This window comes from Rhinopithecus roxellana, chromosome 3, assembly GCF_007565055.1.
Source record: "Rhinopithecus roxellana isolate Shanxi Qingling chromosome 3, ASM756505v1, whole genome shotgun sequence".
NCBI classification, from domain to species: Eukaryota; Metazoa; Chordata; class Mammalia; order Primates; family Cercopithecidae; genus Rhinopithecus; species Rhinopithecus roxellana.
Window position 1 is genome coordinate 121,770,374 of NC_044551.1, and position 144,179 is coordinate 121,914,552.

At 38.0% G+C, this 144,179-nt stretch overlaps 1 protein-coding gene, 1 non-coding gene and 1 pseudogene across 3 annotated transcripts; 1 reads left to right on the forward strand and 2 right to left on the reverse strand.

The window, feature by feature from the left end:
* Positions 1–25,281: 25,281 nt before the first annotated feature.
* On the reverse strand, positions 25,282–80,396 carry EMB (embigin). 2 transcript variants are annotated; one of them, XM_010362266.2, is made up of 9 exons: positions 80,038–80,396; positions 66,913–66,996; positions 49,407–49,593; positions 49,084–49,172; positions 35,189–35,316; positions 32,640–32,916; positions 31,757–31,790; positions 29,035–29,089; positions 25,282–28,455 (listed from the first exon to the last, which is right to left on the reverse strand). In XM_010362266.2, exons 1-9 carry the CDS (start codon positions 80,150–80,152, stop codon positions 28,438–28,440), a joined length of 987 nt encoding a protein of 328 aa, XP_010360568.1. In that variant the 5' UTR covers positions 80,153–80,396; the 3' UTR covers positions 25,282–28,437. The 2 variants fall into 2 exon arrangements, with proteins under 2 accessions (XP_010360568.1, XP_030782830.1); XM_030926970.1 differs by lacking the exon at positions 66,913–66,996 and having other exon boundaries at positions 80,038–80,381.
* Positions 80,397–89,500: 9,104 nt separating this feature from the next.
* Positions 89,501–89,630, forward strand: LOC115896690. The gene has a single exon (XR_004056594.1). It is a non-coding gene; the product is annotated as a small nucleolar RNA SNORA31 (small nucleolar RNA).
* A 3,848-nt stretch (positions 89,631–93,478) lies between these two features.
* Positions 93,479–95,012, reverse strand: LOC104661591 (annotated as a pseudogene).
* Between the last annotated feature and the right edge of the window lie 49,167 nt (positions 95,013–144,179).

Below are 144,179 nucleotides of genomic sequence, written 5' to 3' on the forward strand. Positions count from 1 at the left end.
TTTATATTTTCTTGGTGGGTTGATTCTTTTCTTATTATGTAACGTCCCTTTTTGTTCCTGGTAATTTTCTTTGCTCTAACATCCATTTTATCAGGTATCAATATATCACTCTTGCTTGATTTTGATTAATGTCTATATGGCAAATACATTTGCATCCTTTTACATTCAACCTACCTATATTGTTCCATTTGAATTGAGTTTCTTGTAGGCAGCATATAGTGAGGTTCTTTTTCATCCACTCTACCAATCTCTGTCTTATTGGTATAAGAAGCCTATTTATAAATAACCTTGGGGAGTATGGCCATTTCAATGCCATCCCCATCAAGCTACCAATGAGTTTCTTCACATAATTGGAAAAAACTGCTTTAAAGTTCATATGGAACCAAAAAAGGGCCCGCATTGCCAAGACAATCCTAAGTCAAAAGGACAAAGCTGGAGGCGTCACGCTACCTGACTTCAAACTATACTACAAGGCTACAGTCACCAAAACAGCATGGTACTGGTACCAAAACAGAGATATAGATCAATGGAACAGAACAGAGTCCTCAGAAATAATACCACACATCTACAGCCATCTGATCTTTGACAAACCTGAGAGAAACAAGAAATGGGGAAAGGATTCCCTATTTAATAAATGGTGCTGGGAAAATTGGCTAGCCATAAGTAGAAAGCTGAAACTGGATCCTTTCCTTACCCCTTATACGAAGATTAATTCAAGATGGATTAGAGACTTAAATGTTAGACCTAATACCATAAAAACCCTAGAAGAAAATCTAGGTAGTACCATTCAGGACATAGGCATGGGCAAGGACTTCATGTCTAAAACACCAAAAGCAATGGCAGCAAAAGCAAACATTGACAAATGGGATCTCATTAAACTAAAGAGCTTTTGCACAGCAAAAGAAACTACCATCAGAGTGAACAGGCAACCTATAGAATGGGAGAAAATTTTTGCAACCTACTCATCTGACAAAGGGCTAATATCCAGAATCTACAAAGAACTCAAACAAATATACGAGAAAAAAACAAACAACCCCATCAAAAAGTGGGCAAAGGATATGAACAGACATTTCTCAAAAGAAGATATTCATACAGCCAACAGACACATGAAAAAATGCTCATCATCACTCGCCATCAGAGAAATGCAAATCAAAACCACAATGAGATACCATCTCACACCAGTTAGAATGGCAATCATTAAGAAGTCAGGAAACAACAGGTGTTGGAGAGGATGTGGAGAAATAGGAACACTTTTACACTGTTGGTGGGATTGTAAACTAGTTCAACCATTATGGAAAACAGTATGGCAATTCCTCAAGGATCTAGAACTAGATGTACCTTATGACCCAGCCATCCCACTACTGGGTATATACCCAAAGGATTATAAATTATTCTACTACAAAGACACATGTACACGTATGTTTATTGCGGCACTATTCACAATAGCAAAGACTTGGAATCAACCCAAATGTCCATCTGTGACAGACTGGATTAAGAAAATGTGGCACATATACACCATGGAATACTATGCAGCCATAAAAAAGGATGAGTTTGCGTCCTTTGTAGGGACATGGATGCAGCTGGAAACCATCATTCTTAGCAAACTATCACAAGAACAGAAAACCAAACACCGCATGTTCTCACTCATAGGTGGGAACTGAACAATGAGATCACTTGGACTCGGGAAGGGGAACATCATGCACTGGGGCCTATCATGGGGAGGGGGGAGGGGGGAGGAGGGAGGGCTTGCATTGGGGAGTTATACAAGATATAAATGATGAATTGATGGGTGCTGACGAGTTGATGGGTGCAGCACACCAACATGGCATAAGTATACATATGTAACAAACCTGCACGTTATGCACATGTACCCTAGAACTTAAAGTATAATAATAATAAAAAGAAGCCTATTTAGATTTATGATAATTATTAATTTATTAGAACCTAAGTCCACCATTATTTTTATTTTCCATTTCTTCTGTTTTTCCTTACTGATTTTCCCTTCATTCCTGTGAGTTACTAGAACTTTTTTACAATTCCATTTTGATGTATCCCTAGTAATTTCATTATGTTTCTTTTATAGCTTTATTGGTGGTTGTTCCAGGTATTATATAACTGAATATGTAACTTTAAATATAAGTTGTCACAATTTATTGATATTGAAATTTTACCAATTTGAATGAAGTTTAAAAACCTTACCTACTTTTACGTCCCTTTATCTTGCTCCTTTGTAAGCATCTTCAGTATGTCCTTTACATTTACATTACATTGAGAACCAGATCAGTGTTGTAATTTTTGCTTTAATAGTTAAAAATTATAGAGAAAAATCAAGAAGGGAAGAATCAAGAAGGGAAGAATGTCTATTATATTTGATGCTTCTACTCCCTCAAGAAAGTGTTATTTCTCCCTTCCTGATGTTCCCAAAATCCTTCATGATTCCCTACCTCTTTGAAGAACCTTCTTTAGCCATTAAGATAGGTCTGCCAGTTTCTTAGTTGTTTTCATTAAGGATATCCTGACTTCTATTTCATTATTCAGAGATTCTTTCATTAGATATAGAACTTTGGACTGTCTACTGTATTTTTCTAGGACCATTTGGAAAATGTGACACTTCTTTTGTCTTCCATAGTTTCTGATGTGAAATGCACTGTCATTCATTTGGTTTTCCCCAGTAGGTGAGGTGTTGTTTCTCTATCTCTGCTTTTAAGGTTCTCTGTCTTTAGCTTTTGTAATTTTGATTACGTGTTTTGACCTGGATTTCATTCAGTTTATTCTGTTTGGGGTTTGCTCAGTTTCTTGAATGTGTAGGGTAATGGCATTTGTTAAAGTTGGGGAAATTTTCAATTGTTATTACTTTGAATATCTTTTCAGCCCAACCTATTATCCTCTCCTTCTGCAATACCAATAATACAAATATCATTTGTTATAAGTCTCACAGGGCCTAAGCCTCTGTGCATTTTGCATTTTTTTCAGTGTATATTACCTTTATTATTCAGTGAATAATCTTTATTTTATTTCTTATATCATCTATTTATTTTCTGTCACTTTCTATTTGCTGAGGTTATTTTTCATTTGTTCCTAGTTGCACATGAAGCATTTTGATGATGGCTGCTTTAAATAATTGTTAGATAATTCTAACATTTGATTCATTTTGGTTTTGGCATCTATTGGTTTTTTCTTAATCAAGTTGAGAATTGCATGACTCTTGGTATGTTTTTTATTGAAACCTAATATTTTAGATATTATGGGATTCAGATCTTAACTAAATCGGTTTAGTAGACCTCCTCTGACACCACATTAATGGGGAAAGAGATACTCACTTCACCTTATTATTGTCAGGTAGAGTTAGAAATCAAAGTTCCTCATTCTGCCTCTGTTAAAAATCCAGGGTAAGAGGGGTACCTGGTTCCTCCACATCTAGAGTGGGAGTTCAGGCTTCTTACTAGGAATGAAAGGGTTTCCTTATCACCAGATCAGGTGACAGTCTTGGCTCCCAGCTCCCTAGTTGGGGAGCCTTTGCTGCTGGAGGTGGAGGTGGGGCCACAGTAGCTGTGTTGGCTAAAGTCAGAATCTTTTACTGTTTGTTTTATAAGACCTAACGTTGTTAGCTGTACTTACCAGGAGGAGTGGGGGAAAGCATATCTACTCGATCTTTCCAGAAGTTGATCTCCCAATAATTGTTTTCTAATGCAGTCACCAAAAAAATACAATTACTCACTTCCTTTAAACTGGCCTCACATGCTTTAGAACACAAACAATTATTTACCAGTCATTAATCATTTCAGCATATAATTATTTCAAATAAGAGTCAAATAAAATACATAGTGAAATATTGTATATTCTGCCTAATATTTTTTCATGTTTTTAATGTTAGAAACTAAAATGCCCTAATTGGAATGTTGATGCTCTTTTGTAATAGTAGACATTTTCATAGAATATAAATTTTGAAATATTTTGCAAGCATTTGTGCTGAATCAACCTAAACTAACATGGTAGAAAAAAAAAAAAAATTCCCAGAACAATGGGAGCCTGGCAATATGGTCAAATAGGAACAGCTTTGGTCTGCAGCTCCCAACGAGATCGATGCAGAAGGTGGGTGATTTCTGCATTTCCAACTGAGTTACACAGTTCACTTCATTGGGACTGGTTGGACTGTGGGTGTAGCCCAAGGAGGGCGAGGTGGAGCAGGGTGTGGTATGACCTCACCTGGGAAGTGCAAGGTGTCGGGGAACTCCCTGTTGGCCAAGGGAAGCCACTTGAGACTGTATCGTGCATTCTGGCCCAGATACTGTGCTATTCCCACAGTCTTTGCAACCTGCAGACCAGGAGATTCCCTCCAGTGCCTACACCACCAGTGACCCTGGGTTTCCAGCACAAAACTGGGTGGCCATTTGGGCAGACACTGAGCTAGCTGCAGGAGTTTATTTCTCATACCCCAGTGGGACCTGGAAAGCCAGAGACAGAACCGTTCACTCCCCTGGAAAGGGGGCTGAAGCCAGGGAGCCAAGTGCTGTGGCTCAGCGAGTCCCACTCCCACGGAGCCCAGCAAGCTAAGATATACTGGCTTGAAAGTCTTGCGGCCAGCACAACACAACAATCTGAGCTCAACCTGGGACACTCGAGCTTGGTGGGTGGAGGGGCATCCACCATTGCTGAGGTTTGAGTAGGCAGTTTTCCCCTCATCGGTGTAAACAAAGCCACCAGGATGTTCAAACTGGGTGAAGCCCACCACAGCTAAGCAAGGCCTCTGAGGCCAGACTGCCTCCTCTAGATTCCCTCTCGGAAAAAAAGGCAGCAGCCCCAGTCAGTGACTTATAGATAAAACCCCCACCTCCCTGGGACAGAGCAACTCTGGGAAGGGGCGGTTGTAGGCTCAGCTTCAGCTGACTTAAATATCCCTGCTTGGTAGTTCTGAAGAGAGCAGCAGATCTACTAACACAGTGTTCAACCTCTGATAATGGATAGACTGCCTCCTCAAGTGGGTCCCTGACCCCTGTGTATCCCGATTGGGAGAAACTTCCCAGTAGGGCCAACAGACACCTCATACAGGAGAGCTCTGGCTGGCATCTGGTGGGTGACCCTCTGGGAAAAAGCTTCCAGAGGAAGGAACAGTTAGCAATCTTTGCTGTTCTGCAGCCTCCACCGGTGATACCCAGGCAAACAGGGTCTGGAATGGACCTTGAGCAAATCTAGCAGACCTGCAACAGAGAGGCCTGACTGTTAGAAGGAAAACTAACAAACAGAAAGGAATAGTATTAGCATCAACAAAAAGGACGTCCACTCAGAAGACATCATCTGACTTCAAAGACTAAAGGTAGATAAATCCGGGAAGCAAAAAAAGGCTGAAAATTCCAGAAATCTTAATGCCTCTTCTCCTCCAGAGGATCACAACTCCTTGCCAGCAAAGGAACAAAACTGGATGAAGAAGGAGTTTGACAAATCAACAGAAGTAGGCTTCAGAAGGTGAGTGATAACAAACTCCTCTAAGCTAAAGGAGCATGTTTTAACCCAATGCAAGGAAGCTAAGAACCTTGAAAAAAGGTTAGATGAATTGTTAACTAAAATAAACAGTTTAGAGAAGAACATAAATGACCTGAAAGATATGAAAAACACAGCATGAGAACTTCGTGGAGCATACACGAGTATCAATAGCCGAATCGATCAAGTGGAAGAAAGGATAACAGAAATTGAAGATCAATTAAATGAAATAAAGTGAGAAGACAAGATTAAACATGGTGAAAAGAAACGAACGAAGCCTGCATGAAATATGGGACTATGTGAAAAGAGCAAATCTATGTTTGATTGTTGTACCTGAAAGTGATGGGGAGAATGGAACCAAGTTGGAAAACACTCTACAGGATATTAACCAGGAGAACTTCCCCAACCTAGCAAGACAGGTCAACACTAAAATTCAGGAAATACAGAAAACACCACAAAGATAATCCTCAAGAAGAGCAACCCCAAGACCCATAATCATCAGATTTACCAAGGTTGAAATGAAGGAAAAACTATTAAGGCCAGCAGAGAGAAAGGTTGGGTTACACACAAAGGGAAGCCCATCACAGTAACAGCAGATCTCTCATCAGAAACCCCACAAGCCAGAAGAGAGTGGGGGCCAATATTCAACATTATTAAAGAAAAGAATTTTCAAACCAGAATTTCATATCCAGCCAAACTAAGCTTCATAAGCGAAGGAGAAATAAAATCCTTTACAGACAAGCAAACGCTTAGAGATTTTGTCACCACCAGGCCTGCCATACAAGAGCTCCTGAAGGAAGCACTAAACATGGAAAGGAACAACTGACACGAGCCACTAGAAAAACATACCAAACTGTGAAGACTACCAATGCTATAAAGAAACTGCATCAAGTAACAGGCAAAATAAACAGCTAGCATCATAATGGCAGGATCAACTTCACACATAACAATATTAACCTTAAATGTAAATGGCTAAATGCCCCAATTAAAAGACACAGACTGGCAAAGTGGATAAAGAGTCAAGACCCATTTAGTATGCTGTATTCAGGAGAGTCATCTCACATGCAGAGACACACGTAAGCTCAAAATAAAAGGATGGAGGAATCTTTACCAAGCAAATGGAAAGCAAAAAAAAAAAAAAAAAAAAAAAAAAAAAAAAAGCAGGGGTTGCAATCCTAGTCTCTGATAAAACAGACTTTAAACCATCAAAGATCAAAAGAGACAAAGAAGGCCATTACATAATGGCAAAGGGTTCAATGCAACAAGAAAAGATATCCTAAATATATATGCACCCAATACAGGGTAGTCAGATTCATAAAGCAAGTTCTTAGAGACCTACAAAGAGACTTAGACTCCCAAACAGTACTAGTGGGAGACTTTAACACCCCATGAGAACAAAGATACAACATACCAGAATCTCTGGGACACATTTAAAGCAGTGTGTACAGAGAGATTTATAGCACTAAATGCCCATAAGAGAAGGCAGGAAAGATCTAAAATCAACACCCTAACACCACAATGAAAGGAACTAGAGAACCAAGAGCAAACAAAATCAAAAGTTAGCAGAAGACAGAGCAGAACTGAAGGAGATAGAGACACAAAAAACCCTTCAAAAAAAATCAATGAATCCAGCAGCTGTTTTTTTTGAAAATATCAACAAAACTGATAGACCGCTAGCAAGACTAATAAAGAAAAGAGAGAAGAATCAAATAGATGCAATAAAAAATAATAAAGGGGATACCACCACCAATCCCAAAGAAATACAAGCTACCATCAGAGAATACTACACACACCTCTATGCAAATAAAGTAGAAAATCTAGAAGAAATTGATAAATTCCTGGACACATATGCCCTGCCAAGACTAAACCAGGAAGAAGTTGAATCCCTGAATAGACCAATAACAAGTTCTGAAATTAAGGCATCAATTAATACCCTACAAACCAAAAAAAGGCCCAGGACCAGACAGTTTCACAGCCAAATTCTACCAGAAGTACAAAGAGGAACTGGTACCATTCCTTCAGAAACTATTCCAAACAACAGAAAAAGAGGGAATCCTCCCTAACTCATTTTATGAGGCCAGCATATTCCTGATACCAAAACCTGGCAGAGACACAAGAAAAAAGAAAATTTCAGGCCAATATTGCCAATGAACTTCTATGCAAAAATCCTTGATAAAATACTGACAAACCGAATCCAGCAGCACATCAAAAAGCTTATCCACCATGATCAAGTTGGCTTCATCCCTGGGATGCAAGGATAGTTCAACATCGCAAATCAATAAACACAGTCCATCACATAAACAGAATCAATGAAAAAAAACACATGATTATCTCAATAGATGCAGAAAAGGTTTTCAACAAAATTCAACACTGCTTTATGCTAAAAACTCTCAATAAACTAGGTACTGATGGAATGTATCTCCAAATAATAAGAGCTATTTATGACAAACCTACAGCCAAGATCATACTGAATGGGCAAGAAAGTGGAAGCATTCCCTTTGAAAACTGGCACAAGGCAAGAATGCCCTCTCTCACCACTCCTATTCAACACAGTATTGGAAGATCTGGCCAGGGCAATCAGGCAAAAGAATGAAAAAAAGGGTATTCAATTAGGAAAAGATAAAGTCAAACTGTCTCTGTTTGCAGATGACATGATAGTATATTTAGAAAACCCCATCGTCTCAGCCCAAAATCTCCTGAAGCTGATAAGCAACTTCAGCAAAGGCTCAGGATACAAAATCAGTGTGCAAAAATTACGAGCATTCCTATACACTAATAACAAACAAACAGAGAGTCCAATCATGAGTGAACTCCCATTCACAATTGCTACAAGGTGAATGAAATACCTAGGAATACAACTTACAAGGGATGTGAAGGACCTCTTCAAGGAGAACTACAAACCACTGCTCAAGGAAATAAGAGAGGACACAAACAAATGGAAAAACATTCCATGCTCATGGATAGGAAGAATCAATATCGAGAAAATGGCCATACTGCCAAAAGTAATTTATAGATTCAATGCTGTCCCCATCAAGCTACCATTAACTTTCTCACATAATTGGAAAAACCTACTTTAAATTTCATATGGAATCAAAAAAGAGCCCACATAGCTAAGCCAATCCTGAGCAAAAAGAACAATGCTGGAGGCATCATGATACTTGATGTAAAACTATACTACAAGGCCACAATAACCAAAACAGCATGGTACTGGTATCAAAACAGAGAGATAGACCAATGGAACAAAACAGAGACCTCAGAAATAACACCACATATCCACAGTCATCTGATCTTTGAGAAATCCGATGAAAACAAGCACTGGGGAAAGAATTCCCTATTTAATAAATGGTGTTGGGAAAATGGTCTAGCTATATACAGAAAGCTGAAACTGGATCCCTTCCTTACATCTTATACAAAAATTAATTCAAGATGGATTAAAGACTTAAATGTTAGATGTAAAACCATAAAAACCCTATAAGAAAACCTAGGCAATACCATTCAGGACATAGGCATGGGCAAAGACTTCATGACTAAAACACCAAAAGCAATGGCAACAAAAGCCAAAATGACAAATGGGATCTAATTCAACTAAAGAGCTTCTGCACAGCAAAAGAAACTATCTTAAGAGTGAACAGGCAACCTACAGAATGGGAGAAAATTTTTGCAATCTATCCATCTGGCAAAGGGCTAATATCCAAAATCCGCAAAAAAATTCAACAAATTTCCAAGAAAAAAACAACCCCGTCAAAAAGTGGGTCAAGGATATGAAAAGCCACTTCTCAAAAGAAGACATTTATGCAGCCCACAGACAAATGAAAAAGTGCTCATCATCACTGGCCATCAGAGAAACACAAATCAAAACCACAATGAGATACCACCTCACACCCGTTAGAATGGCGATCATTAAAAAGTCAGGAAAGAAGATTCTGGAGAAGACGTGGAGAAAGAGGAATGCTTTTACACTGTTGGAGGTGTGTAAATTAGTTGTGGAAGACAGTGTGGTGATTCCTCAAGGATCTACAACTAGAAATACCATTGGACCCAGCAATCCCATTACTAGGTATATACCCAAAGGATTATAAATCATTCTACTAAAAAGACACATGCACACGTATGTTTATGGTGCCACTGTTCAGAATAACAGAGACTTGGAGCCAACCCAAATGCCCATCAATGATAGACAGGATAACGAAAATGTGGCACAGATACACCATAGAATACTATGCAGCCACAAAAACGGATGAGTTTATATCCTTTGCAGGGACATGGATGACACTGGAAACCATTCTCAGCAAACTATCACAAGAACAGAAAACTAAACACCGCATGTTCTCACTCATAACTGGGAATTGAACACGAGAACATACGGACACAGGGAGGGGAACATCACACACTGGGTCCTGTTGCGGGGTGGGAGCTAGGGGATGGATAGCAGTAGGAGAAATACCTAATGTGATGATGGGTTGATTGGTGCAGTAAATCACCATGGCACGTGTATACTTATGTAACAAACCTCCACGTTCTGCACATGTACCCCAGAACTTAAAATACAATGAAAAAATTTACCCAGAACAACAAGAAAATTTGTTCTCTGCATCATTTTGACTTAAAATATCTATTTTGGGGGCACGTCCAAGATGGCCAAATAGGAACAGCTCCAGCCTCCAGCTCCTAGTGTTAGCGACACAGAAGACGGGTGATTTCTGCATTTTCAACTGAGGTACTGGGTTCATCTCACTGGGGCGTGTCCTGTTGGACAGTTGGTGCTGGTCTGAGGGTGCAGTCCAACCAGCAAAAGCTGAAGCAGGGCCAGGCATCACCACACCTGGGAAGCACAAGGGGGAAGGGAATTCCTTTTCCTAGCCAAAGGAAATTGAGACACACAACACCTGGAAAATCGGGTAACTCCCACCCTAATACTGTGCTTTACTGAGGATCTTAGCAAATGGCACACCAGGAGATTATATCCCACACCTGGCCCAGAGGGTCCCACACCCACTGAGCCTCCCTTATTGCTAGCACGGCAGTCTGAGATCTACCTGCAAGGCGGCAGCGAGGTTGGGGGAGGGGTGCCCGCAATTGCTGAGGCTTAAGTAGGTAAACAAAGCCTCCGGGAAGCTCGAATTGGGTGGAGCCCACCACAGCTCCAGGAGGATGGCCGGCCTCTGTAGACTCCTCCTCTGGGGACAGGGCATAGCTAAACAGAAAGCAGCAGAAACCTCGGCAGAGGTAAATGCCCCTGACAGCTTTGAAAAGAGCAGTGGATCTCCCAGCACGGAGGTTGAGATCTGAAAACGGACAGACTGCCTGCTCAAGTGGGTCCCTGAACCCTGAGTAGCCTAACTGGGAGACATCCCCCACTAGGTGCAGACCAACACCTCACACCACACATGGTAGGGTACACCCCTGAGACGAAGCTTCCAGAGCAAGAATCAGAGAGCAATACTCGCTGTTCAGCAATATTCTATCTTCTGCAGTCTCCAATGCTGATACCCAGGCAAACAGGGTCTGGAGTGGATGTCAAGCAAACTCCAACAGACCTACAGCTGAGGGTCCTGACTGTTAGAAGGAAAACTAACAAATAGAAAGGATACCCACACCAAAGCCCCATCAGTACATCACCATCATCAAAGACCAAAGGCAGATAAAGATGGGGGAAAAGCAGTGCAGAAAAGCTGGAAATTCAAAAAAATCAGAGCGCATCATCTCCCCCTCCAAAGGAACGCGGCTCATTGAGAGCAACGAAACAAAGCTGGATGGAGAATGACTTCGATGAGTCAAGAGAAGAAGGCTTTGGTTGATCAAACTTCTCAGAGCTAAAGGAGGAACTACATAACCAGCACAAAGAAACTAAAAACTTTGAAAAATGATTTGATGAATGGCTAACTAGAATAACCCACATAGAGAATTCCTCAAAAGAACTGATAGAGATGAAAACCATAACACGAGAACTACGTGACAAATACGCAAGCTTCAGTAACCGACTCAATCAACTGGAAGAAAGAGTTGAAGGTCAAATGAATGAAATGAAGCGAGAAAAGAAGTGTGGAGAAAAAAGAGTAAAAAGAAATGAACAAAGTCTCCAAGAGGTATGGGATTATGTGAAAAGATCAAATCTATGTCTGATTGGAGTTCCTGAAAGTGACAGGGAAAATAGAACCAAGTTGGAAAACACTCTGCAGGATATCATCCAGGAGAACTTCCCCAACCTAGCAAGGCAGGCCAACATTCAAATTAAGGAAATAGAGAGAATGCCACAAAGATACCCCTGGAGAAGAGCAACTCCAAGACACATAATTGTCAGATTCACCAAAGTTGAAATGAAGGAAAAAATGTTAAGAGCAGCCAGAGAGAAAGGTCGGGTTACACACAAAGGGAAGCCCATCAGACTAACAGCAGATCTCTCGGCAGAAACTCTACAAGCCAGAAGAGAGTGGGGACTAATATTCAACATTCTAAAAGAAAAGAATTTTCAACCCAGAATTTCATATCCAGTCAAACTAAGTTTCATAAGTGAAGGAGAAGTAAAATCCTTTACAGACAAGCAAATGCTGAGAGATTCTGTCACCACCAGGCCTGCCCTACAAGAGATCCTGAAGGAAGCACTAAACAGGGAAAGGAACAACAGGTATCAGCTATTGCAAAAACATGTCAAAATGTAAAGTCCATCGATGTTAGGAAGAAACTGCATCAAGTAGCAAGCAAAATAACCAGTTAATATCATAATGACAGGATGAAGTTCACACATAACAATATTAACTTTACATGTAAATGGACTAAATGGTCCAATTAAAAGACACAAACTGGCAAAGTGGATAAAGAGTCAAGAACCATCAGTTTGCTGTATTCAGGAGACCCATCACACTTGCAGAGACACACGTAGGCTCAAAATAAAGGAATGGAGGAAGATCTACCAAGCAAATGGAAAACAAAAAAAAAGCAGGGGTTGCAATCCTAGTCTCTGATAAAACAGACTTTAAACCATCAAAGATAAAAAAAGAGACAAAGAGTGCCATTACATAATGGTAAAGGGATCAATTCATCAGAAGAGCTAATTATCCTAAATATATATGCACCCATACAGGTGTACTCAGATACATAAAGCAAGTCCTTAGAGACTTACAGAGAGACTTAGACTCCCATACAATAATAATGGGAGAATTTAACACCCCACTGTCAACATTAGACAGATCAACGAGACAGAAAGTTAACAAAGATATCCAGGAACTGAACTCAACTCTGCACCAAGCGGACCTAATCGACATCTACAGAACTCTCCAACCCAAATCAACAGAATATACATTCTTCTCAGCACTACATCGCACTTATTCCGAAACTGACCACATAATTGGAAATAAAGGACTCCTCGGCAAATGTACAAGAACAGATATTATAACAAACTGTCTCTCAGATCACAGTGCAATCAAACTAGAACTCAGGTCTAAGACACTCAATGAAAACCGCTCAACTACATGGAAACTGAACAACCTGCTCCTGAATGACGACCAGGTACATAATGAAATGATCTTTTTTGAAAAGATCAACAAAATTGATAGACCGCTAGCAAGACTAAAAAAGAAGAAAAGAGAGAAGAATCAAATAGATGCAATAAAAAATGATAAAGGGGATATCACCACCGACCCCACATAAATACAAACTACCATCACAGAATACTATAAAAACCTCTATGCAAATAAACTAGAAAACCTAGAAGAAATGGATAATTTCCTGGACACTTACATTCTCCCAAGACTAAACCAGGAAGAAGTTGAATCCCTGAATAGACCAAGAGCAGGCTCTGAAATTTAGCCAATAATAGCCTACCAACCAAAAAAGTTTCAGAACCATACATATTCACATCCGAATTCTACCAGAGGTACAAGGAGGAGTTGGTACCATTCCTTCTGAAAATATTCCAATCAATAGAAAAAGAGGGAATCCTCCCTAACTCATTTTATGAGGCCAACATCATCCTGATACCAAAGCCCGACAGAGAAACAACAACAAAAAAATAGAATTTTAGATCAATATCCTGATGAACATCAATGCAAAAATCCTCAATAAAATACTGACAAACCAAATCCAGCAGTGCATCAAAAAGGTTATCCACCATGATCAAGTGGGCTTCATCCCTGGGATGCAAGGCTGGTTCAATATACGCAAATCAATAAATGTAATCCAGCATATAAACAGAACCAAAGACAAAAACCACATGATTATCTCAATAGATGGCAGAAAATGTCTTTGAAAAAATTCAACAGCCTTCATGCTAAAAACGCTCAATAAACTGGGTATTGATGGAACGTATCTCAATATAATAAGAGCTATTTATGAGAAACCCACAGCCAATATCATACTGAATGAGCAAAAACTGGAAGCATTCTGTTTGAAAACTGGCACAAGACAGGGATGCCCTCTTTCACCACTCCTATTCAACATAGTGTTGGAAGTTCTGGCTAGGGCAATCACGCAAGAGAAAGAAATAAAGGGTATTGAATTAGGAAAAGAGGAAGTCGAATTGTCCCTGTTTGCAGATGACATGATTGTATATTTAGAAAACCCCATCTTCTCAGCCCAAAATTTCCTGAAGCTGATAAGCAACTTCAGCAAAGTCTCAGGATACAAAATCAATGTGCAAAAATTACAAGCATTCTTATACACCAGTAACAGACAAACAGTGAGCCCAAACATGAACTAACTCCCATTCACAATAGCTTCAAAGAGAAAAAAAATACCTAGAAATCCAACTTACAAGGGATGTGAAGGACCTCTTCAAGGAGAACTGCAAACCTACTGCTCAGTGAAATAAAAGAGGACGCAAACAAATGGAAGAACATACCATGCTCATGTACGAAGAATCAATATCGTGAAAATGGCCATACTGCCCAAGGTAATTTTATAGATTCATTGCCATCCCCATTAGCTACCAATGATTTTCTTCACAGAAATGGAAAAAAAAACTGCTTTAAAGTTCATATGGAACCAAAGAAGAGCCCACATTGCCAAGACAATCCTAAGCCAAAAGAATAAAGTTGGAGGCATCACGTTACCTGACTTCAAACAATACTATACGGCTACAGTAACCAAAACAGCATGGTACTGGTACCAAAACAGAGATATAGACCAATGGAACAGAACAGAGCCCTCAGAAATAATACCATACATCAACAGCCATCAGGCCTTTGACCAACCTGACAGAAACAAGAAATGGGGAAAGGATTTCCTATTTAATAAATGGTGCTGGGAAAATTGGCTAGCCATAAGTAGAAAGCTGAAACTGGATCCTTTCCTTACTCTTCATACAAAAATTAATTCAAGATGGATTAGAGGCTTAAATGTTAGACCTAATACCATAAAAACCCTAGAAGAAAATCTAGGTAGTACCATTCAGGACATAGGCATGGGCAAGGACTTCATGTCTAAAACACCAAAAGCAATGGCAATAAAAGCCAACATTGACAAATGGGATCTAATTAAACTAAAGTGTTTCTGCACAGCAAAAGAAAGTACCATCAGAGTGAACAGGCAACCTACAGAATGGGAGAAAATTTTTGCAATCTACTCATCTGACAAAGGGCTAATATCCAGAACCTATAAAGAACCCAATCAAATTTACAAGAAAAAAATAAACAACCCCATCAAAAAGTGGGCAAACTATATGAATAGACACTTCTCAAAAGAAGACATTCATACAGCCAACAGACACATGAAAAAATGCTCATCGTCACTCGCCTCAGAGAAATGCAAATCAAAACCACAATGACACACCATCTAACACCAGTTAGAATGGCAATCATTAAAAAGTCAGGAAACAACAGGTGATGGAGAGGATGTGGAGAAATAGGAACACTTTTACACTGTTGGTGGGATTGTAAACTAGTTCAACCATTATGGAAAACAGTATGGCAATTCCTCAAGGATCTAGAACTAGAAGTACCGTATGACCCAGCCATCGCATTACTGGGTATATACCCAAAGGATTATAAATCATGCTGCTATAAAGACACATGCACACGTATGTTTATTGCAGCACTATTCACAATAGCAAAGACTTGGAATCAACCCAAATGTCCATCTGTGACAGACTGGATTAAGAAAATGTGGCACATATACACCATGGAATACTATGCAGCCATAAAAAAGGATGAGTATGCGTCCTTTGTAGGGACATGGATACAGCTGGAAACCATCATTCTCAGCAAACTATCGCAAGAACAGAAAACCAAATACCGCATGTTCTCACTCATAGGTGTGAATTCAACAATGATATCACTTGGACACAGGAAGGGGAACATCACACACTGGGTCCTATTGTGGGTAGGTGGAGGGGGGAAGGATAGCATTAGGTGATATACCTAATGTAAACGACGAGTTAATGGGTGCAGCACACCAACATGGCACATGTATACATATGTAACAAACCTGCACGTTGTGCACATGCAGCCTAGAACTTAAGATATAATAAATAAATAAATAAATTACAGTGAAACATTAAAAAAAGTTATTTTCTTTATAGTAATAAAAACTATTTCTTATATGCAAAAAAAAAAACTATATCTATTTTTATGAAGTTCATTACTGCCTTTTAAACAGTTCAAATATATTTTGGGACACTTTGAAAATTCCTTTCTGAAAGACATCTGGTTTGATGTGTTAAACAAGAATCCCAGCTCTAGGTACACTTTTTCACTGGGCTTGAGAAAGACATATTATTCAACATGATTTAAATTACTTGTGAGTATACAAAATGAAAAAAAAAAACTATTGTTTTCTAGGGTTTTCTGTTTAGTGCCTTTACATTCTCTTTTATACCACTATTAAAAAATTAAAAGTATGACAATGTTTTCCAATACTTAAATTTTTAATTCACAAAGTACTATTTTTGTTGTTGTTGTTGTTGTTCTTAGACTTTTTCTTTTTTTTTTTTTTATTATACTTTAAGTTCTAGGGTACATGTGCTTAACGTGCAGGTTTGTTACATATGTATACTTATGCCATGTTGGTGTGCTGCACCCATCAACTCGTCAGCACCCATCAATTCATCATTTATATCATGTATAACTCCCCAATGCAATCCCTCCCTCCTCCCCCCTCCCCCCTCCCCATGATAGGCCCCAGTGCATGATGTTCCCCTTCCCGAGTCCAAGTGATCTCATTGTTCAGTTCCCACCTATGAGTGAGAACATGCGGTGTTTGGTTTTCTGTTCTTGTGATAGTTTGCTAAGAATGATGGTTTCCAGCTGCATCCATGTCCCTACAAAGGATGCAAACTCATCCTTTTTTATGGCTGCATAGTATTCCATGGTGTATATGTGCCACATTTTCTTAATCCAGTCTGTCACAGATGGACATTTGAGTTGATTCCAAGTCTTTGCTATTGTGAATAGTGCCGCAATAAACATACGTGTACATGTGTCTTTGTAGTAGAATAATTTATAATCCTTTGGGTATATACCCAGTAGTGGGATGGCTGGGTCATATGGTACATCTAGTTCTAGATCCTTGAGGAATTGCCATACTGTTTTCCATAATGGTTGAACTAGTTTATAATCCCAACAACAGTGTAAAAGTGTTCCTATTTCTCCACATCCTCTCCAACAACTGTTGTTTCCTGACTTCTTAATGATTGCCATTCTAACTGGTGTGAGATGGTATCTCATTGTGGTTTTGATTTGCATTTCTCTGATGGCGAGTGACGATGAGCATTTTTTCATGTGTCTGTTGGCTGTATGAATATCTTCTTTTGAGAAATGTCTGTTCACATCCTTTCCCCACGTTTTCATGGGGTTGTTTTTTTCTCGTATATTTGTTTGAGTTCTTTGTAGATTCTGGATATTAGCCCTTTGTCAGATGAGTAGGTTGCAAAAATTTCTCCCATTCTGTAGGTTGCCTGTTCACTCTGATGGTAGTTTCTTTTGCTGTGCAAAAGCTCTTTAGTTTAATTAGATCCCATTTGTCAATTTTGGCTTTTGCTGCCGTTGCTTTTGGTGTTTTAGACATGAAGTCCTTGCCCATGCCTATGTCCTGAATGCTACTACCTAGATTTTCTTCTAGGGTTTTTATGGTATTAGGTCTAACATTTAAGTCTCTAATCCATCTTGAATTAATCTTTGAATAAGGGGTAAGGAAAGGATCCAGTTTCAGCTTTCTACTTATGGCTAGCCAATTTTCCCAGCACCATTTATTAAATAGGGAATCCTTTCCCCATTTCTTGTTTCTCTCAGGTTTGTCAAAGATCAGATGGCTGTAGATGTGCGGTATTATTTCTGAGGACTCTGTTCTGTTCCATTGGTCTATATCTCTGTTTTGGTACCAGTACCACGCTGTTTTGGTTACTGTAGCCTTGTAGTATAGTTTGAAGTCAGGTAGCGTGACGCCTCCAGCTTTGTCCTTTTGACTTAGGATTGTCTTGGCAATGCGGGCTCTTTTTTGGTTCCATATGAACTTTAAAGCAGTTTTTTCCAATTCTGTGAAGAAAGTCATTGGTAGCTTGATGGGGATGGCATTGAATCTATAAATAACCTTGGGGAGTATGGCCATTTTCACGATATTGATTCTTCCTATCCATGAGCATGGTATGTTCTTCCATTTGTTTGTGTCCTCTTTGATTTCACTGAGCAGTGGTTTGTAGTTCTCCTTGAAGAGGTCCTTTACATCCCTTGTAAGCTGGATTCCTAGGTATTTTATTCTCTTTGAAGCAATTGTGAATGGAAGTTCATTCATGATTTGGCTCTCTGCTTGTCTGTTACTGGTGTATAAGAATGCTTGTGATTTTTGCACATTAATTTTGTATCCTGAGACTTTGCTGAAGTTGCTTATCAGCTTAAGGAGATTTTGGGCTGAGACAATGGGGTTTTCTAAATATACAATCATGTCATCTGCAAACAGGGACAATTTGACTTCTTCTTTTCCTAAATGGATACCCTTGATTTCTTTCTCTTGCCTGATTGTCCTAGCCAGAACTTCCAACACTATGTTGAATAGGAGTGGTGAGGGAGGGCATCCCTGTCTTGTGCCAGTTTTCAAAGGGAATTTTTCCAGTTTTTGCCCATTCAGTATGATATTAGCTGTGGGTTTGTCATAAATAGCTCTTATTATTTTGAGGTACGTTCCATCAATACCGAATTTATTGAGCGTTTTTAGCATGAAGGGCTGTTGAATTTTGTCAAAAGCCTTTTCTGCATCTATTGAGACAATCATGTGGTTCTTGTCTTTGGTTCTGTTTATATGCTGGATTACGTTTATTGATTTGCGAATGTTGAACCAGCCTTGCATCCCAGGGATGAAGCCCACTTGATCATGGTGGATAAGCTTTTGGATGTGCTGCTGAATCCGGTTTGCCAGTATTTTATTGAGAATTTTTGCATTGATGTTCATCAGGGATATTGATCTAAAATTCTCTTTTTTTTTGTTGTTTCTCTGTCGGGCTTTGGTATCAGGATGATGTTGGCCTCATAAAATGAGTTAGGGAGGATTCCCTCTTTTTCTATTGATTGGAATAGTTTCAGAAGGAATGGTACCAGCTCCTCCTTGTACCTCTGGTAGAATTCAGCTGTGAATCCATCTGGTCCTGGACTTTTTTTGCTGGGTAGGCTATTAATTGTTGCCTTAATTTCGGAGCCTGCTATTGGTCTATTCAGGGATTCAACTTCTTCCTGGTTTAGCCTTGGGAGAGTGTAAGTGTCCAGGAAATTATCCATTTCTTCTAGATTTTCTAGTTGATTTGCGTAGAGGCGTTTATAGTATTCTCTGATGGTAGTTTGTATTTCTATGGGGTCAGTGGTGATATCCCCTTTATCATTTTTTATTGCATCTATTTGATTCCTCTCTCTTTTCTTCTTTATTAGCCTTGCTAGCGGTCTGTCAATTTTGTTGATCTATTCAAAAAACCAACTCCTGGATTCATTGATTTTTTGGAGGGTTTTTTGTGTCTCTATCTCCTTCAGTTCAGCTCTGATCTTAGTTATTTCTTGCCTTCTGCTAGCTTTTGAATGTGTTTGCTCTTGCCGCTCTAGTTCTTTTAATTGTGATGTTAGAGTGTCAATTTTAGATCTTTCCTGCTTTCTCTTGTGGGCATTTAGTGCTATAAATTTCCCTCTACACACTGCTTTAAATGTGTCCCAGAGATTCTGGTATGTTGTATCTTTGTTCTCATTGGTTTCAAAGAACATCTTTATTTCCGCTTTTATTTCATTATGTACCCAGTAGTCATTCAGGAGCAGGTTGTTCAGTTTCCATGTAGTTGAGCGGTTTTGATTGAGTTTCTTAGTCCTGAGTTCTAGTTTGATTGCACTGTGGTCTGAGAGACAGTTTGTTATAATTTCTGTTCTTGTACATTTGCTGAGGAGTGCTTTACTTCCAATTATGTGGTCAATTTTGGAATAAGTGCGATGTGGTGCTGAGAAGAATGTATATTCTGTTGATTTGGGGTGGAGAGTTCTATAGATGTCTATTAGGTCCGCTTGGTGCAGAGATGAGTTCAATTCCTGGATATCCTTGTTAACTTTCTGTCTCGTTGATCTGTCTAATGTTGACAGTGGAGTGTTGAAGTCTCCCATTATTATTGTATGGGAGTCTAAGTCTCTTTGTAAGTCTCTAAGGACTTGCTTTATGAATCTGGGTGCTCCTGTATTGGGTGCATATATATTTAGGAGAGTTAGCTCTTCCTGTTTAATTGATCCCTTTACCATTATGTAATGGCCTTCTTTGTCTCTTTTGATCTTTGATGGTTTAAAGTCTGTTTTATCAGAGACTAGGATTGCAACCCCTGCTTTTTTTTGTTCTCCATTTGCTTGGTAGATCTTCCTCCATCCCTTTATTTTGAGCCTATGTATGTCTCTGCATGTGAGATGGGTCTCCTGAATACAGCAGACTGATAGGTCTTGACTCTTTATCCAGTTTGCCAGTCTGTGTCTTTTAATTGGAGCATTTAGTCCACTAACATTTAAGGTTAATATTGTTATGTGTGAATTTGATCCTGCCATTATGATATTAACTGGTTATTTTGCTCGTTAGTTGATGCCGTTTCTTCCTAGCCTCGATGGTCTTTACATTTTGGCATGTTTTTGCAATGGCTGGTACCGGTTGTTCCTTTCCATGTTTAGGGCTTCCTTCAGGGTCTCTTGTAAGGCAGGCCTGGTGGTGACAAAATCTCTAAGCATTTGCTTATCTGTAAAGGATTTTATTTCTCCTTCACTTATGAAACTTAGTTTGGCTGGATATGAAATTCTGGGTTTAAAATTCTTTTCTTTAAGAACGTTGAATATTGGTCCCCACTCTCTTCTGGCTTGTAGAGTTTCTGCCGAGAGATCTGCTGTTAGTCTGATGGGCTTCCCTTTGTGGGTAACCCGACCTTTCTCTCTGGCTGCCCTTAAGATTTTTTCCTTCATTTCAACTTTGGTGAATCTGGCAATTATGTGTCGTGGAGTTGCTCTTCTGGAGGAGTATCTTTGTGGCGTTCTCTGTATTTCCTGAATTTGAATGTTGGCCTGCCCTACTAGGTTGGGGAAGTTCTCCTCGATGATTTCCTGAAGAGTGTTTTCCAACTTGGTTCCATTTTCCCCCTCACTTTCAGGCACCCCAATCAGACGTAGATTTGGTCCTTTTACGTAATCCCATACTTCTTGCAGGCTTTGCTTATTTCTTTTTATTCTTTTTTCTTTTGGTTTCTCTTCTCGCTTCATTTCATTCATTTGATCTTCAATCGCTGATACTCTTTCTTCCAGTTGATCGAGTCGGTTACTGAAGCTTGTGCATTTGTCACGTATTTCTCGTGTCATGGTTTTCATCTCTGTCATTTCGTTTATAATCTTCTCTACATTAATTAGTCTAGCTGTCAATTCTTCCACTCTTTTTTCAAGATTTTTAGTTTCTTTGCGCTGGGTACATAATTCCTCCTTTAGCTCTGATAAGTTTGATGGACTGAAGCCTTCTTCTCTCCTCTCGTCCAAGTCATTCTCTGACCAGCTTTGATCCGTTGCTGGCGATGGGCTGCGCTCCTTTGCAGGGGGAGATGCGCTCTTATTTTTTGAATTTCCAGCTTTTCTGCCCTGCTTCTTCCCCATCTTTGTGGTTTTATCTGTCTCTGGTCTTTGATGGTGGTGACGTACTGATGGGGATTTGGTATAGGTGTCCTTCCTGTTTGATAGTTTTCCTTCTGACAGTCAGAAGGACTGTCTGTTGGTCTGTTGGAGATTGCTTGAGGTCCACTCCAGACCCTGTTTGCCTGGGTATCAGCAGCAGAGGTTGCCGAAGATAGAATATTGCTGAACAGCGAGTGTACCTGTCTGATTCTTCCTTTGGAAGTTTCCTCTCAGGGGTGTACTCCACCCTGTGAGGTGTGGGGTGTCAGACTGCCCCTAGTGGGGGATTTCTCCCAGCTAGGCTACTCAGGGGTCAGGGACACACCTGAGCAGGCAGTCTGTCCGTTCTCAGATCTCAACCTCCACGTTGGGAGATCCACGGCTCTCCCCAAAGCTGTCAGACAGTCGTTCGCGTCTGCACCGGCTCCCGCTACTTCCCCTGTTGGTCTTCAGCTGTGCACTGTCCCCAGAGGTGGAGACTACAGAGACAGGCAGGCTTCCTTGAGCTGCTGTGAGCTCCACCCAGTTCGAGCTTCCCAGCAGCTTTGTTTACCTACTTAAGCCTCAGCAATGGCGGGCGCCCCTCCCCCAGCCTCGCTGCTGCCTTGCGGATAGATCGCGGCAGACTGCTGTGTTAGCAGTGAGGGAGGCTTCGTGGGCATGGGACCCTCCCGGCCAGGTGTGGGATATATTCTCCTGGTGTGCCTGTATGCTTACAGCGCAGTATTGGGGTGGGAGTTACCCGATTTTCCAGGTGTTGTGTGTCTCAGTTCCCCTGGCTAGGAAAACGGATCCCCTTCCCCCTTGCGCTTCCAGGTGAGGCGATGCCTCGCCCTGCTTCAGCTCTCGCTGGTCAGCCTGCAGCAGCTGACCAGCACCGATTGTCCGGCACTCCCTAGTGAGATGACCACAGTACCTCAGTTGAAAATGCAGAAATCACCAGTCTTCTGTGTCGCTCGCGCTGGGAGTTGGAGACTGGAGCTGTTCCTATTCGGCCATCTTGCTCCGCCCCCCCACAAAGTACTATTTTATTCAATTTAATTGCATACTAGATGTACCTTTTGAGTTACATGCAATAGAAAATGTTTTTTAAACATTCCTATATAGACATTTTGTCCTATTTACACAGTACAGAAAGCCCTTGATGAGAATTTAGGCACATATGCTTACAAAGGAAAACATTATAATTATTAGAAAGTATGACAAAATAAATCCATGATCCTTGATTTAAATAAAACTAAAGATTATGATCATATTTCTTTCTTTAAAGGTACAAAGACAGTTAACAAAATGCTATAGTTATAAACATTACATGCTATGATTTTGCACCATTAAATAGTATTACAGTTACATATGTAATAAATCTAACATTGTGCTACATTATTTTCTAAAGTAAATTAAAAATTAAATAGCAAAGTCAGTTTTTATAAACAAAGTTTTTAAACGTAATAAGCCAACACATAAAAATAATAAACTTAGTGTTGCAGATTAATCATATGATTAAAAGTAATTTTGACAATGTTATTCATGAATTATTTTCAATGACTTCATAAGCAAATTTTATTGTAAAAGTACAATCACACATTCATGATTCACTGAGAATCACACAGACATTATTATTATGATACATGAATCAGAAGATATGCAAGTCCAAAGAATTCTCCAGTGCATTCCATAGGCCAGCAAAAACATGACTTTCTTTGACAGCTTCTCTTACAATTTGTGAATGATACTTTTGAATGCCAATAAATTCCAACGTGTTAGATGCTTTTGGAGATTAATAAAACTTTAAGCTTACTAAACTGTCTCATTATAGGCAGTTTATATAGTGAGACTCACCTGACATTTACTTAAAATGGCTATTTCCCTATGTTTACTAAAAATGGCTATTTCTCTGAAAGTTGATTTTTGTTTATCATTTACTTGTTGCAGATGCCACTGCTGTGTCTAGGGCAGACGATCCGTAACATACTTAAATGCTCTCTGCAGGCTAAATGTGTGACCAGAGAGTATTTTCTGCCTGTTGTCCTGGTGAAATCATAAATAGCACCTTCTTTCACTTTCAGTGGTTGGATGATAAATTTTAAGGCCACCCTCCAATTTATACGTAAAAATTACAAAAAAAAAGAAAAAAGAAAGAAAGACTGCTAAGGCAAATAAATGTGTCCTGATTCCCCAGCACCACTATAGGGATATAAGAGTGGCAAAGCATGGGTTCCATAAAAATTCCATGGAATTTATGATATAATTGACCAGTTGAAAGGAATAAAATTGATATTAAAAAATACAGATTACAGATAATAGCCTCGTTTTCTAAGAAGCATGTAATTTGCAGGCCAAGGCTGTTCAACATGGTGGTTAATCCTAGGTTCTTCAGGAGGACTCCGTGAATGTGAATCTCAGCTCTAAACACTTACAGACAGAGTGACTTTAGGCAGCTTACCTAATCTCTCTAAGCTGGAGTTTCCTCATTTATAAAAAAGTAGATATTAACTGTTTTTACAGCATAGGACCATTGTGTGGATTAAATGAACAAAACACGTCAAAGCATTTTCTACAGTGCCCATCATATGCCACGTACTAAACGTCAGTTATTATTATCCTTAGTGAAGCAGAATTTAATTGGTAAACAGGGCATGTAACTGACCTTCTGGATACAGTGCAGATACATTCCTAAGTATGATATGAAAGAAGGACCCACAGTTCCATTTTCTTTTTCTCAGTACTAGAGTAGGATAAATTCATGGTTAATTAATAAAAATCAAAATAGACATTACATAAATCTGTATAACTTAAGATTCTAAAATAATTGAATCATACTTCTATTTTTCATCCATTCAATAAGTATTTATTCAGAATGTAGTACAAATAGATCACTTTGCCCTTAATTAATACTGCGACACATACTTGAACTTATTTCCACCTATAGATGAACAATGCTAATGAGGAATAAGTCCCCAATTCTTTGCATAAATTTGTTCAATTAGACAAAACGAAAGAAATGCTTTCAGTGATGAAAACTAAACTATGAAACTGTGAAAATAATTATACCTTTTAAGATTAAATTTTGAATTGGATCTGAGATATTCTGAAGTATACTGGCAGGGGAAAGTGGAATGAGGTTAGAGAGTGAACACAAACATCAACTCTCTACAGTATGATGTAAAGGAATACAATCGCTAAATTTCGGGGGGAACAGATACAGGGTCTTCCTCTGTCTCCCAGGCTGAAGTGCAGTGGCAATCACAGCTCAGTGCAGCCTCAAACTCCTGGGCTCAAGTAATCCTCCCGCCTCAGCTACCCAAGTAGCTGGAACTACAGGCAAGTACCATGCCTGGCTAATTTCTTTTTTATTTTTTGTAGAGACAGGGTCTTACTCTGTTGCCCAGGCTGGTCTCAAGTTCCTATTCTCATGTGATCCATCCTCCTTGGCCTCCCAAGGTTCTGAGATTATAGGTGTGAGCCACCATACCTGGCCTAAAATTCTTTACATTTAAAATCAATGCATTATTAGAATAAAGGATAAAAATAAGGTTTGAATTTGTACTGTCCATGAAACATGAAGAACAAGGGAAATTTAAGTAAGTTGAATGCAACATAATCTGTGTAATAGTTTAGGAATTAGAACTCCTTTTGCTCACAAGACACTAATTCATTATTAAAGAAAATATGACTGGACCTTTATACAATTCTATGTTTTTTTCAAAGTAAAAGAAGCAAATACTGAAGTTATAAAAGCTTGGTTTTCTTTATAATTTTTTTTCAATTCTGATTTGTCAAAATTTAGATTGTTTTTCTAAGAATAAGTAGAAATTTACAAAATTTAATTTTTATTTATACATCCATCCATTCAATACACATTTCAAGACATCTCTATTGCACCCTTTCAGTGGTAGTTACAGGACAAAGAAAGAAAATAATCCAAGAGAGAGAACAACAAATGTGTATTTATAACACAGAGTAATAAACACAAATAAATGTGGAGTTATTTAAGCATGTAAGATGGTAATTGCTCTACTAGGTATGGGGGCTTCTCTAAGACACAAGATCAGATTCAAGTCTTGAAAGATAACCTGGGGTTAGTCAAGCAGGTGGAAGTGTGAAGAGCACTTTCTGAGCGGAATCTCCATGTGCCAAGTCTAGTTCAAGAGACTGGATAGAGATTAGCAATTTGGAGAATGCAATATTAAGAAATGGCAAAGGTGACCCTACAGAGATTCCAAAGTTGCATAGTGAGGTTTGTGTTTGAGAAAGTGGACTCAGGCAGCCATGCAAAAGAGGGATTAATAGAAAAGGAGACTGAGGTAGGAAAATCAAGGCATTAGCTGTTGCAGCTGGTGAGGGCAGAGTTGGGGAGGCAATGGGGTGGATTCATGAGCTATTAAAAAGGTCAAAGGAGCAGGGATTCATGACCCATAAGTGTTAATTAACACAGAAGAAGAAAATATCACAATGAGTTCTAGATCGGGGTCTGAGAAGCTAGATGTTGGAATAATAACAAAGAGACTGCAAAAGGAGATTTACACTTTGGCAAAAAAATGTATATGAAAGTATCTGGGAATTTTATGCCATCATTAAATCTACTTATTATGCTGAAAATCCTTGTTAGCTGGAACGACTAAGAGAATTACCCAAGGTGCCTAATATATAAACCTGGAGTAGTTTTCCTACTTCAGCTTTTATGTGGCTTATTATTTGCAGTCAATTTACAGTTGGTCAGTATTAGTTAATCCATTTATCATCACTATAAGATTGGTTAGCGGAAGCAGATTAAAATCCAACACTGGTAATTTTCTAGAAGTCCTCTAGAAAGACTATAAAAAGCCAAACATCAACTTTAATTTTTGAGTACTTTTCCTATTTAAGGTTACTGAAATTATTTTTGCTAAAACAAACAAACAAACAAACAAAAAAAAAACGTATTGCCAATTACAAATTCAATTTACTATAGAAATATTTCTGATTATTTTACCTTCGGGAAGCAATGCTTCTTGCTTGAAAATTGTATCAGCCTCAATGGTTAGTGGTGGCAAAATGGAAGAATGCATACTGCAGATGGGCTACACATTTGTTGGGCTACATATTTGTTTCCTTGTGTTCTATATTCCCAGTCACAAATATACTGCTTTGAATTGTATTTAGTCAAACAGCAGATTTGACTAATATTTCCCTGAATTCAAATAGTTTAGATTAATTAAGCTGATTGGTTATCTACCATTATATACATATCACCCAAGTAATGTCAAAATAATAATTAACTAAATTAAAATAAATGCATGGACCTGAGACCAGAATAAAATGAAAACCAAGAATAAAATGAAGTTTGCCATTACTGGGATGTATTCAAGTTCAGCAAACTTATATGTGTAGTTAGGATGCTTTACAACAAAATATTGCTTTTTGTTATACCAACAAAGAATTGACCAGCTTCCAAGTCACTACCTTATGTATATTATTCATACTAGTAATAATGGTAAACATTAGTGATATAATTTTCACTACCAAAATTTTATTATATTTTTCTTAGCCAATACACGGAGTAAATTTTTATAAAGTATTTCTTTTCAAATCATTGAAGTCCTCCTCCCCAACCTTTAAATCCCCTAGTCGCCAAGAATCTTGGGTTCCACACCACCACTCTTTGCTTCTACTCTTAAAGTTATCACCCTGCGAGCAGTGGAACACTGCACCCACCAGCTCCAAGGATACATCATGGTCATTTACCTTATCTAGCATCCTGTGGCATGATTTTAGTATTTCATTCAAGCACTGACAACTTTTCATGTCGATTCAGATAAGATTTGATTACAGTGAGTTTATAAAATATTTCAGTTATATACGCAATAGAAACAATGCATTCTATTTTTGAAGATAAGTCTAAGGCATTCACAGCAATAAAAAAGAAGTACTTTAGTAATTCTGGACTTCAGTCAAGGGAATTATTATTGTAAAGCACTAATAATACAAGTTTAGATATCTAACCAGCCATAGATACCAGGAAGCCAGGTGTTAAATTAAAGACACCAGGAAACCATGAGCCACAAAAGCATCAGAGTAGCACTGTTTTAGGTATTACAACTATATGGACCTGTACTCTAAAATATAAACAACGGTGTACCTTATGAAGTTTGAAACCCTAATTAAAAACTAAGAAGCACTTTAGCCTGGTGGGGAGAGTAGTAGTTATGAGTGGAATAAAGACTGGAAAATTTGCTTTTGTAGTGACAGAGCTTTAGAGCAAGCACAGTTTTATTTATTTGCCTTAAGCCAATATTTCTGGATAAAAGGTATGTTTTTCTTGTAGAGATTGTAGAATAACTATCATTAGCAAAGGCAGAAAGTATTCAACTTAGTAAAGACATATTTTTTCACTATCCCAGAAAGATGACCTTTACATAAAAATTGTTACATATACTTCCATAGATACTAATAATAAGCATGATTTTGTAAAAAAAAAAAAAAAAAAAAAAAAAAAAAAAAAAAAAAAAAAACTTTCTAAGACAAATGGCAAAGGCTTTCTTTTTCATGAATTCTTTGGTTATAAACAGGTTTTGAGTGATTTTTGTTCTATGAAGTATTAAGTGATTCTGCTGGTATCTGTTCCGTGCATCCTCTGAAGACCAGAATATAATTAATTTTATTCTGGTCTAACATATTTATTCTGATTTACATTGCTTTTATGTGACATAATTACAGAATGAAAATATACCTTTAGATCTGAGATAGCATGTATTATTGATGAAGCTCCTGCTGAGCATGTTGCATAAGCTTTTCATCCTTCTAAAACCAAAAACTCAGAGGTTCTTAACAGGAAGGATAAACAAAGCTGAAATACGAACTCTGTATATCTTCCAATGATTCTCGACATGAGGTTTTGCATTCACTGGCCCAGAGATTCCTGAGTTAAATAAAGCATAATCAAACATAATTAGTATATTCTGGTTACTTTATAGTATAGTAACTTACTATCACTTTAGCAAAGCAAAAAATACTGGGAAGTGAGGGATCCAATCTACTGCCAAAACAAAGATCTCCTACTCTAATGTTGATGAACTAAAATTTTTGAATTTAATCAGCAAAGAAAGTTAGCATATTGTATGCATAAGTTTACACCTCCAAATATATGGGAATATATGAAACTAAAATAACAGAAAATCCAGAAAATTTGAGAGGAAAACAAATACAGCTACATGAAAAACTGTACAAGAAACTAGCCCATGGTGATAAAATAAAATATGTAGCCAGTGCAAAAGATTTACTTCTAGATTGGTTGCTATGTGTCCTCTGGTGGAAAAGGATTTATTTTTGTATAACTGTACTGTATATTTTCCCCTATAATAGTGTAAACAAGCATATTTGAGAACATCATAAATGACCAGATCTTTTATGGAACTAAAAAAAAAGTAACTGATTTATAGGTAGCCTGTGTATATTGAATTTTACCTTTTATTTGGAATATCATTCAGAAGTAACTTACATTTTTTCTATGCCTGGGGACATTATTTTCTATACCATTGCTATCATCTGATTTCCTGTACAGAAAACAAAAAAGAAAATTACTAAATGTTTGTATTATATAAAATTAAGTAAGTACATCACTGATATGGCTATCAGGTTAAAACGTAAAATGTCAATACAGACAGAATTCTTTCTTCCTAAAAATATTTTACTTACAATGTTGAATTTATTTTTATGGCATTGCTTGAAGAGGAGCTGTAACCACAAATGATAGTGATAAAGGCTTGCTGATTTTATGCACAGGGAGAATTGCTTCTGCCCAAGCATGAGTGAGGACTTGGGCATAAAGACCATAACTTATCCCAGCACTTTGGGAGGCCGAGACGGGCGGATCACGAGGTCAGGAGATCGAGACCATCCTGGCTAACACGGTGAAACCCCGTCTCTACTAAAAATACAAAAAAACTAGCCGGGCGAGGTGGCGGGCGCCTGTAGTCCCAGCTACTCGGGAGGCTGAGGCAGGAGAATGGCGTAAACCCGGGAGGCGGAGCTTGCAGTGAGCTGAGATCAGGCCACTGCACTCCAGCCCGGGCGACAGAGCGAGACTCTGCCTCAAAAAAAAAAAAAAAAAAAAAAAAAAGACCATAACTTATGTGTGGTTTTGAAAACATGCAAGGTAATAGCCAATTAGAAGGTCAACCAATATGTGTGATATTGGTGCTATACATTTGTGTGCTTATTACACTGAATTAGAGGTTAAAAATGGTTCTTTTTCCACCCAAAGTTTATCACAGCAGGACTACAAATGTGGGCCTCAGATTCTAAAGATTGACTAAAACTAAATAACCAGTATGCATAATGAATACATTGCCCTTCAAGGTCTTAGGGGCAGGCTTCAATTATCAAATCATAATGCATATCATAAGACACAAGACAGTGTTACTTATAATTAACTGATAATATTTTCTAAAAAAAAGAAATCCCACCTGAGTGCTTCTTTTTCTTTTGTGTGTACTCTTCAGAAGCAGAATAATGGCCACTAATAAACACCTCAGCAACTATTTCAAGAAATGGTTTGAGGGGCACCAAAAAGCTCATTGTTCTGAATGAGTTCAAGTGCCCTTGATATTTGTATACAATCTAAAGATAGTGAAATAACCTAAAGATAAGAAAAACTAAACACCTTCAGTGATCCTTATGGTGCTGTACAAGATGAGCAAAATGATGTACATTAACCCAATTTTCAGAAAAAAAAATTCATCTTTTACACTATAGATTGAATCTATTTTACATTGTTCAGAAGTGATGGTCCATTCCACACTGTTCTGGCACCATCCTTTCAGAGTGTGTTTTAAATCAGAATGCAACCTCCAAATGTGAGCTCAGAGGAATGGTTAGAGACAGTGGGAGGCAGAGCTCAGAGAATAAAGGAATCCGAGCAAGGTTCTGTCTTCAAATATGTCAGTGACTGTCATGTTTGTTATATGATGCTAAGAACAAGAAAAAGGCCAACACATAGAAATAGGAAAGATTAAAAGTTCAAATCAACATAAATGTCTACGCTCTCCAGAAAGAGAAGGGATTCCTTTGGGAGAGATAAATTCCCTTTCAACTATAGGAGTCTATGATTCTAAGACAATGCTGCTTTTCTCTATCTGGTGTTATAGGATTTCTGATGTAGTTATTTTGTGCCCTTAACTTGGAAGCTCGTATTATATTGGTTTATTTTACCAGCCTATATGAACTGAGTGAACATGATTATTTGAATAATGTCTACAAACATCTAAATGACAACTGTCTGCTCCACTCCTGCTATTTGTGCCTGTAACACTCACTCCATAGAGCTCCTGTTGGCTGATAAACTCTAAGTGCCATTTTGTGTTGGTAATAGTTGCTCAGGCCTTCCACTTTTCAAGTTTCTTGCAGCAACTTTAATCTAGCCTCGTTTTCCTGGCCCCCAGCTCTTGGCTCTATTGTTCAGGCGTTAATCCCAGTGTTATCGACACCTCTGTCACTGGCCTCCATACTCAGTTCTCCGGTTTGGAGGAATTCGGAACTCCCATCTTTGCCAAACTAAATTACATCCCTGGTGATTTTATTTCCAGACCTCCTCATGCTTAACTCTAAACAAAGGCTGTGTAAGAGAACGTGTGGAACAATTATTATTATATTATCTCTGAATAACTGATAGAATTCTAGGCCAGTGATTTTCAACAGACAGAGGATCAAAACCATTTGTAGATGTTTTCAAGAAATACAGATGCCATAGCCCCAAGCCAAGAGGTTCTGATCCAGGAGATTCAGCAAGGTCTGAGCAACCGTATTTTTAAAGAGACTCTTAAGTGATCAAAAATAGCCAGGCTTGAGAACCATTGCTTTAAAAAAATCATATGAAATACTTCCTGATGGTTACTGTACACCTTCTGTGCACCAAAACCTATGCTATGCATTTACACATATATAATATTCATTCCATCCAACAAGCTCATATGGTGAGTACTATTATTAAATCCATTTTGTAGAGAAGAAAGCTGAAATACAGAGAAGTGCAGGTAGTAAGTGATGAAGAAGAATTCTCACAGAGGCAGGCAGACTTGGAATGCCACTTTTCACCACCACATAGACATATACAGAAAACACTCCTCTGCCTTTTTTCCCCCTAACTGCAAATATTTCATTCAATTTTATATTTCCCTGTATTTTACTCAAGTGAAAATTAATCTGTAAAAAATAATACTTACAGTTGTTCAATCTGCTCAAATTCTTTCCCCTCATCTGTGTAACAAAAGAAGAATTTGACTATGAAGTTGGTTTGTCATTTTTATGGAACATATATGCTCAATTAAACCTCCTTCCTAAGTGAGAAAGTACTATGCTGTTTCTCCTGTTTGGAATAAAGGAGAGACATGCTACCTTAGACACCTACACCTCCTTCATCTGCACTATAGACCTTATCTGCATTTCTGATCAAACATAGTTTAGTGGCTTGGTATTTTCAAAAACATGGCTGCTTAGTTTGTCATTACTTAAATCATTAAAAATTTAGTACAAAATCAGGAAAGAAAACAGGATGTAAGGTCAATTTTCTCGAGGATTATTGCTTTATCAACCTGTAACCCATCAGGCACAGGCTGCAAAAATAGGAAATGACAGGACAGTCTCTCTTCAATAAGAACTCTGGAATGGTTAATAAAATATTTTTTAAAATGATAATCTAAGTGAAAGAAAAACTGTTTCTTTGAGACTTTTTATATTAAGCTACCATAGATTTTTCTAATACTCCAGGGCCAGAATACATATCACCTAACTGGTACTTAGGTACCAGTAGCACCAAAAAAAAAGGCGGCGGGGGGGAGGGGGGTAGGGGTGAGGTGGGAAAGAGAAAGAAAAAAGGCACTTTTATTTTCAGGAATTGAAACAGGAAGACCATTGACACATGTTTCTAGCTCACTGTCACCATTGTTGTAAACCTAAATACTGCTCCAAGTAAGAAAATGAAGATTTTCCCCAAAAATCCTAAAGTCATTGCAATGTATCAAATCATAATCCATATAAGTAAATGATACTTATAACTAACTGATAATACTTTCTAAAAAAAAACCAAAAAACAAAAAGTAAACCCACCTGAGTGCTTCTTTTTCTTTTGTGTGTACTTTTCACAAAGCAGAATGGTGGCCACTAAAAGAACCACCTCAGCCACTATTGCAAGAAATGGTTTGAGGGGCACCAAATAGCTCAGCACCACAAGCTCAATGTGTTCTTCGCTCTCGCCTAATTGGAATAGTGCATGGCACCAGTAAGATCCCCCATCTTCCTCCAAAAGTTGTGTTATCTTCAGCTTTGTTTCATTAGCATATGTTTCATTGATCACATATTTATTCATTTGAACACCAACAGGAACCTAATATAAAGAGACATTAAAATCCATTCCTATCATAGCACATAAAGGATACATGATGTAGTTTCTGAGTGAAAGCTATAAGATAATGCCAACAATATTGCTTACTAGAGAAAAGCATATTAAAATGTATGAGAGGTTATCTATAACAGACTTAAGTCTTATCAGAGTTTGATCTCCCAGGGAACAAAGAAAACATGTATACATTGCTATAAGGATTTAGCAGTGAATGTTTAAAACTACAAAGAAGCAAGTAGGTTATCATGGCTAAATATTATAGAAGAACTAAAAACAGAAAAATCCCAATCACCTGAGTCTCACATTTCTATCCTTGCCTAGTGCTTTAGTCAAAGTACTTTTTCCTTCACAAGCACAGGCACATATTTAAACAACTACCACCCTGGAAGCTACTATTTCTGATCATTCCTATAAAGGAAAATTGCTCACTCTGACAATGTGATTTCCCCGGCTAGAAAGGAAGATGAAACTTTCAGGCCTTTGGAGCTGATGTAGATAGAAGGGAGGGGAGCCCCTGTGAGCCTGGGATCCAAAGTGAACTGCACACCTTCTGCATTTTCATATCTGTAATTTCTTTCTCTCTCAGGTAAGCTGGCTTCTAAGAGTTGCTGGGTTTTCCACAGCCTCACAAGGTGACATACTAAGCTATTTGGGGCTGTTTTATTTAATCTATTTAAATTAAATTTTATTCCCAAGCCATTTGATGCTTTCCCTGCTCCATCACTCAACCACACTGTTCAATAAATGGTAATTTTGCATACAAATATTCTCAGAGCTTATCAAAGGAAGAACTATCTGTGAGTATATTATTTGTGCAAAAAAATTACAGCAACCTGGCACCATGTGCACAGCACTGCCTGGGATGTTTGGTACAGATTGGTCAGAGCTAATCAATCAAAGTACCATATTTTTAATAAGTACCCAGCTGATTCTGATGCACATGGTTGGTCTACATTTTGAAAAGGCATTTGTGCTCAAGTTTTGACCTGCCCCCTGTTCCCCAAACTTTCTCACATCCTAATATGACTCTTGCTTAGAGTCAAATTAAGAAGATAATGATTAGTATAGCAATGGACAGAAGCACCAGTACGTCTAAAATGACATTTTCAACATCTGATATAATTAGATGAAGGCTAATGTTTTTCACGTATTGTCATACCACATACAGATCAATAAATAAAGCTGTGAATTTCAAATACCACAGTTGACATTTGTTTTTACAAAATTACACTTTTAAAAAAAAATTACATATACACAATGATTGCCTTTCCTCATCATCCATCAGAAGACAAGCAGGAGTAGGAATGGCTTCAGTCTGCATCTACGGGATTTTGTTGGAGCTATTTCATTGAAAAACTGAACCTGTTAGCACAGAATAAGTCATACTCCCTTCTGAGTCATTTATCTGCCATCCTTCAATAGTCTATAATAACACTAACTTTGTCTAAGAAAGAATTTAATATTTCATTGTAACATCTACACTGTCTCACATGTTCCTTCTACAATTATAGCTTGCCTTTAATGGGACTTTAAATTGTAATGCTTATTAGTGCCAGGACAAAGGAAGGGTGCCTCCTAAAGGACAATGTCCTAAATTTTCCTGCCATTAGAGGATATTTGGGGAGAAGAAAGGAAACCAGAAATTATTTACAAAATACTCATGTTTTTCTTAATATCAGCTCTCTGAATAGTGATTTCTGTTAGTAAAAACGGAATTAAAACTATTTGGCTTCTCGCAGGTATCTTGAAAAGGCCAATGACAATTACTGATAGAATCCAAGATGTAATATTAAGTTACAAGTTTTCATTATTTTCTCAAATAGTGCCATTATTTTCCATTCTATCACAGATGTTTCAGGAGACAGAATCTCAAAAAGGTGGCTAGCGTTTTTTCTAGTTACTTTCATGGAATGATTTTTAAAAAGAATCTTTTCTAATGGAGTTATTTCTAAACTAGGCAACTATACACAAAATGTAATTTCTTTTCAAAAAATGTAATTAAATTGTTAAACCTAAAAAACAAAGTACCAGCTAATGAAACGTTAAGAGTATCTTCATATGTATAATGTAAACATGCCAAAACCCATCAAATGAAAACTCCGTTTGTCACTGCCCTTTCTTTATGAACATAAGCTAAAGAACAAGATAACAAAAGTATAAACCATCTAAGGAATGTTGAGTCTGTTACAATCTTGTTATTTATTAAATAAATGTTTTTTGTTGTTGTTGTTTTCTTCAAATCAAGGAACTATCTTACCTTTATACTCCCATTAGTACTGTACCAGGTCCAATTTAAAGGAAAACAATTTTGACATTTACATGTCAAGACAGTAGAATCCCCTACATAAGAGATCAATGGCTTGTTTTTCCCATGAAGTTCAGGGACTGAGAATAAAATAGAGAAATGTATGTTACTGAAAGAGTTTAGGAAAAGGAAATGCATTAAATGTGCAGATACTGTCTCCTTTCATTTTTTCATTACATTATTTTACATACTTTCAGTTATATATAAATGAAACTAATTTATACTGTTAGGGTGTAGTTAGCAGTAATAATAATAGTAGATAGATTCAATATAATTGTCTCCAATGTATAGAAATGGAAGGTCTTCTATTACTGAGCCTAACAATAAAAGTATTGTTCCTTTTTGGATAAGTTACATGTTTTGGATAAAAAAAGAGGCTTCACGCTTTCAAACCCCTGTTCTTTCTTCCCACTTACTAAGCTACCTTAGAGTAATTATTTTCTTCAAAGTTTTAACCTCAGATAGCCTTTGAGTGAGAAGATAAAATTTCCAGGATAGGAAATCTTTACTTGATACTAATTTATTAAAAGCCAGCAAAGAGTTAGAGAAGGTGGGAACAAGGACAAAGGAAAATTAACAGAAAGAGAACAGTGTAAAACAGAAAATAGGATTTAAAAATGATTTCATGTGATTTTGTAAAAAATATATATACACTAATATCCATTATGATATATTTCCTAGTCAAGGAAGTTTGAAGTAGATTCCATTAGAAACAGAATACAAATGAGCATTGAATTTAGAAAAAAAATAAGTTTTAAGGATGTAAATAACTTGGTAAAGAATAGTAAAACATAAGAGCATAAACAGTACAATGAAAAGCCTACATGGTGCAATCAGTTCCTTCTGATTGACCTAGAAGGATGCATTATAGAAGGTACACTTACACTGAAGATATAGACTCATCAACTAAGATTATTTTAAGTTTTTTCTTTTACTTCTTCAAATTTTAGCAGGTTTTTGCTTTTTTTGGTTTTGTATGTCTGTGTGTGTGCCATATGCGTGTGTCTGTGTGTTTACTTTTTTCATTTATATGTTTAGTTTGCCAGTAAGGAAAGAATGGATGAAATCATGTCAACTAAAGACCTGCAGATAAGCAGAGATTGGAGCTTTGCTAAAATAGGGATTCTTTGCTGAAGTCACAAGGTTCCCTATAACCTGAAAGGAAGAGCAGCCACACTTCTTGACTTCCACGTGAAGAGGCACAAGATGCATTAGTGCATTACAAGGGCAACGACCTCTACGGCCCTGTTAGGCTCACCTTAAAACAAATGCTGCTTTGGAGTGCAGGCTTTGTATTAGACACTAAGAGTTAAGGACATAGTTTCCACTTTCTCAGGTTGTTTATCTCTCAGATATCCTATTTCTCAATCTCCATGTTTCTTTCTGGCAATTGAGTCATGCTTTAGCGGAAAATATGTGTTGAAATAGGTTCAAAATACCGAAATTTACCCACAGGCTAAAAATAAAATGTGGAAGAAAGGTAATTCTTGGGGAAAAAACTGGCAGAATATACACTGTTTTTCAGTATTCCTCGAAGAGCCACCTGCTTGGGAAGCATACTGGAAGCTGCAAGGGGCTTTTCAAGAAAGTTGAGTATTCTATGAGATTTGATGAGGAACATATGATTATGTTATTAAACCATCCCAACTAAATATTAAGATCAGGCTGTAAATTGCAGGAAACTGACAATGACTGAGTGACAACATGGAAAAGCTGAAACCAAAATTCTGTTTTCTTGCCATCTCTTCAGTTTTCTTGATTATCCCCTAGAATAATGACTAAAATACCATAAACCATGCTTTTGTTCTGCTATATATGGCTAATAGCAGTGTGGATTTAAATTACAAAATGCACTATGTTCAGGGAACATGACATTTGTTTGAACTATTCTGGGATTTGGGGCCACAGCTTATGTTTGGAAATATTTATTAATATAAGGACAGTGAGACAGTATTATAATGTGCCCTGTTGAACTTTTAAGCGTTTGAATAAAGTGGGATGCATAAGAGTGCTGGGGTTGGAATAAACCAGGTTTGAAGGTGGTGAAATTGCTGATTCAGGCTAGTGTCTAGGAAGACGGGGTTTGGATATACCCAGTGAAAGCAACAGCTCTCTGGGGTTGTAAAATTGGAAACTAAATTCGTATATTCATGAACTGGAACAAATTGGCCTAAATGTCATATTGGTTCAAAGACTTTTAGGTATCACCAAATTAGGAAAAAAGATTACTTTTTTCCTACAGAAGATTACATTTTTCATATAGTAAAAAAATGTTAACTATACTTCAACATTGGGATCCAGAGCTGAAGTCCCAGCTGATTCTATTATGCTACGTTTTCATACTTTGAATGTTTAGATGCTTCCAGGGGAAGACATATAGTTGAGCTATGACAGGCTTCACTGCATTTGGTACTATCAAAACCTCATCATGACTTCCAAAAAGTTCTTGTTCTTTACCAATTATATTTCTGCATATTTTCTACTAAGAGACTGTAACACTGATAAATATTATGGGAGCTTTCAGCAACCACTCAGACTATTTGACCCACTACTGAGAAACACTATAGACCATCACTCATCTTTCACTTTCTTCGGTGGCAAGTAATCAGCAACATATTAGCAGTCAGAAACTTCCAGCGTACACTCTTGCTGTCTCCTCTATCCTGGCATCAACAGTGAAACACAAAATCAGCAGGTTTTTGTGCACTGAGCTAATCATAATCTTGAGGGACGTTTACAACCTTGTAGTAGAAAATCAACCAGCACCCATAAAGACAGCAGCAGGGGCTTTGCTGATGAATTGTTCTGAAGACTCAGGCTCATGCACTATAGGTGGTTCATGCAGTCAATGGCAGAACAATTTATCTTTGGCTCAATTTAAAATAGAGAATAAAACAGGCTTTTCATCTACATGCAGTTGTAAGGCTTCTAAGAAAAGATAATGCTTCTTCTTAGGAAAAACCATTAAGTAAACCATATGGAGAAATAATAGGACATTTATAAAAATATACACCATTTTATAAGCCTTTCAGACATATTAACTAACTATAATATGAATAAAGTACAGATGTCTTTAAATACTACTCAAGTAAAATTATTTCTCTAAGCAATATTCAATTTTGATGAATTACAGAGAATTTTTATTTTACCAAGGAAGATTTGAAAGGACCCAAATTATTAATTTTCTAAATATTATCAAGATATAATACAGAAGGAGATAGAGACACAAAAAACCCTCCAAAAAATCAATGAATCCAGGAGTTGGTTTTTTGAAAAGATCAACAAAATTGACAGACCGCTAGCAAGACTAATAAAGAAGAAAAGAGAGAAGAATCAAATAGACGCAAAAAAAAAATGATAAAGGGGATATCACCACCGACCACAAAGAAATACAAACTACCATCAGAGAATACTATAAACACCACTACGCAAAAAAATTAGAAAATCTAGAAGAAATGGATAATTTCCTGGACACTTACACTCTCCCAAGACTAAACCAGGAAGAAGTTGAATCCCTGAATAGACCAATAGCAGGCTCTGAAATTGAGGCAATAATTAATAGCCTACCCAGCAAAAAAAGTCCAGGACCAGATGGATTCACAGCTGAATTCTACTAGAGGTACAAGGAGGAGCTGGTACTATTCCTTCTGAAACTATTCCAATCAATAGAAAAAGAGGGAATCCTCCCTAACTCATTTTATGAGGCCAACATCATCCTGATACCAAAGCCTGGCAGAGACACAACAAAAAAAGAGAAATTTAGACCAGTATCCTGATGAATATCGATGCAAAAATCCTCAATAAAATACTGGCAAACCGGTTCAGCAGCACATCAAAAAGCTTATCCACCATGATCAAATGGGCTTCATCCCTGGGATGCAAGGCTGGTTCAACATTCACAAATCAATAAACGTAATCCAGCATATAAACAGAACCAAAGACAAGAATCACATGATTATCTCAATAGATGCAGAAAAGGCTTTTGACAAAATTCAACAGCCCTTCATGCTAAAAACGCTCAATAAATTCGGTATTGATGGAACGTACCTCAAAATAATAAGAGCTATTTATGACAAACCCACAGCTAATATCATACTGAATGGGCAAAAACTGGAAAAATTCCCTTTGAAAACTGGCACAAGACAGGGATGCCCTCTCTCACCACTCCTATTCAACATAGTGTTGGAAGTTCTGGCTAGGGCAATCAGGCAAGAGAAAGAAATCAAGGGTATCCAGTTAGGAAAAGAAGTCAAATTGTCCCTGTTTGCAGATGACATGATTGTATATTTAGAAAACCCCATTGTCTCAGCCCAAAGTCTCCTTAAGCTGATAAGCAACTTCAGCAAAGTCTCAGGATACAAAATTAATGTGCAAAAATCACAAGCATTCTTATACATCAGTAACAGACAAACAGAGCCAAATCATGAATGAACTTCCATTCACAATTGCTTCAAAGAGAAACCAATAAGAATAAAGATACACCACACCAGAATCTCTGGGACACATTTAAAGCAGTGTGTAGAGGGAAATTTATAGCACTAAATGCCCACAAGAGAAAGCAGGAAAGATCTAACATTGACACCCTAACAGCACAATTAAAAGAACTAGAGAAGGAAGAGCAAACACATTCAAAAGCAAGAAGAAGTCAAGAAATAACTAAGATTAGAGCAGAAATGAATGAGATAGAGACATAAAAAACGCTTCAAAAAATTAATGAATCCAGGAGTTGGTTTTTTGAAAAGATCAACAAAATTGATAGACTGCTAGCAAGATTAATAAAGAAGAAAAGAGAGGCGGAGCAAGATGGCCGAATAGGAACAGCTCCAGTCTCCAACTCCCAGCGCGAGCGACACAGAAGACCGGTGATTTCTGCGTCTTCAACTGAGGTACTGGGGTCATCTCACTAGGGAGTGCCGGACAGTAGGTGCTGGTCAGCTGCTGCAGCCTGACCAGCGAGAGCTGAAGCAGGGCGAGGCATCGCCTCACCTGGGAAGCGCAAGGGGGAAGGGAATCCCTTTTCCTAGCCAGGGGAACTGAGACACACAACACCTGGAAAATCGGGTAACTCCCACCCCAATACCGCGCTTTAAGCAACCGGCACACCAGAAGAATATATCCCTCACCTGGCCGGGAGGGTCCCACGCCCACGGAGCCTCCCTCATTGTTAACACAGCAGTCTGCGGCGATCTATCCGCAAGGCAGCAGCGAGGCTGGGGGAGGGGCGCCCGCCATTGCTGAGGCTTAAGTAGGTAAACAAAGTCACTGGGAAGCTCGAACTGGGTGGAGCTCACAGCAGCTCAAGGAAACCTGCCTGTCTCTATAGACTCCACCTCTGGGGGCAGGGCTCAGCTAAAAAACAACAGGGGAAACAGCAGAGGCCTGAGCAGACGCGAAGGACTCTGTCTGACAGCTTTGAAGAGAGCAGTGGATCTCCCAACACGGAGGTTGAGATCTGAGAACGGACAGACTGCCTGCTCAAGTGGGTCACTGACCACTGAGTAGCCTAACTGGGAGACATCCCCCACTAGGGTCAGTCTGACACCCCACACCTCACAGGGTAGAGTACACCCCTGAGAGGAACCTTCCAAAGTAAGAATCAGACAGGTACACTAGCTGTACAGCAATATTCTATCTTCTGCAACCTCTGCTGCTGATACCCAGGCAAACAGGGTCTGGAGTGGACCTCAAGCAATCTCCAACAGACCTATAGCTGAGGGTCCTGACTGTCAGAAGGAAAACTATCAAACAGGAAGGACACCTATACCAAATCCCCATCAGTACGTCACCATCATCAAAGACCAGAGACAGATACAACCACAAAGATGGGGAAAAAGCAGGGCAGAAAAGCTGGAAATTCAAAAAATAAGAGCGCATCTCCCCCTGCAAAGGAGCGCAGCCCATCGCCAGCAATGGATCGAAGCTGGTCAGAGAATGACTTTGACGAGATGAGAGAAGAAGGCTTCAGTCCATCAAACTTCTCAGAGCTGAAGGAGGAATTACATACCCAGCGCAAAGAAACTAACGATCTTGAAAAAAGAGTGGAAGAATTGTCAGCTAGACTAATTAATGCAGAGAAGGTCATAAACGAAATGATAGAGATGAAAACCATGACACAAGAAATACGTGACAAATGCACAAGCTTCAGTAACCGACTCGATCAACTGGAAGAAAGAGTATCAGCGATTGAGGATCAAATGAATGAAGTGAAGCGAGAAGAGAAACCAAAAGAAAAAAGAAGAAAAAGAAATGAACAAAGCCTGCAAGAAGTATGGGATTATGTAAAAAGACCAAATCTACGTGTGATTGGGGTGCCTGAAAGTGAGGGGGAAAATGGAACCAAGTTGGAAAACACTCTTCAGGATATCATCCAGGATAACTTCCCCAACCTAGTAGGGCAGGCCAACATTCAAATTCAGGAAATACAGAGAACACCACAAAGATACTCCTCGAGAAGAGCAACTCCAAGGCACATAATTGCCAGATTCACCAAAGTTGAAATGAAGGAAAAAATCTTAAGGGCACCCAGAGAGAAAGGTCGGCTCACCCACAAAGGGAAGCCCATCAGACTAACAGCAGATCTCTCGGCAGAAACTCTACAAGCCAGAAGAGAGTGGGGGCCAATATTCAACGTTCTTAAAGAAAAGAATTTTCAACCCAAAATTTCATATCCAGCCAAACTAAGTTTCATCAGTGAAGGAGAAATAAAATCCTTTACAGAGAAGCAAATGCTTAGAGATTTTGTCACCACCAGGCCTGCCTTACAAGAGACCCTGAAGGAAGCCCTAAACATGGAAAGGAACAACTGGTACCAGCCATTGCAAAAACATGCCAAAATGTAAAGACCATCGAGGCTAGGAAGAAACTGCATCAACTAACGAGCAAGGTAACCAGTTAATATCATAATGGCAGGATCAAGTTCACACATAACAATATTAACCTTAAAGGTTAATGGACTAAATGCTCCAATTGAAAGACACAGACTGGCAAACTGGATAAAGAGTCAAGACCCATCAGTCTGCTGTATTCAGGAGACCCATCTCAAATGCAGAGACATACATAGGCTCAAAATAAAGGGATGGAGGAAGATCTACCAAGCAAATGGAGAACAAAAAACAGCAGGGGTTGCAATCCTAGTCTCTGATAAAACAGACTTTAAACCATCAAAGATCAAAAGAGACAAAGAAGGCCATTACATAATGGTAAAGGGATCAATTCAACAGGAAGAGCTAACTCTCCTAAATATATATGCACCCAATACAGGAGCACCCAGATTCATAAAGCAAGTCCTTAGGGACTTACAAAGAGACTTAGACTCCCATACAATAATAATGGGAGACTTCAACACTCCACTGTCAACATTAGACAGATCAACGAGACAGAAAGTTAACAAGGATATCCAGGAATTGAACTCATCCCTGCACCAAGTGGACCTAATAGACATCTATAGAACTCTCCACCCCAAATCAACAGAATATACATTCTTCTCAGCACCACATCCCACTTATTCCAAAATTGACCACATAATTGGAAGTAAAGCACTCCTCAGCAAATGTAAAAGAACAGAAATTATAACAAACTGTCTCTGAGACCACAGTGCAATCAAACTAGAACTCAGGACTAAGAAACTCAATCAAAACCGCTCAACTACATGGAAACTGAACAACCTGCTCCTGAATGACTACTGGGTACATAACGAAATGAGGGCAGAAATAAAGATGTTCTTTGAAACCAATGAGAACAAAGATACAACATACCAGAATCTCTGGGACACATTTAAAGGAGTGTGGAGAGGGAAATTTATAGCACTAAATGCCCACAAGAGAAAGCAGGAAAGATCTAAAATTGACACTCTAACATCACAATTAAAAGAACTAGAGAGGCAAGAGCAAACACATTCAAAAGCTAGCAGAAGGCAAGAAATAACTAAGATCATTGCAGAACTGAAGGAGATAGAGACACAAAAAAACCCTCCAAAAAATCAATGAATCCAGGAGTTAGTTTTTTGAAAAGATCAACAAAATTGACAGACTGCTAGCAAGACTAATAAAGAAGAAAAGAGAGAGGAATCAAATAGATGCAATAAAAAACGATAAAGGGGATATCACCACCGACCCCACAGAAATACAAACTACCATCAGAGAATACTATAAACACCTCTACGCAAATCAATTAGAAAATCTAGAAGAAATGGATAATTTCCTGGACACTTACACTCTCCCAAGACTAAACCAGGAAGAAGTTGAATCCCTGAATAGACCAAAGCAGGCTCTGAAAGTGAGGCAACAATTAATAGCCTACCCACCAAAAAAAGTCCAGGACCAGATGGATTCACAGCTGAATTCTACCAGAGGTACAAGGAGGAGCTGGTACCATTCCTTCTGAAACTATTCCAATCAATAGAAAAAGAGGGAATCCTCCCTAACTCATTTTATGAGGCCAACATCATCCTGATACCAAAGCCTGGCAGAGACACAACAAAAAAAGAGAATTTTAGACCAATATCCCTGATGAACATCGATACAAAAATCCTCAATAAAATACTGGCAAACCGGATTCAGCAGCACATCAAAAAGCTTATCCACCATGATCAAGTGGGCTTCATCCCTGGGATGCAAGGCTGGTTCAACATTCGCAAATCAATAAACATAATCCAGCATATAAACAGAACCAAAGTCAAGAATCACATGATTATCTCAATAGATGCAGAAAAGGCTTTTGACAAAATTCAACAGCCCTTCATGCTAAAAACGCTCAATAAATTCGGTATTGATGGAACGTACCTCAAAATAATAAGAGCTATTTATGACAAACCCACAGCTAATATCATACTGAATGGGCAAAAACTGGAAAAATTCCCTTTGAAAACTGGTACAAGACAGGGATGCCCTCTCTCACCACTCCTATTCAACATAGTGTTGGAAGTTCTGGCTAGGGCAATCAGGCAAGAGAAAGAAATCAAGGGTATTCAGTTAGGAAAAGAAGAAGTCAAACTGTCCCTGTTTGCAGATGACATGATTGTATATTTAGAAAACCCCATCGTCTCAGCCCAAAATCTCCTTAAGCTGATAAGCAACTTCAGCAAAGTCTCAGGATACAAAATTAATGTGCAAAAATCACAAGCATTCTTATACACCAGTAACAGACAAGCAGAGAGCCAAATCAGGAATGAACTTCCATTCACAATTGCTTCAAAGAGAATAAAATACCTAGGAATCCAGCTTACAAGGGATGTCAAGGACCTCTTCAACGAGAACTACAAACCACTGCTCAGTGAAATCAAAGAGGACACAAACAAATGGAAGAACATACCATGCTCATGGATAGGAGGAATCAATATCGTGAAAATGGCCATACTGCCCAAGGTTATTTATACATTCAATGCCATCCCCATCAAGCTACCAATGACTTTCTTCACAGAATTGGAAAAAACTGCTTTAAAGTTCATATGGAACCAAAAAAGAGCCTGCATTGCCAAGACAATCCTAAGTCAAAAGGACAAAGCTGGAGGCGTCACGCTACCTGACTTCAAACTATACTACAAGGCTACAGTAACCAAAACAGCATGGTACTGGTACCAAAACAGAGCTATAGACCAATAGAACAGAACAGAGTCCTCAGAAATAATACCACACAGCTACAACCATCTGATCTTTGACAAACCTGAGAGAAACAAGAAATGGGGAAAGGATTCCCTATTTAATAAACGGTGCTGGGAAAATTGGCTAGCCATAAGTAGAAAGCTGAAACTGGATCCTTTCCTTACCCCTTATACGAAGATTAATTCAAGATGGATTAGAGACTTAAATGTTAGATCTAATACCATAAAAACCCTAGAAGAAAATCTAGGTAGTACCATTCAGGACATAGGCATGGGCAAGGACTTCATGTCTAAAACACCAAAAGCAACAGCAGCAAAAGCCAAAATTGACAAATGGGATCTAATTAAACTAAAGAGCTTCTGCACAGCAAAAGAAACTACCATCAGAGTGAACAGGCAACCCACAGAATGGGAGAAAATTTTTGCAATCTACTCATCTGACAAAGGGCTAATATCCAGAATCTACAAAGAACTCAAACAAATATACAAGAAAAAAACAAACAACCCGATCAAAAAGTGGGCAAAGGATATGAACAGACATTTCTCAAAAGAAGACATTCATACAGCCAACAGACACATGAAAAAATGCTCATCATCACTCGCCATCAGAGAAATGCAAATCAAAACCACAATGAGATACCATCTCACACCAGTTAGAATGGCAATCATTAAAAAATCAGGAAACAACAGGTGTTGGAGAGGATGTGGAGAAATAGGAACACTTTTACACTGTTGGTGGGATTGTAAACTAGTTCAACCATTATGGAAAACAGTATGGCAATTCCTCAAGGATCTAGAACTAGATGTACCATATGACCCAGCCATCCCACTACTGGGTATATACCCAAAGGATTATAAATTATTCTACTACAAAGACACATGCACACGTATGTTTATTGCAGTACTATTCACAATAGCAAAGCCTTGGAATCAACCCAAATGTCCATCTGTGACAGACTGGATTAAGAAAATGTGGCACATATACACCATGGAATACTATGCAGCCATAAAAAAGGATGAGTTTGTGTCCTTTGTAGGGACATGGATGCAGCTGGAAACCATCATTCTTAGCAAACTATCACAAGAAGAGAAAACCAAACACCGCATGTTCTCACTCATAGGTGGGAACTGAACAATGAGATCATTTGGACTCAGGAAGGGGAACATCACACACTGGGGCCTATCATGGGGAGGGGGGAGGGGGAAGGGATTGCATTGGGGAGTTATACATGATATACATGATGAATTGATGGGTGCTGACGAGTTGATGTGTGCAGCACACCAACATGGCACAAATATACATATGTAACAAACCTGCACGTTATGCACATGTACCCTAGAACTTAAAGTATAATTAAAAAAAAAAAAAAAAGAAGAAAAGAGAGAAGAATCAAATAGATACAATAAAAAATGATAAAGGGGATATCACTACCGACCCCAAAGAAATACAAACTACCATCAGAGAATACTATAAATGCCTCTAGGCAAATAAACTAGAAATTCCTAGAAGAAATGGATAAATTCCTGGACACAAACACTCTCCCAAGACTAAACCAGGAAGACGTTGAATCCCTGAATAGACCAATAGCAGGCTCTGAAATTGAGCCAATAATTAATAGCCTACCAAACAAAAAATGTCCAGGACCAGACGGATTCACAGCCGAATTTTACCAGACGTACAAGGAGGAGCTGCTACCATTCCTTCTGAAACTATTGCAATCCATAGAAAAAGAGGGAATCCTCCCTAACTCATTTTATGAGGCCAACATCATCCCGACACCAAAGCCTGGTAGAGACACAACGAAACAAGAGAATTTTAGACCAATATCCCTGATGAACATTGATGCAAAAATCCTCAATAAAATACTGGCAACCGAATCCAGCAGCACATGGAAAAGCTTATCCACCATGATCAAGTGGGCTTCACCCCTGGGATGCAAGGGAGATCAACATACGCAAATCAATAAACATAATCCAGCATATAAATAGAACCAAAGACAAAAACCACATGATTATCTCAATAGATGCAGAAAGGGCCTTTGACAAAATTCAACAGCCCTTCATGCTAAAAACTCTCAATAAATTCGGTATTGATGGAACATATCTGAAAATAATAAGAGCTATTTATGACAAACCCACAGCCAATATCATACTGAATGAGCAAAAACTGGAAGCATTCCCTTTGAAAACTGGCACAAGACAGGGATGCCCTCTCTCACCACTCCTATTCAACATAGTGTTGGAAGTTCTGGCTAGGGTAATCAGGTAAGAGAAAGAAATAAAGGGCATTCAATTAAGAAAAGAAGAAGTCAACTTGTCCCTGTTTGCAGATGACATGATTGTATATGTAGAAAATCCTATCATCTCAGCCCAAAATCTCCTGAAGCTGATAGGCAACTTCAGCAAAGTCTCAGGATACAAAATCAATGTGCAAAAATCACAAGCATTCTTATACACCAATAGCAGACAAACAGAGAGTCAAATCTGAAATCATCCACTCAAATGAATGAACTCCCATTCACAATTGCTTCAAAGAGAATAAAATACCTAGGAATCCAACTTACAAGGGATGTGTAGGACCTCTTCAAGAAGAACTACAAATCACTGCTCAGTGAAATCAAAGGGACACCAAATGGAAGAACATACCATGCTCATGGATAGGAGGAATCAACATCATAAAAATGGCCATATTGCCCAAGATAATTTATAGATTCAATGACATCCCCATTAAGCTACCAATGACTTTCTTCACAGAATTGGAAAAACTGCTTTAAAGTTCATATGGGACCAAAAAAGAGCCCACATTGCCAAGACAATCCTAAGCTAAAAGATCAAAGCTAGAGGCATCACGCTACCTAACTTCAAACTATACTACAAGGCTACAGTAACCAAAACAGCATGGTACTGGTACCAAAACAGAGATATAGACCAATGGAACAGAACAGAGCCCTCAGAAATAATACCACACATCTACAGCCATCTGATCTTTGACAAACCTGACAAAAACAAGAAATGGGGAACGGATTCCCTATTTAATAAATGCTGCTGGGAAAATTGACTAGCCATAAGTAGAAAGCTGAAACTGGATCCTTTCCTTATTCCTTATACGAAAATTAATTCAAGATGGATTAGAGACTTAAATGTTACACCTAAAACCATAAAAACCATAGAAGAGAACCTAGGCAATACCATTCAGGACATAGGCACGGGCAAGGACTTCATGTCTAAACCACCAAAAGCAACAGCAACAAAAGCCAACACTGACAAATGGGATCTAATTAAAGTAAAGAGCTTCTGCACAGCAAAAGAAACTACCATCAGAGTGAACAGGCAACGTACAGAATGGGAGAAAATTTTTGCAATCTACTTATCTGACAAAGGGCTAATATCCAGAACCTACAAAGAACTCAATCAAATTTACAAGAAAAAAACAAACAACTATCAAAAAGTTGAGCAAAGTATTTGAACAGACATTTCTCAAAAGAAGACATTTATACAGCCAACAGACACATGAAAAAATGCTCATCATCACTCACCATCAGAGAAATGCAAATCAAAACCATCATTCTCAGCAAACTATCGCAAGAACAGAAAACCAAACACTGCATGTTCTCACTCATAGGTGGGAATTGAACAATGACAACACTTTGCCACAGGAAGGGGAGCATCACACACCGGGGCCTATTGTGGGGTAGGGGGAGGGGGGAGGGATAGCATTAGGAGATATACCTAATGTAAATGACGAGTTAATGGGTGCAGCACACCAAGACGGCACATGTATACATATGTAACAAACCTGCACGTTGTGCACATGTACCCTAGAACTTAAAGTATAAATAATAAAAAAAAATCCCATGTCATGGAGCTATGGATATAGAACATCAACCCACGCTCTCAGAGGCTGAGACTACAATAACTTAGAAATGTGAAGGACTATTATAAAAACTATGAGTTCAGAGGTATAAATAAAGAAATTCAGGTGACTCATATAATTCACTCATAATGTGGTAAGCTAGCCTTTTGAACTAAAACCTGTGCTTTAAACTGAGGAACAGAAGCAGAAAGGAAATTGACTTGGGGGATACAAGACCATTTTCAACGTTGCCTCTTGTGACTCTGGAAAGCATATGACTTTCTTTCAGCTATATTATGTTTATTATTGTAAAAATAATTTAAAAATTACAGGATTGAGAAATCTAAGAACATAGTGCTGAAGTTATCAACTGTTCCTCAAGTTATTAATACTGACCTTTGAAATTAAATGTTCCCCTTTGTTCCTTTTCCTCCCGAAAGAAACAAGAATAACTTCCCATTTGTTTGCTATTAATGATGGTGAACCTAAAGATAATTGAAGTTATTAATATAGGCTTAGTTCTCAAAACCTTCTTAATGAAAATGAAAAGACTTAGCCATTAATCAAAATTTTAAAATAGAAATAATTCTGTAAATATGCAAATTAGAATATTTGTATAACATTCAAGTGGCTGCAGAGGGAAGAATGCTCAGTCAGCAAAAATATTTAGAATTAAGCTACTTTTGGCAAGCAAGGTAGGTTAAAATTTGTATACTCACCTGTATTGGGTATACAAGGTGCTTCCTGTTGCACTGACAAGATAATTATTCTCAAGTTGTTCACTGTCTTTTTTCCAAGTCACATTTACTGCATTCAAATCCCCAGATGTCGTGAACTGGCATGTGAGATTTACATTAGAAGGCCTTTCTAAAGTGATATTTTTTTCTACTGGCATACTAGAATGTTCTATTAGCACAAAAGAGGACAAAATGTGAAAGTTATATTCAGAGGAATCTAATATATAAAACCTTTTAAATTATTAACAGTAGTGTTTTATTGACAATTTCTTAAAGTAACATTCATTTGAAGAATTATTCCTCTATCAACATAGTTGGTTCCCTTTCTTATTCCCTTTTATATGCACACCTAAAGAAATGTTTTGATTCAACATTAGCACAATTTAAAAAAAAAACTAAAGCTGTGATAGTTATCTCCTTAAGCTCTGTAATAAGCAGAATATAGGGTAGAGAGTACCCAAAAACATGTGCCATATGCTCTGACAGTGTAAAAACAGCACAACTGTAAATACAATACACTCATGGGTGAGAATGGAATGCCTGTTTCAATAATTTTGAGCAATCATGTTGTTAGTAGTTATTATGAGAATGTTTTTGTATAACATGGATTTGAGTGATATATTCTAACCATTCCTAGTCTTCTTAAGAACCTGTAGGAACTGGATATAGACATAGGTACAGGACAGAGAATTTAAATAAGCATCCTGTAGTTCTGAATTTGAACTGAATTTCAGTATCAGTATGAATTCATGAGGTGTTTATCTTTTGACTTTCAAAATAGGTATCTTATTTATTTTGGATTGATCGATTATCATAAGAACACTTAACACATTAGACCTTCCCTCTTAGCAAATTTTTAAAACTTGTACCTAAAAAGTAGTCTGAAAGGTTCTCAATTTCTCTTCCCATCTATAGGTGGGAAGAGAAGGAGCTAACCCTTAGAGAAGCTTTAGGGAAGTTGAAGTGTTTATCTTAAAAGGAAAACAATACACACACACACCACACACACACACCACACACACACACACACATACACACACACACACTGAAGGGGTCCAGAATATGCAAGGATAGCATACAAATTATTTTGAGCAGAAGGTATTTGAGTTCCTAAAATAGCTAATCTGACTAAAAGCAGAGCCTTTCAAAGGAACTCCAAAAAACCTCTATTGTCATAAATCCCCTCCCTAGGAGCAACAGGGACAATGGACTCTTATCACTGAAGATGAGAAGTCTTCACACCACACCTGAACAGACACTGTCACAAAACTATCATATCTTCCACCTGTTATCTAAAGGGCTCATTTATCTTTCCTAAAACTCATTCGTTTTTCCATAAGCGGCCTTTCTCCTCCTCTTCTTACCCTACTAAGATGGTATATAAGCCTCTACTTTTAACTGCCCCTTTGAGCTACATGTTTTTCTAACTTTTGTCCACATGTGATTAGGTATGTTTTTTGTTTTGCTAATCTATCTTTTATCAGTTTAATTCACTGAGCCTGAAATTATAGAGAAAAAATTTCTCCCTGACAGTTTGGCAAGGAATACGGAATGGTTAGGACTCCCCACCCTTCCACTCCAACCCCATTTCCAAAGCCTGAGATTTCAGGACCTCTGACCCAGCAGGTAAGTATGAGCTCTTTTTTTTTTTTTTTTTACCAGTACCCAATCTGGGATACTGGTAAAAATAATAATAATAATAATAAGCGGTGCACTAGAACAAGAGCAGTAAGAGCCTCTACTTGTCTTTTCTTTCTTCAGTTTAACCCTCAGGTTCCCAACCACTAACTCTCCGACAATAGACACACACACACACACAAACACACACACACACACACTTAGGGAAAACACAAAAAAGCTTACTTTAATTTTGAACAGTGGCAAATAAAGAAAAAATACTCAGCATGTACCTTGTTTGTCCTACACTAACTGTATCACTGGCTAACCAAACAGTAGAGAAAGTCAATGTTCTCTTTATAGAAAAATTCCAGCAAATGAATAAAAAAGAAATCATACAAATATACCATAATGATGATGCGATCCCTAGTAAATCATGGATCTAGGCATTTTGCATCAACTGGGGCAATAATTTCAAAAACAGAATTATGTCTCTCTTGAGGAAGAATACCCCACTACCTAGGATATAGTCTTGTCAAAAAAGGTGCTGGAGGAGGTTCTTCAAACTGGCTAAGTCTCTGGATTCAATTCCCAGTTTACAGGAAATATGGATTATGGAAGAACACATTAACCTATATTTCATGAAAGTCATCAACCAAATCCAGATTCTGGGAAAATTCTACAAAATAAATTATCTGTTTGTTTTTTCTTTTTCTGTCTTTTTTGTTTGTTTGCTTGAGATGGAGTTTCGTTCTTGTTGCCTAGGCTGGAGTGCAATGATGCTGTCTTGGCTCACTGCAAGCTCCACCTCCTGGATTCAAGAGATTCTCCTGCCTTAGCCTCCCAAGTAGCTGGGATTACAGGCACCTGCCAGCAAGCCTGGCTAATTTTTTTGTATTTTTAGTAGAGATGGGGTTTCACCATGTTGGCCATGCTAATCTTGAACTCCTGACCTCACGTGATCTGCCTGCCTCAGCTTCCCAAAGTGCTGAGATTACAGGCATGAGCCACCGCACCCAGCCTGGTTTTTTCAATACATAAATTTTAAAAGGGAGAGAGATGTTTTTGTATTGGATGTCAGGTGCTATGTTTCGGGCACCTGAAGATTATAAGATACTCAAAAAATTCCATTAAAAGAAAAGCAAAACTGAACTGTAATATTTAGGGATGAATACCTGGGTAATAAAACAATATAGAAAAACAAGAAAGTAACTGCATAAAAATCAGAAGAGTGGTAATTACTCTTAAGGGGAAGAGAAGGAGTTGTGTTTGGAAGACGGTAGTGCATCATACAAACAAATTTCTCAAGCTCTTCTCATTCTCAACAATAGTATAGTATGATTAAATGGACTATGCAGAGCCAAATGTAGAAAGAAAAATAATACAACTCAAATAAAATGGTCAGGTGCAGTGGTTCACGCCTGTAATCCCAGTAATTTGGGAGGCTGAGGTGTGTGGGATTGCTTGAGCACAGGCATTCTAGACCAGCCTGGGCAACATGGTGAGACCTCATCTCTGAAAAAAAAAAAAGAAAACATTAGCCAGGCTTCATAGTGCATGCCTTTGGTCCCATCTAGTCATAGGCAGAGGTGGGAGGATATTTTGAGCCCGAGAGTTGAGGCTGCAGTGAGCTAAGGTGGCACCACTGCACTCCAGGCAGGATGATAAAGCAGGGCCCTATCTCACACGCAAAAAAATTCTATCACTTTTAATTACATTTGAAACTTTACGAAATGTTTCCATAAGCAAAGACCAGGTGCAAGGTTTGCAGATAGTGAAGTACAGCTCGTGCGAAGCACTTTGTGAGCACATACTTGAAATAACTGCTTGTATGACTGCAAACTGCTGAATTGAATTTAATGCTCAAAAAGAAAAATAACATTTGATGTCTCTAGAATACATATATTGCCAAAGATTACCTTATTCCTTGCAGTTCCCTTTACTGTGCTCTATTTCACTATCCTAGTATATTTTAAACATTTTGCTAGCCACACCAAATTATTCCAACTACCTTTCAAATGTTGGTGCCCATCAGGATTTTGCTCTCTGGTCTCTACTTCTCAATTTGGCACTCCTTTGTTGGATTCAACTATTAACCGTACTGCTCTTTACTTGCAAAATTAGAACCTCCACTGAAGTCTTTTTTTTTTTTTTTTTTTTTTTATAGCTCCAGCTGTCTATGGAGCATCTAAATCTGGATATCCCATGGGAAGTTCAAACTCCAAATATCCAAGAGAGATCCATTAATATTCCCTTGTGCTGACCTACAACACTGAATCACATGCAGTAGTATTTAGCTGATTCTACCGCTAAAATGTCAAACAAATTTGTCCAGTTTTATCCAACCCTCCTATTATTGGCCTTCATTATCTTTCACCAAGACAAGGCAAATTACCTAATTTCTCTTGGCCAGCTTCTCTTGCTCCAGCCAAAATTGTCCTTTGGTTGGAGCAATTTGAGCAAAACTCAAACTGTTTAACTGCCTTGATTCTATACCTTGCATTTGCAAATCAAAGTATCTTTGTATTAGACATCCATTTCCTTATTTGTAAGGCAGGATAATGCATATTTCATGAGATTGTAGAAAGTTCTATCATAAGAAATGCAACAGTAATATAATATAGCAATTAATAAATGCCCATTTACTTCTTCTCACCATTATCTCACTGGGGAATATTATAAAAACTATCATATATGGTGCTAAGGGTTATATGTTGATTAAATCATTTAATCTTCACAACAGCTTTATGAGGTAAGTATCACTGTTACCATTCCAACTTTAGAAATGAGGCAAAGAGAGGATGCCTGTCTTGTCTAAGATCACACATCAAGAAAAGGCAACACTGAATCTTAGATTTAGGTATGCCTGAGTCCAGATTGTGATAACCAACAGACTATACCAACTCTCAAACATATTAAATTCTCATTACAATGGAAGTAACTTCATTACCTTCAAACTGTTGAACCAAGATTTTAAATAAAAGAAAATATTAATAGAAGATTAAAGAAATGTACAGTGTAGCTGTATACCAATGTGAATGTGATGATAAGCGAACAGTGCAATCAAAATATTTTTAAAATACACATTTTCAACTAAACACAGTTTTACATAACTTAAAATGCAATGCAGCTTTTCTTATTGGTAGGCCATCCTCCAAGCCCTAACCGTTGTCTCACTGTTCCCTATAATACTTTGCAGGTGCTTCTGCAGTTTGCTGTTTCTGCAGTTTGCTTTCCTTCCTGTCAAGAAATCACAGCATCAAAAACATGCAAAAAGCTCTACCTTTTTACATATTTTGTGGTTAGCCAACAAACTAATGTGAGCTCAGTCGACAATGTTTCAACTTCCTTAATACTGCACAACTGCAATGCATTTTTGCCACTTTAGAGTGCTGCAAAAACATCTATGACATCTGCATTTCTAAAACGATAGCAATTTGTTTCTGAAACATATTTTTAAGACTGTTCTTAAAACCATATAGTAATTTATACCTGTCTAAATAATTTCTTATTTTCATAGATAACATTTGCAGTCTTCAGAGAAATGACATTTAGATTTTCTTGGGTCTATTCAGGACCCAATCTTTTAAACCATTTCACTACAAATAAAAGTCTGCTTTGTTCTTTATTAAGAAAAAGAAAATATGGAAGAAGCCAATTAAAATTTATTGCATAGGATAGTGTTTCCAAACATGCTTTAAAGACAGAAACTCTTACTAAAAACAGTTAAGTGAACTGTGATATATACAACGGATTAGATGGGACAACTCTGATAGAAGCCAAGATAGAAAACACAGAGCCCCATCAGCCTGACTTTTCATTATTCATAATGAGGTAGGAGGTGGAATGTGACTCTGGACCAGACTGAAGACTGACAGAAACAAGGAAGAGACATCGAAAGCTCCTCTCCACAAGACACACCCACTAGCACCATGACAGTTTACCATTGCCATGGCTACACCCAGAAGTTACCATCCCTTTCCATGGCAATGACCCAGAAGTTACCTCCTGTTTTCTAGAAATTTCTGAATAGCCTGCCCCTGAATTGGCACATAATTAAAAGTGGTATAAATGTGGCTGCAGAACTGCCCCTGAGCTGCTACTCATGACACACTGCCCAGGGTGTACCCCTGCTCTGAAGGAGAAGTCACAGAGCTGTAACACCCCTGCCTCAATAAAGCCGCTTTTTTCTACCATCAGCTCACTCTTTAATTCTTTCCTGAGCCAACCTTCTCTGGCTAAACCCCAATGTTGGGATTCACCTGCCCTGTAACAATTTCACCATAAAAGTCAGTAAGGCTTCATGATGCAACCCAAAATGTCTATTAAACATCCAGAATCCTTACAGAAACAGAAGGCCACACTAACATGAGGCCAACACCCCTATATAAAAATGATACAATGGATCTTATTGTTATCATTAATGTTGTGCGTCTTAAACATATAGAGTTAACTTATAATTCCTCTGAATAAGAATAAAATTCTCAAAGTTTATATCCAAAATTTATAAAACATAATACTATTCCCTTGATTCTTATAATTTCACCTCTCTCCCAAATTAAGTCTCATATTGATTGAAAAATCATGACAGTTTATTAAGTGATCCTATCAACAAGTTATTTACATGCCATCTGATTAGTGCCATACCAATGTGATACAACCTAAAACACATGTGCTTCCTGAATCCCATAAACTTAAAATGTGAAATCACCAATGTGCACAGAGAAGCCTGAAATTACATAAACCCAACTTGAGTAAAATGTAGTACACATATACTTTGATACACTTTTTTATATCTATATAAAATCTCCAAGTACTCCCTGGAGACTCCCTCAAGACCTATGAACTACGTGGCTGGCGTTATATGAGCTGAGCCTATTTTCAAACTTTTAGATTTTTTTTTTTACACAGACATCCTCAAAAGAAAGAGAAATACCAGAAAATGTGAATGGCTTCTACACAAATGAAGCCAGGTTTTTCAAAATAATTCATCAAAGATTTAAAATTATCTAAGAGGAGATGCTAGTTGAATTTTACTAAACAAAGCTTCTATCAGTCACTGTTTTCCTCCACTTCAATTAGTAACAGAAATTAAGGCATGTAATGGTTATTTCTCTACTTTCTAAACTGATTTAATGTCATTTCAAAGAAAAACAAAAACAATTCTACTTGAATTCCAGAATTGCATGTCTCTTGTTTCAACAATGTAGTACTTAATTTGAGACAATAGCAATGGGTAATAATCCAATAATTAAATATATTTTTCTACAACATAGAGAACAACACTGCAACTATTGTTTACATCAGTTACAGGAAAACTATAGTAAATGGTTGCATTGTTCTAGTAACCAAATACATTTGTTGCCACTGTTTCCAAATAATTAACAGGAAGTTCATCCAACACTATAGTGGGGGCTATTGATCATATTTTCGGACAACCAGAATCCGAACACCCTTCCCATCAGTGTAAGCTTTGGTGACAGGCAAAGTACTCACTCACTGAGGAAACCTAAGAACAGGTATTTCTTCTCTCTGCCCAGCTGAGCACTAGGGTTTGGCCACTTTAATTATAACCTCCTACTCAGGGCTTTAAAGTTAAAGGGAGGGAGTTAAGGACCTAGGCAGAACTGAGAAATTAATCAGAATAGCAACGGCAAGTGTCTAGCAGTGATTGTGCCTCATTATTCCTTCAATCACTCATTTAACACTTATTTACTGAACACCTACCACGTGCTTTTCATGTATCCACCCGTTCAACAATTTTACTAAAAATATATTACGTGCCTTTATTCCAGGCCCTAGTATCAAGAGTCCAGTGCCAGCAGAAATATCTCAAGCAGACTCTTCCAGTAATCCTTGCTGTCTGTCATCCTGAGGTCCCTGGCATTGCCAGAACTTGATTTCCAGTTTTCTCATCAATTCTGCTAGCCAAAATCCTTTATTCAACAAATTATTTCCTGCTTAACTGCCTATAGATCGTTTCTGGACTTGAGATCATTAACCTAATCCATATACACCTATCAAGATTTACACTAGATACTTCATTTATGCACTCCTTCCATTTGATTAAAATTTCATAGCACTGATGTCACTTGACAGCTCACAAATATCTAGAACATATGATAATATTTGGTCCCCAGAATAAATTCTACAAAGTGGTAATCATAGTACCAGTTCAGTATATCTGAAAGGCAATACCTGAGGTTACACAGGGGACAAGATCCAGGCTGAGGTAGCAGTCCAGGACTCAGAACAGTCAGTCCCTGGCCCTGTATGCTCTCTCCATGTACAGTCCTGCCCTTTTGTTCTTGGAGCTATAAATCACACTTTAGTATTTTTTCCATCTCTTCTACATTTACAAATCAAAATCATCTCAAGCCATAACAACTTGCCTCCGATCTTTACTTCTAATTTCTGCCTTCTCTACTCTGATAAAAAGCTTTCATTTATTTTGAAACATTTTTCACATATCCACTTCAATATAATGGAAGAAAGGAACAGCAAATGACAATGTCATATCATTTGATTCCCCGGTACAAGAAACATTTAAATTTTGAAATGGATTATTCTAATGGATTTCAAAATTATTTTAGTAGCAGAATTGTTTCAGAAATAAATCAGAGGAAAACTTAAGCAGAATCCCCAACTATACACACACACACACACACACACACACACACACACAGATAACTGTATAAAACTGACAAAAAAATGTTGCTACAATTAGTGAAGACTGGAGAGGGTATGGAAAGCATTCAAGATTGGCCTCTTCATCCCTTTATCTTCTTTACCCATCATGGTTACATCTCAAGGAACAAAGAATTTAAAAGTGACACATGCACACATATGTTCATTGCAGCACTATTCACAATAGCAAAGAGGTAGAATTAACCCAAATGCCCATTAATGACAGACTGGATAAAGAAAATGTGGATTTAAAAGTGACACATGCACACATATGTTCATTGCAGCACTATTCACAATAGCAAAGACGTAGAATTAACCCAAATGCCCATCAATGATAGACTGGATAAAGAAAATGTGGTGCATATACACCAAGGAATACTATGCAGCCATAAAAAAGGAACAAAATCATGCCCTTTGCAGGGCATGGATGAAGCTGGAAGCCATTATCCTCAGCAAACTAACACAGGAACAGAAAACCAAACACCACATGTTCTCACTTATAAGTGGGAGCTGAACAATAAGAACACATGGACACAGGGAGGGGAACAACACACACTGGGGCCTGTCGAGGGAGGGCAGGGGGTGCAGAGCATTAGGGAAAAGAGCTAATGCATGCTGGGCTTACTGACTAAGTGATGGATTGATAGGTGCAGCAAACTACCATGGCACACGTTTACCTACGTAACAAACCTGCACATCCTGCACATGTACCCCAGAATCTAAAAAATAAAATACAATAAAAGTAACTAGGTTTCATCAAAGGAAAGGTAAACACAAGCCTCAGTACACACCAGATCAAGATAAGGGGTCATAAATACCTAATGTAAACTGAAAGCATGGCCCGCTACCTTGGCAATGAATTTCTCCAAACTGCAAGTGTTTACACCCTGATGCCAGTCCTTGAGATTAAGTCTTATAACAATGGTTTATGTTTCATAGTATCAACTTCTACGGTGCTAACCATGCAGACACTCAGAGAGTCAGTACATACATTTTGTACACACCCCAAGTGACTGTCTCAGGTCACATGCCTCCTTTGCAGGAAGGGCTCCTCTAACCTTACAACACTGCTAACAACAGACTCTATCACACTTCCTTTATATACTTCCTAGCATTTGGCACCATCTGGTTTCACTTTTCATATTAATTTGTTTACTTACTTATTCATTGCCTCTCCCACTGAAACATACACTGTATGACATGTGGGGAGGAGGGCAGAAAGGGAAGTCTATCATGTTCACCACTGTAAACCAGGCTTTCAATAAATTTTTGTTGAAGTGGTTGTAGCTCCTGGAATATCATATTTAAAACACAAATCACTTCTTTAGACAGATAATGCACCTTGCCTTAGACTGAAGGTTCAAGCATATTAAAATTCTGCCTCATGATTTATATGAGGAATTCTAGGCAGAAAGTACTTTAGAGGATATGCAAGAAATGCATATGAAGTTCTTGTCTCACACAGTTGACTCATCCATTGGCCAAAACAAATTTGTTTAGTACTTTTACATGCTATATGTGATACAGAGGTGATTTAAAAATTATTAATCTAGCAGGGGACATATAAGTCAAGCATAAATAACTAGAATTAAGTTTAACTGCAACAGATACTCTAAATCAAATGAGATCTAAATCACAGATGGCAATACAACAGTATAAAACATTAATTTTCCCCAAAATAAATCTACAGAGTCAGTGGAGAATCAGCCAAATTCCAAAAGTACTTTTTACAGAACCCAATTTTAAGAAGTGCATGTGAAAGAATGAAAGTCCAAGAAAGAAAATCTGTTTTTTTAAAAGAACAGAGATAAAAAGATACAATGTTTTAAAAAATAATACTAACATGTTAATGATGTGATAAAATACCAATAAATCAATGAAATAAAATAGGCAAAACTTTTCAAACTGTAAGTCAAAATCTATTAGTGGATCAGGAAATCAATTTCATAGTTATCACCAGATTTGTTTTTTAATGGATTGGAGTAAAAGAGAAATTATCAGAGCATAACAAACCTATTAGGGGTAAGTGTTATTTGATGAATATTTTGTTTCATATGTGTGTGAAAATGCAATTGGTGCATTAGGTTACAAAGTAAAATGTACTTCTTACTCTGGGAAGCACTTTAATTACTCTGAAAAGAAAAAAGAAATTGGGAACTGAAATATGATTAGAGTGTTATTTCAAAGTTATCAGGAAAAGGAGAACTATTCAGTTAAAAGCATTGAGACGCTGGCTAACAGTACAAAATAGTAACCACAAAATTAGTTCCTTCTGACATACAAAACATAAAACTGTATCATAAATGGGTTAAAAAGTGAAAAGTGGAAAAGTATGCAAATAATAGGATGAAACACATAATGAAACTTCTTCCCAATTAAAAAACACCACATAAAACTTTAAAGACAAGTGGGAAAAAATATTTGCAACTTCTATAAAAAGTAAAAATTCAGTATCCAAAATTTATGCCTACTTCATTTAAATTAATTCAAAACATAAAATATAAGCCTACTATGTGGGTCAGGGGAAGGCGTCAACTGTCAAGATGTTTTGAAGGACAATCTGGAAGTATATGATAAAATAAAGATATACATAATTTCTCACTGAGCAATTCTACTTTGTGGTAGTTATCATAGAGAAAACATTCACAATTATGCCCAGAGAGATATATGTAGGGTGTCCCTTGCTACATGGTTTACAGCAAAAATATATTAGTAAGCTGGTGTATTTATACTGTGCATACAAGTTAAAAAAAAAAAAGCTAGATTCATATGCAATATGACTAGATCTCCAAAAACTAATGTTGAATGACAAAAATCAATTTTCAGAACAATATATATGGACTAATACCACTAAAACTAAAGAGTACAAACAATACTACATAGTTTTTATAGATGCACACATACACACACACCCACACTCAGCATGGGAAAGAAACACATTGAACAGAGTTTACAATTGGAAAAGAGGAGAGAGAACAGAGATAGAAATGGCGGTAATTCAATGAGACTTGAACTTCATCAGTCAAGTTTTTTATTTCACTTCCTGAAGTTCTATTTGGATATTTTTCAAACCTGCTTTGTCTTTTTAAAAAACAGTATAATATTCATTCTCATGTTTTTAATATTTCTTTTATTTCTCTACCTAGTATTTCTATAATCTGAAGCTCTAGAATGTCTAATCCTACCTCTCTTTAGCTCTGTTAGAGACTGTGTGTTTTTTTTTTTATATTTTTGTTTTGTGATATGTTGAGACATGTAACAGCAGGGATTATGTCACCAGGATGGACAACATATTCCTCCACAGAGGGTTTTTAATTGCTTCCCTGTGGAAGTACTACCTGGCAGGGTCATTTCTGTGTTATTTCTCAGCTCAGAGGCTCCTGTACAGTATAATGCAGGTAATATAAATTTGCAATTTAAACTGTGTTGAGGACACACCCATGTCTTTAAATAACAAGGAAAATCTTTGGGGGTTTGGAGGTTTCTTGTTTTAAAATTATTTTTATTCATATTATTTTTAGTTAGCAGATAACACTGGAAATCTTTTGGTTTAAATGCCTAACAAAACTTTAAAAGAAAGAAGTCAACTTGTCATCTTGTGCTGTTGGCTGATTTTCTTCCCTAAATCAAACCTTTCCCTACATTTACAGACTAGGAATGATAGTTTTCTGCAGGTTTTCAGGTCCAACTTTCCTCCTTGCATGAACTTAAGGCCTTGTTTTTTATATTTTTGTAGCTCTTAAAACTCAAGTATCTTGGCAACAAACACAGGAAACCTAACACAATATTCAGTTAACGGGCTTCATGCCCTGATCACCAATTTTGATCAGTAGAAACTTCTTCACTTCTGTGTAGATAGCCATATATTTAAAAGAATGTTTAGGTGTGGCAGGAGGGTTTTCAGATTCTCTAATTTACTCTAATGCTGAAAATAATGTTTTAATATTTTCAAAACGGAACTCATTTTTACTTACAGAATTAAAAATTAACAAAAATACAGTAAATACATATCAGAGAAGCAGGAACATATGTGCTTCTCTGCTATGTGCTTTATTGAAGATGGGCTCTTGGCTCCATTCTTAAAGAGAGGAAGGATTTGAACACCAGTAGGGGGGAAGGAAGAGACAGGTTCCATTTACAGAGTGTGAGGTCCTGTGCCTGTGATTCAGCACCATCATCTAACTTTATGGTGAGATTCTTTCCTAAATGTTAATCACAATATTATTAAATCATGTGTACTCTCACAATAAAGGGATGGAAAACATGTGCAGGGCTCTCATTTTTAACGTGTAGAACAGTGGAGGTAATTTTCAAATGGGGAAAATTTTGTCCCCCAGGGAATGTTTGGCAGTATCTGGAGATATATCCAGCTTTCATAACTTAGCAGGTGCTACTCACATCTAGTGGGCAATGGCCACTGCCACTTGTGTTGCTATGGGTAGATCCCTCTTCCATCTTTGCTTTCTCTGACTCTCTATGAATGTTAGGTCTCAATTTTTTTCTCTGTACATCAACAGTCTACATATCAGGTTGGACGAGTGCCTTTGAAAAATATCATAACATTTGCAGCATTGGAGTCATGCTAGGATCCTTTCTACAATGAAGTATTTTCACTTATTTTCTTCTTCTCAATCTTATCAATCACCTGTCCCTAGAATCTGGGCAGTCCTAACCTAGACCTCTTGCTGGCCTAGATTTAGACTATGTGGTTGTCTTTCCTTATCTTGACTAATCTTCCTGAATCTTACATTGTGCCTTAATTTGCACATCTGCACCTCTAATGTCTGCTTATATTACCTCCTTGGCTCACAAGGACCTGTGGGACAGCTGCTCACATCTCAACATGTAAATAAAATGTTCCACTGGGTCATCACAGAAGACCTGATTCCAACGTTAACAAGTTGGTCAAGGAAACTGTCAGCTGTTTATTTTTATTTCAGTCTCTTCCGTTAAATTATAACACACGGATTGAGAAACTAAACACTAACATGCAGAGAGGAAAAAAGCAAAAATAAAAATATATGGTGGTAATACAAACAACACAATGAATTCCAAATACTATGGACATTCAAAAATTAAGTACAGTGATATAAAAATAGTCCATTATAAAAAGATCTGTTTTAAAACCTCTGAGAGCAGAAAAAATACTTTTAGTTTCAGTCAAGTCAATTACTTTCACAAATTTAAGATTAAGCAAGTGCAATTTCTTTTTTTCTGGGGGGCAGGGAAGATGGACTCTTGTTCTGTCACCCAGGCTGGAGTGCAGTGGCACCATCTCAGCTCGCTGCAACCTCCACCTCCCAGGTTCAAGTGATTCTCCTGCCTCAGCCTCCCAGGTAGAAGGGAATACAGGTGCCTGCCACCACACTTGGCTAATTTTTGTATTTTTGGTAGAGACAGTGTTTCGCTATGTTGGCCAGGCTGGTCTCGAACTCCTGGCCTCAGGTGATCGCCTGCCCCGGCCTCCCAAAGTGCTGGAATTGCAGGCAGCAAATGCAACTTATAAAGCAATAGCTTTAGTACTAAATAAACCTAGAAATAGCAATAAACCTAGAAAATAGCTTTATTTTCATAGTTTACTACATCATTTCAAAACTAATGTCATTCTTCTTAAAATAAATATAATTGATTTAATAATGCCGTTAAACGAAACAAGTAACTGGGCATTAAGAAAGGCTGCAAAGCATAATGGTTAACAGCACAGACTGGGCACCAAGCTGCCTGCATTTAAAACTGTAGGCTCTAAGCTCCAACTCAGGAACTGTGATCCTGGTCAGTTCACTTCGTCTCTTTGTGCCTCTCTTTCCTCACCTGCAAACTACAAATAGTAACAGTACCCAATTCATTGAGCTGTTATAAGAATTAAGTTATTTAGAAATACAAACATGGTACATAGTCAATATCATGAGTTTGTTAAGTAAATAATTAGCAATATTTTTAAAATATTAAAATAAGTAAACAACTAAGCTTTTACGAATCAAAGGCCATGTTTTCATTCTCCTGGACACAAGAATCCATATGTTTTCCAGTCTCAAGAATCTTTGAATAAGTATGTGTGTAAAGAGCCAGACCAAAATCTTTCTGGTCCAAAATTTGCAATTAACGTTATTGTATTTGAATCTCTCTACAAGAAACATTTTATCCTAACAGAGAGATTAACTTCAACAATGGCCAGAGGGAAAGAGAAAATAATAAGTAACAACATAGAAATGTCATAACTATTGTTTATAGACAAACACGAATAATGACAAAATCAATATTGATACATATCAAACAACATTTTGAAAATATGAAAACACTCCATTTACAAACAGTAAGTTAAAAATCTTAACAACAGTATGAAGAAAGTCTATGGTTGATAAGGTGAAATTTGATAATCAGGAATTGGAGTAACCTTGTCATATTCAACTAAATTAGACCAGAGACCCGGTAATAAAGAAAAAAAAAAAAACACTTGGGACACAAAGCACCTGCCTGGGGCTAATACTGCAAGCCAGCTGCTGAAATGACCTGGTATAACTTTAAAACCAGTTTTACCTAGCAGCTTCTGAAACAAACCACCATGACTCTAAGACTAATTTACCGACCTCCATCACTCACCAGTCAGAGCTTGTAAGCTCCCAAAAACTTTGTTACTGCTAATAATGAGTTTTTTTCCAAAACAATATATAACATTTCTCTCTAATAAAACCTCTAAGCTTCTCTTGGTTTTTCAGTCATACTGAAGACCATTCTACTCTCTGTGTATGCCCTGAATTCCAATTCTGTTCTACCAAACAGAACATTTTGTTTAGAGATTTATCTCGATATTTTTTTTTTTTTTTTTTTTTTTTTTTTGAGACGGAGTCTAGCTCTGTCGCCCAGGCTGGAGTACAGTGGCGCGATCTCGGCTCACTGCAAGCTCCGCCTCCCGGGTTTACGCCATTCTCCTGCCTCAGCCTCCCGAGTAGCTGGGACTACAGGCGCCCGCCTCGTCGCCCGGCTACTTTTTTGTATTTTTTAGTAGAGACGGGGTTTCACTGTGTAGACCAGGATGGTCTCGATCTCCTGACCTCATGATCCACCCGTCTCGGCCTCCCAAAGCGCTGGGATTACAGGCTTGAGCCACCGCGCCCGGCCTCATCTCAATATTTTTATTTTACATTGACTCTAAAAATTAGAAATGTATCTTCAAATTTAAATTCCATAGTTCAGTAAAGGTAGCTTCTAAAACCAAACTTTTTCATGGGAAGGCAACTAGAGCAACAACCTACATGGAAATGTAACCATTCAGTGCCCAACTCTGAGATCTAATGTTTCTAAATTGATGTCAAATCTTTTCTTTTGTCAAAAACAAATCCAAACTTAAACGAAGACATTAGTTTTATTATTATTATTATTTGACAGAGTCTCACTCTATTCCCCAGGCTGGAGTGCAGTGGCTCAACTTCAGCTCACTGAAAACTCCAACTCCTGGGTTCAAGCGATTCTCCTGTCTCAGCCTCCCAAGTAGCTGGGACTACAGGCGTCCGCTACCATGCCCAGCTAATTTTTGTATTTTTAGTAGAGACAAGGTTTTGCCATGTTGGCCAGGCTGGTTCACTTGAACTTCATCAAGTGAACCACCCGCCCTGGCCTCTCAAAAGTGCTGGGATTACAGATGTGAGCCACCATGCCCAGACTGAAGACATTATTTTATAAAAGACTATTGCAGTAGAGAAAAAGCTCCAAACTTAAGATCTGCAAGCCTCCCAAAAGTAAACAGAAAAAGGTTATTTTTTAATATGGGATAAGCAATGAAGCAAGAACTTTTTAGGGAAATTGGGCAAATGAAAGAGTGTACACAGACAGCATGACTGGGCTGCAGTCAGCCAATTCTCAAAATGTTCTTCATTTTAATGCTTGCTCGGAATTAGGGCAAGCCACGTTTCAGGGGTCTGTAAGGAAGAAAAAGGACAGACTAAAGTTTAATTAAGCCAAGACAGAGGTAAGTAATGGATAATGGCAAACAATTAGTCTCTTTATAACAGTGGGAATACGGCTTTAAATAGCACTATTTAGAATAAAAGAATAGGAGTTAAACCCTCCAAACAGGTTAAGTAAGTAAATAACCAGCCTGGTAACAATTAAAAAGTCCATTTTTTTGTTCCTGCCCTGAGCATTGACCGTTTTGTTTCCAGGCCCCAGCTGTACTGGTTGAGTAAGGGGTGCCCTCCTGCCAACATTGCCAGGCTGGTTAAAGAATGTGCAAACTGCTTTCTCACATGAGTCTCTTAAAGAAACATTTCATCATAACAGAGGCAACCAACAACTAGCACGTGCAAAAAGTAAAAGAACATAGGAAAATTATAATAATTATTTTTTACAATAATGAACTCCATTCATTGGAATGGGGACATTTGGGAACAAACAAAAGCTGTACAAAGTTACAAAAATGCTCCCCCAAAAAGCTCAATGCAAAGATTCCATTGTTATCAGATTTGGAAACAGACAGGTACGCACATACACACACTTTCTATTCATATTAAACAGAAATAGAAAAACAGTTCATAAGACTAGAGGACAGTTAAAAACTAGATGTGTATTTGGAAAAACCTAACTATTGATTTAATAGCTAGGTGTGTGATGTTTTAAATTCTAATTATACAATTTTAATATTGTTCCTAAACCAGATTAATCACTCTTAGGAATTTAAAAGACTGAGATTACTTTGGAAACATGGAATCCAAAACTGTGAAAGAAAAAGCAGAGAAAGCAGGGCTGGGTTTAATTTTGGAGTTCCTTTCTTGCTTCTCCTTAGCACAGTGACTCATTTGATATCATCTTTACTTTCTCTGGCTAAAGGTCTTCCAACAGGTACACAAATTCTCTTCTTGACCTAGAGTGATGTAATGGATGTACCAGCAGGAATTAATGAAAACATAAGAGTATCTGCAAATCAAAATTGATTCTCCCTTTTCTCAGGTATCCATTTTCTGGGGAGCCATTCTTAGCCCTAGCATGTCTGGAATATTTTCTTCCTTTTTGTGCCCCCAGTAAAACATCCTCACCACATGAGATTCCCAGCACACTACTGGTATGTTTTTCCCACCAGGCCAGGAACAGGGATTACCACTTCACAAAGCAAAAAGCAGCAGCTTTGTTTAAGAAAAATTGCTTAAACCCTTATTTTGGAATTGCCTTATTTGAAACATGATACATTTACCAGTCAGTGATATGTTATGACTCTCCGAGGAAAAGTTATTTGCCATCATTTCTTCTCTGAGAGGTAGACTTGTAAAAGGCAAATCTATAAGAGAAAGAACACGTGATTACACACTCTTACCAAGAGTAAATGACTATCTAAAAACTACTTTGCAACAGCTAAAATACTGTTGAGAACTATTAATGAAAAACTGTGTTTTCAGAAAGCTCAAAGTCTTACATACTTCAAAGACATTTAGAGATATATTAGACTATTAAATGTGAAAAAAATTTCTGATTTTTTTTTTTAACCTAAAAATCCCTACTGACTTACATCAGATGGCTTTTTTTAAAAATAACACCTTCCATTTTTACTATACTATTATAGTTTCTTTACAAAACATAAAAAAACTGAAGATAACAAAGAATTATATGAGAACGCCGGAAAATGGAAAGACATGAAGAAGCAGAGAGAGAAGATGAAAGAAGAGCAACAGGCAGACCTTAATAAAGGGAATTAAAAAAAAAAATTGGGCTTCAGGGAACAGAGAAGATAAAATGGCTGACAGGCCACTTTGGGTTGCTATTTGTTTTCCAGCTATGGTTACCAAGAGGCATGCCCTCTATCACCTGACTTTCAGTTTCCTCTGCCTCTGTGACTTCTCTCTCCTTTTGAACTTTCATTAAAGAAACAAGGTTTCTATTTCCACCTCTCTCACTCTCCTCGAAGTTACTTTATTTATTTTATTATTATTATTTTTTTAATTTTTGAGACACAGTCTCATTCTGTCGCCCAGGCTGGAGTGTAGTGGCGTGGTCTCGGATCTCTGCAACCTCCGCCTCCCCAGTTCAAGCGATTCTCCTACCTCAGCCTCCCGAGTAGCTGGGGCTATAGGCGACCGCCACCACACCCAGCTAATTTTTGCATTTTTAGTAGAGACAGGGTTTCATCATGTTGGCCAGGATGGTCTCAATCTCTTAACCTCATGATCTGCCCACCTCAGCCTCCCAAAGCGCTGGGATTGTAGACGTAAGCCACCGCTCCCGGCTGACAACATGGCCTAATGTTCCTTTTATTTTAGAGTACCAGACCTTACCTTCCAAGAAACCACTCAAATATATCAAACAAGTCAGAGAAGGTGGAAAAAAGGCTTATTATTGTAAATTTGGCAGCATTATTCAAATTAAATCCCATTCAATTTAAATGAAACCTGAGCCATTTTTATTGCACTTTTTAAAAATAATCTGTTCAGAAAGTTATTTCTAGTACAATATTAGATTTCCAGTTCTTTCATTTTCTTATATGTATGAAAAATGTAATCAAAGTTGGTGATCCCTTTCGTTACTTTAGCTTTAAAACACGGCTTTTACAATATTGCCTAATAAAATAACGTACCTGGCAGAACCTAACTCTCCAACAGGCTGTGTTCCTAAGGTTTAATCACCTCTAAAACAGCTTTGGAAGTTTAATGCACTTCCTAAACCACCACCATGGCACATGTATACCTATGTAACAAACCTGCACATTCTGCACATGTATCTCGGAACTTATAATACTTTCAAAAAAGAAGAAAAAAAGTCCTTAAATAACGTATTAAATCAGACTACCCTCTCACAATGATTACACAGGAAAATATGTACAGAGTTTCTCACTGGGCTATTAAGTATACAAGACCTTTCCTCCAGTCACATCTAGTAGTCATTCATTCATTCATTCACTCATTCATTCATTCATATTCATATCCATATTCTCCCATTCTCCCTCTCCTCCCATTACCCTCCCTCTGTCTTTTCCCCCTTCTCTCTCTTCCTCTTCCCTCCCCCCTCCCCAACTCTCTCTCTCTCAGACACACACACACACACACACACACAAACACATACATACACACTGCTTAAAAGAAAGGCTCCCATAAATGTTATTTTCCTAATGAAAATTCCTTGTTTCCATTCTTGGGGCTAGCATACTTAGAAGTTATATTAAAGACAAAATATTTCAGGAAGATCAAGGCAGACGATATTCACTTACGGACAGGAAGCCAGGTGGGGGTGGATGAGAAGGAAACAGCTATTCTACTATATCATCTGTTCTGTGAAGCCTGCAAAATGTAAGCTTTGGTATCTTTGCTTTCCTCCCCAGGGATACCCCCACTACAGAGCAGAATACAATCTTAAGGGTTCTTACTATACTCTTTAACCTTTTTGAGATTTCCAGCATCATTTATTATTATTGTTCACAGTATCAGTAACAGTAAGAGTGACATACACTAAAGAAAAAATGTGTTCTGTCATTCTTATTCCTATTCCACTTAAGTAAGTGAATCTGATGCACACTTGGTACTGATGGGGAATATGAAGCTGGGCAAACTTGGTCCCTAAAGGGCTATATGGATCATAATGGCCGGGGTTTAGGCCCACAATTTGAGATTGAGAGTCATTAAAATTTCAGAGCAGCACCCATTAATGCATAGTACAGACCAAAACTAGTCAGTATATTTTATACAAATTGGCACATGGGCTAGAGTGTGAAGCCTGAGCCTGGTGGTGGAAGGAGGGTGAAGATAATTCCACGGAGATGAGCTCCAATGCTGGGGCTACTCTCCCTTACTGATCACTAGGACTTGTCATGGATGGGCTCAACAGGGACCTGTGTTAGAACAAGGAGAGAAAATGAGTCTAAGTTTGGCTTTGGCAGAATCTAAGCTGATGACAGTTGAAGGAATCGGAAAGGAAGGAAACATCAAGTTTCCAGAGGTAGGGAAGTCTGGGTATTTCCAGACTATACAAGCTGTTGAGGCCATTTCCAATTGAAGGCTCACATATTAAAAATACAATCAGACATCCATAAACCAAACACCACCAGTACCTTAACTTCATATTCCCTTTAAAGCATTAATCTTGATCAAGCTTCAGGTTCCACTGAAAATGCCCCAAGTGCAAAAGAACATGTATTACCGCTGTGTGGTTTTTGCCTTAGGAAAAGTCCCTTAAAGAGGCAATATACAGAAATGCCTTAAGTGGAAAAGCAGGGCAGCCTACAGAAGGTATTAGGACAGTAAAAGAAGTTCTTTGTTTAGGCAAGATATTTTTTAACTAAAAAAAGTGAGAATGTAAACCTTATTGCTTTTAGTTGGAGGACAGCTGGCAGGAGGCTGATTCAGTGAACACTGGGGTTTAAAGGAAATTGGCAGGAGACTCAGGCAGATGTGGTTTGAATACTTCCCTAAAAGGATTAGGCTGAGTCACAAAAAGAAGTATAAATTAGAGAGGAAGGAATCTGGGGTCTTAATTCAAATTCTGTCACTGACTTGTTACTTAGGGTTTCCAAACGCAGTATGCCCAGCTCAGTGCTTTGAAAATATGTCTCCACTGTAAACCTCACCTGATAGGGGAAAAAAATGAGGATCAGAAAAGTTGTATAAATATGAGCGATGATGCCAAGATCATAACATGCATTTCTCAGTTATCAAACTCACCCTTTCTTAATCACTGCTGGAAAATTTCCATATAGCATTCTTTTACAGGTAGAGACAAAAATATCAACATGAAAGAGTAACATCAAATATTTGCTCAAGAAGTCAAAAGACTTTTTTCTCCCTTTGCAGGGCAGATGAGGCATGAGACTACTGCATCAAAGAATTGAGTAACATCTTAATTTTCACCTGTTATAATTTTCTGTGAAATAGCAAAATGGTCTCTACTTAGTTTTTCACATATTATATTTTAAAATATGTGTTGCTAGAAGGGCTTATAATTTATTCTACTAAGACTTTCAAGTGAAATAAACATGCTATAATTCTACTTAAAGGTATTAAGGTAACATTTTCACATATTTCATTTTGAGGGCTTCATTTAATTGAAGTTGGGAAGAAAAATAATTAACACTAGAAAACTGCATTGGGTCTTAAGATTTGCTTTTTTAAATCAGTAAATAAATGCAACTACATCTCTGATTAAGAATAAACATTCTCTCTAAAGCCCCCCAAATCCCTTTATTATATGTTAAAATCTTGGAAGGGTCTGAACTGAATTAAGAAAAAAGTGTTTGCGTCCTTTGTAGGGACATGGATGCAGCTGGAAACCATCATTCTTAGCAAACTATCACAAGAACAGAAAACCAAACACCGCATGTTCTCACTCATAGGTGGGAACTGAACAATGAGATCACTTGGACTCGGGAAGGGGAACATCACACACTGGGGCCTATCATGGGGAGGGGGGAAGGGGGAGGAGGGAGGGATTGCATTGGGGAGTTATACATGATATAAATGATGAATTGATGGGTGCTGACGAGTTGATGGGTGCAGCACACCAACATGGCATAAGTATACATATGTAACAAACCTGCACGTTATGCACATGTACCCTAGAACTTAAAGTATAATAAAAAAAAAAAAGAAAAAAGTGTAACAAGCAACTACTATTAAAATAAGCTTATTATTCTTTCTCTTTACCTTTCTCACCTCTATAGTGATTGCTATCAACATGCAGTACTTAATAAAGCTTAATTTTAACATTCCGATATACAGCCTTATAAATGTGCAACTCAATTACAGAAACGCTGATAGGAATGAATATTATATATTATTCATAAAATGGAGATTTGGAAATAAGAATATATTTCCTCATGGAAGCAATATTATATATAACCATGTGATCCCATGCCAAATTGTAAACGCCACTTAAGCCATGATATGGTTAAACGTTAGCTTAAAAATACCTAATTACTAAGTAAAATACTGATTATACACAACACATGGAGAATTATGGGTTTTAGGCACACAGTGCCCTATCCCCTGTCCATAAATGCAGCAGAAGGAGGAGAAAGGAAATAAGGCATATCTGAGTCCTGGAAATTATACTCCAGAGAGATTCATCCAAAAAAGAAGAAAAACAAGGGGAAAAAAAAAAAAAAAAAAAGCTTGTCAAAAAATTCTAGTTATCGGGGCTGGGTGCAGTGACTCATGCTTGTAATCTCAGCACTTTGGGAGGCTGAGGCGGGCAGAGCACGAGGTCAGGAGTTCGAGACCAGCCTGGCCAGCATGGTGAAACCCCGTCTCTATTAAAAATATAAAAAATTAGACAGGCATGGTGGCGTGTGCCTGTGGTCCCAGCTACTTGGGAGGCTGAGGTAGGAGAATTGTTTGAACCCAGCAGTCGGAGGCTGTAGTGAGCTGAGATCACACCACTGTACTCCAACCTGGATGACAGAGTGAGACTCCATCTCCAAAAAATATATATACACACACACACACACACATATATATATACACACACACACACATATACACACACACACTACTCCTGATGGGGACATTTGTAAGTCAGACTTTCTAAGTCAGGGACAGACAATACTCCACATAGAGAACTCTTGATATTTTCTGCATAGTATGGAAACTATTAGACAAGAAGCCTTTACAGACAAGTGTTTTTTTTAAGGCCTACTGACAAGTACAACGTACACTTTCACCAGTCTTGTAAAACTATTTTAAAAACCAGATGGTATAGGAATGGAAATAAACTGATCTTTTTTAAAAATATATAATTTTGGCAATAATATACATTTCAAAGGGCAATGTAAAAATTCTCATGTTTCAAATCACCTCTACATGGGTCACTAAGATACTTTAACAGTAAAACTTATGCCAAATAAAAACTTATTAAAAAATAAACCCCAAAAGTTAATAACTAAGATTTCTATTCTTTCTAAAGACTGTAGATTTGTTAAATGTTTCCATCGTTAGTCTATTCAGTAAGAGTTGGGATTTCTTTCAGTGGCTTTCAACTGAGGGTAGTTTTGCCCCACAGGAGACATTTGGCAATGTCTGAAAGCATTGTGCCTGTCACAATTGGGGGAAGATTACTACATTTATTTAGTAGGTTACATTAGTTTCCACATCAAGTTACCACAAATTAGGTGTCATAACAAATGACTACAAATTTGGTGGTAAAAACAACAGAAGTATATTCTTTCACAGTTCTGGAGGCCAGGAGTCTGAAATCAAGGTGTTGGCAGGGCCTACCTTCTCTGAACTCTCTAGTGAAGAATCCTTCCTTGCCTCTGCCTAGCATCTGGGAGTTGCTGGCAACCTTGGCATTCCTTGACTGGTGGTAGCTGCATTAGTCCAACATCTGCCTCTGTCTTCACAGGATCATCTTCCCTCTGTGTATATCTCTGTCCAAATCTCCCTTTCCTTTCTTTTATAAAGACCACAGTCATTAGGTTTAGGGCTTACTCTAATTCAGTATGACCTTATTTTAGTTCATTACATCTGCAAAGACCCTACTCCCAAATAAGGTCACTTTCACAGGTACCAAAGATCAGGGATTAAACATATCTTTTTGGGGTGTACAATTAACCCACCACATATGTAGAGGCCAGGGATGCTGCTAAACATTTTAGGATAACAGCTTGCCAGGACAAAGAATTACCCAACATAAAATGCCAATAGTACCAAAGTTGAAAAACCTTGATTTTGAACAGGTACATCGGCAACCCTGATTCTTCAATGTGATGATTCTTAATAATCTTCCAATGGCCCTGTGGCCCTAAATTCCTGTTCTGCATAGTTTAGGTGCAGACATTTTAAAGTATGAACATTTTTTGCCACCATTCCCTCCCAAGAACACCCTCCTGCCAGGGGTCTATTTTGAGGACTTTTTATGAAGGAAAACTACATGCTGGATGGACGCTGAAATGCAAACCAGGAAAACAGTTATAGTTATTAGCTATCTTACTGCTATTGGCTAAGTTAGAAAAGCACTTTGGGCTTCAAGATCAATCAAACGAAGTATCTAAATTCCCTTTCAGTTCCTCAGAAGTATATAATTGTAAGGCTATTAAAAGCTTCTGGTTTGGGATTAGAGACATATTAGTACAATAACCTCAATAACTTCAAAAATGCCAGGAAAATGCTATTTAGAATAACAACTCTTTAAAGGCAACACTCATTATTTCTATTCTAACATTACTTGAGATAGTCTATGTTTAAATAGCGGCAATTTTTATCAGAAGTAGAGTTTATTTTTAGCAAAGTGTTGTGAGGTTTGTTCTCCTACATCAGCATATATGTCATAAGTTGTTAATTTCTAACATTCACCTTATATTGTGCAATATGTGAGACCAGCTGTATAAAGTTAATGTCAAAAGATTACACTCTAGGACAAATAGCCTCAACACATGTGATTTGTTTCTGTTGGAGGGCATATATACCTTTGGAAAATGATACCTAAAAACATTAACAGATTTCTCAACTATTGTTTTAGTTTAATGCCTATGTAAACTGAATCTTTCTCAGGTAAACTAATTCTTTTTGTTTCTTTTCAAACAATCTCAAAGTAGCAGAAACATTTCAAGAACAGAACATTTTCTCCTCTGAACCATGTGAGAGTAAGTTTCTGACCTGATGTTTCATGCCCCACTAAAACATTACCATCTATTTCCTACAAAGGACATTTCCCATACCATCCCAATACAGCCATTAAAATCAAGAAATGAATATATATGAAGCACCATCTTGTCCCTATACCTCATCTAAATTTCAAAAAAAAGTCCCTATAATGCACTTGGTAGCAAAAGGTTCCAGCTCAGAATCAAACATTGTCATTGGCTGTCACTTCTCTCTAATGTGGCTTCACTCTGGAACTGCGACAGTCTCTTCTGACTTTCATAACCTTGACACTTATTAAAATTCCAAGACAGTTCCGCTGATATATGATTATATTTGAGGCAGGCACATTTGGCAGGAACATCATAGAAGTGATGCTGTGCTCTTCTTACCAGATCGTCTCAGATGGCACACCATTTTTTGGTCTTTGATCGTTTGATTAAAGTGCTGTCTGCCAAGCTTCTGTATCTTTTTCCCTTGACATTAATAAGCATATTCTGAAGAGTTACTTTGAATCTTTAGTACTTTGTACCCCATCAAATTTTTCATTGATTCATTTTTAAATTTGCAGTAGTTGGTACTCATGAATCCTCATATTATTAGATGCGTTATAATCCACTAATATTATTATTTATTTTGATGCTCAATTTTGTCCCAGATTTGTCCAGTAGGAACCCCTTCATGTTGGCTCCTGTATCTTGACATGACTCATTATCCTTTGAGCACTCCACTGCTTTCTGGCACAAGATGTTCTAGGCTTATCTGCTACTTTCCCACTCAAGGCCTGAAATCAGCCATTTCTCCAAGAAGCCTTGGTTACTATTAGCAAAGAATGGTATTTAGAATCCAAGATCTGGGGGCTAAGTATACTCATCACTACTGGAAATCACTGCTAAGAATACATGTGCACACATTCGTATACACACACATACAACTTATAATGTATATGATACACATATATGTATATGACATACATATGTATTCATCATACATATATTTACACATATACTTGTTTAAATCTATATACCTATATAGACATAGGTAAAGAGACAGGGATTTAATGTCATGGGTTCACAGGGATACTGCCAACTGCAATCCAACACCACAGGGTTCATTCTACTTTTTCCCTATCTTCTCTAGTGAAAAACCTTGATCCTATTATCGTTCCTAGATTTAATTATTTGATCAATCACCCTGTATATTACTAAACTCTCATTGCCACTACCACACCTGTCCCCACAGAGATGTCTTCCTTACCCACTCAGGCTCCAACCTCCATCGCTGGTCTGACCCTCCTACATGCTTTCCTCCACATCTTGTTTGGGATCAAATATCACCCATCTGCTGCTCCTGCACAAAAGCCTTGTTAAATCAACTCTGGGACCCTGTGTCAAGCTGCCTGCTGCAGAAGCACCCATTCACTGTGCTCAGGCCCTAACACTCCACACCAGGCTGCCCTCCTGCCTGGATGCCATCCTTACCAGGGTCAGCCTCAGATATCCTGATCTGGGCCCCTTGGGCTCCATCCACTTAGTAAGGATGTCTCCTTGCTCTTCCCCATCAAATAACTATAGGACCTATCGAGGGAAAGATGAGAGGGAAGAGAATGAGGGTGACAGAAGATGAGGAAGAGTCAGTTGCCCTAATTCTTAACAAATGTTTTAAACATATAATTTTTTTGTGATGATAAATTTAGGGTAAAAATGTTCATGCATCAGAAACATCACTATTAAAGGTAGGCTTAGGCTGGGCACAGTAGCTCTCGCCTATAATCCCAACACTTTGGGAGGCCGAGGCAGGAAGATTGCTTGAGCTTAGGAGTTCAAGACAGCCTAGGCAACATACTGAAACCCATCTCTACAAAAAATACAACAATTAGCCTGGTGTGGTGGCATATGCCTGTAGTCCCAGCCATGTGGGAGGCTGAAGTGGGAGGATCCCTTGAGCCCAGAAGTCAAGGCTGTAGTGAGCCATGAGTGTGCCTTGGTACTCCAGCCTGAGTGACAGTGAGACCCTGTCTCAAAAATTAAATCAATGAATGAATAAATAAATAAAGGTAGGCTAACCTGTTCCCTTTAAACAGATTTTAGTCTTTGATCATTTGATCAAAGTGCTGTCTGCCAAGCTTCTCCACCATAAAGTTACTCTTTTTCCCTTGATATTAATAAGCACATTCTGAAGAGTTACTTTGAATCTTCAATACTTTGTGCCCCATCAAACTTTTCACTGACTCATTTTTTAATCTACATCAGTCGGTACTCATGAATTCCCATATTATTAAATGAGTTGCAATTCACTAATATTATTATGTATTTGATGCTCAATTTGTCCCAGATTTGTCCAGTGGGAACCCCTTTAAATGTCCTTAAAGGTAGAAACTGCTAGCATGTTCTACTGAGATATGGACTAACAATGTCAGACATATGTGGGTGCTTGAATAATATCTGCTTCAAAAATATTTATTACTAGAAAGCTGCTGTGTTTGGGGTGAGGGGTTAGTAGGGAAGGGGGTTCACAAAGGGAATGTAAAAGCCATGTCCTCTGGAAGTTAAAAGGATCATTTAAAATGATTCCACTGCAAACATTTTTCAAAAGATAAACATGACCCATTTCTCCAATTTGTGCCATGTAATAGTAATAATAATGATATTTAAACACTCCCACTGATGTATCCTTTACAAAGATATATTATAGGTCTTATTTAATCAAAAAACCTTAGAAGAGTCTCTGTACCTAATTTTATTCTAGGACTCAAACTGTGTCAGCATGTCATTCAGTGTAAGTCAGACATTTAGAAGCAGAGGCCATGCTGTCAGTAGCTCTGAACTTTCATAGACATTTCCAATTAGCTCAGAGAGACAATTGGATATTGTGCTTAAGCACTGTGTTTAAGAAAACGGGCACTGGATGGACCAATGCCCAACTTCCTGCTCTACTGCTTAACTAAGTATGCGTATTTGGGCAATTACTTAATCTAAGCCCCAATTTCTTCATCTTGAGCCCAGAAGGTCAAGGCTGCAGTGAGCTGTGAATGTGAGTGACAGAGTGAGAATTCCCCAGGAGTGCAGAGGTTCTCAGAACTGCGATACTCTCAGATGAATTTTGAAAGGTGAATCAGGGATAGAAGAACTGGGGATACCCAGAAGGGAGAAAAACGTCCTGGACAATTCTTTTTTTTTTTTTTTTTTTTTTTTTCAGCTGGAACTAAAAAAATGCTAACTCATAGGGCTATATATATATAACTATTCTTATTATTAAAATTTGACTCAAAGTCTTAGGTTAACAGAAAACCTATGTCCAAGTATGTAGGTCTATACATCTAGTTAAAAATATCCAGTAAACCTCACAATATCCTTTGGCAAAGAGAAAACTAAATTTCACAGAGATCAATACAGAATCTAGAAAACAAGCTGAGAGTGCCTGACAATTTTTAATTCTGGCTTAAATTCGATGCTAACATCATAACTTTTGTCTTGTACATTATTCCACAATTTTAGCTTAAGTGGAGCTAAAAGGACAGAACTTATACCATATACATAGAGGGACATCCTCTCCCCCCATTCATCTTATTGATTTACACCTTCATTTATTCCACTTTCATTTGTTTCCTTTTTCTTCTCTCTCTTTAGAGATATTCTCTGCATATCAACTTAACCCTGATGCCTATTGAATAAGTATTTACCTAACAGTGCACTCTCTAGACCGTATCATTTTAAAGCTGTAGTTTTTAACCAGCTTAAAATCACATTTAAAGCTACACAGGGAGCTGATAAAAATTCTTAATGCCCACACTGAATCCCAAGCCAAATCAACCAGAGTTTTGTAGGGAAAGATCCAGGTATCAGAATTTTTCAAGCTCTCTGGTGTTTCTGACATACAGTCAAGTAGAGAATCAAAGTTCTACAATGAATCAGAATGCACTAGTTCTCAGAACTGCAATACTCTGAGGTGAACCAGGGATAGAAGAATTGGAGATACCCAGAAGGGGGAAAAATGTCCTGGACAATTCTGTTTCTTTTACTTTCTTTCCTTTTTTTTTTTTTTTTTTTTTGAGACAGTTTTGCGCTGTCACCCAGGCTGGAGCTTAGTGGCACCATCACCATGATAGCTCACTGCAGCCTCAAACTTTGGGCTGAAGCAATCTTTCTGCCCTGGCGTCCCAAGTACCTGGGACTACAAGTGTACATCACCACAACCGCACTTTAAAAAGTTGTTTTTAATAAAAAAGGGACCTTGCTATGTTGCCCAGGGTGGTCTTGAACTCCTGGATTCCAGCCATCCTCCCACCTCAGCACCCAAAAGTGCTGGAATTACAGGCCTGGACAATAAGTGATATGATGGAAAAGAGATGTGGCACAAGGAAATTTAGAACTGGAGCAACCCAAGATGTTCTGTCCAAGTTGTTAACGAGACCTTTTAAAAGGCATTTATAAACATTAATAGTCTTACCTTTTGATTATCCTTCTTTCTCTATGGTGTATTACAAAAATTCCACATATTACAAGCCCACGAAAATAAATTCCCATGAGAGTTTCAAAACTTCTTGCAGAATAACGTCCCAATTTTAGTTACTGGTGGCCAATATTTACCTTGAGAGTAGCTTGAGAGGTGGTGGTGTTTTATTACCCTTACTGGCTGCTAACATTAATGACACAGAAACCTGCAATAGGTTGGATGGAATCCTTTTAACACGAAAAGTAATTATAAACAGGTGAAGGTAAAATGGCAACTTTCATGTTGGCTTTGGTAATGTTTTGCACGTAATCCCTCTGTCAAAGTATCTTAAACAATAAAACAACAAGCAACAATCACACACACACACGCACACACACATTTTGTTTTCAAAGACCACGGTGTAAAATGAAGATACACACACGTTATACTGTAAGTTGTGGCTCTTTGGTTGGCTGGTTGGTTATGAAGTTTTTCCCCCTCTCAGCTCTAAAAAAAAAAAACATCCTCGGCAAGGTGAGGTGGCTCACGCCTGTAATCCCAGCACTTTGGGAGGCCGAAGCGGGCGGATCACCTGAGGGTGTGAGTTTGAGGCCAGACTGACCAATGTGGAGAAACCCCGTCTCTACTAAAAATATAAAATTAGTGTGGCGTGGTGGCGCATGCCTGTAATCGCAGCTACTCTGGAGGCTGAGAGAGGAGAATTGCTTGAACCTGGGAGGTGGAGGTTGTGGTGAGTCGAGATCACGCCACTGCACTCCAGCCTGGGCAACAAGAGCAAAACTGTCTCAAAAAAAAAAAAAAAAAAAAAAAATTCCTCAAAGCCAACCCACCTGCCAAGAGGAGAGAAGGAGGTAAGGGGGCGCCTTACTCTGGAATCAAGAAAAGGGAGTAGGCCTTGGGAAAATGTGGCTTTCAAAATTCATTCCACATTTGCACAAGCCAAGTCGCTAGCTGGTCCCTGCATCCACCTACACACCCCACTGCCCTCTTCCTAGGAAAAACCAGACTCTCCCCCATTACCTACGCCCCCGAATTGCGGGGCGCTGTTTGTTCAAGACTCGCCCCGAAGAGCGCAGGAGCGCGAGCCGCCCCAGTTCCAGAGTTCAGCTTAGGTGACACAAACGTAACCAATGGGAGGCCGCCGCCGCCGCCAATCACCACCCACCCTTACCAGCATCCCGGCGCCTCTCCCCGCCACCCTTGCCCGGCGCGCCGGCGATGCCCTCTGCCCGCGGGGACCCAAGCCTCGCGCGCCCCTTCCTGCGCGCCCTCCCCCCTCCCTACCCTGGCCCCTGTACCCATCATACCTAGGGCACTGCCGTCCGCCGAGCTTGGGCGCGCGGTGGCGAGAAGGCACTGAAGGAGGAGGAGCAACCGGGGCGTAGGCGCCCTGGCCGCCAGCAGGCCGGGGAGGGCGCGCATGGCGCCGAAGGGTCCGCCTCGGTCCTCGTGGAGACTGCGCCCTCAGCTCGCTGCCGCGAGTGTCCGGAGTCCCTGCGCACACTCGCCGGTGGCCCGGCGCCCGCAGTCAGTGCTGCCGGCAGGGCGCTGAAGAAAAGGCGGAATGGGAGGGGCCCGGCCGCCTTGCCCTATTCCCCCGAGGCGCTCTCACCGCGCCCTGCCCTCCACCAATTGTGCAGCCCTCAGCCGGCTGCTGGCGTTCCCGGATGTGCGGTGCTACTTCCCGGCTGCAGTCTCTCTGGCCGACGCCCTCTCGGCTCTAACAGGTCCAGGTCGGGAGAGAGCTTGGGCAGGTTATGTCTAGCCCATCTGCTGGGGAGAGGTTGAAACTCTCCCTGCAAACTGGCCTTTGCACTTCACCTGAGGCAGGTTTCACTAATTTGCTTTGATGGGAGAGATGAGAGTATAGAAGACTTTTCTCCTCCCCGACCCCGGACATCTTTGGACTTTCTGTTGTTGTTGTTGTGGTTGTTGTTGTTTCCTGTCCACTTTTTATTATATTTCCTTCAAGAATGAATGATGCTTTACTTCATTTATATGTTTTCAGAATGTGAATTATAACAAATATTCTATATACAGCAGAAGGTAAAAAAATAAGTAGCATTTCTGGTGTCATAAACAAAAATTTGTGAAGATGTTCATTATATTTATCTATCCAAAGTTATAAGGAACATAAAAAATATTATCTAACAATTAATTTTTTAACACAAGTATATAGATTTTTATTAATTTTGGAGCTTGATAGATCCATATTATTTACTTGTCTTTATATTTTATGTGTACATAAATATGCTACATCTACTGAAAATGTATTTGTAAAACAAAAAATAGCACAGCATGTTGTTGGAGAGTCAATGCCTTGGCCAATAAAGAATACTTTCCAACTGGCTGCAGTGGCTCAAGCCTTTAATCACAGCACTTTGGGAGGCTGAGGTGGGCATATCACCAGAGGTCAGGAGTTCGAGACCAGCTTTGCCAACATGCTGAAACTCCGTCTCTACTAAATATACAAAAATTAGCCGTGCGTGGTGGCGAGTGCCTGTAATCCCAGCCACTCTGGAGGCTGAGGCAGGAGAATCGCTTGAACCTGGAAGGTGGAGGTTGCAGTGAGCTGGAACAAACAAAACAACAACAACAACAACAAAATACTTTCCATACATAATCAAAAATATTACTATTAATAAAATGATAAACAGACAAATCATAAGAGCAGATTTGAAGTAACATTATTAAAGTAAATTCTTTTTTTTTCAATTTTTTTTTTTTATTATACTGTAAGTTCTAGGGTACATGTGCATAACGTGCAGGTTTGTTACATATGTATACTTATGCCATGTTGGTGTGCTGCACCCATCAACTCGTCAGCACCCATCAATTCATCATTTATATCATGTATAACTCCCCAATGCAATGCCTCCCTCCTCCCCCCTCCCCATAATAGGCCCCAGTGTGTGATGTTCCCCTTCCCGAGTCCAAGTGATCTCATTGTTCAGTTCCCACCTATGAGTGAGAACATGCGGTGTTTGGTTTTCTCTTCTTGTGATAGTTTGCTAGGACTTTCTTATGAGGGAGGCTTGTTTTTGCGCAGGTGTAAAGGTTCTATCCAGCTGCCAGACAACTTGTACTAATCTTTCTTTGCTTTGCCTACCAATCACACACACCTTCTCTTCTAGCCTCTGAAGGCTTAACTGGTTTTCTCTGGATGAAGGTTTCAGAGTCCCAAGGCCCCATACCGTGTCTGATTTTACTTTATTTTTGTTTGTTAAGCCTAACAGCTTCTGAGGAGCCACCTAGAGCTCAAGAAGCAAAAGCTACTGAGAGTAGATACTATGTAAACTGCACAAGACGTTGACCTTTGTTAAATCTGAACACTGTTTAAGATAATGCTATCTCTTACCCACAAGGCTGTAGTTTGAAATTTTCAGTGCTCTGAACCAAATTGAATAAAACAACTAATTAGTGCTTTATCCAGGAGGGAAGGAGAAATCTATAACATTGAAACACATTGATTTGATTTCTCTCTGGGATGTTATAACACATTAAAAAATATTTTATAGATTTTTCACGAGCTTTGTTTCCTCTCCCTGTATTTTTTGAAGTTCAGCTTTCACATTCGTAAATTCAAAGTATATCAGCGTTAAAAAAAAAAAAAAAAAAGGATTGGAAATAACGTAAGAGACAAATTTTGAAAATAGAACTATTTAACAAAACCTATGCTTACTCCAGGCAGGAATGGTTAATTTTTAATTGATAAGTATTACTAAAACATGTCCTTTTCTGGTTTAGTATTATATGCGCAAAACTTTGGAAACAGAATGTAGATTCTTCAAATTGGCAGTGAGAGAATATGAGTAATACAATTCATTCAACAATATTATCTACCAGGTGCCAGTCATTGTGTTCAAAAGAGGTTGGATAGGCACAAATGCACAAATGCATGCATGCACACATGTACACACGCACACACACACAAATTTGACAACTGTTTATCTGTGAATGACAAATCTCAGAAAAGCCTCTTCTCAGAAAATTATGGTAACGATTAAAATCTTTTGAATGAAATTTTAAAAGATGCCTTCAAGGCATCTTATTACACTGTTGACCCTCTCAGGGCATTGACAGGACTTGCTAAACCCAAATTGCCTAATCAATGGCAACTACATCACACCTCTTTCTACCCTGCATCTGGTCTCAGGACTAACTGAACACATTTCCCTAAAATTAGGTAGAGTGTCAACAGTAAGCACTTCTCACCTCAAACTAAACTCTGACTGACTTTTCCCAGTTAGTCTCACAAAATCCTTAGACAGAAATTCACCCTTCCTCTAATGAGCTGAACTTACTTAAAGAAACATTTTTTCAGTCGAATCAGCATATTTATGACCAGAAAAACTTACTTGCCCAGGTTGATGCTGATCCCCACTGTTGCTTTTGCTGTTAGAACAAAAAAGTTGAGAAAGAAATATAATTCTCATTTTGCTAAGCATTTTGAAAGTCTTTTCATCTTTGTTCCTGTTCTATATTTAGATATTTGATATTTCCAGCCTTATCCACACTCCACTTTTTCAAATGCTCCATATCCTTTAAAACCAGCTTATCAACTACCTTCCCTATATAACTTTTTCTGACCTGTCTGGTCCAAAGTGACCTTTCCCTCCTTGGTGAAATAAATATTGCAACAATCACTTTGACACTCTCATCATCATAAAGTGTATAAAAGGGGAATAAGGGTCTTTTGTTTTCTCCCCTTGAGTTGGGTGAGCTCTGTGACTCCCCTAACCTACTGAATATTGCTGAAGAGATATTGTGTGGGCTGGCCGGGTGTGGTGGCTCAGGCCTGTAATTCCAGCACTTTGGGAGGCTGATGCAGGTGGATTACAAGGTCAGGATCTCAAGACCAGCCTGGCCAATATGGTGAAACCCTGTCTCTACTAAAAATGCAAAATAAAATTAGCTGGGCATGGTGGTCCATGCCTGTAATCCCAGCTACTTGAGAAGCTAAGGCAGAAGAATTGCTTGAATCCAGGAGGCAGACCTTGCAGTGAGCCAAGATCACGCCACTGCACTCAAGCCAGGGCAACAGAGCAAGACTCTGTCTCAAAAAAAAAAAAGAGAGAGAGAGAGAGAGAGAGAGAGATTGTGTGCGCTTTCTGTTCGAGACCACAAGAGCTTCCACTTCCTTTCTCTTGGAGACCTTGCTCACAGAAGACAGTTCCCTGGTAAAAAGTACTACTGTATTACCCTTAGACTGCCGCACTATGAGAAACCCAAATGCCATGGAGGAACCCGTAAAAATAAAGTCAGGTCAAGTAAAAAAGGAGTATGAAGATTTATTATACATACAAAAGAATAGTTCACAAACCGGAAGACTTCAAATCAAAAGTAGTAAGAAACTTGACATGAGAGTCACAGTGCAGCTTATAAAGCATCAATGAGGAAGTGCATTGACCTCTATTGTGACTGGCTACTGAAAACTTACATTCCTTTTTGGGCAAGTAGAGCTGTATAAGCTTGTTTGTCTCTAACAGTTTGGTTCAATTTCATCATACTAACAAGAAAGAAAAGCTTAACTTTTTTTTTTTTTTTTTTTTTTTTGAGGCGGAGTCTCCTCTGTCGCCCAGGCTGGAGTGCAGTGTCCGGATCTCGGCTCATTGCAAGCTCCGCCTCCCGAGTTTACGCCATTCTCCTTCCTCAGCCTCCCGTGTACCTGGGACTACAGGCGCCCGCCACCTCGCCTGGCTAGGTTTTTTTGTATTTTTTTAGTAGATGCGAGGTTTCACCGTGTTCGCCAGGATGGTCTCGATCTCCTGACCTCGTGATCCACCCATCTCGGCCTCCCAAAGTGCTGGGATTACAGGCTTGAGCCACCGCGCCCAGCCAGGAAAGCTTAACTTTTGTTAATGGTTACAAATTGCATTTCAGGGAAATCAGGATAGCTTAAATTTTGGTTATGTGGCTATGAGTGGTTGACCTAGGGATATAATGTGTCCTCCATTTTGATTCTACTTTAACAAATCACCCATACAGGACCTTCAATCATTGTTGGTTGTTTACTTTGCTGTGCAGAAGCTTTTTAGCCTGATTCAATCCCATTTGTCTATTCTTTCTTGGTTGCCTGTGCTTTAGAGGTCTTACACAAAATATCGTTGCTAAGACTAATGTCCTGGAACCCTTTCCTGAAGTTTTCATCTAATCGTTTCATAGTCATAGTTGCAGGTCTTAGATTCAAACCTTTAATCCGTTTTAAATGTATTTTTGTGTATGGTGAGATATAGGGGTCTAGTTTCATCCTTCTACATGTAATTACCCAGTTTTCCCAGCACCATTTATTAAATAGACTCTCATTTTCCCATTGTATGCTCTTGGTGCTGTTGTTGAAGATGAATTGGCTGTCAATGCATTGATTTATATCTGAGTTCTCTATTCTGTTTCATTGGTCTATGTGTCTGTTTTCTTGCCAGTTCTATGCTAATTTGGTTACTATAGCTTTTTTTTTTTTATCTTTAACTTTTGTTGTAAGTTCCAGGATACATGTGCAGAATATGCAGATTTCTTACGTAGGTAAATGTGTGGCATGGTGGTTTGCTTCACAGATCATCCCATCACCTAGGTATTAAGCCCAGCATGCATTAACTATTCTTCCTGATGCTCTCCCTCCTGCAACACCCCACCCCTAACTGGCCCATAATGTGTCCACGTAGTCTCATCATTCAGCTCATTCAGGTGAGAATATGTGGTGTTTGGATTTCTGTCCCTGAGTTGGTTTGCTGAGGATAACAGCTTCCAGCTCCGTCTATGTCTCTGCAAAGGATATGATCTCATTCCTTTTTATGGTTGCATAGTATTCCATGGTGTATATGTACAACATTTTCTTTATCCAGTCTACCACTGATGGGCATTTGGATAGATTCCATGTCTTTATTATTGTGAATAGTTGGTTACTATACCTTTTTTTTAATTATTATTATACTTTAAGTTCTAGGGTACATGTGCACAACGTGCAGGTTTGTTACATATGTATACTTGTGCCATGTTGGTGTGCTGCACCCATTAAATCGTCAATTACATTAGGTATATCTCCTAATGCTATTCCTCCTCATTACCCCCTCCCCACAATAGGACCCAGTGTGTGATGCTCCCCTTCCTGTGTCCAAGTGATCTCATTGTTCAATTCCCACCTATGAGTGAGAACATACGGTGTTTGGTTTTCTATTCTCGCGATAGTTTGCCGAGAATGATGGTTTCCAGCTTCATCCATGTCCTGACAAAGGACATAAACTCATCTATTTTTATGGCTGCATAGTATTCCATGGTGTATATGTGCCACATTTTTTTAATCCAGTCTATCATTGACGGACATTTGGGTTGGTTCCAAGTCTTTGCTATTGTGGATAGTGCTGCAATAAACATACGTGTGCATGTGTCTTTATAGTCACATGATTTATAATCCTTTGGGTATATACCCAGTAATGGTATCGTTGGGTCAAACGGCATTTCTGGTTTTAGATCCTTGAGGAATCACCACACTGTCTTCCACAATGGTTGAACTAGTTTACACTCCCACCAACAGTGTAAAAGCGTTCCTATTTCTCTACATCCTCTCCAGCACCTGTTTTTTTAATGATCACCACTCTAACTGGTGTGAGACGGTATCTCATTGTGGTTTTGATTTGCATTTCTCTATGACCAGTGATGATGAGCATTTTTTCATGTGTCTGTTAGCTGTATGCATGTCTTCTTTTGAAAAGTGTCTGTTCATATCCTTTTTCCACTTTTTGATTGGCTTGTTTGATTTTTTTCTTGTAAATTTGTTTAAGTTCTTTGTAGATTCTGAATATTAACCCTTTCTCAGATGGGTAGATTGCAAAAATTTTCTCCCATTCTCTGGATTGCCTTTTCACTCTCATGGTAATTTCTTTTGGTGTGCAGAAGCTCTTTAGTTTAATGAGATCCCATTTGTCTATTTTGACTTTTGTTGCCGTTGCTTTTGGTGTTTTAGTCATGAAGTCCTTGCCCATGCTTATGTCCTGAATGGTATTGCCTAGTTTTTCTTCTAGGCTTTTTATGGTTTTACATCTAACACTTAAGTCTGTAATCCATCTTGAATTAATTTTCGTATAAGGTGTAAGGAAGGGATCCAGTTTCAGTTTTCTACATATAGCTAGCCAGTTTTCCCAGCATCATTTATTAACTAGGGAATCCTTTCCCTATTTCTTGTTTTTGTCAGGTTTGTCAAAGATCAGATGGTTGTAGATGTGTGGTATTATTTCTGAGGCCTCTGCTTTGTTCCATTGGTCTACATCTCTGTTTTGGTACTAGTACCATGCTTTTTTTGGTTACCGTAGCCTTGTAGTATAGTTTGAAGTCAGGTAACGTGATGCCTCCAGCTTTGTTCTTTTTGCTTAGGATTGTCTTGGATATAAGCGCTCTTTTTTGATTCCATATGAACTTTAAAGTAGTTTTTTCCAACTCTGTGAAGAAACTCATTGGTAACTTGATGGGTATGGCATTGAATCTATAAATTACCTTGGGCAATATGGCCATTTTAACAATATTGATTCTTCCTATCCATGACCATGGAATGTTCCTCCATTTGTTTGTGTCCTCTTTTATTTCACTGAGCAGTGGTTTGTAGTCCTCCCTGAAGAGGTCCTTGACATCCCCTGTATGTTGGATTCCTAGGTATTTTATTCTCTTTGAAGCTATTGTGAATGGGAGTTCATTCATGATTTGGCTCTCTGTTTGTCTGTTACTGGTGTATAAGAATGCTTGTGACTTTTGCACATTAATTTGGTATCCTGAGACTTTGCTGACGTTGCTTATTAGCTTCAGGAGATTTGGGGCTGAAATGATGAGGTTTTCTAAATATACAATCATGTCATCTGCAAACAGGGACAATTTGACGTCTTCTTTTCCTAATTAAATACCCTTGATTTCTTTCTCTTGCCTGATTTCCCTAGCCAGAACTTCCAACACTATGTTGAATAGGAGTGGTGAGAGAGGGCATCCCTGTCTTGTGCCAGTTTTCAAATGGAATGCTTCCAGTTTTTGCTCATTCAGTATGATATTGGCTGTGGGTTTCTCATAAATAGCTCTTATTATTTTGAGATACATTCCATCAATACCTAGTTTATTGAGAGTTTTTAGCATGAAGGTTGTTGAATTTTGTTAAAGGCCTTTTCTGCATCTATTGAGATAATCATGTGGTTTTTGTCTTTGGTTCTGTTTATATGCTGGATTACATTTACTGATTTGTGTATATTGAACCAGCCTTGCATCCCAGGAATGAAGCCCACTTGATCATGGTAGATAAGCTTTTGGATGTGCTGCTAGATTCAGTTTGCCAGTATTTTATTGAGGATTTTTGCATCAATGTTCATCAGGGATATTGGTCTAAAATTCTCTTTTTCTGTTGTGTCTCTGCCAGGCTTTGGTATCAGGATGATGTTGGTCTCATAAAATGAGTTAGGGAGGATTCCCTCTTTTTCTATTGATTGGAATAGTTTCAGAAGGAATGGTACCAGCTCCTCCTTGTATATCTGGTAGAATTCGGCTGTGAATCCATCTGGTCCTGGACATTTTTTGGTTGGTAGGCTATTAATTATTGACTCAATTTCAGAGCCTGCTATTGGTCTGTTCAGGGATTCAACTTCTTCCTGGTTTAATGTTGGGAGAGTGTAAGTGTCCAGGAAATTATCCATCTCTTCTAGGTTTTCTAGTTTATTTGCATAGAGGTGTTTATAGTATTCTCTGATGGTTGTTTGTACTTCTGTGGGGTCAGTGGTGATATCCCCTTTATCATTTTTTATTGCATCTATTTGATTCTTCTCTCTTTTCTTCTTTATTAGTCTTTCTAGCAGTCTATCAATTTTGTTGATCTTTTCAAAAAATATCTCCTGGATTCATTGATTTTTTGGAGGGATTTTTGTGTCTCTATCTCCTTCAGTTCTGCTCTGATCTTAGTTATTTCTTGACTTCTGCTAGCTTTTGAATGTGTTTGCTCTTGTTTCTCTAGTTCTTTTAATTGTGATGTTAGAGTGTCAATTTTAGATCTTTCCAGCTTTCTCTTGTGGGCATTTAGTGCTATAAATTTCCCTCTCCACACTGCTTTAAATGTGTCCCAGAGATTCTGGTATGTTGTATCTTTGTTCTCATTGGTTTCAAAGAACATCTTTATTTCTGCCTTCATTTCGTTATGTACCCAGTAGTCATTCAGGAGCAGGTTGTTCAGTTTCCATGTAGTTGAGTGGTTTTGATTGAGTTTCTTAGTCCTGAGTTCTAGTTTGATTGCACTGTGGTCTGAGAGACAGTTTGTTATAATATCTGTTCTTGTACATTTGCTGAGGAGTCCTTTACTTCCAATTATGTGGTCAATTTTGGAATAAGTGTGATGTGGTGCTGAGAAGAATGTATATTTTGTTGATTTGGGGTGGAGAGTTCTGTAGATGTCTATTAGGTCTCTAGGCACTTGCTTTATGAATCTGGGTGCTCCTATATTGGGTGCATATATATTTAGGATAGTTAGCTCTTCCTGTTGAATTGATGCCTTTACCGTTATGTAATGGCCTTCTTTGTCCCTTTTGATCTTTGATGGTTTAAAGTCTGTTTTATCAGAGACTAGGATTGCAACCCCTGCTTTTTTTTTTTTTTTTTTTTTTTTGCTCTCCATTTGCTTGGTAGATCTTCCTCCATCGCTTTATTTTGAGCCTATATGTGTCTCTGCATGTGCGATGGGTCTCCTGAATACAGCAAACTGATGGGTCTTGACTTTTTATCCAATTTGCCAGTGTGTTTTTTAATTGGACCATTTAGTCCATTTACATTTACCTTCAAGATTAATATTGTTATGTGTTTTGGTTTGCACTAGGATGCTAAAGAAAAATCCCTACACTTTCTGTCTGTTTTTGTGGCGGCCCAGATTGAATTGGGGAATACATCTATAGCCTAGAAATGTAGGCTATGTTAATGTTAATGTAATTTTTGCAATGTAACGTTTGAAAAATATTAATGTAGTTTTTGTTTTTACAGTAACAAATTTGGCAATTACTGACAAAAACAAGCAATGGGCTCTACATTCTGTTCTATTTTTCTAGATATTAGACCTTTTTCAGATGCATAATTTACAAAAATTTTCTCCCATTCTGTAGGTTTTCTGTTTATTCTGTTGATAGTTTATTTTGCAATGCAGGAGATATTTAATTTAATTAGGTCTCATTTGTCAATTTTTGTTTTTGTTGCAATTGCTTTTGGTGCCTTCTTCATGAAATCTTTGCCAGTGCCTATGTCCTGAATGTTATTGCCCAGATTGTTTTCCAAGGTTTTTATAGATTTGGTTTTTATAGATTTGGTTTTTAAATTTAAGTGTTTTCTCCATCTTAAATTAATTTTTCTATATGGTATAAAGAAGTGGTCCAGTTTTAATTTTCTGCATATGGCTAGCCAGTTCTTGAACAGGGAATCCTTTTTCCATTGCTTGTTTTCATCAGGTTTGTCAAAGATCAGATAGTTGTAGGTGTGCAGTTTTATTTCTGAGTTCACTGTTCTGTTGCACTAGTCTATGTGCCTGTTCTTATACCAGTACTATGCTATTTTGGTTACTGTATCCCTGTAGTATAAAGTCAGGTAGGGTGATGCCTCCTGCTTTGTTTTTTCTTTTTGTTTGTTTGTTTGTTTTGCTATTTTTGCTTAGAATTGCCTTGGATATTCAGGCTCTTGTTTGGTTCCATATGAATTTTAAAATAGTTTTCTCTAATTCTGTGAAGAATGTTGATGGTAGTTTAAGGGGAATGGTAGATTCTTCACGATGTTGATTCTTCCTATCCATGAATATGGAATGTTTTTCCATTTGTTCATGTCATCTCAGATTTATTTGAGCAGTGGTTTGTGATTCTCCTTGTAGAAATCTTTCACCTGCCTTATTAGCTGTATTTCTTGGTATTTTATTCTTTTTGTGGCAATTGTGAATGGAATATCATTCATGATTTGACTCTTGCCTTCACTGTTTTTGGTGTATAGGGATGCTAGTGATTTTTGCACATTGATTTTGGATCCTGTGACTTTGCGGAAGTTGTTTATCAGCTTAAGAAGCCTTTGGGCTGAGATAATGGAGTTTTCTAGATATAGGATCATGTCATCCACAATGAGAGATAGTTTGACTTCCTCTCTTCCTATTTGAATACACTTTATTTCTTTCTCTTGCCTAATTGCCCTGGCCAGAAATTCCAATGCTATGTTGAATAGGAGTGATGAGAGAGGGCATCCTTGTTTTATGCCAGTTTTCAAGGGGAATGCATACAGCTTTTGCCAATTCAGTATGATGCTGGCTGTAGATTTGCCATAGATGGCTCTCATTATTTTGAGGTATGTTCCTTCAATACCTAGTTTATTGGGGGGATTTTTACGTGAAGGAATGTTGAGTTTTATCAAAAATCTTTTCTGCATCTATTGCGATAATCATGTAGTTGTTTGTCTTTAGTTCTGTTTATGTGATTAATCACACTTATTGATTTGCATGTGTTGAGCCAACCTAGAATCCCAGGGCCTACTTGACTGTGGTGGATAAGCTTTTTGATGTGCTGCTGGGTTTGGTTTTCAAGTATTTTGTTGAGGATTTTTGCATCAATGTATATCAAGAATATTGGCCTGAAGTTTTCTTTTTTGTTGTATCTCTGCCAGATTTTGATATCGGGATGATGCTGGCCTCATAGAATGAGTTAAGGAGGAGTCCCTGCATTTCAATTTTTTGGAATAGTTTCAGGAGGCCCATTGCTTGTTTTTGTCATTTTTGTCGAAGATCAGATGGTCATAGGTGTGCTGCCTTTTTTCTGGGTTCTACATTCTGTTCCATTTTTCTATGTGACTGTTTTTATACCAGTACCATGCTGAGGGAGTTTTCTGACTGAAACTATGGGGTTTTCTAGATTTACAATCATGTCATCTACAAAGAGATATATTTAGAGTTTCTCACTTTCCATTTGGATGCCCTTTATTTCTTTCTCTTGCCAGACTGATCTGGCCAGAACTTTCAACGATATGTTGAATAGGAGTGGTAAGAGAGAGCATTCTTGTCTTGTGCCAATATTCAAAAGGAATGCTTCCAGCTTTTGACCATTCAGTATGATGTTGGTTGTGGATTTGTCATAGATGGCTCTTACGATTTTGAAGTATGTTCCTTCCACACTTAGTTCATTGAGTTTTTAACATGAAGGGGTGTTGAATTTTATTAAAAGCTTCTTTTGCCTCTATTGAGATGAGCATGTGGCTTTTGTCTTCAGTTTTGTTTATGTGGTTAATCACATTTATTGATTTGCATATGTTGAACCAAGCTTGTATCCCAGAGATGAAGTCTATTTGAGCATGATGAAATAGGTTTTCATGTGCTGCTGGATTTGGTTTGCAAGTGTTTTGGTTTTTTGAGGACTTTTACATAGATACTCATCAAGGATATTATTGGCCTGAAGTTTTCTTTTTTTGTTGTGTCTTTGCCTGGTTTGGGTGTCAGGATGATGCTTCATAGGATGAGTTGGGAGGAGTCCTTCTTCCTTAATTTTTGGAATAGTTTCAGTAGGAATGGTACCAGTTCTTTTCACATCTGGTAGAATTCAGCCATGAATTCATCTGGTGCTGGGCTTTTTTGGTTGGTAGGCTATTTATTACTGATCCAATTTTGTTCCTTGTTATTGGTCTGTTCGGGAATACTGTCTATTCCTGGTCCTGTCTTGGGAGGATGCATGTGTCTAGGAATTTATTCTTTTCTAGGTTTTCTAGTTTGTGTACGTAGTGGTGTTTTTAGTAGTTTCTGATATCTATTTTTATTTCTGTGAGGTTAGTGGCAACATCCCCATCATCATTTCTAATTGTGTTTATTTGGATCTTCTCTCTTTCCTTCTTTATCAGTCTAGCTAGTAGCCATTCTATCTTATAACTTTTTCAAAAAACCAACTCCAGCATTCATTGATTTCTTGAATGTTTTTTCATGTCTCTATTTCCTTCAATTCAGTTCTGATTTTGGTTATTTCTTGTTTTCTGCTGGATTTGGGGTTGATTTGTTTTTGCTTCTTCAGTTCTTTCAGTTGTGATGTTAGATTATTAATTTAAGGTTTTTCTGCCTTTTTGATGTGGACACCTAGTGCTATGAAATTCCATTTTAACACTGCCTTAGCTGTGTCCCAGAGATACTGGTATGTTGAATCTTTGTTCTCATTTGTTTTGAAGAACTTCTCGATTTCTGCTTTAATTTAATTATTTACTCAAAAGTGATTCAGGATCATGTTGTTTAATTTCCATGTAATTGCATGGTTTTGAGCAGTTTGCTTAGTCTTAACTTCTATTTTTATTGCACTGTCCGTCCGAGAGTGTGTTTGGGATGGTTTTGGTTTTGCAGAGGATTGTTTTATGTCCAATTATGTGGTTAGTTTTAGAGTATGATCCATTTGGTGATGAAAAGAATGTATATTCTGTTGTTTGGGGTAGAAAGTTCTGTAGAGGTCTATCAGGTGCATTTGGTCCAATGTTCAGTTCAGGTCCTGAATATCTTTGTTAATTTTCTTCCTCAATCATCTATCTAATACTCTCAGTGGGGTTGTGAAGTCTCCCACTATTATTATTGGGAATCTACACCTCTTTGTAGGTCTCTAAGAACTTGCCTTATGAATCTAGTTGCTCGTGTGTTGGGTGCATATGTATTTAGAGTATTTAGGTCTTCTCGTTGAATTGAATTATTTACTATTATGTAATGCACTTCTTTGTCTTTTTTTTTTTTTAGCTATTTACATTTTTAATGTAATTTTAAAATCCTGGATCCCAAAAGTCTTAGCTTGAAATTGCTTTTCTTTATAACAAACTATTTTATTCCCACCTTAAATTCTGTATTTTATTCATCTAAATTGATACCACAATCCATTCCAGTTTTGACAATTGAAATGTCATTTTTTTTTGGTGTTTCAGTGAAGTTAATGATCCCCTCCAGATTACATGTCCATTACAGGTTAATTTATTTTTTTTTTCTAACTGTCCCTTTTGGACTCTGCAGCAATCCACAGGAACTTTTTTCTTCCCTTCTGTTATAAAGAAGGTAGCTAATATAGACCCTTCACCTACTGGGTGCTCTTCCACAGCACAGAGTAATCTGCTGCTCACTTCCTCTTGCAGATCTCCAACAAGACAGTAAATTATTTTGTGAAGTTTAATTTTTACTCCTTTTTTGCAGTTAACTGTTGAATAATATTGCCTGTATTCACATTAAAGTCATATATAACGCCATCAAATCTTTCAGCAAGGTTAACATCATTTGCCCTTATATCACCCACTCCAAAATGTACTAATTCTAGTTCACACTCGTGTGATGCATCATAGGTATCTATAATGTTCAAAATGGCCTCAGCAGATCATCAACATCACTTTTAATAATCATAGGAAGTACATTTGAATGTCTTTCCATTTTCTCTTTTGGCTTTAAGGATGTTTGTTCTTTTCTTTCTAAATACTTTAGAAATGACCTCTCCTTCCACTGCACATTGCCATACTTCTCATGGGCTTTTTGATGTGCTTCTTGGTGTTCCTTTGACTTTTCTTCTATTATTTTCAGATCCTCTTGACTTTTCTTCTGTTCTTGTTCATACTTCCTCCAGTCAATACTTCACGTGCCCTTGATTCAGATTCTACTTCAAGAATTTCATCTCCAGCAGAAGGAAGGTCTCTCCAGCCTATAATTCCCACTGCCATGCTGAGATGTAGCTCATCGATTGTTTTTCCATTTTAATCAAACATTAAGCGTACTTTTGTCCAACTTTTCCCAGCAACCAGAACGGAGTCTTCTCTTAAAGTTCCTCTTTGAATTATAGCTGTAGTAAAAGGACCTCTTCCTTTGTGACTCTATTACTGTTCCTTCCACTGGACCAGTGAGTTCTGCTTTCAATTCTAACATTTCTGCAGTTGTTCTTCTGCCACAGCCATCAGATTATCACCTGTAAGTGCAGAGACAGGCAGTGTTTGAACATAACCTCCATAATCTTCACACAGCACATCATAAGCCAGCAGCTCTTTTTTCACTTTCTCAGAGTCAGCCTCAGCTTTGTCACATTTATTTAATGCAAGGACAATAGGAACTTGAGCATCTTTGGCATGCTGAATAGATTCTATACCCCATTATCTTCAGCTACAACCAATATGACAATGTACGTGACATGAGCCCCTTTACTCTCATTGCTGAGAAAGTATCAAGTCCTGGAGTATCAAGAAAAGTTATCTTTTCCCCAGAAGGCGGACACACGAGAAAGGCACCAATGTGCTGAGTGGTGCCTCCAGCTTCCATTGCTGCCATTTCAATTTTCCCTTTTTTTTTTTCTTTTCTTTTCTTTTCTTTTCTCTTTCTTTCTTTCTTTCTTTCTTTCTTTCTTTCTTTCTTTCTTTCTTTCTTTCTTTCTTTCTTTCTTTTTCTTTTTTTTTTTCTTTTTCTTTTTTAACTCATGGTTTGGCTCTCTGTTTGTCTGTTATTGGTGTATAAGAATGCTTGTGATTTTTTTTTTCTTTTTTTTTTTGAGACGGAGTCTCGCTCTGTCGCCCAGGCTGGAGCGCAGTGGCTGGATCTCAGCTCACTGCAAGCTCCGCCTCCCAGGTTTACGCCATTCTCCTGCCTCAATCTCCCAAGTAGCTGGGACTACAGGAACCTGCCACCGCGCCCGGCTAGTTTTTGTATTTTTTTAGTAGAGACACGGTTTCACCATGTTAGCCAGGATGGTCTCGATCCTGACCTCATGATCCGCCCATCTCGGCCTCCCAAAGTGCTGAGATTACAGGCTTGAGCCACTGCGCCCAGCCGTGCTTGTGATTATTGTACATTGATTTTTTATCTTGAGACTTTGCTGAAGTTGCTTATCAGCTTAAGGAGATTTGGGGCTGAGATGACAATCATGTCATCTGCAAACAGGGACAATTTGTCGTCTTCTTTTCCTAATTGAATATACTTTATTTGTTTCTCTTGCCCGATTGCCCTGGCCAGAACTTCCAACACTATGTTTAATAGGAGTGGTGAGAGAGGGCATCCCTGTCTTGTGCCAGTTTTCAAAAGGAATGCTTCCAGTTTTTGCCCATTCTGTATGATACTGGCTGTGGGTTGTCATAAATAGTTCTTTTTATTTTGAGAGATACCTTCCATCAATATGTAGTTTATTGAGAGTTTTTACTACGAAGGGCTGTTGAATTTTATTGAAGGCCTTTTCTCCATCTACTGAGATAATCATGTGGTTTTTGTCTTTGGTTCTATTTATGTGATGGATTATGCTTATTGATTTGTGTATATTGAAACAGCCTTGCATCCCAGGGATGAAGTCAGCTTGATCTTGGTGGATAAGCTTTTTGATGTGCTGCTGGATTTGGTTTGCCAGTACTTTACTGAGGATTTTTGCATCGACATTCATCAGGGATATTGGTCTAAAATTATTTTGTTGTTGTTGTTGTGTCTCTGTCAGACTTTGGTATCAGGATGATGCTGACCTCATAAAATGAGTTAGGGGGGATTCCCTCTTTTTCTATTGATTAGAATAGTTTCAGAAGGAATGGTACCAGCTCCTCTTTGTATCTCTGGTAGAATTCAGCTGTGAATCCATCTGGTCCTGGACTTTTTTTGGTTGGTAGGCTAATAATTATTGACTCAATTTCAGAGCCTGTTATTGGTCTATTCAGAGTTTCAAATTCTCCCTGGTTTAATCTTGGGAGCCTGTATGTGTCCAGGAATTTATCCATTTATTCTACATTCTCTAATTTATTTGCATAGAGGTGCGTATAGTATTCTCTGATGGTAGTTTGTATTTCTGTGGAATCGGTGGTGATATCCCCCTTATCATATTTTATTGCATCTATTTGATTCTTCTCTCTTTTCTTCTTTATTAGTCTTGCTAGCAGTCTATCAATCTTGTTGATCTTTTCAAAAACCAGCTCCTGGATTCATTGATTTTTTGAAGCTTACGTATAGCTATTTTATTAGAATAAGTTACTGGTTCCTTGTTTTGTTCATTCGAGGAGAATATGATTTCCTGTTTGCTATTGTTTCTTGTGGATGTATGTCTATGTCTTTGCATTGAAGTATTGGTTATGTATTCCAATCTTCCTTGTCTGGCTTGTTTAGGCTTTACTGGATGTATTTGCTTAGAGGTTCTTTATTGTCAAGTCATTGCTTCCTTTTCAGTTCTAGACAGCACCTTAATCTCAGGTTCACCTCAGCTCTAATAAACAATCAGAGTTCTGCCCTTTGCTAATGGGAGAGGTCCAAAAGGGGATGTACCAGCAATGTAGGAACGCTAGTTAGGGGATCATGCCCAGGGAGCATGTGGAACAAACTTCCTACAGTGTTGTGCTGCTGAATAGCCACTCTGATTTGGCATCTCCTTTGGCCCTGAGTCACACAGCAGAGTTTCCAGGGCTGGGGATGGTAGATATTGCTAAGCTCCTTTTGAAATGTCTGCCCATCAATACTTCACCAGGGTTTGAATCGTTTTATCAACTCCATGGTAAGTAAAAGAATGAAAAGCTCAGAAGAATGGCAACTTTAGGGATTCAGGAAGTACTAAACAGCTATCTGGGTGCCCCCAGAACCCCTCAAGGATTTCACATTCTGTATTAATCCAATCTTGTTTTTTTTTTCCATTTCTAAGGCATATTTTTACCATTCTTGTAAGTTCTGAATTTTTTTTTTTTATGTCCTTTGGATGGATTTCACTCAAGGTGCATAGTTTATTAATTGAGACAGTTTTGAAGTTTTTTTGTTTTTTGTTTGTTTGTTTTTTCGGTGGCAGCTTTAGCATGAAAATCAGCCATGTAATTTCCCTGATATTCAGGGTCTCTTTCATAAGTAGAAGTTTTAATTTTTATGATAGCTACTTATGAAGGCAGCAATAATGCAGAGATTAGCAACCTGAGACCCATTTTTATAGGCATATTATTTGACGTTAAGGATTCCCTATGTTTCTAAAACATACTAAAATCACCAACTACTGAAAAAGCATACCTGGCATCAGTCTAGATATTTTCAGTCTTATCTTTTGCTGTTTTACAATGTCAAGTGAGGGCAAATAATTCTGCAGATTAGGCTGAATTAAATTGGGGAGATCTCCTTTTTATCATAGTTCATGATGGATTGTAACAGCATGACCAGCTTAGTATTTTCCTTCAAAATTTTTGGCATAGGAAACATCAACATAGAGAACCAGCTCTGGATTGGTGAATAGAATTTCTTGTAAATCCAATCTCGGAGTCAAATTTTGGGAAATCAATTTAACACAATTATAAGTCTCTCTTTTGTTGGGTAAAGGTAAGATGGTAGCAGTTTAAAGAAAGAATTGCAGCAAAGAATATGCAGATTTGAAAGTGATAGGAGCAGAATCACATAAAATGTTATCCTGCTGGCTGAGAAATGCTGGGTACATTCAGGATTTAGCAAGCTTTCTACAGCATGTGAAAGGTGTAGGCATAAGTTACTGCCTTGAACAAGTTCTGAGAAAGATTGTATAATTTGGCACCTGCAACTACAGCCTTTAAACAATTTGGATGTGCTATAGCCACCAGACATAACTGTACACTATACTAGTCTACGGTCCTATTTTGTCCTACAAGTTTTTGAGTGAAGACCTCTAGAGTCTGATTGTTTCATTCATGAATAAACAATGTGAATGGTTTATAAAAATTGGAGAGTCCTAACACTGGAGAATTTTGCAAAACCTGTTTTAGTTCAGTAAGGGCCTCCTATTATTTTGCTTTCCACAGAAAAGGGTCCTGATTGCTATTTTTAGTTAGTTCATAGAGTGGAGAGGCCAATGTTGTGACCCGGTCTATCGTGAAAGTCTGAGGAATCCTCTGAGTTGCCTTTTACTCACAGGTCTAGAATAATTTTGAAGAGTATTTATTTTTTCTGGTGACAGAAAGATTACTTTTGCAGAGAAGTCATGACCTAGATACTGTGCCACTTCTTGTGAGAATTGAAGCTTATCTCAAGAGGTCTTATGGCCCTTATAAGCTGGTTGTTATAATACATATATTTGGTCAATTTGTACATCCTCTTTAGATGAAGAACAAAGAAGCAAATCACCTACATATTGAATCAAGGTAGAATGTCTGGGAAACTGCAGTGTTCAAATCTTGATATAAAATTTGTGAGAAATGTGAAGGAGCATTGATTAATCCTTAAGGTGTTGCTGTCAAAGTACATTGTTGATTTTTCCAAGTGAAAACATACAAATACTAACACTCTTTTTGTCTACAGGAATGCTAAAATATATATACAAAGTGTAAGTTTACTACTGTGAACCACTCAAATTCAGTTCATTCCTTTGACAGCAAAGCATTTGAATTTGGTATCACTGGGAATTTTTTTTTTTTTTTTTTTTTTTTTTTTTTTTTTTTAGACAGAGTCTCACTCTGTCACCCTGGCTGGAGTGCAGTGGCACCATCTCAGCTCACTGCAAGCTCCGCCTCCCGGGTTCACTCCGTTCTCCTGCCTCAGCCTCAGGAGCGGCTGGGACTGCAGGCGCCTGCCACCATGCCCGACTAATTATGTTTTTGTATTTTTAGTACAGACGTGATTTCACCGTTAGCCAGGATGGTTTCGATCTCCTGACCTTGTGATCCGCCCTCCTCAGCCTCCCAAAGTGCTGGGATTACAGGCATGAGCCACAGCGCCTGCCCGGGAATCTTGATATGTAATTTTACATACAGCTCTAAAGCCCTGTACAAATCTCCATCCCTGTCCAGGGATTTCTTGACAGGTAAGATAAGGTCACAAGGACTAGTACACGAAATAATTATTCCTTGATTTATTAGGTCCTCTACTCTTAGAGTGAGTCCTTGCATTGCTTCAGGTTTCAGAAGGTATTGGGGTAACTTACAAAGCAGTTTAGGCTGGGCACAGTGGCTCATGCCTGTAATCCCAGCACTTTGGGAGGCCGAGGTGGGAAGATCACCTGAAGTCAAGAGTTTGAGACCAGCCTGGCCAACATGGTGAAACCCCATCTCTACTAAAAGTACAAAAATTAGCCGGGCATGGTAGTGCACAACTGTAATTCCAGCTACCCAGGAGGCTGAGGCAGGAAAATCACGAACTCAGGAGGCAGAGGTTGCAGTGAGTCGAGATCACACCACTGCACTCAAGCCTGGGTGACGGAGTGAGACTTCGTCTCATAAAAGAAAAAAAGAAAAAGAAAAGAAAGCAATTTAAAAAGGGTCAATCACAATTTTAATGGATTTGATGTGTTTGATCTTTCCAACATCTGTAGAGAAGAAGCCCATAGAGTATCAGGAATTTCAGAAAGATGTATATCTATACATTTATGGAACTTAATAGTTTCCTTAGGATAGTCAATTTGGGCCACAATGTTTTATTGTCTGATAAATCTTAGATTTCTAGGGTCATTTCTCCGGAGGATAATTTTAGTGAGCCTCCAATTAGGAAAACAGATCTTTATCTAGGAGATTCAGAGGAGCAGTATCACATACAAGGAAGGCATGATTCTTAGAAAAAGGGCCAAGGGTGACAGTTGAAAATTCTGTTAAAGGAACCCTTTGAACTTGATTTGAAACTCCTGCCATTGAGATAACTTTTCTTATCCTGAGAAAGTTCTTGATATATCATGGTGGACTCTAAAGTAGAAAGAGTTGTTCTGGTGTCACAGTACAAATTTCTTCATTTAAGTTTGGTTTCTCCTCATTGATTTAAAGGAATTACTGGAAGTAGCTTACTGGGCAATTCCTTGGAACCCTTTAAACATTAAGAATTGTTAAAAGGATGTGGGGGTTGTTCCAATTTCCCCTTATTTAGCAATGGGCAGTCTTTTGCCAATGCCCCTTCTGCTTCCAGTAACCATAAGCATCTTTATCAATGAAGGCAAAATTGGGAATAAGATTTTTTAAAGACAGGCCAAATTTCCTGCAACTGTTGTAATTGTAGAGTCATTAGTTTGTTTACCTGAAGGTTTCTTTTTCTTGTCTAATATCCCTTCAACATGCTCTGCTAGATATTGCAGTTCTGTGAGAGTTACCTCTCATTTTAGTTTAGGAACAAAATGGGCTGGTATAGCCACTTTATCATCCTGGCCTTTAAAGCCAGTATTATGTGAAAACTGTCTACAGATGGGCATGATAGTCTGCAGCAGATTCATTTTTTTATAAGGTTAAATTATGGTCCAGCCTATTCTCATTGGAAGTGCTTCAGGAATAGCATCTAACAGTTGTTGGCCCATTTTTCTGTCCATCTGCATTTCCTATTTAAAAGCATGCTTAGCAGGATCCTCAATACATCCAGATGGATTATCCCAATGGGGTTTTTCTAGACATTTTCAATTATCTCTTGTGCATACTATCACATGGACAAATTGGTACAAATTAAAACCATGAATTATAGACCCCTTAAAAATTTTTAAATTCTTCTATAAATTTGGTTGTATGTTTTTAGTATCACAGAATCTTTATGATGGCTCAGAGTTCTGTGTAAGACCAAGGTTTAAATTCAGCTGTAGCAGGTACTCCTGGCTCATTTGAGTGTCATTTTTTAAAGGAAGCTGGTATGAAGAGGTTTAGGTGGAAAAGCCAAGACATTAAAGGGGTTAGTAGGTTCAGAAAAATCAGTTACTGGAGGATAAAATGAAGCAGAGGGATTCACAGAAGGGTCTATAGAGTCAGGCTGAGTTTTAGCTTTTAAATTATTTTTTGCACACTGGTAGAGATTATTTGGAGAGGTTATTGTGAGTCATTCTGTCTTTTAAAAGCCTCTGCATACCAGTCCAAGACTGCATTCCATTGCCTTTGAGAGGTTCCGGGTCATTTCTTTTCAAGAGTGCTTTCAGAATGAACTATTTTGTCTAAGCTGAAGGCCGCTTTGGCCACTGCAGCCTCACATTGTCCTTTATAAAGTTCACCAATTTTTCACACACAAAAAGACACAAGATCCTGATCCATAGCTGCTAAAAATATAGGAAGCAGGGGGTTCAGACAGATGTAGGGAAGGGATTATCGACCAGGTGGAATGTATCTTTGCCTTGGATTTCCTAAAATGAATGTATCTATAGGGAACCTTGTACTTGTACTGCTGTCTAGAAACCCAGTGGAATGGCAGGTTGTCTCCTGTTACAGACACATGGAATAATGGGTTTTCTCCTCTTGCAGATGGAAGGATGACTTATCAAGAAGCTTTCACACAGCACAGGTATGCACAACAAAGTTGAAGAGCTTGAAATGCAGAGAGTACATTTTGGATCTGAGAGAACCTTTGAGCTCTGTGTTTAGCAAGAAAGCAGTGAGTGCCATGTGCTCTGTGGTACTGGCATCAGGTTACTCTCCTGTCTTGGAGCTTATCGACGGTCTACTTGACATCTCATATTTGATACTGGAAACTACTAAAAATAAAATCAGATCAAGTAAAACAGGAATATAGGAGTTTGTTGTGCCTACGGCATCGGGTTACTCACCTGCCTTGGAGCTTATCAAGGATCTACTTTACATCTCATATTTGACACCAGAAACTGTTAAAAACAAAATCAGATCAAGTAAAACAGGAATATAGGAGTTTATTGTGCCTACCAAAGAACATTTCAAAAACCAGGAGATTTCAAACTGAACAGGTTAAGAAGCTCATCTCACAAGTGTTAAACAGCACAGCTTATAAAGCATCAGTGACAAAATATGTTGAACTCTATTGTAATTGGCTACTACAAATGTCTATCCCTTTTAGGGCACATAGAGCTATAGAAGCTTATTTTTCTGTAGCTGATTGACTCAACTTTATCATATTGACGTGGAAGAAAGGCTTATGGTTTGTTTCTGGTTAGAGCTTGCATTTCAGAGAGATCAACATAGCTTACATTTTGTTATGGCTATGGTTGTTTGTTCTGAAAGTATATCCAAACTGTGGCCTCCATTTTGAATTCTTTTAACATCCCTTAACAATGAGATGCCATGCAGAGAGAGAAAGAGAGAGGCCAAGGAGCAGTGAGGTGCCAGATTTGTGAGGGACCCTTCTTGGAGCTTTCAGGCAAGGAAAGACTCCAGCTGAGTACCACACAGTGATCCAGTTGATGCCACTTGGGGCAGGAAAACAGCCCAGCTAAGCTCTACCCAAACTTCTGGCCCACATAACTGTGAGGTATAATAAAATAGCTGTTGTTGTAAGCCACTAAGTTTTGAGGTAACATATGTTACCACAATAAATAATCCAAACATTCTCCTCTAAACTTAGATTGTCGATAGGATTAATGTGACAAGTAATAACTTATAGCCTTGTGACTTGACCTCCACTATTGGCTTAAATTTCAATTTAAATATTTTATTGTTATTCAGTTTGTCATGTGAGTATATCTTCCGTCCCAGTGAGATTACAATTCCTTTTTAGTACCTACATATAGTCTTATATATAATAATTTTGGTGAACTCTGCTTTTATTCTTTAGAAAATTAACATAGGTAAAATTTACCTTTTTTAACCAAAATTTGTGTTGTGTTTGTATAATGCTACAAACATCTTTATTTGTTGTTCCTTTTAGTATATGTGCCATCATTGAATAAAAGTGAGGGACAAGGTGCTGGGAAAATGTGGAAATGAGAGTGGGAATGTGGATGTAGGTTATCTCGTATTAAAAAATAATATTTGATTAAAAATCACTAGAGAAAAACATATGTTAGCCACTGAATGGTATATAAAGTAATAAAATAAACGTGAGAATTTACAAATGATCCATTAGTAGAAAACAAACAAACAAACAAAAAACCAAAAATGCAAACACAAGTCCTGGGATAGTGTAGCTAAAATTCTGTGATGACCCCCAAGATTACTGACCCTGGCATCATAGCTTATATAATTCATTCCCCTTGAGCATGGACAGGTCTGTGAATATATTGGGGTAGTCACCCCTTGATTAGGTTATATTTGAGGAGACTCCATTTTAACCAACTGGATGGAGAAATTCCTAGTGAGAGAGATGCCCTCATGCTTGTCCGGAAGAAGTAAATAGCCACATTGTGAAATGCCAATGAAAAGGGATAATCTTCAAAAGCTGAGCACCTCAGTCCTACAACCCCAAGGAACTGAATTCTGCCAACAACTAATGAACTTAGAAGAGGCCCCCAAGGTCTCAGATGAGATCACAGCCTGAGCTAACACCTTGATTGCAGTCTGTTGAGACTCAAGCATAACACCCAGTAACTGTGCCTGAACTCTTTACTCATAAAATCTGTCAGATCATAAATTTCTGTTATCTTAAGCCACTAAGTTAGTGATAATTTGTTACACAGCAATAGAAAACTAATAGAGTGTGATTCTACTTATACTGTAAAAAAAATATGGTTCTATACTTGAACAAGGTCAAGAATGAGTGTGGAAGGAAAAGAAGAAACCAGGTTCCTTGATGACATCATTGAACTGAGCCACCATCCCTGAGATGCTTACTTCCAGACCTTCTGTAAAACAATAATAATACCAGTAACTGTTAGTTACAGCACTGTTATTTGGATTTTTGAATAATGGACAACTGAATGCATTCCTATTTGCTCTAGGACTTTCTGTGGCCTGCCTTAATTTAAATAAATATAAAGCCTTGTGCTATGCCTTAGAATTGCCATTTGAAGTCCCCACACAGAATTCTCTTTCTACCTTCTAGCTTTAATGGCTCATCCCTGCTATGGGGATAATGTCCAGTATCTAAGGTCCTTCGTTATGTGGGCCTTAAATAACTATTTAACTTACCTTTCAACATCTTCCTGCACCCAAACTCGAATTATCAAGAGATACATGAAGTTCCTCCAAAGTTGGCTGTCCTATGTACCTCATTGATTTTACCTCTGATTATTTTATTTTTCATCTTCTTTTTTACATGTTTGACATAGCTTTGCCTAAAGCTCTGATGACTAGTTCTCAGTTCAATTCCCTTGCACCCTTCTCTTTGGAAAGCTATTCTGATTGTCCTTCTTCAAGAGCTTCTTCTCTGGCTTCCCCAGCATCTTGCATACATCCTTATCCCAGCTCTTAACCCATTATGCTATAATCATTTTTATCTCTATCAACCCCCAAATGCTGAGGCAGTGTCTGGGTTACCTTTGTGTCCTATGTGCCATGGTATTCAGCACACAGCTGTCATTCCATAGTTATTTCTTACACAGAAGGAAAGAATGAAATTCAAAAGCCCACAAACAGGTATACTTTGAAAAGCAACCACCTCCTGCAGTATCTTTCATCGAGCTTCCTTCCCTAGAGATAACAGTTATCAGTTGAACCTTCTTGTAGAGATCTTCCAAATCTATGCGTACATTTCTGTTTTTCTTTCCTTTCTCCACAGATGGCAGCATTACGTGATCGCTGCCCCACACCCAGCTTTTCTACTTTAACAATATGTCTACTGATTCACATATTACTCCATTCTATGGATGTTCAACCATGTATTAATCAGTTCTCAATTGACTACATTAACACTCCCCACTTACAAATAATTCAAAAATTATTATTGTATATTGTATATATGTATATTTCTTTACTGGTTCCTACGAATGCATATGTAGAATATAATTGTAGCAATATTTCTTTGTCAAAATATTTTTTTTTTTTTTTTTTTTTTTTTTTTTTGAGACGGAGCCTCGCTCTGTCGCCCAAGCTGAAGTGCAGTGGCGTGATCTCGGCTGACTGAAAGCTCCGCCTTGATCTCGGCTGCCTGCAAGCTCCGCCTCCCGGGTTCACGCCACTCTCCAGGCTCAGCCTCCCGCATAGCTGGGACTAGAGGCGCCCGCCAACACACCCAGCTATTTTTTTCTCTTTTTAGTAGAGATGGGGTTTCACTGTGTTAGCCAAGATGGTCTCAATCTCCTGACCTCGTGATCCGCCCGCGTTGGCCTCCCAAAGGGGGATTACAGGAGTGAGCCACCGTGCCCGGCCTATGCTATACGTTTTCATAGATATTGCCACATCATTTTCCTTCAACACTGTAACTTATTTGCATTCTCACCAATGAAAGGGTTTGTTTTCCTATACCAATGACTACAGATCAAATTTTTAATCTTTGTCAATGTGACAGATGAAAAATGGCATGAATTTACAGTTTACTTTGTGTTTGTTTTATTATGAGCCAGGGTGAGCACTTTTTATGTATTAAAATGTGATGTAAAATCTTGTTGCAATCAACAAATCCAGTCTGGCTAGTTCACCAGAAATACAATATCTTAAAAGTAATTAGATACTACTTGAGACTGTGGAGAAAACAAACTCAAGGATAAACTTTCGGGAACACAAAAAACCATGCAATAAATGGCCTGACATGGATACCACTGGGGCTTCTTTCATTACACATGAAATGCCAGGTCTTAGTGCTCCTACATTCACCATTGCTCCATCACTGACACTACCTGTGATCAGGTACTTGCCCTTGCAATTCCTCCTGCCACCTACACTAGCAAAATGGGAACACTGTTTTGCTCATCTCTAAATCAGTCTCATAGAGGTGTGTCTGTTGGTCGAAGTCTAGGTCACCTGCCTGAGTGCTAGCCGCAAGAGAGGCTGGGTATTTGAGTTCTGGTTTTGATTGGAAAGGCAGGATTCATGATGTTAACATTTCCCCCAAAATGCAAATGTTTTTCAAAATATGAAAAGAAGCCCTGAACATGTCATATATCCTCTCCAGAACTACAAATCATTCTTCATACTCAATCTTTGAAACAAAAGCAGATGTTCCCCCAACATAGTACACCTCCATTCATTTCCAATGCAAACATTCCCATCCCCAGCATCCCCCAGAAAGGGATGTGTCTCGTGTCTTTAACTTGTACAGGTGCATTCTAAGATCCTGGGAGATAAGTTAGTAATATGTTTATTTCCCATATGCTTTTGTAAAATTTGCTGAAATAAACTACTTTAACTGAAATTGTTTAATACTACTATTTATTTCTACTCCAAATTTTTCATTACACTTAGTCACATGTCAGAAGGTGTGCTAAGAAGAAGTTAAGGGTACATTTGTCAGAGATTTTTTATAATATAGTTTGTGTTTTGCAGCCACTTCTGTGTAGAGACAGGTTATTGCTAACCATCACAGGGTAGAAATGGCTTCAAGGTGTACAGAACTTCTGCTGTGTAACTCACTCAGCACTGGGATTGAGTATTCCAACATGAAGGTGCAGTGTCATAAACCTGGTCCTGATATCCTGGTGTCACTTGCCACCAGAAGTAAGTACGGAGTGCAGGAGATACCAGGTTACAAATGTATGGAGTCAGGAGTTAGTTCATCAAAAATTCTTCCAATCATCAGACCAGTTAAATTTAAGGGAAAGTTTTAATTCTCATCCACATTTAAACAGAACTGAAGTTTGTCCTATCAGGGATATATTTTACAATACGACATATACAATTACAAATGAACCATAAGTTATTTTTTCTTTTATGATGGTAATTGTGTGAAATACAATACGTCAGAAATGGAAGGTTAGTGGGAAGAACTAGAGCACCTGCCACACTGCAGCTGGTTTTGGCAGCATACTCGACACTTACAGTCTTCTGTTTCTTCTGTGGGGGCTCAGAAACCAGTACCCTAGAATACGGCACTTTGATATGCTGAACTGGAAAAGAAATCTCTCGAGCACTCTCTGGACTTCCTTGCCCTCTTGTCTCTCAATCCTCCTTCCCAAAGCGTAGGAAAAAGTTGTTCTCTGAAGATCCCTTATCTGCCTAAAGTTCGAACCTGCCAAAAAAGAAAAAGAAAAAAAAAAAAAAAAAAAACCAACTACTTTGGTTTCTTCCCTGAGTTTTCATTAGCTAAATTCACATCACAGAAAGACAGACTAAAGTCTTTAAACACATCTGGACAGATTTTTGTCACAAAGCATTTTCTGCTCTATGGGCCCAGTAGACTTCATCCCAGGCCATTGTATGTTCTTTATGCCCATTAAATTCCTCTAAAAATTATTTTCTACCCCTTTAATATCATCCACACTTCTCCATCTCACTCTCCTCTTAAAAAAAAAAAAAAAAGATACAGAAACTTCTATACCTCATGGAAATACTGGTCTATCACTCTATAATTCTCCCCTGTACATGTTAATTATAAGCCATTTTCCTAGTAATCTGGCTTTTATAAATTAATTTTTTTAGCAAAAATTCAAAGGGCAAAGGGAAAGTTTTCTCTTCACTTCTACACAACTATCTAACCTGCTTGAACCTATCTGGCTTCAGTTTCTTACTTGGATGCATAATACAGACCCTCATTCCAGAGAAAACAGAGCTCCTGGCCACTGTGCCCTTCTCAGTCCCTTTACTGTGTGTGGATCATCTGAGTGCCAACCTTGCCAAGATACTGACTCCTTTTCTTGTTTTCCATTTCTTTGTGATGAGGACAAAGTACTCAAGTGGCAGTGATGCCTCAATGTAAATGAGACTCTTTCTGTTTTCTCTAGTGGAAGTATTTTCTCCTTAAGAACCAGGAACTTTAATTCCACAGAAGCCTGAGTTGCAAGGATAGGAAACAGGAATTCTCTAATTGCCACTGCTTAGTTCCTGGGTTCATATAAATTTGTTGTTTTAAAGTATGCACTGTATTGCAAGATGGCCTTTTCTATTCTCTCAAAGTCCTGTTTCTGAATTGCCACTTCAGCCATGTCTTCATAGGCAGCTTTGTACCTCCATCAAACTGACAACTTCTGGATGATGAAAATGTGATACGACCAGTGGACCCCATAGTCATATGCCAACTCTTACGCTTCCTTTGCTAGAAAATGAATCCCTTGGTCTGTCACAATGTTGTGCGGGACTCTAAGTCAATGCATCAAGCATGTAGTAAGCCATGGGTGAGACGTGCAGGCTGAGATTTTGCAACCTGGGAAGACAAACCTTCATAAAAAGTACGTGTCTATTTCTGTTAAATGAATTACTGTGCTTCTCAAGGGTTGAAAGGGTCAAAGTGATCAAGCTAGTTAGCTCCACCAGAAATGCAGCACTGGCCTCTGCTATTGACAATTTGGAAATTCAGCATCAGCCAAAACTAGATCATCTTTAGTGTTGTAGGTTGAACTGTGTCTTGCAAAAATTGATAGGTTGAAGTCCTAACCTCAGGAACTCTGAATATGATCTTATTTAAAAACAGGATTGTTGCAGATATAGCTAAGATGAGGTTATACTGGAGTAAGGTGGGCTCCTAATCCAATAAGGCTGTTGTCCTTATAAAAAAAAAAAAGAATGCTATATGAATGAAAAGACAGAGAAACAAAGAGAGTGACGATGATGTGAAGCCTTCAGAATTGTGAGACAATACATTTCTGTTGTGAGAGCCACCCAGTTTATAGCACTTTGTTGCAGCAAACTAAGGAAACTAATATACTTGGCAAGTAGAAACTCATGCTGTTATCATTCGTAGCTTCCATCTCTGCCACCATGTTTATTCATTTCAAATGAACATTGTCCCAACACTGAGCCTGCCCACCTGATGTCAACTGGCTGAAGGTTTGTCTTTCCAGGTTGCAGAATCTCAGCCTGCACGTCTCACCCATGGCTTACTACATGCTTGATGCATTGACTTAGAGTCCTGCACAACATTGTGACAGACCAAGGAATTCATTTTCTAGCAAAGGAAGTGTAAGAGTTGGCATATGACTATGGGGTCCACTGGTCATTAACATGAAGTACAAAGACTTCACACTGTGAGCCCATTCAGAAACGTTCATCCTCAGGCATTTTCCTGATACCTCCTTTTTCTCAAATAATCAGTGTTTTCTATTCCAGGTTCCTGACAAATTGACCAAGCTATTTTTCCACTGTCTGTAAGTCTGTTCATATGCTAATCTTGGGTTCCTTCTTTCTCCTTAAAGTTGGATGATCAAGTGAACCTCCTGAGGCTCTGCCCATTGGGAGTATTTCTCCTTACCACTGACTTACAAGGTCATCTCTGAGTGGGCCTGAGTGCAGCTGCCATCCAGGAAGCAAGCTCAGATTTATCCCTCCTCCATTGGCTAGTTATTTGGGCTTCTCAATATAACCATAATGAGTGCTGAGAGAGGTACTGATGCAAATGTGGTAGGTGTCATGAGCTTAGTCTATCTTCTCATTCAGCTTATTGGGCCCTCTGACTCTGCTTATGCACCATCCTAGATACATCACTTCCATCCTCATTGCTGCTGGTTCTGCTCAACCTTAACACTTTGTGAGTCTTACTGTACTAGTGGACTTCTCTGGCCTTATGGTCTTTTACTACCCACCATCCAGAACTCCAGTGGAAAAAAAAAGAAGCTCTTTTTTGAAAAGTATGTAATCCTTTGGTGCAGATAACATGGCATTGCTCTAGTTCCCAAAATGTCAGCTATGTTTTTCCTACTTGGTCTTGCCTTAAACCCCATATAGCAACTTTTCCTACCAATAATACCTCTAATATCATAGGTTCTGCTCAGTTTTATGGCCCAAGCAGCATGGCAGCCCATGAGTCGCCTGGTAGAGACCTTTCCTGTTCTGGAAAGTATTTCATGTCAACTACTCTACGAGTCAGAGAAGTATTCACAGCTATGGAAAATGCTGAACCAAAATCTGAAAGGAACTACCATACCTGCACTTACTTCTGCATAGTGGATAATGAAGAATAAATGCTTATTTTATTTCAGAAGGGTAATTCTAGCAGGCCATAGATACTGGAGACTTAAACATCAAACTGAAGTGATGAGCCTCTGAATCTCCATAGGATTTATTTCTCACCCTCTGGAGTATAAATGTCTTACCACAGACCTTAGTACACTAGCAGCTTCTGGCACATCCAATCTGATTAGCATGGTGTCACTGATATAGACATTGATATAGACCCATGTGATAGTCATGGTGTCATTGAAATAGACATTGATATAGACCCATGTGATATTCTGCAGGAGTTTGAGCTAGTCTGGGTATCTTCGGAATATATTATGACAGAAGGGAGAGAGGACAAACCTAGACTCAAGGTAAGACAGGAAAAGTACTGTTGTCTATTCCAAGTAAATATAAACTATTTCTGATTTTCTTTTTATAAGGAGGGAAAAAGATGTATTAGCTAGGTCCTGGAATTCATACGTTGAAGCTTAATCCCGGTACCTTTCAATATGGCCATACTTGGAGATAGGACCTTTAAAAGGTAATTAAGGCTAAATAAAGCCATAAGGTTAAATGAAGCCATAATGACACAAAATACACATCTATTATGCCTTCATAAAAACAGGAAGAGACACCAAGGATGTGCACATACAGAAAAAAGTCCATATGAGAACACAAAGAGAAGGTGGTCATCCGCAGACCAAGGAGAAACCAAACCTGCTAAAATCTTGATCTTGGATTTCCACCCTCCAAAAATGTAAAATAAATAAATTTTTATGTTCTTTAAGCCACTCCTTCTGTGATATTTTGTTATGGCAGCTTCGGCAGACTAGCACAAAATGACTGTATTCCTGAGGCTGTGTTAATCTACTCTAGCAAGGGTACCACATCTGGCATAGCAGCTGCAACTAGGGCTACTGCTTAGTTAAGTTTGCAATACTGCACTGTCGTAGTACAGGAACTATATATATATATATATATATATATATTTGGGGGTGGGAATGGTGGGCAGACTGGTGAGTTAAATGGGATATAGGCATTTAAGAATGGCAGTAATTCCTGTAATTCCTGTATGACCTGGAGACATAATATTAGTTTTGATTAACTATCTTGGTTGGGATTAGGAGAATTTTCAGAAGTTTCCACTTAGCCTTCCCTATTATAACAATTCTTGTTCTGGAATCTAAGAATCTAACATATATATTATGCCAAAACCAAATATGTTTATTTTAATTTTGTAATCAGAGACTAGATGAGTGATTGCCAAATGGGTCTCCAGACCCAGGGAACCCCAGTGAGGCAAATTTGGACCAGGACTTTACTTATTACACAATCCTAAATAATAATTCCTAGGCAAAAGGTCTTGAGTTTAACTGGGGTAATTTCCTTTAGCCTCCTGGTTACCCATCCTTGATTTCTTTTTATTGTACAGTTGAGTACCCTTGTTGACTGCCTATTTATTTTGTTCTAAGGGTGTTATGTTCTAACTATTTCCATAGACTTCTGTGGGTCAAGACCCTTGGTTGCCCCTCTAAGCTTTCCATTCATTACAGTAATTGTGTCCACTTAGCTTCTCTTGGTTAAGTGCCATAATCCATCTAGCCTCTATTATTTCAAATTACCACTGTTATTATCAATCAGCCTAGTTCTGTAACAACCTCTCTTACTTTGTTAGGGAAGAGAGCCACCATTGAAAACTTTACTGATGTTGTTTCTCCTCTCCCCAGCACATTTCAGTTGCTACCATAAATGGTATCCTTGGAGCCCTCCCAAGGAACAATTGGAAAACTGTGGGTTTTTCTGGCTGTCACTAATATTTGATTCTAGCACACCTAAACCTCTGAAATTTTTATTTTTTTCCACTACCAGTTATAGTAATTTATGCATGGGGCATATTTCATATTTCTAGGGACTATCCTGTTAGTGAATTTGCGCCATCTTACAACCTTGTGTTCTCCCACTCGACATCCCTATCAAGAATTCTCAGAATCCACCCTCATGTGTGCTTCTGCAGGCATACACTGGAAATGTCATTTGCTAATGCAATACACTTGCATCTTGCTTGAGAGCTCATGCTTGATCATGTCTATTTTATCTCCAATTCATGAAAACATGCTGCAGAACATGCATGCTTTTATGACTTGATAGTTCAGATGATACTGTGTTCATAATGGGTTCAGCCTCACTCAAACCTGGTGTTTACTGAATACCTATATGAGTATGTGTTGTCACGCAAGTGAAAAGAGTCTCAATGATTTTTATGTTTGTATCTTGGTGAAAAGCAATGGCATTGTAGCATGTTTTCTTTATTTTGGTGAAGAAAGTCCAACATATCCCAGGCTATGGTTGGCATGAAGCTCCTAAAATTTGACTGAGATGAAGCCACTTGTATTTAGGGAAGAGGTTATTTATCTTCTATCCTCTGGTGTGAATACTTTTACCACAGCATTTAGATTACCTACTACTTTCAGCTCAACAGATTCTATCAGCATAATGTAATTAGTATAGTAAACTAGTGCAAGTCCTATTACAGTGATCCAAATTGTTACTCCTTCCGAGATCATTCCCACAAATATTCCCAGGTAGTTACTTTATAAAAAATCACATTCTTGCAATTTGGTAGGGGACATGCTGGGATTCAACTGTGGTCATAGATAAAATATGGGTGAGGGTTAAGGAGGATTAAGTTCTTTTTGTAAGGTTAAGTGCCTCACATAACTTTGTAACCAGATCTTTTTGCAAGTAAGAATCTGCTTTTTCATGAGGAGAAATAGGAGCTGCTTCTGCTAGTAAAGAATATTTCATTAAATTGGAGGATTTTAGAAGCCCTCAGTCATCTGAATCTTCTCATATGTCCCCATTCTAATTTTCACAGCCCAACTCTTTCTCAGTAAATACATTTCCTTTCACATAAGAGAACTACAGAGTATTCAAATTCAACTCTCCATAATGCAAAAACTCCAAGGTTAAATATTTTAGTTTACTTTCTAATTACTTTAAGTTTTGAAGCTGCAAATGACAAAGTATTATTTTACATTAGATGGAAAGTTTTGTTTTTGTAACACTGACTTCAGCCAAGATTTCAGAATTTTACATGATCATTCTCTTTCTTTAGGCTCTCCAGCACAGTTGGAAATAAGCAGACAATTTCACAGTCCTTGAATTCTCAAGCTTAGCAATTTCTACACTTAGCAGCACTTGATATCTAAGGCCGTCCCATCAATGACACTTCATTCTAAATGATATTTGAATTAGTTGTCTGGTCATTACATGCTTTCAAATGCCATTAGCTGTATTGTCCCAATCTTTCTCTTTGATGAAGAAATTCCACTATGCCCCTAGAATAATCCCACTTTTTAATTTTTTGCATATCCTTTTTCTTTGACTACCTACATATTACCATATCACTTGTGACTGTTAATAGCAAAGAAAAAAGTCCATTCTGGCAAATCTAGCCAGACAAGAAAACAAATCATCATATGAGCTAGAGAAGAAAATAATTCTACGCAGCCAAGATCAACATTGTAAAACTACATTTAAACAAACAAACGAACAAAAAACTGACCTAAAGAGTATATTGCCACTGTAGTCACTGCCTCCACCAAGCATAAGATGCCAGGAATTCAAAAATATTAAAATTATCGGCCGGGCACATTGGCTTATGCCTGTAATCCCAGCACTTTGGGAGGCCGAGGTGGGCAGATCACGAGGTCAAGAAATCGAAACCACCCTGGTCAACATGGTGAAACCCCATCTCTACTAAAAATACAAAAATTAGCTGAGCGTGGTGGCACATGCCTGTAGTCCCAGATACTCGGGAGGCTGAGGCAAGAGAATTGCTTAAACCCTGGAGGCGAAGGTTGTAGTGAGCTGAAATCATGCCACTGCACTCCAGCCTGGCAACAGAGTGAGATTCTGTCTCAAAAAAAAAAAAAAAAAAAAAAAAAAAAAAAAAAAAAAAAAATTATCCTTCAGCAAGCACCAATGCCTTTTTATATCAGGAAGTGAACCTTGAAATCACTACAACTTACAAAAATCAGAGGCCTTTATTATCACCTACATTAGCAAAACTGGAAAATCCACAGAGCCCATTTTCTCTTCATGTTAACTGATGAATCAGGGTGTTAAATGGGTGCTTGTGTGACTGTCAGAGTCTAGCTTACATAGCTATGTTATACTTGGGTGGGAAGACATAACACATAATACAGTTAATTTCCCAAATATAAGAATAGGACAAATGCACATAATAGCATGTGTATTTCTTTTTTAATGAACTAACTGTTCAGGTCATTGATTTCCATCGTCTATTTAGTGTTCCATAGTAACATTTCCCAATTTGCCTTTTGTCTTGTGACATTGTTTATAACCAAAAATTATTTTGGTTGTTAGATTAACCAGTCCAAAGGAAAAAAAAAAAAGTCTTATGTTTTTCTTTAAAAAATATTAAAAATAAAGATATGTTTTCTTCTAGTATTTTTTGCTCTGTCTTCTTATGTATGAATCTTTGATGCATTTGCAAACTTAGTCTAATAGTTATGACTCACTTTCCTTTCAAATTTAACCATCCTTTATTTCAGAATTTCATGTTGTTTCCACATTTTTGGCAATAAAGTAATCTAGTCATTTAAATAAATACTCATATATTATTTTTAAATATTCTGTAATGTTTCTCTTATTTCAAACTGCCTCAAACAAGTGACAATGTCCCATTAAAGCTATGTGGAAGGGCGGCTAACCAAACACACAAACAGAAAGGGAAAATTAAGTAAGCTGAATATTTAGCCTAAAGGAAGTAAAGATTTCATAGCTGGAATGAATCTCACGAGATCCAGTTTGTGTTTGCATTTTAGAGACAAAGCAATTTATAAAAGGTGAAATCAGAGATGTAAAAGTCCTTATATGTGAAATTTTATCTCAACCTTTACAATGAGGGAGTGGGGAAGGGATGAGGAAGGCCATTTTTCACAATAATAATGTAAAAGTCTAAATTTCTATTCCAATGTTTGAATTCATGCAGCTTATCTCCAAATAGACTCAATATATTATTTTACATGGCATTTTAACTGTTTTGTTTAAATATTTAAAGGAATAAATTTTAAAAGTTATATAAAACTTGGCCAGGTTTGGTGGCTCACACCTGTAATCCCAGCACTTTGGGAGGCTGAGGTGGGTCACCTGAGGTCAGGAGTTTGAGACCAGCCTGGCCAACATGGTGAAACCCTGTCTGTACTAAAAATACAAAAATTAGCTGGATATGGCAGTGCATGCCTGTAGTCCGAGCTACTAGGGAGACTGAGACATGAGAATCATTTGAACCTGGGAGGTGGAGGTTTCAGTGAGCCGAGATTGCAACACTGCACACAAGCCTGGGTGACAGATTAAGACTCTGACTCAAAAAAAAAAAAAAAAAAAAAAAAAAAAAAAAAAAAAAAAAAATATATATATATATATATATATATATATATAACTAGTCTCTATGATATAGTTTGGCTGTGTCCCCACCCAAATCTCATCTTGAATTGTAGCTCCCCATAATTCCCACATGTCATTGGAGGGACCCAGTGGGAGGTAATTGAATCATGGGGGTGGGTCTTTCCCATGCTGTTCTTATGATAGTGAATAAGTCTCATGAAATCTGATGGTTTTATAAAATGAAATTCCCCTGCACACACGCTCTTGCTCACTGCCATGTAAGACATCCCTTTGCTCTTTCTTCATTTTCTGCCATGATTGTGAACTGTCAGTTCATTAAAATTATTTCCTTTCTAAATCACCCAGTCTTAGGTATGTCTTCATTAGAAGCATGAGAACAGACTAATACAATAAATTGGTACTAGTAGAATGGGATGCTGCTGTAAAGATACCAAAAGAAATGTGGAAGTGACTTTGGAACTGGGTAACAGGAAAAGTTTGGAACAGTTTGGAGGGCTCAGAAGAAGACAGGAAAACATGGGAACATTTGGAACTTCCTAGAGACTTGCAGGACACAGAAGACAGGAAAATGTGGGAAAGTTTGGAACTTCCTAGAGATTTGTTGAATGGCTTTGATCAAAATGCCAATAGTGATATGAACAATAACGTCCAGACTGAGGTGGTCTCAGACGGAGACAATGAACTTGTTAGGAACTGGAGTACAGGTGACTCTTGCTGTACTTTAGCAAACAGACTGGCAACATTTTGCCCCTTCCTAGATATTTGTGGACCTTTGAACTTGAAAAAGATGATTTAGGGGATCTGGCAGAAGAAATTTCTAAGCAGCAAAGCATTCAAGAGGTGACTTGGGTGTTATTAAAAGCATTCAGCTTTATGTATTCACAAATTGAAACATGTTTAAAAGGGAAGCAGAACATAAAAGACTGGAAAATTTGCAGCCTGATGATGCAGTAGGAAAAAAAAAAATTCTGAGGAGAATTTCAAGCCAGCTGCAAAAACTTGCATAAGTAGTGGGAAACCAAATGTTAATCACCAAGACAATGGACAAAATGTCTCCAGAGCATGTCAGAGACCATGCCTGCAGCCCCTCCAATCACAGGACTGGAGGCTGAGGAAGAAAAAATGGTTTTGTGGGCTGGGCCAAGGGCTCTCTGCTCTGTGCAGCCTGGGAACTTGGTGTCCTGCATCCCAGCTGCTCCAGCCATGTCTAAAACAGGCCAAGGTACAGCTTGAGATATGGCTTCAGAGGGTGCAAGCCCTAAGCCTTGGCAGCTTCCACGTGGTGTTGAGCCTGCATGTGCACAGAGTCAAGAACTGAGGTTTGGGAACCTCAACCTAGATTCCAGAGGATGTATGGAAACGCCTGGGTTTACAGGCAGAAGTTTGTGGCAGGTAGGAGCTCTCATGGAGAACCTCTGCTAGGGCAGTGTGGAAGGAAAATGTGGGGTTGAAGCCCCCACAGAGTCCCTGCTAGGGTACTGCTTGGTGGAGCTGTGAGAAGAAGGCCAGTGTCCTTCAGACCCCAGAATGGTAGATCCACCGACAGCTTGCACCATGTTTCTGGAAAAGCCACAGACACTCAACACCAGCCTGCGAAAGCAGCCAGGAGTGGGGCTGTCCTTGCAAAGCCACAAGGGCAAAGCTGCCCCAGACCATGGGAACCCACCTCTTGCATCAGTGTGACCTGGATGTAAGACATGGAGTCAAGGAGATCATTTCAGAGCTTTAAGATTTGACTGCCCTGTTGGGGCCTGTAGCCTCTTCATTTTGGCCAATTTCTCCCATTTGGAATGGGTGCATTTACCCAATGCCTACACCCCCACTGTATCTAGGAAGTAACTAACTTGCTTTTGATTTTACAGGCTCGTAGGTGGAAGGGACTTGCCTTATCTCAGATGAGACTTTGAACTGTGGACATTCAAGTTAATGCTGAAATGAGTTAAAATTGTGGGGGACTGGGAAGACATGATTCATTTTGAAATGTGAGGGTATGAGATTTGGGAAGGGCCAAGGGCAGAATGATATGGCTTGGCTGTGTCCCCATCCAAATCTCATTTTGAATTGTAGCTCTCACAATTTTCACGTGTTATGGAAGGAATCCCCTGGGAGGTAACTAAATCATGGGGCGAGTCTTTCCCATGTTGTTCTTGTGATAGTAAATAAGTCTCACGAAACCTGATGGTTTCATAAAGGGGAGTTCCCTGCACATGTTCTCTTGTCTGCTTCCATGTAAGCCTTCCCTTTGCTCTTCCTTCATATTCCAGCATGATTGTGATGCTTCCAGCCATGTGGAACTGTGAGTGCATTAAATTTCTTTCCTTTATAAATAACCCAGTCTTGGATGTGTCTCTATTAGCAGCCTGAGAACAGAGTAACACACTCTAAAACTAGATATTTATCCATTTATAGTATTACTAATATCCTCATTTCTGTTTCATTAACTGTTGCAGAGAAAACATACTTTAGTTTTACAAATTTTACTATATGTCTTCTTGAAGATGTGACAAAATAAAGAAATAAATAGCAACATTGTTCTAGGTTCTGATACAAAGCAGCTTTGTTTTTATTCTGGACAATTAATGGTTGCTAAACATAGTGGTTGAGTAATAAACCTAAGCATTGTTATTTATGGAAACTGATAAGCAAAAGGGAAAGGCAGAAAGATTAGCCTCCCTCAATGAAGAAAATTAACAAAAGTAAAGAGGTCATGAAAAAGAAAAACAGAAAAATTTCTGCCTGGAGATGAGACAGCTTTGCATATTCACACTGGTAAGAGGATGTTTGGAGGCAGCAGTTTTGAGACTCAGCACTATCACTTACTCTTTTTGTGAAACCAAGAATAATCACTTAACCATTTACTTACTTTACAGGGGTTTCCTTTCCTGTAAAGTAGGTAAACAATACAGTCTGCCAGTGTTGTACAGTTCAAAAGAAAAGTTTTGGCAGTGCTACAAACTATAAAATAAAATATGTGAATGTTTGTTGTAATGATTGTTGTCGGTGTTGTTGCTATTGCTATATATTATATGAAAGTAATATTTTTTCCTTGACCAAAATGTGCAAAGTCAATCCATTTGGAGCTGTGTCTTGTTGTAAAGTAGAGCTCAGGAAGAACATTACCAAGTCACTCTAATGGGTTAATGAACAGATTTTAGTGCAAAACTTATAAGGTATGTGTTCACAAAAAAGAAAGGCATGCGTTTCCCAATACCTCCCTTGATTACACAAAGAGGCATGGAAGGTCAAGGTGCTCTATTAGACACATACTGTGGGATCACCATTCAAGGACTCCATCCCACTGTTGATAGAGAGGAAGGTTTTTAACAGAAGAATGAAAGATGGCTTACCAACAGGCAGTCTGGAGGTCAGCCACCAGTCACGTTTTGGAGTGGTAGAGAAAACTACCCAGGTTGCGACATTGGTATCCTTGGAAAGCTAGATTTAGGCACAGCTGCCTTATTGGAAAAGGGAGGAAAGAAGAGTGAAATTTAGTGCCAGAATAAGGAAAATTGTATGGAGTTCAAATTAGAAATAGTGGAGTCCCTATCTTCATTTTATGCTGTTGGACAAATGTCCTTCTCCCACCCTCAGAGAAAACTGGAGAGGGTAAAAACCAAGGGTCTTTAGTCTTAGAACTTCAGACTTGATGATACAGGTACCCAGGACTGGATACATAATGCGTGGAACCCAGTGCAAATTAAAATATGAGTACATCATTCAAAAATTACTAACAATTTCAAGATGGCAGTAGCAGATAATTAAATTAAGCCCTTCCAAGAACAGTGCCCAGTGTGACATCATGGGAGGGTTGACCATATAAGAAATGTACTGAAAATAAAAAGACTGGTGTTTATACACACAATGAATGCTGAGTACTAAATGACCATTACCTTTACTCTTGAGAGAGGACACTGAAGGAATATTTTCAAGTGCATATGTGCAGCCCAAGGGTCCTCAAAAGCATGTTACTTAGGATAACCTTCAAGTGAAGCTCAAAGTCAAAAAGTCCCACACACTTGCTCAGAATGATTAAAATAAACTTTTAATCTCCTTAATCTTAAACAAAATAAACAACTAAAGATGCCAAACACCCCAAACAATGATCTAATATGGAAAGAGAAACCAAAACAGAAGAGACATGATTTATTAGTAATAAATATACAGAGAGAAGTTTTACAAGAAATTATTATAAAAATCCTGACAGTAAAAGATTACATTGCAACTATGAAAAGAACTATGAAGAGGACATCCAGGGGGAAAAAAGGAGATCAGATTTTAAAACATCATGGGATAAATGAAATAGATATTTCAGAAAATAAAGTTCAGGAAATTTAACTGAAATTAGAACAGAAAGGCAAAGAGACGGCTATGAGAACAGAAAAAAGGCAGTATCAGTGGGTTAGTCCAGGAGGCCCAACATCCAAATAACAGAAATTCCATAAAGACAAAGAAAATAGAGGGACAAAAATCAACAATGCATAACTCAAAAATTCACTAAACTGAAGGCAACTCAAGGTGAGGGCTTCTGCAAGGTTCCCAGCAAAATGGATAAAAATTGACCCAGGGCAAAGCACATCACTGTGAAGTTTCAGACCCCTGTGGACAAAGAGAAAGTCACACAGGTTTTATAGAAGGGGGAAGAAATATGGAATGGTCAGAAATTAAAATGGCTTCAACTTCCTTAATGGAAAAGAAACACCTCCAACATTCTGAAAGAAAATGTTTCCAACCTAGGCCCTTTTGAAATGTCAGTTAAATATGAGGATAGAATAAAAATGTATTAAAATATAAACTGTCTCAAAAAAAAAAAAAATTCCCATGCATCTTTTTTTCTCAGCAAGCTCCTGGGGAATGTATTCCCCAAACCTGAGAGAGTAAATCAAATGAAAGAGAAGGATATGGGAATAGGAATCATCTTATGTTAAAGAGAGATGCCAGGATGATAAATAGGCTCCAGAAAATAGAGCCATGTGACTTGCTGAGGACACCCCTGTGCATGCCTCTGCCTTTGTCCCTTGAGCCTGACCTCATGATTCGCTAGGACTAAACAAGGCAAAATATCACATAAGAGGATGGGGCCAGAAGCAACAGATCCAAACCAGAAGAGAGGCAGAGGGAATTCAAAGCATAACAGAAAAGTAAAGTCCTAGAATGACAGCTCCATTTCTGGCCTAGAATGCAATCGGTACAGACCCTCAGAAAGGGGCTTTCCAAGAGACTGTTTCCAAGAAAATAATTGAAATGTCTGTTTAGCTGATGTGATTGACCTTATTGAAAAGTGTATTTAAAGGCTATTGAATGATTGGGGGTGGGCAGAGGAAATAGCAACAGAAACAGACAAAAAGAAAAAGCATGAAGATAAATAAAAGGGAAAAACAAAAATATTCATAATACACTAAAATTGTCAGCTGTGAAAAATAGTTCTGTAGGCCAAATACTGTAAACATTGAATATTGACTTAGCACTAGAGCATAACGTCAAGTGGGATATATTCTAAAATACAAGGAAATAATTCAACATTAGGAAATATATTCATGCAATTTACTATTTTATATTAATAGAGAAAATGTATAATTATCTCCATATATGCTGGAAATATATTTGATAAAAATTTAACACCCATTTTTTATTAACGTTACAACAAAAACTCTTTAGTAAGCTAAAAACAAAAGGAAAGTTCTGTAATATTATTATAGTATCAATCAACAACAAAAACATATTTAAGGGTAAAATACAATAGAAATTCCAATGAAAGTAAGAAATAAAATGAGTCATACCATTACTATTCAATATATTTTAAAGGGTATGAAATATTTGTGTTAATTTTTAGTTTCTGCTCAACATGTAAACCTTGATCCTATGATTTGGAAATTTTCCCACAAATAGAAGAACTCTGAATTGTGGAAAAACACACTTTTCCCAATTTCCCTTGCCACTTTGGCATGTGCATATGACCTGGGCTTAGCCAGTCAGATATTCAAACACAGCCTTGAATTGGAAATAGTGCAATGAAGCAAGGACAGACGAGAAGCCACCCCGGCTTCTCGAGGAACAAAAAGGCAGTATTGTCGTGCTGGGAATGCCAGCTGTTCAATAGCAATAGCAGTAATATGTTCACCAGATGGATTCATTTTGCATTTGGTCTGACTGCTTGGTGTACTTGTTTTCCAAATGTGGTTCGATAGTTTTCCTTTGAACTACTTTTTATGTTTTGCCAAAATTAACCAGCGTCTGACTTATCCTATTGTTTAAAATCAAGTACTATGATCATTACATGGAAGTCCTGAGAAATAAGGACTTAAATAAGATATTAGAGAGAAACAAAAATCTTCATTAATCGCAACTTATGCAATTTCCTACATAGAAAATCCTGGAATATCAGTAGAAAAACTATTGGAATAAATGAAATAATTTAAGAAAGGGGCCAGTTATAAGGTAAATTTACATCTTTTTTTAATTTACAGAAGTAAATGACAAATATTTATTTTAAAATTCCACTAACAAAGACAAAATAAGGGTACACTTATGAATTTATTTAACTAAAGTTGTGAAGGAAAAGTTAAAATTTTCTAAGATCCAATAAACTGGAAAGGTATTACAAGGTGGAAAGTATTCAACATTACAAAGATGCCAAATCCCCCCAAGTAAATCTTTAAATATAATACAATTTCTATTTAAATTCCAAAAGAATTTTATTATAAAAAATGATTTTAAAATATCTGTAAAATGTAAATCAAAACAATAACCGGGGAATTTCTGAAGAACATTGAAGGAGAATTTGTCCTACTAGATACTATAATATACTACATAGCTATAATAACTTCAACAATGTGATATGAGTACAGGAAAAAGCAAACAGTCTAATGAAAGAGAATAGAGAGAAAAAGAAGACATATATACATGTAAGAATTCGACATATAGCAAATATGATATTTCAAAATAGTTAAAAAGAGTTAGATTATCCAATAACTGGCTGTGTATATAAAAATCTATCTAGTTTGATAAATAAATTTAGATGTTTGCCTTATATATTTATCAGACAATAAATTCTAATTCATTAGAGTTCTAAGGATAAACTATAACATTATTCAAATGCTATAGAAGAATTTTAAAGTTATTTTTGGGATAGGAAAAGTCTTCATAGGCGTAAAATTTAAGAATACAGAGGCCTGGCACAGTGGCTTACACCTGTAATCCCAACACTTTGGGAGGCTGAGACAGGCGGATCACCTGAGGTCAGGAGTTCAAGAACAGTCTGGCCAACATGGTGACACCCTGTCTCTACTAAAAATACAAAAATATTTGGGCATGTTGGCAGGCACCTGTAATCCCAGCTGCTTGGCAGGCTGAAGCAGGAGAACTGCTTGAACACAGGATACTGAGGTTGCAGCGAGTGGAGATTGCACCATTGCAATCTAGCCTGTGTGACAGAGTGAGACTCCATCTCTAAATAAATACATACATACATACATACATACACACATACAGAAAAATACTAAACTTTTTCATTACACAAAATTTAAAAGAAAGTTTATACCTGATGAAAGATGCCACAAAGTAACAACAAAATGCAGATTAGGAGAAAATATGTGCAATGTATCACTTCTAAGGGGTTAATCAGCACAAAATGTAAAATACCCACCTGAAAAAAAAAAACGTGGGATTGGGTGCAGTTGGAACAATACATAAATGAATTAAGGTTAGTCTTAAAATTTTGGATAATTAAGTAGTCTATTGCAATTTCATAGTCCTCTTTGCCATGTTCCAAACACCACTAATCTAATTTTATAACTACCATAATGAGCTCCCGTGTGAACCAGAAATAAAAGGACAAATAGACCCATCAGCAAAATCACTGGCATGAAGACATCCAAAAAATGACCCGCAAGTTCATTGGATGATCAGGTCCATAGAAGAGCCAGGTGCAGAGCAAATGCTGTGGGACTCAGTATCTTCCAGATCTTTGAGCGGGTGAATTATATTTTCCATCTGTTTGTGGCTTGGCAGGACTCCATAGCCAAGAAAAAAGAGTACTGTTGTCCTGGTGATGCTTTGAAAAGCATTTTGGAAATGCTGAGTCCTTTCTTGGAGAAACAAGTCAACAGTGTAAGTTTGGGGTAGGCCAGGGGAACGGTAATGAGGGTGAATGAGTTGGCCTCAAAAGCCCTGAGAGAATCTGGAGAAGTTTGTCACAATGAGGGAGTCAAGAAACATAGTCAAACAAAAACACCTGCAGCAACATCTAGAACACGTCACCAAGCTCTCTGCCACTGAGGTATCCTCTCCAGGATGTCAATCAACTGGGCTGAGACAGCTCCGTTATCTGCAGGATCCAGCACAAAATGTAAATGCGGGGCCCCTTATTAAAAAAGCACAAAGAAAAGTTCCACCAAACGTACTAAACTATCAAGCTGTTATCTTTCTCCCATAGTTGCCACGTTGTTTTGTCATGTCTCTTTTATTTGCTATTTAATGTCATTCTAAGAAAAAACTTTTGATTATTACAAAGAATTTTACCATTCATCTTTCTATTGTGTAATACCACACTTAGATGCTAATATAAGAGCATTTAATTTTTATGTCTAATTACTGAAAATATACAATTTATGTTTCATAGTTCATATATGCATGTGTATTTTGCTCTTACCAAATAAGAAGAAATTGTGCACCAAAGCAGTGCAACAGTTTTTATTTTACTTCTCGATACATGCACATTCTACCAACACTCTCTACCTTTTGCTACAGGCAAGTAAGGAAAGACTGAAAGGAAAAGGAACTGTGGGCTGTCCTATTTTTCCCTTTCCTTCTGTGTCATCACTTTTTATGTAAGTGCTTGGCCAATGTAAGAACGTAACTTAAGTAAGAAAGGGTGTGATAGGTTTCCTTGGTTATTCAGATGTCATGAAAGGCCACTGCTTTCTTTCTGCATTTGAAGCAAGGTTATGTTCAAAGGAATGCACTGCCTCTAAAAGCTCTCAGTGTCCTGTTCCATCGCTCTCCTCTTACTCAGTACCATATACACAATTCTTACCTTTTATTTACTTTAAGTCTCACTGAATTCCCAACCCTAGTGGTCCACTGAAATTCTGTGCATATGGCACATTGCAAAGGCAATCTGAAAGTGGATTGTCAAGAAAGCGCAGTGCACATGTGCCCTGAATGTATCTCCTCTGCTCATGTGCATGTTCCATTATCCCATTAAATTCCACTTAGAAAGCACAGTTTAAAGAAAAAGTGTTAAGAATGTTCAGATAATAACAGCAGAGTTAAACCACACACAGCATCTTTCTGAGCAGAGGGCTCTGTGTAACTGCACTGGTCAAATGCTCATCAGGCGCACTCTGATTTGCAGGGTGAAGTCTGAAGACGGAAGTTTCTCCACACCTTGCATGTCAAAGTGCCTTGTACCACTTGATATATCAAGGCTGCAGCCTGGGTCCGAGAGAGCATGTTTTCTTTTTCACAGCAGCTTTTCCATATCTTAGAAGGCCTGGAGGAGCAGAGTGGTGACCACCTTCTTGATGTCTGAAATCTCTCACCTCCACTCACCTCCAGGCTAGTTCTCAAGCCATGCATGAGGACAACATTCATTCCTGCCTTAGTTCTGTCTTTAGAGGGGCTTCTTGTGCCCCCCTTGTTCTGTTCTCAGAAATTAGTCCTTCCTTCTATTCCTAAGACTTCCATAAACAATACAAAGTTTTTAAATAAGAAAAAAACAAGAAAGGGAAAAGGAAAGGATAAAAACAGTAATCTCCTGGAAGAAAAATTAATATGGTTAATAAATAAAAAAATAAATGGATGGATAAATAGATGATAAGTGATGTGTATCACCAGTGATAAGGGATATATAAATTAAACATTATCATTTGTCACAGATTTGTTAAATGCTAAAAAGATTGACAATAAACCAGCCTTTAAATTTATGCATAATTTATGATATTTGGATTCCTACATTGAAGACATGAATGTTTTTTCTTTTACTATAAAGACAGTCAGTTTATTATAACAAACTTTAAACCAAAAGTCCAAGCTTTTTAGTGTCTGGAAATATAATTCAGGGAACATTCCCACGTCAAATTAAAATACATCTTATTATCCTCCTCCAAAAAAAGAATGCAAATTCAATCCCCTGGTATGTTTCCAAACTCTCACACAATGCCATGCTGTTGAAGCATTCACAGCTTATGCTTTGCAAAATTAAAACTGTGAATTTCATGAGTGAAACTCTTTTGTTTTTGTTGGTTTCAATTTTGTTTTGTTTTTTGCTCTTAAGCATAGCTTGACTGGAAAACACCAGTTACCATCTCAAGGAGTTTTCCAGGCACAGAAGTAGCAAAAGGGGATCAACCATTGAAGTCAAGTTGTTATTTATTGGCTATAATTTTTTAAAAGACATATCTTACCACATTGAAGGCATGTTTTACTATAGCAAAAGCACTATCTGAAAAATACATGACAAACTAACCAAAAATAACAAAAGTCCGGAAATTTGCTGAGTAGAACCAAGACATCATATGAAAGAATTTTAAAAATTGGGATCTTGGAGAAAATGGCAGACAGTACTAATAAACTTAACTCATCTGCTCCATTGATCGTTAGTAGTAACGATTTTTTTTAAATGAATAAAATCCTATACATTTAGTTTTTTACAAACCCTTTACAATTTAGATTCATGTAACATGACAAGAGAACATTTTTTTCCAACTTATTGGAATGCATTTTTTTCTGTATTTTTTAAAGGAAACCATTCTGATATAAACTTTAATTTTACTATCCACCAATTTTCAGAGACCTGATTTTAGGAACAAATAAATGCATCTGACATTGGCAATAGTTTAGAGAAAGGAATGCCTTCATATTTCATATTAATTTTTTTTTTTTTAATTTTACCATGTTGGCCAGGAGGCTGGTTTTGAACTCCTGACCTCAAGTGATCCACCCACTTCGGCCTCCCCAAATGCTGGGATTACAGGCGTGAGTCACCACCACACCTGGCCAGGAATGCATTCATATTCTATTAGAGTAAGTTCACATTGTTTCCACTTTTGTTAGAGGGCAAAATGGAAAAAACTATCAAAATATAAAATATGCAAAATATCTGACCCACCAATCTACATCTATTGTTTAAAAATTGTTACAGTATATATTCAACCATTTTCAAACCCGAGACTGGGAAGAGGTTTAATGGACTTAACAGTTCTACATGAATGTGAAGGTCTCACAATCATGGCAGAAGGCAAGGAAGAGCAAGTCAACATCTTACATGGATGGTGGCAGGCAAAAGAGAGCTTGTACAGAGAAACTCCTGTTTTTAAAACCATCAGATCTCATGAGACTCATTCACCATCATGAGAACAGTTCAGGAAAGACCCATCCCCATAATTCAATCATCTACCACCAGGTTCCTTCCATGACACGTGGGAATTGTGGGAGTTATGATTCAAGATGGGATTTGGGTGGGGACAGCAAAACCGTGTCATACTAGTTTACAAAGGTTTACAGAATGTTTATTGCAGTATCACATAACAGTTGACATCACAAACTCTGATGCCTGATTATCTTTGCATAATTACGGTACCAGTTTAATAATTGTGCAATTTAGGACACATTATTTAAACTCTCTGCTTCAGTTTCCTCGTTGGGAACGTATGGGAATAACAACCATTCCTCACTCACGAAAGTATTGAGATTAGACTATGAGAGCTGTGCCTGACCCATAGTAAGTTCTTAGTAAATATCATCTGGCTTGTTTTTAGAGAGTTAGTTACATGAATGACTGTATTATAACTACAGAATTCTAGGCAGTCTTTAAAAACAAGAGTCCATTTCTATGTATGCTATAAAATAATAGCCATTATAACTTGTTGAATGAAGAAAAATATGACATGTATATGAGTATTTTGCATATAAATTGTGTGTGTGTCTAGAAAAATTTCTAAGTAGCTAAAGCCATATCTATCAGTGCTACTTCCACAGTTGCACTGGGAATAGAGTAGGAAAGGCTGTCAATTTTATTATAAAGTACTCTATGGTTTGAATTTTTATAAAATTTAAATAAAACCAATAAAATAAGATAAAAAATCTTTTCTGGCATACCCTGACCAATCCTGTCTGTCTTACCCTATGTAATACTAAAGCCTATCTGATATTCATTTGAAATCTCTTTCATTACCTCTCTTTCTTGACTCGTTCTATAGATGCAGGCATCAACACTTTCAAATAATGTAAAATGGTACATCGTATTATTACACAAGTATTGTTCTTGTCCCCACTTCTTGGTCTGAAATATTTCACTTAAACAATACTATGATGTATATGTTACTCTTAGTTTCAGCTGAGTCTAAATAAATAAAATGTTATACCTGTTCCAGCCCACCCACCATAAACATTTCATGGAAAAAAAAAAAAAAAAAAAAAAAAAAAAAACGAACCAAATGGTCAGCCAAGAAACATGGATTTAATTCTGGGCCTGTAAATAGAAAAAAGCAAAGCTTCCTGATGTAGCCAAGACACAGGACAAACAATTGAGGCCACAGTGAAGAAAAATTGCAATTACAGATTTAAGTTCATTCTCACTCTGTCATGACACTTTGCTTATGATTATTGCTGCATATTGTAAAAGTGCGAGTACTGGTATAAGAAAATAACAATGACTGCCTTTCAAATATGCATATTACCTTTCGGATGATTGAAAAAATAAGGTAAAAAACAGATATCATATCTTCAGATGAAAATATTGACAGATTACATTTATTTATTCAGTCATTTATTCAGCAAGTCCTTATTGAGCACCAACGATATTCCAGCTACCATTCTCGGTGCAGGGGACAAAGTAATGCACTGAAGAAAGGTCCTACCCTGATGGAAGGGAGAGAGTGACAACGAATGGAAATATAATGTCTCTCAAACTAATAAAAACCCATACACACATTTAATCTTCACAAGCTCATAGGTTTGGTGCTTTCATCGTCATTTTTCTGATTTTACAAGTGGAGAAAAGAAAGAGTAGAAAGGTTGTCACTTACTGGAGGGCATATAAACAGTAATATAAACAATCTGTGATAGAAATGATATTCAAACCCCAGAATTTGATGCCAGATCCTGAGGCCTTGATATTCCTGTTCAAAATCACATCACAAGGTTGTTCAGAGGATTAAATGAGATAATTTATGTTGAACCATTTTTTAAATTGTATTTTTAAAAAAATTGACATCATCATCACCATCAGCTATGGTATTTTTGTCTGGGCAAATTGCCCAGACAAAATTGAAAGTCCTTTGGTATAAAACATCCAAGAAAGCCTGTGTGTGATTCAGAGGTCCAAAAAATTCACTATGTCATACAGAGGAGGTACAGAGAGACATAAGTGTTCAGGGGCTCTAATGAGGCCCAAAAACTTAGCATGAAGATTATTTGAGAGCACAGAAAGAATAATTCCACCTGATGCCTTGTAGAAACCTGCTTTTTAAACTGTTAATATAATAACAGTAAAACTAAATATCTCATACTTCTATAAAGATATGACCAAGAGAAATCTCTCTAAAAGAAAGAACTAGAAACTGAACTGTGATCTAGCTATAAAATCACACCTCCCACGTACAAATTATTTATTTCTCAGATACTGCAGCTTCCCTCACCATTGAGTCAAAGCGGAAATATCAACGATGAATGGTCTTAACATTCAACATATATGTATTGTGAATCCTGAAGGAGAATTATTATGAAAGATGGTGATTATCAAATTGAGAATGGAAGATGGAAAAGATGCTAAACTGGGCCAACTGAGTTAATAATTAAAAGGTTATTTTTATACAGCAATGGTATATTTACCACAGGAAAAACAAACAGTGGATGATAATTGTCTTAGTGAGGGTTTTATCAGAGAAGCAGACCCACTGTAAGTGATATAGAGTAAGAGATTTATTTCAAATTTAGAACTTAGGTAACTGTGGCAGTGGTCAGACTGTCTACATAAGGCCTTACTTGGCCTGAAATTAGCAGAGTTAGTGGTTGAAAACAACATTTCCTCCAGGAATCTCTTTCTGAGGTCCAGAATACATTAGGTCTCTATAAAATTAGGACTTGTGTTTGTCTGCTGGTAAGAGAAAATGGAAATAATAACGGCTTTAAAAATTCAGGTTACTTCTCTTACATAAAGAGGTTCAGAGGTAGGAAGACCAACTTCCCATTGTTGATAGGATCCAAAACCCTCTTTCTACACCATCCTGGTGTAGAAATTATTTGCATACTCAGATTTACCTCAGGTCACTATGTGGCTACTAAAGATCTTGGCATCACTGTCATGGTAGGGGTGACAAAAAAATAGGATAGTTAGAGGAGAAAAATGGTGGTGGTGGTAGTGGGCTGTGATCTCTAATGTGTCAGGTCTCACTAATCAGTTTTCATGGATGTCCCACACATCACATCTTCTTGCATCTCGTAGATCAGAATATCATCACCTAGCTGCAAGGGAAGAAGGTAAATCTAGTCCTTATTCCAAGTAGCAATGTGCCTAATAATAATAATAATAATAATAATAATAATTTAAGAATCATTATTATGGATTCAAGTAATAAAGATGAAAATGTGAACATATTAAATATTAAATTAACTACTGAAGACTTACTTTGTATTTTTCAGATAAAAATACATTCAAATGCAAATTCTATTTTTTTTTTCTTGTACTCTAAACAACATTCTAGAACATCCCCTGAAATACATACAAATCACTTTGGAAGCCACTGATTTGGAGAATGGAAAAACGTTATTTGAAAGTGACAGATGATGACTAATAGTTCACATGTGTTGATTCTCAAGAGATGCATTCTTTCATCCAGCATGTATTAATATAGATTATATGGAACATTAATATTTAAAAGATTATAATGTATATATAGTAAATATGCATCGAATTTCTATATTTATTTTCCTGAATAGATATGATTCAAAAGATTTCAAAGAAAGATATTAAAGTTACTCATGTATAGAGTTAAATATGTCACTGAACGATTCATGTCATATATGAGAGTGAGCACTAAAACACACAGACATTTTGGGTGTACACACTGGCACACCTACACAAACATATGCATACATACATCCATTTACTTATTCAACTTTTTCTCTAAAACTGAAAATGAATGCACTTGGAAAGGCTAATTTAAATTTCTCTCAGGTTGGCAGAACTAAAATTTATCTTTTGCTTATGATTACTATATATGCTATCTATAAGTTTTTTACAGAATCTTTATTTTTAGTAAATAAAATATTTCTTTAAAGAACGTTTTATTTTCAGTAAGAATTAAACAATAAAACTTTAGAAACTGTAAAAAATGTGATATTAAAAGTTAAACATTTTTACTTTAAAATATTACCAGAAATAGCTCCATAAATATATAGCAAAAAAATTCTTAATTAGCCCTTATCGCATCTTAGAAGCTAAAGTATTTGGCAACTTCTAGAGTAATTTCAATAACTGATTTTACCCATTGATGGCCTTACACTACTTATGTTTCCGATTTCAGCAGTCATTTATCTTTGAAGTGGCGTAGTTTGAAATGAGATATTGCTCCTTGAGAAAATTCTAGACTTCTGCCTTTCAATTTCACTTCTCTAAACAACTCAAGTTTATAGGTGGGAAGATAGGCAACGTCTTTTATATATAAAGGAAGAGAAAGAGAAAGGCAGAAGAGAAGATGGACTCTTGTTAATCTGTTACTAAATAAGCTCTTTAGTTGAATTTGCTTTATTCCGTAATTTACACTATTCTATTCACTTTCTACACAATTTCATGAGCATTAGTACCTGACTGGATTAGCCTCTCTGCACTCACAATTATTGTTTATTTGACAGAAACAGCCACAATTTTCTCTGAAGTTTAAATTTCCCAAAGTTGCAAATACAGCCTGGTTCTTACACTGTGGAGGGGTGTGTGTGTGTGTGTGTGTGCTCAAGCATGTGTGTGTCACATATGCAATTACTGATTATTCCCTATTAGGTAGGCTCTGCACTTTATATATCTGCTACTAAATTTAAGGGAAGTAAATGCAAAATTATTTTATCAAAATTATAATATTTAACTTTCAATATTTCATATATCCATCAAACAGCTATACTGCTACATTCTGCATTGTATATAAATGTATGTGGAATATAAAATGGTATATTCCCTATATTTCCATCTACTGGGGAATTTCATCAACATTATATTAAAATAATCGCATACTACTGCACATCAGGTTTTAGGATTATTTGTAGTTATCTATTTTCTACCTTTTACTGGACTAAATCATAATTAGTCTCTAAAATGCTTTATTGTACTTTGTCTAGAGTATTTTCCTCAATCCCATGTTGTCTGCAGAAAGGAATATTCCGAAAACTTCAAAGAACAGAACAGTAATGCCCTCATGGCATGGAAAGCACTTGAGATTGCCCTAAAATACACAAATTCATTTCAAGTCATACACAAATGCACATACATATGTGTGTATGTATTTGTTCATATATATAATTTCAAATTCACACATGTGACAAAATTTTCAATTTAATAAATATGTATACACAAAAAATGAAATTTGAAATGTTAGAAATATTTGACTAAAAGTCCAGATTCCTCACAAAATAACACAATTCAGTGTGTATCACTCTTTAAAATATAAAACTATGTATACAACTTCAAAATTATCAGCATCTTCCTGCATATGAATCCAGTAGTGGTGCTAAAATAGCAACAAAATCCTTTCAAATAACAGTGACTGTTCCATCTGAACTCTAACTTTCTCAGGCTAGTATCAAAACTTAAACTTAATTCAACCTCATTCTTAAATCAAACTATGTGCCCAAATAAGGCAAAGCAAAAATACACAGTAGTTTGAAAACCACATATTAGTGAAGCACTCATATTGGTTGATTTTTAAAGATATTTTATTAGAAAATAATGTTAAACCACTGAAAATAAAGGTGTCTCAAAATGTAACCACTGGAGCTAGGTGTAATTTTAACATTATAACGAACTGTAGTAATTTGGTGTAAAAATCAGTACTCAGAGTATATAATGTTCTTCTTATACACTTCTACATTGTATTCAAGTCAGTATTGACTTTGAAAATTTTTGCAACTTCAGATTTTGTATAGTTGTTTTTCTTAGGCTTTTCCTATCTTCTACATTTTGTCATGGAATAATTCAGAGCAATAGTCCAGGTTATTCTTGATGTGAGAAATAGTGACAAATAGCACATAGTCTAAAAGATGACAGTGTGAAGATAAGCAGCCAGCAGCATTTTATCTTGGTGTTGGAACAGAGGCAAGGGTGTGAGAATATGGAATTTTGCTTCCAATTTTGAGTCATCTCTATTCCCTTTGGAGAGATCCTTCTCCTCATAACTACCTGATACCTACCCAGTTTTCACAATATTCTTTTTTTTTTTAAAGAACAACCCTTGTTGATACATTTCTCTCATGTGCAGTATTGTGTTTATAAGCTTATGATATGATTAACAGAAAATAAATAGATCAACAGCAATATAATTGATAAATTGATAAACTCTTGGTGCCTCCACATTGTTTTAATTGGAGCAACGATATTAAGAAACTGTAAAATTATAACATCAACATCTTTTCAAAAACTGAGCAGTTTGTTGAACACCCATCAAGTCAGAATATTTACTAGTATTTGATTTACAAGTGAAACAGAGGACAGCTGTAAAATGTGATCCAGACCAGGACAGATGTTTGTTGGTGCAATCCCAATTGTAGGTGTCACTAATATTCAAACAGTAGATTAGTAGCTTATACCAGACTCACAGACAGTGTTTTTTATAGTTTGGGGCATGTTCATTTGTCCATCAATTCATTACCATTTACCCTAGTTGACAGTTCTCCAACCTGTTGCCCATCAAAATCAATTTTTGAAATGTCTTACAAGCACAGTTGTAAGTACAGTCTAATTCAGATCTATTTAATCAGAATATTTGAGAAGAAAATGTAAAACTTTTCCCTCCTTCCTTCCCTTCATCCCGTTTTCTCTCCATCTCCTTTTCCGCCCTTTTTCTCCCTCCCTTCAGGCATATTATAGGAGAAAAACTAATATAAGATGAAAGAGAGAAATAAACAAATAATGAAAATAAATAATGTTGCGGGAAATATCGGGGGCTGGTTTCCCCCAATAAATAAATCAGTATTAAAAATCTTTACTTAACAGAACAAAAGTAAATATTCAAATACTTTTTTGAATGAAAAATATGACTTATCCAGCTCATATAAAAGTTGTAACAAACTGTTCAAAACCAGATATAATACCAGAGAAGATAACTCGATGTTTTCGTTTTTGCTTTTTTGAGACAAGGTCTTACTCTGTTGCCCACGCTGGAGTACAGTGGTGTGATCATGACTCATTGCAGCCTCGACCTCCTGGGCTCGAGTGATCCTCCTGCCTCAACCTCCTAAGTAGCTGGCACTGCAGGCACACACCACTGTGCCTGCCTATTTTTCCTATTTTTTATAGAGAAAGAAGTTTGCCATGTTGCCCAGGGTGGTCTCAAACTCCTGGACTCAAGCGATCCTGCCTCACCCTCCCAAATTGCTGGGATTACAGGTGTGAGCCCCCACAACTGGCCAACAACAGCAGTTTAGGCCTTTTAAAATAAGTATTTATTTCAAGGGTGAGGTTCCCACTATCATGTTTCTACGGCATGTTATTGAAACTTCTGAAGGTCCAATATGATCGGTTTAGTTGCCTACCTATATACATCTATAGTATGAATTTCTTAAAGGAAATTTAATAGTACTGAGTTTGTCTCTAATTTGGCCCAATTTATCCTGTTCCTTCCTTGCTTCCACTGCCTAACACACCTTTTCCCATCTGCATTTGTCAGGGTTCTCCAGAGGAACAGAACAATTAGGATATGTGTATATATAAAAGGGAGTTTATTAAGAAGAATTGGCTCACATGATTACAAAGTGAAATCCCCCAATAGGCATTCTGCAAGCTGAAGAAGAGAGAAGTTGGTAGTGGCTCAGTCCAAGTCCAAAAGCCTCAAAACCAGGAATCCAACAGTGCAGCCTTCAGTCTGTGGCAGAAGGCCTAAGAGCCCTGGAGAAGCTGCTGGTACAAGTTTCAGAGTCCGAAGACCAAAGAAACGGGAGTATGATGTCCAAGGGCAGGAAGAGCAGAAACAAGCAACCAGCATGGAAAGAAGCCTGCCTTGTCCTAGCTGGCTGGCAGCCAATTAGATGGTGCCCACCCACATTTAGTGTGAGTCTCCGTCTCCCAGTCCACTGACTGAAATGTCAATCTCTTCTGGAAACACACTCACAGACACACAGAGAAACAATACTTTACCAGTCATCTAGGCATCCCTCAATCCAATCAAGTGGACACCTAATATTAACCATCATGCCATCTTATTTATCTCTTAAATTCCTTTTTTTCCTTCTAAATTAAGCTTGTACATTCAGTAAATAATTACAGAATGCCTATTTAGTGCCAAGAGTTGTGATTCCATAGAAAATACAAAATGGAATCAAGTTTTGCCTCTTCATCAAGGATCTTACTGTCCTGCTGTTGGGAGTGATAGGTAAATAAATAATTACAGAAAGAGATAATGAAGATATGCCTGGAACCAATTCCCAATGAATATCAAGGGACAACTGTACATCATCACTATTTAGGCTTTAATGTGTCTACTTGGCTGTGCTGAACTACATTTTCCACCATTCCCTTACTTGCATGTTAGGGTGGCCACAAGGGAGACAACTGGCAGATCTGAAGAGCAGGAAGCAACAACTTTTGTTGCTAACACCTGTTGTTGCTGATCTTCGAAATGCAGCTAAAGCAGTATCGGGAGGAAAGTTTACAGTGCTAAATTCCTACATCAAGAAGTTAGAAAGATCTCAAATTTTTTTTTTTTTTTATTATACTTTAAGTTCTAGGGTACATGTGTATAACCTGCAGGTTTGTTACATATGTATACTTATGCCATGTTGGTGTGCTGCACCCATCAACTCGTCAGCACCCATCAATTCATCATTTATATCATGTATATCTCCCCAATGCAATCCCTCCCTCCTCCCCCCTTCCCCCTCCCCATGATAGGCCCCAGTGCGTGATGTTCCCCTTCCCGAGTCCAAGTGATCTCATTGTTCAGTTCCCACCTATGAGTGAGAACATGCGGTGTTTGGTTTTCTGTTCTTGTGATAGTTTGCTAAGAATGATGGTTTCCAGCTGCATCCATGTCCCTACAAAGGACGCAAACTCATCCTTTTTTATGGCTGCATAGTATTCCATGGTGTATATGTGCCACATTTTCTTAATCCAGTCTGTCACAGATGGACATTTGGGTTGATTCCAAGTCTTTGCTATTGTGAATAGTGCCGCAATAAACATACTTCTGCATGTGTCTTTGTAGTAGAATAATTTATAATCCTTTGGGTATATACCCAGTAGTGGGATGGCTGGGTCATATGGTACATCTAGTTCTAGATCCTTGAGGAATTGCCATACTGTTTTCCATAATGGTTGAACTAGTTTACAATCCTACCAACAGTGTAAAAGTGTTCCTATTTCTCCACATCCTCTCCAACACCTGTTGTTTCCTGACTTCCTAATGATTGCCATTCTAACTGGTGTGAGATGGTATCTCATTGTGGTTTTGATTTGCATTTCTCTGATGGCGAGTGATGATGAGCATTTTTTCATGTGTCTGTTGGCTGTATGAATATCTTCTTTTGAGAAATGTCTGTTCATATCCTTTGCCCACTTTTTGATGGGGTTGTTTGTTTTTTTCTCGTATATTTGTTTGAGTTCTTTGTAGATTCTGGATATTAGCCCTTTGTCAGATGAGTAGGTTGCAAAAATGTTCTCCCATTCTGTAGGTTGCCTGTTCACTCTGATGGTAGTTTCTTTTGCTGTGCAAAAGCTCTTTAGTTTAATTAGATCCCATTTGTCAATTTTTGCTTTTGCTGCCGTTGCTTTTGGTGTTTTAGACATGAAGTCCTTGCCCATGCCTATGTCCTGAATGGTACTACCTAGATTTTCTTCTAGGGTTTTTATGGTATTAGGTCTAACATGTAAGTCTCTAATCCATCTTGAATTAATCTTCGTATAAGGGGTAAGGAAAGGATCCAGTTTCAGCTTTCTACTTATGGCTAGCCAATTTTCCCAGCACCATTTATTAAATAGGGAATCCTTTCCCCATTTCTTGTTTCTCTCAGGTTTGTCAAAGATCAGATGGCTGTAGATGTGCGGTATTATTTCTGAGGACTCTGTTCTGTTCCATTGGTCTATATCTCTGTTTTGGTACCAGTACCATGCTGTTTTGGTTACTGTAGCCTTGTAGTATAGTTTGAAGTCAGGTAGCGTGACGCCTCCAGCTTTGTCCTTTTGACTTAGGATTGTCTTGGCAATGTGGGCTCTTTTTTGGTTCCATATGAACTTTAAAGCAGTTTTTTCCAATTCTGTGAAGAAACTCATTGGTAGCTTGATGGGGATGGCATTGAATCTATAAATAACCTTGGGGAGTATGGCCATTTTCACGATATTGATTCTTCCTATCCATGAGCATGGTATGTTCTTCCATTTGATTGTGTCCTCTTTGATTTCACTGAGCAGTGGTTTGTAGTTCTCCTTGAAGAGGTCCTTTACATCCCTTGTAAGTTGGATTCCTAGGTATTTTATTCTCTTTGAAGCAATTGTGAATGGAAGTTCATTCCTGATTTGGCTCTCTGCTTGTCTGTTACTGGTGTATAAGAATGCTTGTGATTTTTGCACATTAATTTTGTATCCTGAGACTTTGCTGAAGTTGCTTATCAGCTTAAGGAGATTTTGGGCTGAGACGATGGGGTTTTCTAAATATACAATCATGTCATCTGCAAACAGGGACAATTTGACTTCTTCTTTTCCTAACTGGATACCCTTGATTTCTTTCTCTTGCCTGATTGCCCTAGCCAGAACATCCAACACTATGTTGAATAGGACTGGTGAGAAAGGGCATCCCTGTCTTGTGCCAGTTTTCAAAGGGAATTTTTCCAGTTTTTGCCCATTCAGTATGATATTAGCTGTGGGTTTGTCATAAATAGCTCTTATTATTTTGAGGTACGTTCCATCAATACCGAATTTATTGAGCGTTTTTAGCATGAAGGGCTGTTGAATTTTGTCAAAAGCCTTTTCTGCATCTATTGAGACAATCATGTGGTTCTTGTCTTTGGTTCTGTTTATATGCTGGATTACGTTTATTGATTTGCGAATGTTGAACCAGCCTTGCATCCCAGGGATGAAGCCCACTTGATCATGGTGGATAAGCTTTTGGATGTGCTGCTGAATCCGGTTTGCCAGTATTTTATTGAGAATTTTTGCATCGATGTTCATCAGGGATATTGGTCTAAAATTCTCTTTTTTTATTGTGTCTCTGCCAGGCTTTGGTATCAGGATGATGTTGGCCTCATAAAATGAGTTAGGGAGGATTCCCTCTTTTTCTATTGATTGGAATAGTTTCAGAAGGAATGGTACCAGCTCCTCCTTGTACCTCTGGTAGAATTCAGCTGTGAATCCATCTGGTCCTGGACTTTTTTTGGTGGGTAGGCTATTAATTATTGCCTCAATTTCAGAGCCTGCTATTGGTCTATTCAGGGATTCAACTTCTTCCTGGTTTAGCCTTGGGAGAGTGTAAGTGTCCAGGAAATTATCCATTTCTTCTAGATTTTCTAGTTGATTTGCGTAGAGGCGTTTATAGTATTCTCTGATGGTAGTTTGTATTTCTGTGGGGTCAGTGGTGATATCCCCTTTATCATTTTTTATTGCATCTATTTGATTCCTCTCTCTTTTCTTCTTTATTAGCCTTGCTAGCGGTCTGTCAATTTTGTTGATCTTTTCAAAAAACCAACTCCTGGATTCATTGATTTTTTGGAGGGTTTTTTGTGTCTCTATCTCCTTCAGTTCGGCTCTGATCTTAGTTATTTCTTGCCTTCTGCTAGCTTTTGAATGTGTTTGCTCTTGCCTCTCTAGTTCTTTTAATTGTGATGTTAGAGTGTCAATTTTAGATCTTTCCTGCTTTCTCTTGTGGGCATTTAGTGCTATAAATTTCCCTCTACACACTGCTTTAAATGTGTCCCAGAGATTCTGGTATGTTGTATCTTTGTTCTCATTGGTTTCAAAGAACATCTTTATTTCCGCTTTCATTTCGTTATGTACCCAGTAGTCATTCAGGAGCAGGTTGTTCAGTTTCCATGTAGTTGAGCGGTTTTGATTGAGTTTCTTAGTCCTGAGTTCTAGTTTGATTGCACTGTGGTCTGAGAGACAGTTTGTTATAATTTCTGTTCTTGTACATTTGCTGAGGAGTGCTTTATTTCCAATTATGTGGTCAATTTTGGAATAAGTGCGATGTGGTGCTGAGAAGAATGTATATTCTGTTGATTTGGGGTGGAGAGTTCTATAGATGTCTATTAGGTCCGCTTGGTGCAGAGATGAGTTCAATTCCTGGATATCCTTGTTAACTTTCTGTCTCGTTGATCTGTCTAATGTTGACAGCGGAGCGTTGAAGTCTCCCATTATTATTGTATGGGAGTCTAAGTCTCTTTGTAAGTCTCTAAGGACTTGCTTTATGAATCTGGGTGCTCCTGTATTGTGTGCATATATATTTAGGAGAGTTAGCTCTTCCTGTTGAATGGATCCCTTTACCATTATGTAATGGCCTTCTTTGTCTCTTTTGATCTTTGATGGTTTAAAGTCTGTTTTATCAGAGACAAGGATTGCAACCCCTGCTTTTTTTTGTTCTCCATTTGCTTGGTAGATCTTCCTCCATCCCTTTATTTTGAGTCTATGTATGTCTCTGCATGTGAGATGGGTCTCCTGAATACAGCAGACTGATGGGTCTTGACTCTTTATCCAGTTTGCCAGTCTGTGTCTTTTAATTGGAGCATTTAGTCCATTAACATTTAAGGTTAATATTGTTATGTGTGAACTTGAACCTGCCATTATGATATTAACTGGTTGTTTTGCTCGTTAGTTGATGCAGTTTCTTCCTAGCCTCGATGGTCTTTACATTTTGGCATGTTTTTGTGATGGCTGGTACCGGTTGTTCCTTTCCATGTTTAGGGCTTCCTTCAGGGTCTCTTGTAAGGCAGGCCTGGTGGTGACAAAATCTCTAAGCATTTGCTTCTCTGTAAAGGATTTTATTTCTCCTTCACTTATGAAACTTAGTTTGGCTGGATATGAAATTCTGGGTTGAAAATTCTTTTCTTTAAGAACGTTGAATATTGGCCCCCACTCTCTTCTGGCTTGTAGCGTTTCTGCCAAGAGATCTGCTGTTAGTCTGATGGGCTTTCCTTTGTGGGTAAGCCGACCTTTCTCTCTGGCTGCCCTTAAGATTTTTTCCTTCATTTCAACTTTGGTGAATCTGGCAATTATGTGTCTTGGAGTTGCTCTTCTGGAGGAGTATCTTTGTGGCGTTCTCTGTATTTCCTGAATTTGAATGTTGGCCTGCCCTACTAGGTTGGGGAAGTTCTCCTGGATGATATCCTGAAGAGTGTTTTCCAACTTGGTTCCATTTTCCCCCTCACTTTCAGGCACCCCAATCAGACGTACATTTGGTCTTTTTACATAATCCCATACTTCTTGCAGGCTTTGCTCATTTCTTTTTCTTCTTTTTTCTTTTGGTTTCTCTTCTCGCTGCATTTCATTCATTTGATCTTCAATCGCTGATACTCTTTCCTCCAGTTGATCGAGTCGGTTACTGAAGCTTGTGCATTTGTCACGTATTTCTCGTGTCATGGTTTTCATCTCTGTCATTTCGTTTATGATCTTCTCTGCATTAATTAGTCTAGCTGTCAATTCTTCCACTCTTTTTTCAAGATTTTTAGTTTCTTTGCGCTGGGTACGTAATTCCTCCTTTAGCTCTGATAAGTTTGATGGACTGAAGCCTTCTTCTCTCCTCTCGTCCAAGTCATTCTCTGACCAGCTTTGATTCGTTGCTGGCAATGGGCTGCGCTCCTTTGCAGGGGGAGATGCGCTCTTATTTTTTGAATTTCCAGCTTTTCTGCCCTGCTTCTTCCCCATCTTTGTGGTTTTATCTGTCTCTGGTCTTTGATGGTGGTGACGTACTGATGGGGTTTTGGTATAGGTGTCCTTCCTGTTTGATAGTTTTCCTTCTGACAGTCAGAAGGACTGTCTGTTGGTCTGTTGGAGATTGCTTGAGGTCCACTCCAGACCCTGTTTGCCTGGGTATCAGCAGCAGAGGTTGCCGAAGATAGAATATTGCTGAACAGCGAGTGTACCTGTCTGATTCTTCCTTTGGAAGTTTCCTCTCAGGGGTGTACTCCACCCTGTGAGGTGTGGGGTGTCAGACTGCCCCTAGTGAGGGATTTCTCCCAGCTAGGCTACTCAGGGGTCAGGGACACACCTGAGCAGGCAGTCTGTCCGTTCTCAGATCTCAACCTCCGCGTTGGGAGATCCACGGCTCTCCCCAAAGCTGTCAGACAGAGTCGTTGGCGTCTGCACCGGCTCCCGCTACTTCCCCTGTTGGTCTTCAGCTGTGCGCTGTCCCCAGAGGTGGAGACTACAGAGACAGGCAGGCTTCCTTGAGCTGCTGTGAGCTCCACCCAGTTCGAGCTTCCCAGCAGCTTTGTTTACCTACTTAAGCCTCAGCAATGGCGGGCGCCCCTCTCCCAGCCTCGCTGCTGCCTTGCGGATAGATCGCGCAGACTGCTGTGTTAGCAGTGAGGGAGGCTTCAGTGGGCGTGGGACCCTCCCGGCCAGGTGTGGGATATATTCTCCTGGTGTGCTTGTATGCTTACAGCGCAGTATTGGGGTGGGAGTTACCCGATTTTCCAGGTGTTGTGTGTCTCAGTTCCCCTGGCTAGGAAAACGGATCCCCTTCCCCCTTGAGCTTCCAGGTGAGGCGATGCCTCGCCCTGCTTCAGCTCTCGCTGGTCAGGCTGCAGCAGCTGACCAGCACCGATTGTCCGGCACTCCCTAGTGAGATGACCCCAGTACCTCAGTTGAAAATGCAGAAATCACCGGTCTTCTGTGTCGCTCGCGCTGGGAGTTGGAGACTGGAGCTGTTCCTATTCGGCCATCTTGCTCCGCCCCCGAAAGATCTCTAACAATTCAACAGTGTACTTAGAGGAACTAGAAAGAAAAGAATAAGCCAACCCCAAAGCTAGCAAAAGAAATGAAAATTAACTAAAGCCAGAGCACTGAATGAAATTGAGATGCAAAAACTTATACAAAAGATTAATGAAACCAGAACTCTCTTCTTTGACAGATGAAACAAGATTGATAGACCACTAGCTAGATTAACAAGAAAGAAGATCCAAATAAGCACAATCAGAAATGACAAAGATGTCATTACAGCTGATCCCATAGAAATACAAAAGATCCTCAGAGACAATTATAAACACCTCTGAGGACACAAATTAGAAAACCTACAGGAAATGGATAAATTCCTGGACATGCATGACCACCCAAGATTCAATCAGGAAGAAAGTGAAAACTGGAACAGACCAATAATAAGTTCCAAAATTGAATCAGTAATTTAAAAAAACCTACCAAACAAAAAAGGCCTGGACCAGATAGACTCACAGATGAATTCTTCCAGACATACAAAGAACTGGTACCAATTCTACTGAAATTATTCCAAACAATCAAGGAGGAGGGACCCCTGCCTAACTTATTCTATGAAGCCAGCATCATTCTGATACCAAAATCTGGCAGAGACAAAACAACAAAAAAGAAAACTTCAAGCCAATATCACTGATGAACATAGATGCAAAAATTCTCAACAAAGTACTAGCAAACCGTGTTCAGCAGCACATCAAAAAGTTAATTTATCACCATCAAGTAGGTTTTATCCCTGGGATGCAGGAACTGTTTAACATATGCAAATCAATAAATGTGATTCACCCGATAAACAGAATTAATATTAAAAACCATATGATCATCTCAACAGATGCAAAAAAGCTTTTGATAAACTCCAACATCTTTTTATGATTAAAAATGCTCAACAAATTAGGCATCAAAGGAACATACCTCAAAACAATGAGTCATCTATGACAAACCCACAGCCAACATCAGACTGAACGGGCAAAAGCTGAACCATTCTCTGAGAAATGGAACAAGACAAAGATGTCCACTCTCACCATTACAATTCAACATAGTACTGGAAGTCCTAGCCAGAGCAATCAGAAAACAGAAATAAGAGAAATACCCTTCTTGATATCCGCGATGGCAAATAATTTATGGCTAAGTCCTCAGTAGCAATTGCAACTAAAACAAAAATTGATTAGTGGGACCTAATTACAGTAAAACACTTCTGCACAGCAAGAGAAACTGTAAGGAAGTAAACAGACAACCTGCAAAATGAAAGAATTTATTTGCAATGTATGCATCCAGCAAAAGCCTAATATCCAGGATATATAATAAACTTAAAGAAATCAACAAGTAAAGACGAATAACACCATTAAAAATGGGACGAAGGACATAAACAGATATTTCTCAAAAGACAACATGCAAGCAGCCAACAAACATATGAAAAAATGCTAATCAAAACTAATTGTCAGAGAAATACAAGACAAAACCATAATGAGACATCATCTCACACTTGTCCAAAAGGCTTTTTTTGAAAAGTCAAAAAATAACCGATGCTGGTGAGGTTGCAGAGAAAAGGGGACACTCAGACACTGTTGGTGAGGATGTAAATTAGTCCAGCCACTATGCATTACAGAGAGTAGTTTGAATACTTCTCAAAGACCTAAGAGTTTAACGATCATTTGATGCAGCAATTTTATTACTGGGTACATACCCAAAGGAAAAGAAATTATTCTATCAAAGGACACATTCACCTGTATGTTCCTTGCAGCAGTATTCACAATAGCAAAAACATGGAATCAACCCAGGTGCCTATCAACAGTGGTTTAGTAAAGAAAATGTGGTACATATACACCATGGAATACTATGCAGCCATAAAAAATGAAATCATGTCATTTGCTGCAACATGGTTGCAGCTGGAGGCCATTATTTTAAGCAAACTAATGCAGAAACAGAAAACTAAATACTGCATGTTCTAACTTAAAAGCAGGGCTAGACATTGAATAAATGCTGACATAAAGATAGAAAAAACGGACACTGAGGACTACTAGAATGGGGAGAGGGGGAGGGAGTAAGAGTTTAAAAATTACCCGTTGGATACTACGTCCATTACCTAGATTAAGGGTTCAGTCATACCCCAAAACTCAATGTCATGTAATATACGTTTTTAATAAACTTGCACATGTATTCCCTGATTCTAATATAAAAGTTGAAAAAGAAAAAAAAAAACATAAAAATCAAAGTAGAATAGCATAATATTTGCATATAACCTACACACATCCTCCCATATACTTTAAATCTTCTCTAGATTACTTATAATATCTAATGCATTGCAAATGCTACATAAATAGTTCGCTATACTGTTGTATTATTTAGGAAATCATGACAAAGGAAAGAAGTCTGTATATGTTCAATACTGATGCA

What these genes read in the sequence shown, in the direction of transcription:
- EMB (XM_010362266.2), bottom strand. Translation starts at nt 80,152, where the DNA reads ATGCGCGCCCTCCCCGGCCTGCTGGCGGCCAGGGCGCCTACGCCCCGG. An exon ending in TCATAACATATCACTGACTG is followed by an intron (nt 49,594 to 66,912) that starts GTAAATGTATCA and finishes TTGTGCTAATAG; the next exon opens with AACATTCTAGTATGCCAGTA. An exon ending in ACCTTGTATACCCAATACAG is followed by an intron (nt 49,173 to 49,406) that starts GTGAGTATACAA and finishes AATTATCTTTAG; the next exon opens with GTTCACCATCATTAATAGCA.